The 143,539-nt window shown below is 32.4% G+C and overlaps 7 protein-coding genes across 26 annotated transcripts in view; 2 read left to right on the top strand and 5 right to left on the bottom strand.

The window, feature by feature from the left end:
• The window catches only part of LOC106784764 (neurobeachin), a 193,670-nt gene extending 152,802 nt beyond the window's left edge, over positions 1 to 40,868 (top strand). For 11 of the 17 annotated variants that reach the window (XM_014744632.1, XM_014744714.1, XM_014744705.1 and 8 more), the window contains 16 exons: positions 20,844 to 20,961; positions 23,204 to 23,306; positions 25,485 to 25,600; positions 29,340 to 29,452; positions 29,527 to 29,667; positions 30,800 to 30,919; positions 31,106 to 31,258; positions 31,332 to 31,404; positions 32,325 to 32,509; positions 32,688 to 32,919; positions 33,011 to 33,091; positions 33,165 to 33,332; positions 33,461 to 33,724; positions 33,851 to 34,047; positions 34,125 to 34,276; positions 34,406 to 40,868. In XM_014744632.1, the coding sequence (XP_014600118.1) occupies positions 20,844 to 20,961; positions 23,204 to 23,306; positions 25,485 to 25,600; positions 29,340 to 29,452; positions 29,527 to 29,667; positions 30,800 to 30,919; positions 31,106 to 31,258; positions 31,332 to 31,404; positions 32,325 to 32,509; positions 32,688 to 32,919; positions 33,011 to 33,091; positions 33,165 to 33,332; positions 33,461 to 33,724; positions 33,851 to 34,047; positions 34,125 to 34,276; positions 34,406 to 34,496 (2,307 nt within the window). In that variant the 3' untranslated portion in view covers positions 34,497 to 40,868. The remainder of the gene's footprint in view (positions 1 to 20,843; positions 20,962 to 23,203; positions 23,307 to 25,484; positions 25,601 to 29,339; positions 29,453 to 29,526; positions 29,668 to 30,799; positions 30,920 to 31,105; positions 31,259 to 31,331; positions 31,405 to 32,324; positions 32,510 to 32,687; positions 32,920 to 33,010; positions 33,092 to 33,164; positions 33,333 to 33,460; positions 33,725 to 33,850; positions 34,048 to 34,124; positions 34,277 to 34,405) is intronic. The other 6 variants (XM_014744676.1, XM_014744750.1, XM_014744763.1 and 3 more) reach the window with 1 other exon arrangement.
• On the bottom strand, positions 8,089 to 9,618 carry LOC106784834 (protein mab-21). The gene has a single exon (XM_014744774.1). It carries the CDS (start codon positions 9,198 to 9,200, stop codon positions 8,103 to 8,105), a length of 1,098 nt encoding a protein of 365 aa, XP_014600260.1. The 5' UTR covers positions 9,201 to 9,618; the 3' UTR covers positions 8,089 to 8,102.
• LOC106784838 (protein mab-21-like) lies at positions 10,979 to 13,238 on the bottom strand. The gene has a single exon (XM_014744787.1). The coding sequence runs from the start codon at positions 12,604 to 12,606 to the stop codon at positions 11,509 to 11,511; it is 1,098 nt and encodes a 365-aa protein (XP_014600273.1). The 5' UTR covers positions 12,607 to 13,238; the 3' UTR covers positions 10,979 to 11,508.
• A 5,360-nt stretch (positions 40,869 to 46,228) lies between the features above and the next one.
• On the bottom strand, positions 46,229 to 77,667 carry LOC106785270 (synaptotagmin-10-like). 2 transcript variants are annotated; one of them, XM_014745577.1, is made up of 10 exons: positions 77,357 to 77,665; positions 51,115 to 51,377; positions 50,784 to 50,930; positions 50,321 to 50,452; positions 48,371 to 48,525; positions 47,893 to 48,061; positions 47,691 to 47,811; positions 47,076 to 47,247; positions 46,751 to 46,951; positions 46,229 to 46,589 (listed from the first exon to the last, which is right to left on the bottom strand). In XM_014745577.1, the coding sequence occupies exons 1-10, from the start codon at positions 77,445 to 77,447 to the stop codon at positions 46,586 to 46,588; spliced, it is 1,455 nt and encodes a 484-aa protein (XP_014601063.1). In that variant the 5' UTR covers positions 77,448 to 77,665; the 3' UTR covers positions 46,229 to 46,585. The 2 variants fall into 2 exon arrangements, with proteins under 2 accessions (XP_014601063.1, XP_014601072.1); XM_014745586.1 differs by lacking the exon at positions 46,229 to 46,589 and having other exon boundaries at positions 46,747 to 46,951; positions 77,357 to 77,667.
• Positions 77,668 to 82,554: 4,887 nt separating this feature from the next.
• On the bottom strand, positions 82,555 to 110,062 carry LOC106785692 (glutaredoxin domain-containing cysteine-rich protein CG31559-like). The gene is made up of 5 exons (XM_014746353.1): positions 109,737 to 110,062; positions 106,999 to 108,711; positions 91,207 to 91,440; positions 85,471 to 85,536; positions 82,555 to 83,292 (listed from the first exon to the last, which is right to left on the bottom strand). Exons 1-5 carry the CDS (start codon positions 109,743 to 109,745, stop codon positions 83,119 to 83,121), a joined length of 2,196 nt encoding a protein of 731 aa, XP_014601839.1. The 5' UTR covers positions 109,746 to 110,062; the 3' UTR covers positions 82,555 to 83,118.
• A 2,442-nt stretch (positions 110,063 to 112,504) lies between these two features.
• Positions 112,505 to 128,068, bottom strand: LOC106785246 (guanylate cyclase soluble subunit beta-1). Of its 3 annotated transcripts, XM_014745533.1 has the most exons (15): positions 127,760 to 128,068; positions 127,332 to 127,623; positions 126,678 to 126,751; positions 123,122 to 123,222; positions 122,552 to 122,670; positions 121,538 to 121,693; positions 121,000 to 121,153; positions 120,514 to 120,668; positions 119,494 to 119,622; positions 119,048 to 119,130; positions 118,235 to 118,405; positions 117,603 to 117,840; positions 117,225 to 117,365; positions 116,862 to 117,019; positions 112,505 to 112,713 (listed from the first exon to the last, which is right to left on the bottom strand). In XM_014745533.1, the coding sequence occupies exons 2-15, from the start codon at positions 127,428 to 127,430 to the stop codon at positions 112,584 to 112,586; spliced, it is 1,908 nt and encodes a 635-aa protein (XP_014601019.1). In that variant the 5' UTR covers positions 127,431 to 127,623; positions 127,760 to 128,068; the 3' UTR covers positions 112,505 to 112,583. The 3 variants fall into 3 exon arrangements, with proteins under 3 accessions (XP_014601019.1, XP_014601038.1, XP_014601029.1); XM_014745552.1 differs by lacking the exon at positions 127,760 to 128,068 and having other exon boundaries at positions 127,227 to 127,416; XM_014745543.1 differs by lacking the exons at positions 127,332 to 127,623; positions 127,760 to 128,068 and adding an exon at positions 126,912 to 126,956.
• On the top strand, positions 112,780 to 116,852 carry LOC106785260. Its single transcript, XM_014745564.1, has 2 exons — positions 112,780 to 113,240; positions 114,035 to 116,852. Exons 1-2 carry the CDS (start codon positions 113,111 to 113,113, stop codon positions 114,937 to 114,939), a joined length of 1,035 nt encoding a protein of 344 aa, XP_014601050.1. The 5' UTR covers positions 112,780 to 113,110; the 3' UTR covers positions 114,940 to 116,852.
• Positions 128,069 to 143,539: the final 15,471 nt, after the last annotated feature.

The raw sequence follows: 143,539 nt of genomic DNA, 5'->3' as shown, positions 1-143,539 counted from the left end.
TATATATATTTTATAAAATACCTAGACAATATATTGATCATTTTTAAGTTTCTTTCTCAATTCATCTTAAAATGTTTTCCAGGTGAGATATCGAAGGCGTAACTTTCTTACGAACTCAGTTACCTACAAGAAAATATCATTTTTTTTCTCTACCCCACGATCGTTTATATCAATCGAGAGTTTTTCGGATATTACGATCATAAATTATATGAGCAGGGTAAAGTAATTACGTTCTCTTCTTAAAATTGCGATGCCACGTGCCTGAACAACTTACATATTTCTTAAATGTCACTCTATACTCTCTCTCATAAGTCGATTACTTTTTTATGTAAGCAAAGTATCATTGTCAAAGATTCATAGATCTCGTTCGCATAAGTTTCACAAATTGCAAAATAACGTTGGTGCTTCGAAAGAAAAATATCTTACAAATCTATTACGTTCTTAAGTCGTAACGTTTCTTATTCCTTCTCATTTCCGACAAGAAAAACGAGCGGTGAAAAATGGTGGACAGCACGTTCTACAGTATAGTCTTTGAGACGTTTCTATACTTTTATACTTGTATAGTCTTTGAGAACGTTTAGTAGCGCATTTAAAGTAAAGTACTCCCTCGGTCTGCTGCCACTTGATTTACCACGCCAGATTTCGACGCATTTGCCGTTATATATCTCTTTTTTTTTTTTTTCTTGAAGTGGCTACCGGGCCAAATCGAAAACAAGTCTCTCTCAAATTTCTATCTCTATCTATCTTTCTCTCTCTTCCACAAACGAGAAGAAGAAGAAGGATAGAAAGAACAAAGAGAGCCGCCGCCTTCCGTCTCCGTGTTAGAATAAGATGCATTTAGAGAGGCGACTCTTCTCTGAAGAAAGAAAGAAAGAAAGAAAGAAAGATATGAGAGTGGTCCATGGAAGACGTTAACCAGATCACCGGATGCCCATGACACTTTTCTCACCCACTCGAAGTCGTTATCCACGCCATTGGACAACACGCACGAGTCAGACCGTAAAAGATCCCGCCACAAGATCCGCCTTCGTATTTTGCTTCTCTTATCCAATAGTCCACATTAATTTCGCATTCTCCAAAAGTAGTAATAAGAGGAGCACCGGCTCTTCTCGGTTAAAGAAAAAGGTTTAAAAAAGAGAAAGAGAAAGGAGGCATTTTTGTTCTCCGTAAATACCACTTCGATCCTTTTTTATCGTGAAAGGAAATTGCGACGTAAAATAACCGAGACCACGAATACGGTGACACGAATATGAGATAAAAGTCTTTCAAAATGTAGATTACAATTTCGTGGAACATACCACGAACACGATCATTTTATTCCTAAATTTCATATACTTATTAATATTTTCAAACAAATTAAAAGTATACCTATATCAACAATTTTGTAGAAACATGGCAAAATAATATATGCTCGTGCAACAATAATTAAAACTCAATAATACATACCTACTCGTACAATTATTTGTATTTATTTGCAATTATATTGTGCGAATAAAATTAAAAGAATATAAGATATTTTTTTTCTTCGTCTTCTTTAACAGATTGTTCGAGGATCCTCGTATAGGTTCTCGAAACTACCCTCTTGATCGCGCTACGCAACACCCCTTATTCTCGTTCTCATCAATGTTTCATATCAACACGCAATGACCTAACACAGTCCCACGGCGGCGATACACTAAGTGGTTTTGCTCATAAAGCTGTAACGGCTTGTAGGATAATGCCGTCGGTAAGTGGAGTCTGAGACTTTAAGAAGGAGAGGGGTGGAGGGTAGGTTTAAACATCGTTGCAGACAACGAAAAGAGCACACATGTGACTCCGAAAAAGAGACGAGTCCTCGAAACATTTACCAACGATTTGTATCTACCGTTGTATTACTTATCGTCGAGCTTGTCTATTCATTTTTTCTTCTAAACTTTAAATAAAAAAGAAACATTAAATTACGACTGCTTTTTATTTCGAAATATAAGTCTGCTTATAATCTTATCAAAGTGATTTTCCATAGTTAACTATTACTGAGTTTAATTTCTTATAGTAAGTAAAAAATCTGATTTATAATATGGTTAATTATGTTAACGTAGGACACTTCATTAGAATGAATCTTTTCAAAGAACGATAAAAAGAGCGTCGCATACTTCAAAGAACTTCTTGATTAATAAAGAAATATCGATAGTTTTGATTGTATCAGTCACGTTAGGTACTTATCATCGTCTCATCGTCTTCCGCTTTGAAGTCGTCACACAACATATAAAATTTTATCCGATCGAAAGGACGACAATATAAATTCAATGATCGCCGGTAAAGCTTACGTTGTTAATTTTAAATTCATTCGCATTTGCTACTGACATTTTCTCGTTAATCACAAGCTAAGTCAAAGTAAGAATCTCGTGACTATATCTCGATGCGATATATAATACATTTCTTGTGTTGTGCAATTGTTTTGTTATGCGGGACGCGATAAAGGAAAGGCGCGTAATTTCTGGCGTATTCGTTCCTCGCGATAAGAATTTCAATCTCCTGCGAGGCAATCCTCTTCTTTCTTTTCTCACGTTTATATTTCTATGGGTTTCATTTAAGAAGATGAGTTATTCCTAGAAAAAGGGTTCTTTCTCGACAAAATATAAGATTTCCTACAGAAATAAGAGGATATACATAGTCCGGCCTGATAACGTGTACTGGATGATTTTTTTTTAATGAAAAATAAAATAAAATAAAATTTGTCCCATCCCAGGCCTTCATTTTCAAGAAAGTTAAATTTAAAAATCTGTTCGATTCAAATTTAATTTTTGGCTCTATACGATTAACTGTACGACGATATATTATGTGTACGTATCATATATTTGGTACATTTCAAACATAAGAAGAAAAAAAATGAAAGATGAACTATCGTGAAAATTTCGATAAGTGCACTAAGAACTTACAAGATAACAGTGTAACTTACGGACGTGATTTCGATAAAATTAATGTCGTGAATGTTGGTATCTTTTTGGTGAAAGACCAGTAGAGGCTATATTGCGAATTTTTACGAGAAGATAAAGAAACGCAAGGTGTAGGAGAAAACACGTTAAACATTTCTATTGATGTGTATTTTTTTTTTTTCTTTCCCCCTGACGCATCGCGGTCTTGATATTCAGAAGAAAAAATAATGATTTATAATAATGCAGGATAAAAAACGTATCGGCCATTTATAAAACACGAGGTATTTATATTAATGTCGCTAAAATTCACAAGACCTACGTAGTTCGGCAAAGTATTCGTGTTATTTTTACAAACCTCCCTTCCATGATATTCTACCACGTCGTACCAGTATGATTTTATCGTAGCTCGCGTGCAAAAAGAAATGAAAAAGTTTGTCTAAAGTATAGCTAGCATCGACGTGATTTAATTTGTTTAGTTATTTCTTTATGTTTTATTCGTTATTTTGTTTACTTCAGTTGTCTCTCTAAAGGAAAAAAAAAAGTATAGGCACGAGTTCTCCTAATAATAACTTATATAGATTTTGTTTATTTACACAACAAACAAAAATATTAATATCAGTTTGCTTAACGTTCAAATCAGTATAAAATATCACAGAGCATAGTACGAGAACGTCGATATATTATCGATTATAACGATCTTGTCGAGCGTCCTCGTGCTCGCACGTCGTCAACGCGCGAGTATACGTAAATCGCGCGTGCATATCGCAACTTTGCGTGTCTGAGCTCGTTAGAAGAAAAGAGAAAAAAAATGAGCTGAACAATAAGGGAAGAGTAAACAAAGATACACGGATAAGTAATATAAGTCTTCAGTTTTATTAAAAGAAAGAAAGAAAGAAAGAACGAGAACATTCCATTTAACAAGTATTTCAAAATATTATTCACAAATAATGTCGGACAAAATTATGGTATTACTATTATTTTGTTTTTCATATAAAAAGAAACATAAGTAAGGGGGTGGGGGCTGGGAGGTGGGTAGAACAAATGTATGGTCTAAAATCGTATTTGAGAACTTTGTTCATTAATGTTATGTATATATGCATACATTAGTTCGATCTTTATTAGAAAAAAGTAAAGAAAAACGTTAGGAAAGTGAAAGACTATTAAAATAAAATAACTATTAACGATCGTTTCGTTGAAGTAAGGAACTGAAAGTTAGCTTTGAGAACTCGCTCGAAGTAGGTACGGAAGATAAGGAAGATGGCTTTGGAAGAGAGGCTGCAAGAAGGCTGCAACGAGCCTTGAGTTCGCCCGTGCGTGCATTCCTGTCCGGTTTTTTCCCCCCCCCCCCCTCACTTTACTCACCTCTTTCTCTCTCTCTCTCTATCTCTATACTCTACCGTCGCCACCACCGTCATCCACCCCCTTCCCCCCACGCCTTTTGTCTTATTATTTTGTCGGCGCTCGGGCAACAGGTATATCTCTCTCTCCTTCCATACGGCACTCCTCTCGCTTGCTTGCGATCCCCGCATATAAACATCGCGGCTTTATCTGAACGTTTTATAGCGGAGGTCCTGGCAACCGACGAGGACCAACCAAGATCACCCTAAAGAAGGAACAAGAAAGAAGGAGATGGAATGAACCGACACGAACTCGTCTCTCTCTCTCTCTCTTTCTCTCTTTCTCTTTCTTACATTCTACACTCTTCTTCGTCTTCAATCTCTTCGTTTTCATCTTATTCTCTTTCCTCCAACTTCTTCGTCTATTCTGCCTCCCTTCTTCATCTACTTCCTGATCTTCTTCTTCTTCTTCTCTTTCTTTTTCTTCTTTTTCTTCTTCTCATTTCTCTCCTCCTTTTTCTTTATTTTTCTATTTTATTTTGTCGTTTCAAAGCGACACGATTCGAGTTTTAGGACCACTCGATGCGTCGATACGGAGGATCCTTGTTGCCGGTCATTCGGAGGATCGTCGTTGTCGTCGTCGTCGTCGTGGTAAAAAAAAAAAAAGAAAATGACTCTTCGTCGTTTGCATACTTCTCTTTCTCTTACATGTTTTCTCTTTCTCTCTCTCTCTCTTTCTGTTTCTTTCTTAAACCCTTTACCCTCGCTCACACCTACTCGTGATTCTCTGGAAATTCGGTTCTTCTTCGTTCGATGATCGGATTTCCTACCGCGAGATAGCGAACGAACATTTGCACCGGCGAAATTCGTATTTACTGAGATACGTTCACCTTCATTTCATAGCTGTTCGAAACATTTTAAGGAATCGTCTTATCTCTTTCACGATTAACCGATGATACCGAAGCAAAGAGGGTATTCCCCTTAATAGGTAATTTTCTTAGCTTCTTATTCGTAAAACATTCTATCGCAGCATGTCTCAATTCTGGCTTAAAATACTACCTTCAGATAATATTAGAAAATATAAATAAATAAAATGCACGAAAAGATCGAAAGTGTATTAAGATAAGACAAAAATTGATTGTTCTGAGAGATATATATTTTATCGATAGATCCTTAAATTCAAACTGAAATAATAATTTCATAAAATAGATTGGCTTGATCAAATATTTAAATAGTATTTACTTTTTAATTATATTATATGTTAAACGATATCAGATCGTTTAATCATTTAATGCGTATACATTTATAAATTGTGTTAACTATACAAGGTTATATAGTAATTTTTTTATTCTAATTAGATTTTTATGCGTATAATAAGTAATTTGGAAATTATTCTTTATAGCTTCCATTTTTCTATATTACTAAAAATATCGGCTGACAATTTTCGATACAAATTGCGTAATATCGATAACACGTGGACGCTTTCTCCAATGAGATAGCGTCGGTATTGTCATTTATTTTATTTAGATTTAATTTTTTACTAGGTCTCCTAGGTGGATTCTTTTGAGCCTTCTAGGGATATATTGGTTGTAGTTATCGTTGTGGCTAGCGGTTTTATGTCCGTATCAATTCTTCTTTTGTATTTGTAGGTTGTATGAGTGGTTTATAATCTACATGGTTTACCTTATCAGTGTTAATAGTGATTAACAGCTCGTATTTCTTTATGTCTTCATAACAAAGAATAGTTCGGTATCTCTTTATCTATATCCAAATTTCTATTTCGACTGATGTGTCAAATAACGTATCCATTATTTTCTTCTCTACCTTTTTAACGAGTTTATTCGGCCTTGGAACGAAATATATTTAGCAACAAAAACAAGCATTAAACCATTTCTAAGAACTGTTATCGTTCGCACACATATTTTATGATTAAAAAAGATATAAGCTTATTTTCTAAATAAAGGGTCTAGTCACGCTATTTGTTTTTCCTTTTTTTTAACGTTACGAACGTTACTTATCTACATTAACTTTTCTTAAATGAACTATTCTATAAATAGAAACATCGTTTATTTCTAAAGATAATTAGAAGGAAATATCACGATGGGTTACTCAGTTACAAGGTTACTCCGTAACCATGCGTTACTTTTCATACTTGATCGCAAGTAAAAGATTATTTGAAATTTCTGTGATGCACGAAGTTAAACAAGATTATCAGTAATATTACTTGAAACGCTGCCAGTTTCACGCTCGTTTCTGTCAGTCAAAACTGTACCATTACATTTGCTACGCGTTTTAGAATCGATCGTGTCGACAATACTTGCAAATATTTCATTGAAACTTGTTTCTAACTTTCATAATGTTATTTCTCATTAAGTGTTTTATTAACATATCGATTCGTATAAATTTTTTAACGATGGATTTATGGATTTGATCTCACTTAATTTAAAACTAATGGACAAAAATTGTAACGTAATACATTAAATTTATTTTGCAGACGTAAATTTATTATAACGTATGTTAATATAATCGTAATTTTTTTACAAGTAAAATTAAAATTCTAGGAAGAAGGGGAAAAAATAAATAATTATAATATGCTGCACAAGTATGTATTATAATGCACGATATAAGTCAAGTTCTATTGAAACTCGTAGACTGTATATATATTTATTTACATAAAATATCTTACAGTTTGGCTTACCTGTTCACGATAAATAACTTTACCGTCTTGACGTTGAACGATAATCAGGATGTTTATTAAAAACACGTTTTTTATGTAAACGTATGTTTCATGAACTAGGCGTAATTTTTTTTAACGTATGACGTGTTACGGTAAATTTCTAATCAACTTATCTGCAAGTAGGACAAACTAGTAGTTACACGCGTTTGCAATTTTAATCACAATGTAAAAAAATAGCCAAGTTATCGAACGAACAAAGAACAAAGGGAAAAAAAATTCCAAAATTTTGAAACAAAATTCTCTTTACTTATTCGAACACACGTAGACATTTAAAACAATTAAATAAAGGACAAAAAAGGGTGAGAGGATAAAATTTACTATACCTAACACTCGCACCCCACGGACCAGTTCGCTCATCGAACGAAATATTCAATCGAAAGATTTACGGACTTTGATTTTCGAAGAATGATCATTAGGATAAAAAGAAAGAAAGAAAACTGATTAAAATAATAAGGATGGTTTGGTGATGTTTGATCGAAGAAAACGCGTCAAAGATTTTCGTATAAATAGGTACTGTATTTTACATTTCGTTACACAGTTCAATAAATATCTTTCAAATATTATTTACATAACGGCGGGAAACAAAACAGTCGATAAGAAACGATTGACTCTTCGTCATGTAATATTTAGACAACATGAAAATTCGTACTTATTTTTGTTTCTTTTTTCAATAGTTACACATATTTTCACTATTTTATTGAATTCATTTTGAATTCATTTAATGAAGAAATCGCCATTCGACCAACGGTGAAGGATCAATCGGCGATTATTTTGAAAAAGAAAAACTAAAAACGCGATTCATCCGAGCGACGGCAGCTTCTCCACGCGAGTATAGACAATAAGAAATAATTACGTCGAAAGGAAATAAACGAATTAGTTTCCTGAAAAATAAAACGTCAACATAGATGTTAATTATGGCACTAACTCGTACGCGTGGCCGTTCATCGCACGATCACAAAAATCACTTATTATGTTTTTTATGCCGTTGATGTCTCCGAAAGGTGAACGCTTGCGAATGATAAACTAGGGTTCAATGTTGATTCTAGAAATCGATCAATCGTTCGAAACGTTTTAATATTTACGATAAAAATGTTTCTTCTTTTTTTTTGTTAACTAGAGTTTCTCCAAAGCCCGGCTATTCGTTAATAATTCTCTTGTAAGTCTCCAGACTTGTTTAGCTGCGTTCTCCAAGCCACTCGGTGATTTTCCTTTGAATAAATCGAGGTTAGGTAGGAAATAATGAGGACATCTTCGACATTGGAGACAAGAAATAAGTTGTAAGAAAATGCCATTGATTCGATCGCCTAGACAGGCCTCATCCCATTCTGCCTCATGAGGATGTTTTTCGCATTCGTAAAGTAACAAAGTTTTCATGTGATAACAGGTGACAGGATTTCCTGGTAAATCAAGGTGTCGATCCCTAAGCGTCTTGAGAATACTCAGACAACGTTTTCTACTAGCACCTTGGAGAAGTCGATTTTCGGCATCGATGAAGGACAACGCCCAAGCGTCGCCCTCCATGGCTGACTGTTTTCCCTGAAGTCCGATACATTCCTTCGAGAGCATATCAAAACCCTCTGCCTTTACTTCCGCAACAATATTCGGATGTGGCCAAGGTATATTGATGATTGGCCAATGTGAAGCCGATCTTGGCCATAATCCGGCGCACTTAAACGCAGGCGTAATTTGTACGATGTATCTCTCTCGTATCCGTAATTTCACTTCCGTCGTGTCTGCTATCATTTTGACCGAATCTCTATACGCGCACTTGTCGCATGCCTGGGCGACCAATGTTTGAAACCTCGATCGAATTTTTCTGGCAGACAGATATCCGCTCGCTGTTATAAATTCTACCCAAAGAGACATAGATCTTTTCCTACCGTCGCTAAGTTTCAATACAGCGCACCCAGGTAACGTGCCGTCATCGACGAAATTTAAAACACCCATTTGATTAAGATAAATAACGATCTCGAACTCTGTAGGTGAGATCACATCTAAACCATCGAATCGACCGTTGTAATCCGTCAAAGAAGAGATGAAACGAGGTTCTTGTACCTCGACTTCCTTCAATACATCTTGCACAACCCTGCAAACTTCTTGAATCGTTTTTGCCACTTGACTCTTTCTACCCATCACGCGTTCCCCGAAGTACTTGTTGATCTGGTACACCATTTTCGACTGAGCGGCCAGCATCTCAGCCGGCACCAACATTTTCGCACCGGGACCGGCCTGATTCGGCCCGGGCTTTGGGTCTTCAGAAATCCTTTAAGAAGCCCGGAGGGCTTCCCCGTTTTTTTCGACGATTTCGATCACCGCATTCTTAACCTTTATATATCGTCTCTTTTCTAATCTCGATTAATCTTCTATCAAAGATAATTCGATCGTAGGAAACACATGATCTCGTTCAATTTGTGTCTTGACAAAAAATGCTCCCCGTCTTTTACTTTTATTTTTGATCTCACCGAAAAATGTTTCTACGTACTTTTTAACGTTTCTCAAAATCTTTCTTATCGGAGACACGAACGATCCATGAAAAGGAGACGAACGAGCATCTCCGTTCAGGAGCAGATTGTCGACTGCGCTGCGTTACACCTTCGTAGATCCAATCGTCCTTCCTTGCTAGTCGGAGGCGTGTCAACTTTCTCGTTTGATCATGTTTCACAATTTGGTCACGCCCCCGGTTAGTGTTAACCCGACCAATCCTCGCTTAGCTCGACCATCATAGGGCGGAGAGTTCCGACGTCGACGCGAAACAATCGATCCGACTTTCCGACCACGCCACTCACCAACATTATCATACTCGCCTACCTCTAGTATATGCGTGTGTCCTTCGTACGTGTATGAATGGTTGTCGAGTTACCCTCTACTATCCAAAAACTCACCTTTCTTCCTTCGATTCTGATCCTTCTTATGGTTTTTCATCCCTAACTTAACCATAGAAATCGTAATTTCAATATCATCGCACTTATTTTCCCTCGATAATTAACTTCGATTTTTATTATTATTTTTTTTTTACCCTTTCTTTTTTTTATTCTTTTTTTGTTTTTTTTTTTTTGTAATTCTGCGAATGCTGAAATCATCGCGTAATGATTTCTGTCAAAAGTTTGATTCATTTAATCGTGAACAGGAAAGTTATTTTGTAATCTTGCCATGGGTGCGGCTTGACAAAAAGCGCTCTTCTAGATTGAAATTAACTGAAATATCTTTGATGGATAATTAAGAGGATTAATGATTCTCGTATTTTGTGGAATGAATCTCTCATTAAGTAATCTTTTTTCGGATTGATTTTTAATTCCTTGACTTAAAAGAAACTAATGCATTTATTTATAATTTAAAATGAGATAGGAATAATATTAATATCATATTGGTGATCGATTTTTTACAAAAGTTTTTAATTACCTTTTACAATATATTAAAGATAATAAAATAAATCTCAATTAAAAAATAATAAAGTCACGTGACACAGATAATTACAGTTAAATGTAAAAGTATTAACGAAATTCGAGATTTTCAAAAAAAGAAAAAGAAATAATACTAATTATTTAAGAAATTTAATTGAGACTTTCCCTTTTTGGAAGCAAATTCGGTAGATGCAACTACGGTAGCGATCGAGTTGCAGAATTCGATGAATTTGACACGCGCGACGAAGCACGAGAATTATCCGACGGGAGTTTAAACAGCGTCGTTCGAGCATCAATAATGGTAGGAAGAGAAATGTTAGGATAGAATTAAGATAGGAAGCCGACGTAATAAAATGCAGAAGGGTATAATAAAAATGATAATCGCTGCTATGTTGAACACCCAGTCGTTCTTTCGCAAGTACTTGATAACTATGTATTACGAAAACAATAATCATTACCCAGATTATGCTTGACCCTGATAAATAAAAATAAGTCGTTAATGTGTCACCGATTCTATCACAGTAGTATGTGAATGTTAAAAAAACGGGTACATTTTTTTTTTTATACATCGAGATAAATGCATTTATTATTTACATCGTTTTATAATTTTAATAGCGATTCGATTATGTAATAATAAATATAATTTAAATAATATCAAAAATTATTTACACGTAACAATGCTCAATGAAATCGCAGTTCTTTCTTTTGTCATATGCTCGATGATAAAAATGGTTTTATAAATGTTTTTTAATATTATTTATAAAATCTCTATAAAGAGACAGAATTACAGTACGCTTTGCATTGGTGTATAATAGACGTAGATAGGCAACGAGTTTAGTAAGAGAAAGTACAATTTCTGGCCTTAAAACCAAATATTTAGCGAAGTAAACGAAAAGCATTACGTTAAAACAAAAACTTTGACGTTTCGAGTCAAACATGTTTCCTACCTAAAGTAAGTAAAGATAATTACACTGAATGAATATAACGTTATTGCACGAAGTGATCTAGCGAACTAAAGTAAGGCTTTTATTTCAAGAATAGTTTATTTAGTGCATTTTCATCTTTCCTTTTTATCTTTGAAATATCGCGAAAGATATGTTGCATTTATGGAAGGATCGCTAAAGTTTCTCGAGAGCACGGCTGTTGGTCAACAATTCTCTGGTCAGTCTCCAAACTTGTTTGGCGGCGTTCTCCAAGCCACTGGGTGATTTTCCTTTGAACAAGTCAAGATTTGGTAAAAAATAATGTGGACATCTTCGACATTGAAGGCAGGAAATAAGTTGCAAGAAAATGCCGTTCATTCGATCTGCCAAACAAGCCTCGTCCCATTCTGCTTCAAGAGGATGTTTTTCGCACTCGTAAAGGAGCAAGGTCTTCATATGATAACTCGTAACGGGATTGCCAGGAAGATCAAGGTGTCGGTCTCTGAGAGTTTTTAAGATGCTCAAACATTTGCGTCGGCAACCACCCTGCAAGAGTCTAGTTTCGGCTTCGGTAAAACTCAAGACCCAGGCGTCTCCTTCCATTGCCGATTGTTTCCCTTGTAACGCAACGCTTTCCTTGGAAAGAAGATCGAAACCTTCAGTTTTGACTTCAGCGACGAGATTAGGATGAGGCCAGGGTATCTGTGGGATCGGCCAATGAGCTGCCGATCTCGGCCAAACGCCGGAACACTTGAATGCCGGGGTAATTTGAACAATATATCTCTCTCGAATACGCAGCTTCACCTCAGTCGTATCCGCTATCATCTTAACGGAGTCTCGATAAGTGCACTTGTCACATGCTTGGGCGACCAGGGTCTGAAATCTTGATCGAATCTTTCTCGCGGACAAGTAACCGCTCGCGGTGATGAATTCTACCCAAAGTGACATGGACCTCTTGCGGCCGTCGCTAAGTTTTAAAACGGCACAACCCGGCAGGGTGCCATCGTCGACAAAGTTGAAAACGCCCATTTGGTTAAGGTAAAGTACCACCTCGAATTCACCCGGCGAAATCACTTCTAAACCCTCGTAACGACCGTTGCACTCGGTCAATGAGGATATGAAGCGTGGTTCTTGGACCTCGACCTCTTTTAACACATCCTGCACTACCTTACAAACTTCTCTTATCGTTTTTTGTACCTGTCCCATACGTGCTTGGACGCGTTCCCCGTAATATTTGTTGATTTGATAAAGCATCTTCGATTGAGCCGCCATCATTTCTTGCGGCACCAACATCTTTTTTTTATCACTTACGAGAAAGTAAGAAAGAAGTAAAAATAACAATATAACAATAAAGATGAGTAAAAAGAATAAGAATAAGAATAAGAAGAAAAAGAATTCGATGATTGAAGAAATAAAAAAAAAGTATAAAAGACAGTAAGTATCTTCTCTCTTCAGCAGCTCACCAGCGAACAACAACAACAACAACAACAACAACCCTTCTTCTGTCTTCTCGTTCTGCTCATCCCGATGAAGATCGAGATTGTTCTCGTATTCATCCTATAATCGAAGACAATAGTCCTCCTTGTTGAATAAAAACACACAGCCCGATTAGATGGGTTTTCTCGATGGGAATCTTATAGAGCCTTTTGGTTGTTTAGTTAGGCTACGAGGGGTTAAGAGAAAAAGCAACGGCAGGTGCTCGTTCTCTTGTCCGCGCGTACGACGTTCCTCGACGTCGGCGACTCGAGTCGTGGGCCGCGCGCGCGATCGCGCCGAACACCGCACGTTCTCACTCGCTTCCTCGTTCGCGGATAAACAAGAGTGAGAGAGTGAGAGGGAAAGAGGAAAAGGGGTCCGTTTCCGACGCGCCACAGCACGCCGGCTTCGAACTCGATCCGCCTTTGTAACTTCGTTCAGTCCCGCCTTTCGAGTCGACGCACAACTCTCCGTGAGTTTTGAGCGTGCGCCTCTGTTCTCTCTCGCCACGCCTACCCTCCTCTCTCTATACCTCCTCTACACTTCCTCTACACCTCGTCTCTTCTCATGCCACCCCTTTACCGCACGTTCTCTCTCTCTTTCTCATTCTACTCACCCTCTTCCTCCTATTTCTTCACCGCCATGTCCACTCTAACGCCGCGTTCACCTCTTATTTATTTATTTAATTTATTTATTTAATTTATTTATTTATTCATTCATCGTGGTTGTCGTAGTTGACAGTAATAAATTCACTGCTTCATATCAACAATTAGGTTTTTTTTTACTAATTGATATTTCTAAGTCGGTGTCTACTATTTATACTATCTTTTGGATAACTACCATTGTTCTTTTTCTTTTTGAATTTTCTTACAGTATCTTTCTTTTTTTTTTTTCTATATTACCCTTTTTAATTCTCTTATCGATGCGACAATGTATCCATTTTTTTTTACTTATTCTTTTGTTGAATTCATTGAGTTTTGCAAATGAGTGTCTTAATTATCAAGAATATTTGAACATAATATTGCGCTGACGTGTTTTGCATTCGCCCGTTTATCTAATTAAATCAAACGGTTCGTCGCTCGTTCTTTACCTTACCAAATAAATTCGACCTCTTATTTTAGGTTCTTATCGTCATAGAGACTAACATAATAAAACAGTTGCCTACGCCTCCAAACGTTGATCGTGTATTCTAGGTATCTTTTCTTCATCGAAAACTTTCGTCGCTTCTCAAAATACCCATATTAGATTTTTCTTTCAGGTAAAAAGCAGATGCGCCCGTACGGAAAACAGCTTGCACGCGGAGATTGTTCCTTATAGATCACGTTCAAAGAAAGTATCTTTCCTGTCGGTACAACAAAGAATATTTAGATATTTGTTTGATAATATATCTCTTTTGTTAGTGCAGTTTTTATATATATATATAGGGGAGTATATTATACATTTTTTTTATAAATTCGATTGTTTCTTTTTCCAGTTAGAGTAGTCTTCTCTATAAAATTCTGTTCTGAGTTTGCAATGTTTTCTCTTTCTTTATCTATCTCTCTCTTTTACTTATAAGAGATTGCACTCGTTAGGTCGCGTTCGGACGGCGAGTAATCGAATAAAACTCGAAAATCCAATCTACTCGGAGTCAGAGTGGTAGATTGGTAACAGTCCCGGCAGTCCCTGCTTCGTTTTCTCTCACTAATGCGACTTGATTCATGAGCCATGCTACTACGTTCGTATTCCACATTTTCTCTTTCTCTCTGTTTCTCTCTCTCTCTTTCTCTCTCTCTTTTTCTATATGTCTCTCTTGTTGCTAGATAGTCGAGGGGTCAAACGCTCTGCTACATCAGCGCTCGCATTAAGGCAGGACCCGAGGGTTGCCTTGAGCACCCCTAAATGTGCCTTTCATCATCCCATTCTGACTTAATTCGTTTATCATCTGAATTATTTGTACACCCCCACGAGAGACGCTGTTCAATTTCTTAACCATAGATACCGTATGGCAAAACAATTCTTCACGTGTATTATACCATCCCATAATGTTTTTCAATTGCATATCGGAATAGAAATCGTAATTGGAAATTTCGATACATTACGTAGAATATTTTTATTCATATTTCAATGAGTATTTTTACTAGATTAATAATCGAATGAATGATTTGAAAGATTTCATCATTTCAGAAATTGTATACTCATCGACGGATCTTTCTTTTTTACTATTATATTATTTTCGGTATTATTGTACCAGAAATTTACCGATGATCTTGATCTTCATTATTGGAATGTTCTAAAGTAGATAGGTATAGTGAAAAAGAGCAGCCATGACGAAAGGTTATTTACTGAAAATGCTTCCTTTTTCCTGAAAAAGAATGCAGGTATATGTCGAACTTTTGGTTTCCAGTTACACCGGTGATCTCTATATTTCTTTTTCTTCTTTACGATTTCTTTTATAAAAGTTTCTATATAGGAAAGAAACAATATGGAACATTTTCGATAGAAAGAGGGAGAGAGGGAAAGGTACAGGGATGAAGATAAAAAGGCGGGAGGGTACCAGTTCGTCTTGTATATGAACTCAAACGAACGTACTCGCGTAATCCCAAATAATCCCCTACTCGTTGAGCTCTGTCAGCCGGCAAAGCCATTGGACGTTTCTGATTTGAAGTTCGGAGCACCTATTTCACGGTACGCCCGTTAAATGATACGAAAAAAGAAATCCTTACAAATTGCGATCTCTTGATCCATTTGAATTGCCCTTTTTATCGTGATTCTTATTTTTTTCTTTCTAAATTCTTCGATCGATTGTTGCACGTAAGAATTCAATTTATCTATCATTGTAAGAACCATTTGTTTATGACTGATTTATCGACAAAATTATTAGTACCGTATTTATTACCATATTCTATACATTTTTTTTTATACTTTCCAACTTCAATGATATCGTATATTAATTACTTTTTAATTACCAGAACAATATTTCCTATGTCGGATTAGAATTAACATAAGGTTTTCACGCATCTGTTGCCGGAAGTAGATCGTATTATTTACTATTTTACCTCGTTTATGCGATAATTTATTCGGTAAAGCTGGCACGAGTTTAACGAAACATAAAACATGATGTTTAGTTTTTGTATAATTTTAACGCGATTATAGTTACTTTGTTAAATTGAAAATTGTTTTGTCGATTTGTTTTTTTATCAATAAAATATTAACAAATGTATAATTATAATCGTGTTTGTATCCTAGATTTAGTAACGTGCGGTCCTTTTCATTTTCTAAATGGCGTAATGTGTTATGTCGAGTAAGATAGGAAAAGGTAGGTAATAAAGGTATGAGAATACGCACGTGGCACACATAACTCATTGTCGCTTGGGATCGACGCAATGGTTCCCGAATGTTTTGTGCATTAGTTGCCTCATATTTTCAAGGTAAACGAATGTGTACATTTTTTTTGACATGATGCGCTTATTACCTTCCACATTTTCAATTTCAACTTGATCTCCGAAAAATATCTTTGAATTTATTTATTTATTTGTAATGTAATTATTTAAAACAAATACAATATTAAACACTTTGGTAAATTAGAAATTCGTAAAAAAAATTTGTTTTTTTTAAAACAATAAAATTAAAAGATATTTACAATATAAAAAATTCAATAGACGACCAATGAATAAAGATCTATTTTTGCACTATAAACAACCTTAGAATCTTGCCATACATTGTTCCATTCAGGATTATCATCGGCCCAATATCCGACCACACCGAAGTATCGTGATTTGGAGTAGTTAGCACTCGAAGAAATCGAGAGGGTGCTTGAAAGATGAAAAGAGAGCAGTTCGAGTAGGGTGAGAGGGGGTGGGAATGGTCCCTCCAAAGGGATATGGTCCCTCCATTATTGTCCAGCACTTAATCTGTTTGTTGTACACACCGATGAAGGACTCCTAAGTGGTTCCCCATTCTATAGGGTGTTCTATGGTGGTGCATAGAGGCGAGAGCAAAACGAGACCTAAAAAGACAGAGAGCGTTAAGAGAGAGAAGCAGCGAGGGGCCAGGCCTCTTCTTGCGAACGTGACACATGTTGTTACATCACGTCACCCATTGTCATCGTGCGCGAGCACCGGCATACCGCTGAGCCAAGCATGGTTTCGTTCGATGATAGACGAGCTGTTGCATGGGGAGCACTAATCGTGTACCACTTGACACCTCTAAAGGACCTTCCTTTTTTTAAACGTTTTGAGCGCTATTTTGACGGTTATGTTTTTGGGTACGCAAACGATAGACACTTATTTATTTTCTTCATTTACAGTATATTTATATCTTTCTTTGTCATTTATACATAATCAGGTAGGGAATCAGTATATTATTCGTATTAGTCTATAATTATACACAGGATGAAAAGCTTTAGAATTTCTAATTGGAATTGCTTATTTTTGATTTTGTTCAGAATTTATTCATGTGTAATGTTTCTTTTCTCTCGAGGTTGCGAGACGTCAGTTTTGCCTTAATTCATCATGACGTATATTTTTACGCGAGTAAACTGTATTCATCATCGTCGTATAGCGATGTCACTCAGCTCTCCTTTCTCATGAACAAAGTTACAAAGATGAAAAAACATCTTCCTAATTGCGTTGACTTTTCTTCGCTCTCGTTGTAATAAGAAATGAGTGAGACTTTTTTTTTTAGAATTTTTACCAATGTTCAAAGAGATTTTTGACTTTTCATAATGTTTTACGCTTATGTATTATCATGCCATTGATTTTAATTAACTCGACGTGCTTGACATTCGCAACGAATATGAAAAAAATCTCTTTGTTTATGTAACTATATGGTTTTTTTTATTTATGTTTGTTCCTTTAATAACACTTACGTGATTTATCTATATATCCCACAGTTCAGGTATCTAAATAATACATGCCATGGCACGATTCGGTCCTTATCAATTTTTCCCAGTGTTTGCGATGAATTGCGTACGCGCACGCGCATCCTCAGGGGTTGGATTTGTACCTACCCTCACCCTCGATCACTCCCCTCTTCTCCCAATCCCAATCTTGCGCATTACGAATAGATACCGCTGAACTCCAATAGTCCTTTGTGTATATTACAAATCGAGGATCTATGAGTAAAGAACGGTGATTAAATATCATCGTTTAATTATTTGACAGATTCCGCGATGAATATTGAAACACCAGTGATTATAAAATCTGTTTTATTATTTAATTTTCTTTTTACATGTAAAATTTAATACAACACTAATCTTGATTTATATGGAAACCGCATAATTATTTATACTGCAATAAATACTCGCTTTTGCCATTCGAATTTTGAGTGGCGAGTATATTTACTCTTCTCACGTAGATGTAACGTTTATGGTCCCATGAGGGATTCGAAACGGCTTACATTCTCGTAATTGGGTTTTGACGTGCGTGTAGTACGCGTGGCACCCTAATGTCATCGCTAGTCTTTACGTTAGTATCCGACGGACTGAAGATCGCGCACGCACGTCAAGATGTCCTTTTTTTCTCGATGCGCTGATTCGTCTCGACGTCTATTACTTCATCCTGTGTTCGTGGCTTTCCACGGCTTTCTAAGCTCGTGAACGACGTAACTACATTTCGCGAAATTAAATTAATATTTAGAACAAATAATTTTATATTTTTTTTTACAATCCATTTATATATAGAATGATTGAAAATATCCTTAAAATTAGCGATGAGAAAAATTAATTATGAAGGAAATTTGTCGAAAATGTAAAATATTATTAACGTAAAATCTCTTCAAGGGTAAACGTATAATTAACACTTTATCACTTTAATGATGATCAGATATATTCCTCGCTCAAAATGAAGAAAATCTAGAATTAATAATTAGAAGTTTGATCAATGAATATGAGAAATAGTGGATGCCCGGTAAATATATCCAAGATCAAATATACATCTATCGGAAGAGAATATAGTGATCTGACATTGTACGATGCAAGAGTCATAAGCTCATGTAACAAATATATTTATCTAGGCACCTAAATTAATATCAGTGAAAGAACTGAAAAAAGAAAGCGAAGAACGAATTTTCAAAGGAAAAAAAATGATTGAAGCTCTCAATTCATTATTATGGTAAAAAAATATTTATTTTATAAAAAGATTTCTTCGATGTAATTTTTAAAAGTTTTGTCTTTTATGGCTGTGATACTTGGCAACTGAATCCAACATCTGAAAAATAAACTTCTTTTTATTTTATTTATTTAGAAACACATATTTACTTGATAATATATGCATAAGATATTTCATTTAAAAACGCGTCAGACCTTCATTAATTGTAAAAGAATACTATAAAATAAAAATATTTATAAACGTTGTTTCTATCATTCGGATTTTGAATTGTTACAAAACCAAGCGAGCGTTAATTTTTATCATATGCGATCTATAAAGTGTTAAACGTGAATATAAAAAAGTTAATATTAAGGTGGTAAGACAAGACATTTTATTTTACTGAATCAATGATAGGATATATCCTTAATTAGAAAATAACGAAGCGAGCTGATTATCTCGAATATAATTCGATTTGCGAGGCGCGAGGATATCTCGAGCATCTTCGATGCGTCCTCGTTAAAAGGGAAAAATGGAAGGAAGGGCCTGTTAGATTACGGAACGGTAAATTGGGGATCCTCGAGGACAGGCAGGCTCTCTCAGTCTTGCACGCGTATACACAGACCCTTCTTCTTCTTCTTTTTCTCCCTTCCTTTCTATCTTTCTCTCTCCTTTTTCTTTCACTTTCTTTTTCTCTCTTTCTTTCTTTCCCTTTTGCCAACGGGTTGTTGTTCGCGACTCGTTCGAAGAGCGCAAGTCCGCGAGGTCCTGGGATCGATTCCCGACTCAGCAGGAGGCTCCTCCTACCACGACGGCCATCTTGCGAACGGCACTGGTCTCATTATATCACATCACACTTCACTGCATCCAGGTTACATACTTATGCGGTCGCATATTCATTGGAATACCTTTTCTTCCAAGGTTTACCTTTTTAATCTTATTCCCTTATAATGTTATTCACGAAAATAGTTTGAACTTTGTAATCCTTTACCGAAAAATCCTTGAAGTAAACGAATTATTTTTTCTTGATAATTTGTCGTTAAAGTATTCATCATTTTCGAAAGTCCTCTTTTGGAGATCTATGTGTATACTATTTATTTAAAAATAATTTAATTTCTTTTTATATATATATAAGAACAGCTTAATTTTATATAGAATTTATCTGAAAAATAATGTAATTTCTTTGAATGTGTTATTCGAACCATAATTTGAATTTTATCATTTTATAATGAATGATTCTTAATATCGGAAATAAACTAACATTTATTTTCTATAAATTCTCTACTAATATTATAATTTAATCTTGGAGTACAAATTATAATTAGTTTTATAATTCCTGTTTCTTATTATTTATTTTATTGTACTCGTATATATAATATAACTAACTAGCTACTTGAGAAAAGTTTTATTTCCAATTAAAAATCCGACATACAGATACAGGATAATGGTTGATAAGACTTGATTTAAATTTTACGTAACATTAATGATATACTATCGTGGCACTTTAACTTATCATAATTAATAGAATTCGCATTAGATTAACGAACGATTTATTTCTCTCGCAATGTTTTTTTAATGTGTTCATAGTACACCTGCGTTGAAGCTAATTAACGAACGGCTTCCTGTTCGTTTGTATATACTTTCTGTGCTACTTGTTGCAATTATAAAAAATTTTCTCACTGAGATGACAACTGCTTTACGATCGAAGTTTTATCTTACCAAAGCGTTTGTATCAAGCTATGTATGAAGCGATAAACATAATTGATTATCCGCTGTATCTTTCGTATTATCGATAGACAACAGTAAATCTGAAAGGACAAAGTCGAAAAAAGCCACTATCATTTAAATCCATATTACACATTTAAAATGACGTCGAAGGAAATTGGATTTTATTTCTATCGGTTACATTATTCAAACGAGATAGTATCTCAACAAAATAAATATCTATTTCGTCCAATATACTTTATCTTTATTTTAATTATGTTTTAGGTATTGAAATACTGCGACCATCTACACGGAAAATGGTACTTCTCCGAGGTTCGAGCTATCTTCTCTCGTCGTTATCTTCTCCAGAACGTAGCGATCGAGATCTTCCTTGCGAGCAGAAGTAAGTATTCGAAAGAGAAACTAATTCTGTTTTTTTCTTCCTTCCTTTCCTCCCCGTTCCTCTTTTGTTATACTTTCAACGCTTATAGGATCCACAGAGATCTCCGAAATGGAATCGGGAGAGGCACACGCATTCCTTTTCTTGTTCTTACTGAATCCGTTCTACGTTATTTCACACGTGACGCGATCTAATCCCACGACGAGTGTCGTCGACGGAATTCTGGGCTCGCCGTTAGGTGTGCGACCCCTTCGCAGTTTTTACACAATAAATATCCTTACCGGCCTCGTGGTATGTCTTTTTCTAAGATCGATTTATTACAAGCCCGGAGATTTTTCAACGATTTAACGCAAGCACCTGCCTTTCGCTCCAAATGAAATGATCCTTTTCTTTTCTTTTCTATTCTTTTTTTTATTTTATTTTATTTTATTTTATTGTAAATACGTTCCTCAATCGATCGAACGAATCTATTTTATAATGAAAAACACTATAAAGATAGGACAGATTGATTTAGAAAGATTTTTTAAACGTAATCTCCAAGTATTATTATCATAGTAGGGTACTTTAATAACAATAAGAATAAGAGAAAGGAGACTGAGATGGACTTTTAATGTAGGTGAATCGTGTTGTACCTGCCGATCCTGCTGAGACTTCCCCGCTGATTATTTCTACGAAGCGTAGATAAATTCTCGAGCGTCGTCCGATTTTAATCTGATCTTAGGAGTTCCGATGCGTCGTGAAACTTTAAACGGTGGAATGTCATCCGTAGCGAGGTGGAAACCTCGGTGGTTCGTTAAAAAATCACTGGAAAGGCGCGTTCGTTAAGACAAGAAAAAGGGGAAGGGTAGGAGGGTGGGGAGGATGGAAGGTTGGAAAAAGAAGAGAGTAAGATGCTGGAAGCCACGGTTGGATCTCTCTTACGATAAATCGTCGAATAATAAAAAACATCGCCGGTGGTTAAGTTACTTTATACGTCGGGTATTACCCTTACGGTAAGGGCATGGATTTGAACGTTTAACGGCACGGCACGCTTGGTATCGCGTTTTCTAAAAAGAAAGAAATAAAATGTAATATTACGTACGATTACAGCTTTGCGACACGCCATCTCGTCGTGATCGTCTTCTCGAAGAGACCAACATCTCGTCGAATTTTTTGTTTCTTACTTTTTCTTCCCTTTTCGTTCTTAGATCGTTGTATACACGATCCTTACCAACGACGTTATTAATTAACACGCGAAAGAGACGAGGTAGGCTCGCATTTAACTAACGATTATTTGCGTATTCGTTTGGCCGATTAAGTTTCTCGGCGGAAGGTGCGTTGATCGGCTAAATATTGCGAGCTTTTAATACAATCACAATCGTACCGACAAAGCTAATGCGAAAGAATCCAGATCGTTATTAATTAATCGATTACCTTGGTTGTTAATTTTCATTTTTAATGGATAGATACTTGTACAAATAAAAACGATCATTGGAATTTCGTAATTTTATCATATCCGATTAAAATAAAATACAAAATTATAATTGATATTTTTATTCTTCTAAGTAGTTATATAATGAAGTTTAATGAAATAAGAATTGTTTCGCTTACGTCCGTTGCTTTTCGCGAACTTATTCCTTCCATCCTGAACTACTACTACTCTCTTAATTAAAGTCATCTTTTATCCCTTATTTTAGCACAACCACTGACTCATAAATTAGTAGTAGATATTTATGGCAACTGTCTAATAAAACGTTACCCTTTGAACTCTCGAGGGAGTTGGCCGGCATAAACGAAACGGTTCAAACGAAACCCTCTTCCACCCTCTTGCGTGCTCTTACGAACTAAAATGCTGTTCTATGTGATTAACATGTTTCTCGTACCATTAATATCTTTATCGTATTAAGAACAAGGATAGAAAGAGAAAGAGAGAGAGGAAGATTTGTTTTAAATCGTTATTTTACAAGAGCGAAATGTTTGGACTATTAAAGATGGATGGATATTATATTATCAAGAAATATTTCTATCCAAACTTCATCTTAGAAACAAAACAATCGATCTACAATATTAAATCTCGAATGAAAAGTCAATAAAAATGTATCGATTATTAAAGAAAAATGAAAAAAAATATAAGATATTTCCCCTTATCGATTCCTATTGCTTCGAAGAAATAATCAACGAGATCTCGTCCGCCCATCCATCCCATTCGCTTGTTGAAACTATGCCGCCGACTATAATCCTCGGTTTAACGCCTTTTTGTCAACAGCATCGATCCTGTTCGCGTTCCCGGATCAGACGACGGTGAAAAAGGTGATCAAGGCGCTACCGCGAGTCGGCGTTGGCATCAAATACGGGATTCCGCAGACTAGGTGAGTACCGAAAGCCACACGAACAAATAGACCGAGAGAGGAAGAGAAAGATCGTGCCTGTGTGTGTGTGTGTGTGTGTGTGTGTGTCTCGTTTCAGAAACGAAAAGACTCCTTTTGTAACTCAGTCTCCAAGTTTCTCCGCCGATCTCCAACCGATCTTTCGTTGGATATCGTCGGCCACGTAGTTCGTGTGGAATGAACACGCTCGATGCATTCCGTGTTTCCTTTGTCTCTCTTCTCTCCCTCTCTTTGTCTCTCTTTTTCTCAGACGGACACTCTAACTCAGGGACGGATTAAATCTTTGAACATATATCGTTCTTTCTCCGCCGACCGTGCTTCCTCGATTTATTTATTACATTATTCCCTGTTTCACATAAAAACTAACAAAAAAAAAAAAGAAAAAAAAAAGAATACAAGCGCGAGTAAATTGATTTCATATGATCGAGGTAGAGGACTTCAAAATCTATTCGTGTTTCGTAATAGATTTCGAAAATTTTATAGTTACTAATTCTCGTGTAAAGAATTTTTTATGGATCGCTACCGGTTATCTTTTCTCTCGTTGATTTTTATTATCGATTAAACATTACTTTAATGATATAAAAATGGATATTTTGATTTGCTTAAACATTTGACAATATTATTGTCATTTTTTTTCATGAAATTTTGTAAAATACGAAATATTAGAAAATCGATACATTCGATAAGCCGTCCCTGTAAAAAAGACCTACCAACAACCTCTTTCCCTTTCTCTCTCTCTCTCTCTCTCTCTCTCTCTCTCTCTGTGTAACCGTTGTCGCGAGTATTCCGAAGAGGACTCGAGAGCTACGATACGCCTATATTCCAACCCCTTCTCTTCTTTCGATCTCTCAAACAAGGAGGAAGAAATAAGGATAGAGAAAAAGAAAGATAGACAGAGAGAGTGAGAGAGAGAGTTAGAGGGTGGGGGAAGCAAATAGCGGCGAGAACAGAGGTTTCGCGTATCCGCGTTTCGGGCCATCCATTAAAGCCCTCTTACGTACGGGAGAAACGAAGTAGAAGAAGAAGAAGAAGAAGAAGAAGAAGAGGAGGAGGAGAAGAAGAAGAAAAAAGGCTTTGAATCGGCGAGAAGGATACGCCGAACCATAAATATACGGCAAAGTCCTTACATCCGACGTCTGATCCAAACTCTTTCTTTCTTTCTCTTTCTCTTTTCTTCTTAACTCTTCAGTCCTCATTGGAAAAGGAGAAACAATGGGAGGTGGTTTATAAAATCTATGATTCTCACTCGACTTGTATCTTATGTGCTGCTCCTTCTTTACACGAAACTGGATGAGAACGAGCGAAAGAAATCGAGAGAGAAAATAAATAAATAAATAAAACCAAAAAAATAAAAATGAAAATATAAAAAATAAAAAAAAAAGAAAACATTCGAAAAAAAGATAAGAGAAACCTCGAGGATCTTTTCTCCTTCCGTATCGCGAGAGTGGATCGTCGAAGGAATGCCGAACCCAGGCCGTATAATGAAAACGTTATATCGCGCATTCGCGAGGAGCTTTTTTGCGGCTTATCGATCGGATCTGGATCGTGCTTAGCATCGAACTACTTCGCGAAGAAAGATAGATATAGAAGGAATGAGAAGGAATTTTGTCCTTTCCCTCGTTCTTGAAGTAAATCCTATCCTTTTATGGGAATCTTAGCGAGAAAGGATGGTAAAAGTAAAAATAAATATAAATAAATAAACCACAATATAAAGCAACCAATGAAATAAGTTTTTTTAATGATTTGTTTTATATTTATTATATAAAACGACCAACCAATACGATTCCAATGAAATTTTAATAAGAATTCATGTATGATGCAAGGACGCACTGTATGCCACTTTTGTATTTATATTGAATTTATCGATTACGAGAACAGATTATTAATGAAAATCTTTATAAAAATAAGATAAATGGATCTTATTCTTGATGTATTATATCAACGTTACACGATAACTAATATCTTTCCTATAAACAATAATTACACTTCAAGTTTTTAGAAACAAGTTCGTGAGAAACAATTTCTACTTTTAAAATTCGTTTGCCGGGCATCGTAATACTTATTACAACACATTGCGTACAGCTTATTTATTCTACTTGCTACCAATTATATTTTACTTTTGAATAATCGTAAAATTTATTTTTATTTTGTTCTTTTTAGGAGAGCATCGATGATGTCGCCGAGACAGTTGATGAGAAGTTCTAACATGACACAGAAATGGCAGCGTCGGGAAATTTCCAACTTTGAATACTTGATGTTCCTAAATACGATTGCTGGTAAGTAACATCGATAACGATTAGAAAGTTAATTATAAAAATATTCTTTGAAGATAACAATAATTTTTGTTTTCTTACCAATCCTATACACGACAAAAGTAACTTGTTAAGTTATTGGCTTCTAAAATTTTTTATTAAATACATGCTTAAATACATTTTTTTATGTTTAATGACAATTAAATTATAAAAAAAAGATGCTGCATTAAAAACATAGAACATTATCGTCATACAATTAAATTGTCACGTATCAAGTTTTTGTATACATCCACAGATTTGTTATAGATCGTTTAAACGTGAATTGTCACGAATCGAATAACAAATATTGATGTTGATGTTTTATATAAAAAATGAGAAATAGAGAAAGAGAGAGAGGGAGATAGACATAAAAAAGCATAGAAAAGAGAATACAAAAAGAGAGGGAGAAGCAGAGTCGAGCTTTTTATGGCTGCGCACGGGCGGATGGAGTCTGTCGTGGCGCATTAGGGATGTTCTCAATCAGCCCTCTGTTCCTTTAGCTACCCCATGCGAGTAATCCCTATGTCGTGGGCCCTGGTAATCCTCTCCCTAGGGACTCACCGACTCTCTTCCTCAGTTTCGGCTTCTCCGCGGCGACCCTCCAAGCGAGTTCTCGAAGCTGCTTCTTTGTTTCTTTTTGGTTTTAATATCGGCTTCCCTCGATGCGGTAGTCGAAATCACGAAATTCGAGACGTTGCCCTGGAGGTGGTTTGACCTTCGATGCTACCCCTTTTCTCATGCCTTCCTTCATGATTTTCTAAGGAGGGATTAATATTTTTCAACGTTTGCGAGATCGAATTATAAATCATTAGTATCATTTCCTTGTCAGTTGATTTCATCAAATATTTTCAATTATTATTTCGTTTATTTTCATTCCAATGATATTTTTAATATAGCAATGTTCACGAAGCTATAAAATGATTTAAATATTAAACTCGATGGAACGGTTAACAAAAAAATGCATTTTCAAAAATAAAAAGATGTTACACGATCGAAAAGTATATCTATTTTCTTATCGATAATGAATTAATGAGGGAGCACGAAATAATAAGAATCATGGCATAAAGTTTCAGTTCGCCCACGCTGTACCACGCTTTCTTTAATGACGGCAATGATCACGGATGGGTAATTATTCGTATTTCGGCGTGCGAAAGCCGATGCCCAGAGGGTGGTCCCTTTCGCTATTTACGAGCATTATATATTAATTGCACGAATAAATAGCACACTTTACAAGATGGAATACGAAAAGGAAAATAAAGAGAAAGAGAAATGACGATAGTCTTTTAATAAAACCGCCATTCGCATCGTCGATTCTTTCATATCCTTATGAACGAGCACGGGGATCTCGTGTTATACGACTTTCTTCCTATCGGTTTGTTTGTTTCGAATTAATTAAGGTAGGATCAGACGTAAATTTGACGATGACGCGAACGTTCTTTCGGTGTGGCAATGAAAGTCGAGATGAGCCAGGCAGTTTGAGCTTGGAAACAAGGTGGCCCAGAGTTTTGATATGCAAGTAAGCGGGAATAGGTGCCACTTCCGACTGAACATTCATGCAATTTATTTTTCTAACTCCTTTTCAAAATTTTTTATTTATATTTTATACCCAATTTAGAAATTTTCATCTAACTTTAAAATATTACGGTTCGAGTACGCGCTTTAGATTAATTTTGATATTTAAAAATAGTTTATTTTTTAATATACAGAAAAATCAGATAAGTCTGTTCGTCGTAGATTTTTTTTTATCGTTGTTTTTTTTTCTTTTGACTTTTTATTTTCTTTCTTTTTTTGTTTGTTTGAAAAACGTATACACGTTTGCCTAAATCTTAACACCGGCTGGTTAAGAACGAGCTTGTCTCTTTCGTCGCGTATCGTACTTATTATAACGTCGCCTTCTCGCGCGTTGAAACACGAGGGAAAGATAAAGAGATAAAAAAAAAAAAAACAGAAAAAAAGAAACGGAATAAAAAGATGAAAGGTATTCATATATTATGCAGGGTGTTTCAAAAATATTTATTATAATTATTAAAACTTTTACTCTCTACAAAGTTCACGAAAACTCTAGAACCTTTTCAAAGATTACAAATTTATCTTTATCAACAATGAACATTTTTAATTGAGAAACACGACATGTTAAAAGCGTGAATACCTTATCGTCAATTACAACAAAACAAATGAAATGAAATGTATTGCATCGTATTGTTTATAATGTAACGAATATTACAAATATATTTGTTAATTGATCGAAATATTTATTACAACGAATGTTAATCTAATTGAAAAATGTTTCGCATTGTAGAAACTTTATCGTTACTAATTTAATGAAATAATTTTAAATGTGAAAACAGGGAGAAAGTTTACATTTAGAGAAAGAGAATAATAATAATAATAATAATAATAATAAGAAGAAGAAGAAGAAGAAGAAGAAGATACGTAAAAAGACAAAAGAAAGGTGGAAGGATTCGAGTGCGAATCCGAAGAAGGGAGGGAAAGCGTGAGGGCGGAGGGCAAAGAGACATTCCGGTTGTCGAGTGGAGTTCCGAGAGCACTCGCTCACGGCGACGCTACCATTAATAATGACTTTGATGCATAACGCGACCATGCTATTATTCAAGCCGCCGTCCGCGTCTCTTTCTCGGTCCGAGTTCTCTTCCTACGGACCTCCCTCCACACAACCCTCTTCTATTCCCTTTCTCTTACTCTTTTTCTCCCTCTTGGACTTGGTTCAGGATTTACGGCGCATTGTAGCGACGACGGGACGCGCCTGTCTTTCGCGGTTGGAGCTTCGACGCCGCGAAAAATTCCTTTTATTATCCTCTTTTTTTTTTCTTTTATTTCATCATTCAACGCTCTCCGGTAACTATTTAGCGAACTCCGTTTTCATTTGAATGCTTATGCATTGTACATAAGTACCTATTTATGTTAATATACAACTCATACAATTTGATTTATAATTTATCATAATAATTATTTGTTTAGAGTAAGAGATTATTTTCTTTTCTTAAAATAAAACAATTCACTTAAACAAGCAAAAAGATTCGCGTCCTGTTCGCGATGAAACGTTACGAGTCTGATGACGAACTTGCTGACGGGCTTTAATTAGCGACAAGGAAAGAGATTAGACGAACTGGTAGGAGTAACTAGCGCGGACTTTTGCCGTCACTAATGCATCTCGGAATGGGATTCCGTTGAGGGCTCTTCTTCGAGAAAGGAGGAGGGAGGGTGGGAGTTAGGGGGGTGCTTGCCGACAATTTCAGGAGCGATTAGCCGTCACGCTCTGAGTTATGCGTTTACTAAACGGAGCACCGTGGCCCATTGAGAGCAGAGACTCACTTTTCGTAAAAATAGAGCTTGCCTAGCTATCCTCGTTTATCACCCACGATACTCTCTCTTTCTTTCTTTCTCTTTCTATTGGTCGCACGCGTGCTAGTAGTAGATACGCGAGGGTGGCTCGCGCCTAAGGTCGAAGAAAAAACTGGCCCAGTTATCTTTCTTCTGGTTTAAAGCCTCCGACGTTCGTACTCCTTCTATTTTTGGGCCTCCTCGGAATGAGATTTAAAAATGAAATCGTCAGCGAGCTACCTACGTGGCGGCACTCTCTTTTTTTTCCTTTTCTTTCTTTTTTTTTTTGTCAAGTATAAAAGAAACATGTTTTTCCCGCATTAAATAAAGAAAAAAAATCTTTGTTCGTTCGTTCGAATTTAATTTAAGTTTCTCGTTTCAGGTCGAACTTACAACGATTTGAATCAGTACCCAGTTTTTCCTTGGGTTCTGACTAATTATGAAACTAAGGAACTCGATTTGAGCTTACCCAGTAATTATCGCGACCTGTCAAAGGTAAGAATCCTTTCCTAATCGTATTTCAAACATTTCATATTTAATATAATCTTGTAAAATTCTTTTTTTTTTAGCCAATCGGTGCTTTGAACCCAAGTAGGAGAGCTTATTTCGAAGAACGTTTCCAAAGTTGGGAACATGACAGCATACCACCATTCCATTATGGAACTCATTATTCCACCGCTGCATTTGTCTTGAATTGGATGATACGCGTGGTAAGTTATTATTACTTGTTTATTTTTTAGATCTTTATTTTGGTGTGTAATATTATATTGATGAATATATTCGAAAAATTTGGATCATTAAATTTAAAATTAGGGATTTTGAATATCAGCAAATATTTTTCCCTCGCTCTAACCGGAAAACATTTCACAGTTGGATTTTCAAAGAGATCCATAAATTCTTTGGATACGTCAAGAAAAATAATTCTAAACGTGTAGTACATCGCTCTGTCATGGCGTTTACGACTCCGCGATTCGATTTACCGATCCTAGTACTTTTGAATGCTGTCCAACGCCCTTTCGTTTAACTATCAGCGAAACGAGCATTTTGCAACGAGGATCTTGAGACGAGAGAAAGAGCTCGTTGATTTTCCTATTCCTCAAGCGTTTTATCGTTTAATCGACCATGTCGTAAAGAAATTATGACTTTATAGCTTGCTGTTCACAGTTATTCGAGACGTGTCCAAAGAATTCCACGACCGTTCGAAGATTCTCGAAGACATGAAATGTGATATTTATTTATAGTCTCTTTTATACATTTTCAAATATTTTATTACACCGTTCAATTAATTGTGTCGAAGTTTTATTCTTAAATAAATATCGTGAAATTTTTCGAATTATTATCTATCCTATAGATTGTGGACGGATTTTATTAAATTTAATAAAAATAAATGCAACGAGATATTGAATTTTGAGAAAGGGTAATTAATCCAGCGCAGGATTCGTTCCGCTATACATCAACGTAGGATGAAAACCGAATGGTAGATGCCAGAATAAAGTGGTCCTTATAAAGTGCCCTTAAGTGGCCGTTTAAAGTGGTGCCGCCTCTACCACGCCTCGTCACCCGCCCTTTTTTCATGCTTCCGGTCATCGAAACAGGATGAGATTTACGCACTGACATTAGTTAACTTTGCTCTTTCCTTTCATCGTATAAAACGTTGACGAAAATACGTTCTTTTTTAACGTCGTATTTAATACTTTAACTGTACTCCAATTTTATTTTAAAATGCATATATATATTTGCGATATGCGTGAAAAAATAATTAAATATAATCTATGGAAAATAACATTTGTTTAAAGTTAAGTATTACTTGAGTCATTTAAGATGTAATAAATTGATTTTTAGGAACCAATGACTACAATGTTTTTGGCACTCCAAGGTGGAAAGTTTGATCATCCGAATAGACTGTTCTCATCCATTGCCCTTTCCTGGAAGAACTGTCAGCGCGATACATCGGATGTCAAGGTTCGTTGCGTTGTAAATGTTGTATATGCCAGTGGTCAGCCCAGCTCGAAATCTATTTACATATCAGAGGCGTGTTTTTTTGCTTTGCCTTCTTCCTAAAGAAACATCCTATAGTTCTTCCTCGTCCTGTCTACCGTGTTGTTATCGCGACTGTTGTAATAATAAATTTGCCGTCCTCGTTTACAGGAACTTATCCCAGAATTCTTCTTCCTACCGGAAATGCTTGTCAACAGCAATCGTTATCGTCTCGGTAGACAGGAAGACGGTAGCTCAGTCGGTGACGTTGAATTACCTCCTTGGGCATCTTCACCTGAAGAATTTATAAGGATCAACCGAATGGTAAATCGTAGATTACTCTTAATCGATCAAACTCTTACGAATCTGTAACTTAATTATCTTATTATATTTTCAGGCACTCGAGTCCGAATTCGTATCTTGTCAATTACATCAATGGATCGATTTAATATTCGGTTACAAGCAGAAAGGTTAGTTATCGTTCATTAAAAATGGATATTTTAGAAAGAAAGTTTTTTTCTTTCGATCTACATTTCGAAATCATTTTTTAATCATATTTACTTATAATTTATACTGAAAAGAAAGTATTGTGCTTATTCGTCATTATTCGTATATACATGAGTATAGATTTGAAACATTGAATATTTTTTTACTAATTATGTAATACAATGAATTTCGATAGAAAATACTAAAATTAATTTTCTTGTGGGATGTGGTGTGTTTGGAAATTGAGATACTGTGGTTCGCACAATGTTACGAGTCGTGCGAGAATAAATCAGAAGCGAGTATTAGAACAAGGCTAGTCGAGTCAGATTGAATTTCGGAGGATGTTAATTACCGGTGGCGCCTCTATATCCGGCGCTTCTTCGAAGATGCTCCTTCTCTTTCGTGAGAAGACTAGGATAGTATATGTGTGAGAAAGAGAAGGGTGGCGAGCGTATGGAAGGAATTAGTCTTTAGTTAGCTTCCATCCTTACCACCACCGTGTCTTGAGCAATTAGGCACGTGTGCCGAGTGCGACAATGCGTCTCACTCGTAATATGCAACACGTTTTAAAGATTGCCAGCCAGCCAGCCAGCCAGCTGAAAGTAGCGCCAAACGGAAATACCGACTACGAATGATCTTGAAAATTGTCTTGACATATGAAGACTTGAAATATTTCAAAAAATTGTAATCATTTGAAACTAAGAAAAAAACTTTTTTGATAATTATAAGCTAAAAAGAATCGATAATAATTGATATTAAGGAATCAGAAAAATTTTTGTTTATTTTGGATGATTCCATTTAAATCAATGATTGGATTTATCAAGAAATTAACTTAAAAGTATAATATATCTATAAAAAGTCAAGAAAATATTTTCTCTAATAGAATTGCATTTAATTTGAATAGGTCCTGAGGCAGTACGAGCCACAAACGTATTCTATTATCTCACATATGAAGGTAGTGTGGATTTGGAAGCGATAACAGATCCGATGATGAAAGAAGCGATAGAAAATCAAATAAGAAACTTTGGACAGACTCCGTCGCAGCTTTTAATGGAGCCCCATCCACCCAGAAGTTCAGCTATGCATTTGGTGAGTTTTTCGAAAAACGCATTTTGATGTTTTTCATTATTTAAACATTTGTTGTCATGGTTCTTGGCGAATCCTTCGAACATACGTGGATTCGACGTAGAAACAAATATTCCGAGAAAAGGTTACAGAGCTATATTAGTTCATCGATAAGCTACGTACCCTTTTCTCTACGATTTAGGATACTTTATGGACCTCTTCGACGAAGCTGCATAAGACTCTTCCCATTTTGCAGTCACCGATGATGTTCTCCAGTATACCGGATGACGTTTGCATGACAATCAAGTTCCCATCAAACTCACCGATCTGTCATATATCAGCCAATACCTATCCACAATTACCATTACCATCGGTCGTTACTGTTACAACCGGACAACAATTCGCTGTTAATCGATGGAATACCAATTATGCTGGTAGAAATTGCGAATATTATAACACATTCTATTTTACATACAAGTAAGATCAGGAGAATAATGTATCTGATAATAATCTGTTTTTTTGTAGCATCGGTACAATCCCCAAGTTATGCCGATACACCTCAAGCTCAAGCAGCAAATCAACCTCTTTCTATGGATCCAGTTCTATGTGAGTTTTTGAAATCTTAAAAGAATAACTTTCTGTCTCTCTAACATAAACAATCATATAATTGTTTTTTTAGCTCAAACAGCAAATAGTTCGAATCCAGCGTTGCGTCGCCACTTAGGTGACAATTTCAGTCAGAAATTAAAAATTCGAAGCAATTGTTTCGTTACCACAGTGGATAGTCGATTTTTGGTAGCTTGTGGTTTTTGGGATAACAGTTTTCGTGTATTCTCAACTGAGACAGGTAACCAAATAAATAATGAATGATAATTGACTTGTTCAAGTATTTTAATATCAAATAATTTGTATTGAATATAACAGTAATTAATTATTTTAATATCAAATCTCTTTAAAATAAATGTATTATTCTAGCCAAAATCGTCCAGATTGTCTTCGGTCATTACGGCGTGGTAACATGTTTATCTCGTAGCGAATGCAACATCACTTCCGATTGTTATATTGCTTCCGGAAGTGCCGATTGTACGGTATTATTATGGCATTGGAATGCTAGAACGCAGACGATTGTTGGTGAAGGTGAAGCACCTGCTCCTCGTGCTACATTGACCGGTCATGAGCAACCGGTCACGGCTGTTGTCATTTCGGCCGAATTGGGCTTGGTCGTGTCCGGTTCATACTGTACGTGAATTTTCTTTGATTGCATATAATGTTCTTTTAATGATATTATTCATATAAGATTTATTTAAAATTGTAAGTAAAATCGGTAAATATTTAAATTCGTTATTTGATTTTCTTAAAATCCAGATGGACCTGTTTTGGTACACACGACGTTCGGTGATCTTCTAAGATCCCTCGAGGCACCAAATGGATTTTCATCTCCCGAGAATATTGCTATGTCGCGGGAAGGTGTAATCGTTGTAAATTATGAACGTGGACACGTCGCAGCTTTCACCATTAATGGAAAGCGTCTACGTCATGAATCGCACAACGATAATCTTCAGGTACAAATGACGTTAGAATCATCGTCGATTGGTCGATAAATTCATGGATTTAACGCCATATTTACATTTTCCTATAGTGCTTGCTGTTGAGCAGAGACGGCGAGTATCTGATGACCGGTGGTGACAAAGGGATCGTAGAAGTTTGGCGAACGTTTAATCTTGCTCTACTATACGCTTTTCCAGCTTGCGAGAGCAGCGTGCGTTCTCTGGCACTCTCTCACGATCAAAAGTAAGTATCGCAATTTAAATGATCGGTAAGTACGATCGATCAATTTCTTTCAATTTTTATTATTCCATTTTCTATGATAAATTTCATTTTTCCATTAAAATCATTTGACTGATATATATCTCGTTTTAGGTTTCTGCTAGCCGGTCTAGCTAATGGTTCGATCGTAATATTCCACATCGATTTCAACAGGTGGCATCATGAATTCCAGCAACGTTACTGAAACTGCTGCTTCTTCCTCCTCTAGCGAGCGAACGCTTTTTCGCGTTCTTTCGCGAAGATCGACTAAGCGAGTACGGATCTTTACAAAATCTGTGCCGGAAAACAACAACGACACGCTTATTCCAAATATCGACGAGTAAGGAACTATAAAAAACAAAGATGGTCAGTGTTTCTGTGCAAGGAAGAGTTTAAGAAAAAAAGCAAGCATAGGGAAGGACGAATCCGTATTAAATAATTCACAATTATTCCGCGTTCAGCAATAAGCTCGCTTTTTACAGATTGGATAAGAACAAAAGTAGTACTTTTTCAAACGTTTTATGAAGAGAAAATATTTGAACATTGCTGATAGTGAAAGAAAGAGAGAGAGAGAGAGTGAAAAATAGTGTGAGAGAGAGAAAAGTCGATAGTGAAGACAAATATTCGCTCGATTTTCGCACGTTCATTTTCCCCTTCTCTAATATTGAAATGGACTGTCGGAAAAACGAGAAAGAAATTCTTTTTCAATTTTCCAACAGTCCTGATCGATGAGAGTTAAGCTCGCTTTGAGCTTTATAATCGAGCGATTAACACGCTCAATGCTAGTCAATTAATCAAGACACGGAAGTAGCCAAGTTATTCTCACGTTTTCGATAAACAAAGCGGATCGGAATTGACAATGAAAAAATAAAGAAAATAATTAAAAATATTTAAAAAAAAAAGAAAAAAGAAAGAAAAAAGAAAAAAGATAAAAATATAAGAAAAGGATTTGCGAAGACGAGAGGAAAATCTAAAAAAAGAAGAAATAAAAAACAAACAAAGAAATAAGTAATGCTGACGTAACACGCACGGCAAATCGCGAGTCGTTTAAAAGTCGCGTTATTTGGTTTTTCTTCGGCTGTGTACAGGAAATCGGAGCGCGTAAAAATTTATTTTTACGCCTCTAATTGCGCGGGTTCATTCATAATTCTCGTACTCAAAGCCATTATAATTCCGTTTCTTTTATCCTTCATTAGTAACTCTTTTCTTGTAAATAATGAATCGCCGTTTTATGTAAACATTATATAAACATATAGATATATACAAACATACACACACAAACATATATGCATATATACATTAATAAAAGGCGTGCGGATACTTAAAAATAAGAGAATTACAAACAATACACAGACACATATGCTTTCGTTAGAGTTAGGATAAACGATTTGGATTAAATAAAAACAAATACAAAAAAAAAGAACAAAAATATGAAAAAAAGAAAAAGAGAAAAAATGCAGTAGAAAGGAAACTTCATTACATTACAAAAGAGTCTTTAAAAAATTAGAGAGAAAAAACGAGAAAAAGAATTACGTCACTCTCACGGTTTTTCAACCTATTTCGGTTAAGAGTATGCGAGCAGCATCTCCCTGAGTTTTGAGGCACGCGAAATGAAAATGGTAGAGATAAATGAATAAAAAAATAAAGAAAGAGAGAAAGAGAGAAAAAATAAGTTAATGCGAGACAAATGGAATTCTCTTCTTTATATACTCTGCCGTCCGCAAAGCTTTTATATAATCCATATAATCTATGCTAACAAACACTTTCCTGAATCACTCCTGCTATCTATTTAAGATCCCATTCCCCCATAATCCGACTTACTATATGCACTTAAGAAAGCCTTTCCCTGTTTACTACACACCTTTTATCCTTGACCTACCCTTATCCAACATTCGCGTCCTTCGAAAAAAGATCCTAATTTTATCAAAGCCGTCCAGCTTAACTTTTTGCGAGGATATTTCTTGGTATTTTCGCACACGAGATATATAATCAGCAGATCGATTACATTACATAGGCTAAAGAAATGTGTGGTTTTAAACATCTCGAATTCATTCTGACATTGGTTCTTTGTATCATCGAAGGATCTACATTTCTTCTTTTGCTAATGGGCGTCGCGCGCCCATCGTGAAAGTTGATATTGTGTGATAGATAGAATGAATGAGAGAAAAAAAAAGAGAGAGAAAGTATATTACGTGTGTAAGAGAAATAACGAGAGTTCGAATGATTTAAGATGACAGCGAAATATCTTGATTAGAAGAAAAGAAAAAAAAAAAAGATCGATATTAAATTACTCTGAAATTGATTTTTAATAGAATTTGTACGAAGTCGTTTTTACATGAGAAATAAATAAAACAGAGAATGATCACATTGGAAATGAGAATATGATCATTTTGCCGTATTACTTTTCTCAATAGATCAAGATTTTTCGTAACTCGAAAATAAAGAACTCTCGTGGTATGGATGCTATTGAAAAAGATAAATAAAAGCACGTATAACTTCTTCGAGTCGTTTGCACTTAGTCTTTGATGCACGCTTTCTTCGAGCGTACGACTCATCGTCCTCGCTTCGTTTCGCTTTGCACAACGACACAAAATTAATCGAGCTGTCTCGCTAGACAATCGTTTTTACCCGCGCGAGAGCACGCTAATTACCGCGATAGAAAAAGACAAGTGTTGATATCGGTTAAGTGTGTTATAGCATTTGCATTTTTTTCGAAGACTTCAGGGAAAGGTCTTTGTGTTGCGAGGTGGGACGAAGGAACGAAAATAGGTGTGAAACAAATTCTGTACGAATGAGAAAGAGAGAGTTTTCTTCAAAGAATATAACAAAAATCATATGCGGAATTCGTGTTTACGGACTCGCGGAGGCTATTTTTCGCGATTCCATTGAAGTACAATAGGATTCGTTATATTAAGAATAGTTGGACAAAAATGGATTTGAAAATCGATCTTCTCATTTTGACGATAAAATTAAATTAAGAATTTTAACATTAATCTTCATATCTTCGTAAAGTTTTATACTTTCGTTTGAAACTCCTTTTATGCATTTATCTCAATGATCTTAGATATTTTCTATTACAGATATATAATTATAATTATAACACATTTATTATATATTATAAATCGACCAAGTAATTCAATGTTACGCACGTCATGAATCTGCATAGATCGAAATCCATTTACCGCGTCGTCGACATTTATTTAAAAGGTTCGAATGATAAACAGCTCAGGATGCTAAGCTAGTCAGAGACGACTTCTCTTTTATAGAAGCAGAGGACAAAGATGAAAATAGTCGCGAACGAGGGTCTGCGTGGTCCGTATCGATCATAGATGTTGATATAATATTTAAAGGAATTCTTAACGCTGTTATTGTCTACGGCTTAAGTGTAAAAATTGTAGGATCGCATGGTGCCGTCGTTTGTACTGTTCGAATTTCACGCAATTCAACTGTCGAGAATTAAATATGAAAATCGATGCACGAAATTGCGTTGATGCTTGCATCCGACAATGGATCGATCGATCCTCTCGATCGCTTCTCGTACGTATGGTAATACATCATTATTGATGATGATGATGATGATGGTGATTATAATAATTATTTTTATTATGTTTATTATAACTATAATGGTTATGATTATATTACTTTTATTGATATAATTACTAGTATTAATATAGAAAGGTAAGGAAATCTTAACAAAAAATAATTAAAAATAAAAATAAAATAAAAGATAATGTTTCGTGTGCAACGTGTTAAATAATGGTAATATTCGCCAAATCGTTGTGAATGCATTCTTTTCTGATGATCGTAAAATGTTTCCTTCGCAGGAGAAACAAAAAATGGGATTTAATTATTATAGGCGCGATAGGGGAAACATGTGTACGTGTATGTGTGTGTGTGTGTTAGCGAATGAAAGGAAACGAATGAAAGATACGACGAAGGTCGAAGAAAGTGGTGGCAATAGGAAAGAAAGAGTCGTGCCTGATGCTTGTAAGCACAGTATGATTAGTTTTCTCGTAAACGTGTAAGAATGTATTTCTATCGCCCATGTAATCCTTTTACGTGTACTTAAATGTACAGGCGCATATTATCGACGTCTTATTTTCGCTACTAATGAGAGTGTGAGAGAGAGTATATGAGAGAAAAAAAGAGAGAGAGGAATGTATGAAGAAAAAGAATAACGTGGAAAGTCACACACGTAACAAACACATACATACACACACACATACACATACACATACATTCAGGCACACACACGTAACACACTACTACGTAAACGTTTATCAAGCGATTTCCTGCTTTCCCTCTCGACCTAATGTTTTTCCGCCGACGTTAGAAAGAATCCAATTGTTATTATTATCATCATTATAACAATCAGTACGATAACAAAGGAAATTATTCTACTAAGATTTTCTTTTTCTATCGAGCGACGTGGGAAAAACTTTCGTTCGAGAAAAGCAGTAATTTAAAAACATCGTCGATGAACGTGTCTCTAGTGGTGCGAACAAATTTCATGTAAAATGATAAAAAAAAGAAAAAAAGAAAATAAAAAAGAAAAAACAAAAGGAAAGCAACAAAAAAAAAAATAAACAAAAAGAGAAGAAAGCAAAATGTGACGTGAAAAGAAGAATTTTTATATTTGTTTATAGATGTGTGAGAATGCTGCACTTTTCGAGCATGTGTTAGTGAATTCCCTCCATATTGCTATATATAAATACATATAAAAGGAAGTTAAAAGAAGCAACAACAACAAAAAGAAAAAGAGAATAAAAAGTAAAAATGAAGAATGGTAAATAACAAGTCGATTTTCTGTCCGAACTTGTGTGTGACTTCAGTATATATAAATATATATATATATACATAAAATATATTGCTACTATTTTAAATAACGCTAAGTACAACGCTACGAGAGTTTGCCTATAATTATATTATTACGATTATTACATTCTATTGTCATTATTATATCGATTAGTATCCTTATTGGATTAATACGGATTATGAATTATATCGAATAAACGTACTTAACATTACGGATGAGCAAAGAAAGTGGAGGAAAAAAAAAAAAAAGAAAATAAGAAAAACACGATGAAAAACAAATAAAAAGAGAAAAGTAATAAAAGGAAGAAAAAGATAATAGCTTGGGGGAGGGGAAGTTAGGAGTATTACTATAAATTTGTATATGATACATATGTAACAAGAGAACAAAAAAAAAAAAAACAAAGTTAATGCCCAAATTAATTAATGTTCTTGCGTGTTGAGCAAACGATAACAGGGATATGTTTTACTTAATTTAGATAATCGGTCTTTAAACTATTAGGCCGATATTAAAAAAAAAAAAAAAAAAAAAAAAAAAAAAAAAAAGAAAAAAATAAAAAGAAAAAAGAGAGAGCTACGAAGAACATAAATCAGTAGAGATACTCTCGAGCTCGTAAAAAAAGGAACATTTTCTTAATCGATTCGTTCGTACCTACACGAAGGGCTGCCTGTAGTATTATTATAAAACTATGATAGAGATTAATCGACGTGTTCGTAACGATTCATCGCAAATTTCGAATAGGAAAAAATTGATGAAAGGAAAAGAATGAAGAGAAAGTAAAAAATAAAAAAAAAATAAGAAAATCGATTAGACATTTTCGTTTTGAATCGTTTCGAATACTCGCCTTCATCGATCCTTCGTTTCGTTATTCGCGGCGTTTAAGAGCGACGGGGAAAAACGAAAGACATTCCGAACAAAAAATATAACTGCAGGACATTACGAAGGAAAAGAACCGATTTTTAGTCCGATCGTTTTAGCGGATAGATTTGTAAGATCGGAAGAATAACAAACAAACCAAAAGAAAAAAACAAGAAAAGAGATAAAAAAAAAAAAAACGAATTAAACGATTCAATGAGTGCATAAACGTTACTGGAAAAAAATGCTTGCTTTACGATTTCGCATAATAGTGTTTTTAAATATTGCAGTGAGGAATATCTGAAAAAAATTGGAGCTTAGATGCTCCGACTTTACTTACCGTAAGATCGTTCTGCGGTATCCCTGGTGTGTTCCTCTTTAAAATCTAATGTTATGTAGATCGATTTTGTATAATTCTTACGAATTTAATAAAACTCAAAATCCCCCCCGCGTTTAAAAGATGATATAGATGAATGAATTGATAAAAGGAAAACAAAAGGAACCAAGAACGATCTTTGAAAGATCTTTGATTTTCCGACGAAGCCAAAATCGTAATTAAAAAATCGTTGATCGATAGGAATGAGTCGTGTGATTTTATCGAGTTATCGTTTTTTCGCGAACAAAAAGATAAAAAAAGAGAAAAATAAAAATAACATCCGAGAGGAGGAGAAATACGGTGTAGAAGTTTATTCCCGCCACTTTTAACGAGTACGTATTAGGTAGAAAGGTACTTAAGTCGTTGCTACCACATTACCAATATAAGCTCCATTGCTTATTTTATACTTAGAATTATCGTAACGTTTCGATTTAGAAGTAACATAATGGGAAAGTTGTATCTTTAGCTTAAGATTAGATTAAAATCTGTAAACATAAGTAGTCAAATAAATGAAAAATACATTTGATGTTGCAGACGATTTTTCTTATTTGCCAAAACGCTGAGAAATATTTTTTTTTTATAAATATTATATATAATATATTTGCATATATTATTTAAAAAGAGTTTTTTTAATATTTGTTGTATTTTCCACATAATACGTTTTTAAGGAAAATTAAGATCGATAAAATGTAATTATGGAGAGTAATAACAAATTTATGATTTATATGGATTTATTTGTTTTCTTCACAATCACAATACAGGACGTCGCACGCCCAAATATACAGTATAGATATGTAATCGTTAGAAAAGTATGCATATCATCGATCTAGAGTCATTTATTACATTCATTAATAGAAGTATATGCGTTTCACGATCACTTTCGTGTTGAAAAAGGGATTTTCATTATGAACGAGGCTACCATGCAATCAATTTATACGATTAACCTTTCGTTATTTCAATCAGGGATGGAAAACCTTCTTTTAAAGTATTGTACTTTTTTTATATACTTATTTATTTTTACTTATTTATACTTATAGATATAAAAAAAAGTATACGTAAATGTAAAAGTACAATAATTGTTAACTTTCGATATGCAATCGTGACAAATGTTTCTAATTAATAGTTGATCCTTTTATCTTTTCATTTATAATCGACATAATTTAACAAAAAAGACGGAATAATTTGCTTACTAAATAGTACGTATTTTTGTTTCTCTCAATATAAATAGTATTATTAAATAGTATTTCACCCACTTTCGGGATTCAGTCGTTTCCATCCCTGTTCTTTCTTAAAATGGTTCTTCAATACGTAGAGTCCTTACGTATTTATAATTTATAGGTGGAAGGTACGCGTATACTCAAATGCCATCTATCATTGACAGGCAGTGACAGATTCTCAGAAAAGTTTTCTTATTTTTCGTGTAGTTTACACGATGCTCATTAAAAGTAGATATTATTATGTTGATCTTCTTTCTAATATATCGATTATTTTGATATTTCATGTTTAAAAAGGAAAAAAAAGAAAGTACTTTTATGAAATTTTTCGCATAATTATAACTAATATTACTTTAAGATTTGAATTAAAGTTATCAACAAAATTAATTCATTATTCTTATTTCAAATATTAAATTTGATTTGATTAGTTTGTTCATGAACTTAGAAAATATTATTTAATTATAAATAACACTAATTGTGTGTATAATAAATTATTGGCAAAATAAAATAATCATCTAGATATTAATTTCTAATGGCTGTTTACATTTTTATAAGATCAAAAGTTTTAGATTAAAATTTTTATAAGATATGCTCATTGTCAGTCCGTGAGAATGAGTTTACTGATGTGAAAAAATATTCTCTTTTATTTTTTATTATAATCATATTTTTATATGGATTTTGTTAGCGAGCATCGCTGGAAGGAAGATAGATTCGAAAGAACAGAAGAAAAATCATGTAATTCAACGGCAGGCATCGTTCAAGTAAATTGACTTGAAAAAATTTCAGCGTAGAAACTATCATTTCAGGTATAACTACAAGCATCCGCGAGAGATATTGATATAGATATTATATATAAATTCTATGTTCTTTGTTATATATGTATATGTTTTATATAGATTCTATTATATACTACAATAATTATATATTTCACTTGACACAATTTGTTTTGACTTTTGTTCACATAATACGGTATTAGCGTTTTCGTTTATTTTTTTATTCTTTAAAAGAACAGTCTGCATGGATTACGTATATTTTGATCAATTAGTTTAAATTCATTCGTAAGATAGATTTCTTTTTGTAGATTTGATATTATTTGAAGCTTACAGTTCTTTGCTTTTACATTGTACATGAGTGATTAATTTTTTTTTTCTCGAATTTTTCGTCTTCCAGAATGCCCGACAAAAATCTCATGGTTTAAATATTTTATGCGGTAACGTAGACAAAAAAGATTAATGTATATCTTCGAAATAAAATAATTTTTACCCTTCATGAAAAACTTCGTGGACATTATTCGGTAGCAAAGTTACGGAGGTAAGAAATTACTTTCAATAATTTTCTAATGTTTTATAAGGGTAGTTCGATAAGTAAGGTAAATTTTCATGATTTGACGATATAATGAACTTTGTGGTACTTGATCAGAAAGAAAAATACTCTTCAGATTACATCATAACAAATTTCAGCTGGAAGAGAAGCTTTTTTACGTTTGCTAGGCGTTTCAATTAAGCTTCTCAGCAATTTTTACAATAGAGAGAAACGAATACCGTGCATACTAATTAACTCATTTGCATCATTGGCGTATATGGGAGCGCAATTTTTTTGTCACTATCACCATGAATGTGTAATTTTTTTACTGAAATATAATAAACCAAATGAATGATAACGGCATTATTTTCCATTTTTTCTTATGATGCAAATGAATTAAACACTTTTCTTTAACAATGTGAACGGCTGGGCAGATCAAAGTTGTTTGACGAAGTTCATTGAATGAAGTTCATTTGGATTCTGCATCAGCGTTGAAGACTGTTTAATTTAGAATAAATGAATTCGAACATGGCTGAATATCAACCAAAGATGAAACACGTCCAGGATGTCCAGTTAGTCACCACACCAGAAGTGATTGAAAAAATTTATCATACGGTCTTACGATGAATTTTTTCATTTACTTTGATATGGTGACCTATATCTATGATTATAATTCGCAAGAATATATCATTTTACTCCAACAATTTTCTTGTTAAATAATTCTATTTCATGAATCTCACTCTTGTATAGATATTTTTTCCTTTCTAATATCTAGACAAAATACGTTTACCTATAGATTTCATACGATACGTTATTTATAACATTGCTTATTTATATAATTTATCATATATGCGAAGGATAAGTTATGTCACAATTAAACATGCTATAATAATTTATGTTTTTCGGTCCAAAAAAAAATCAACATAATAATCAACACTTAAAAGTTAATTACTTTTTCAAGTTAATGTAAAAAATTCATATTTTTCTGTCGTACATTTTTTTTCTAATAATTATCTTTGAGAAAATAACTTAAATATAATTGAAAGTAGAATATGTTATCTTATATCGCTCATCCATACATATATTATATATGTCTATTATATATTTTATATTGTAGATATATCGAATCTTCATACTGCGAACATTTTCTCACGATCTACGATGTATCTTTTCTTATAGAATATACATTATTATCAATTTTTTTATGATAAAATTTATTTAGCCGTGCGAGAGTATACAAAGCAACAGCCACGAGTATATTTTCTTTCTCTCTCTCTCTTTCATACTTTGTCATACATATGTTTTCTTCATTGTTTCTTTCTCTCATTTTTGATCTCCCTTTTTCTCTCTTTCTCTCTTCTATTCTCTTGACCACAATACATACATCAATGTTTGTTAATTTGCGAAACTCACGATATGCTTTCGCATTTATTATTTATCACAATTAGCGCTCTTGTCTGGCGAGCTTCTTTTTTTTTTTATTTATTTTATATCATATATGCATATATAGGATGATACAGTTAAGATATTGTGAACAAATATTTCAAAAATAGTCGTCGATATTGAACTTTTATTAACAATACCTACTTATATAAAATATCAAACGTATCTTTTCAAAAAATAAAGAAACAAACAAAGAGAGAAAAAATATGCCCATCAATGTTTAAAATTATTTTTGAAATATTTGTTGTTAGATATTTATACGATTTATCCAGGCTATCATTATGTTTACGTTTTTGTAAATTTGTTCACGTATAATACCTAGACACGTAACCTGCTGAAAGAACATTATTACAGAGATCAGTGCAATTTGCGTGAAATAGTAAACTGTTTTAAACAGGAAAAATAGTAGTTTCTCATATTTTGATATCATGAAAATTTACACGTAAAGTTTGAAAGGAGAAAATAATAATAATTGATTGATTGAATCCTGTTACTTGCAAAATTCTGTTTTTTTTTTTTATTTCTTTTTTTCTCGTATATTTTTATTTCTGGTTCCTATCTAGTCGTTCATTTTATTGTCTCTCTCGCGCGTAAGAATCAAAGAATATTTTTCTTCTTCTTCTTTCTTTTGGAGTATCTGCTTTATGATCGTCTACTGATATACATATATATATTTGCACGGATATATAAATATATGTATAGGTATCATTAGACATAGCTCGTCTTGCAAGATTATTTACGTGTAGTGCAAGTATTATATCAGGCAGGTGTGAAACTTTTCGAGTTTTCGAAAATTCGAGAAGTATATGGAAAAGAAGCGTGTGCATAAATATCGTGTTGTATTTTTCTTTTATTTTTTTAAGGGGGGTGGGGGTTTCTTTTTATCATTTTTATATAAAGTCGTCACGTTTCAACTGGTTCATCTAATCGTACAAGATTTGTACGGAATATTTGTGGGAGAAATAATAGAAAAGAGAAGTTGGGACATGGATACTTTATCATTTGAGCCTTTTTTACAACTCTAGGTTACACTTTAAAATTTATTATTCGCGAAGCTTTATTCTAATTCCATTCTTATTAGTCTTTTTTCGCGTAACCAATTCCAACATTTTGAATTGCTTTTATTAAAGAGATATATTGTAAAAGATCTCTGAGGTGTGTTTCATAATGAAATTTTTTGTCCATATTCCAACACCTGCCTGTCAATATTTTCAATCATAACATGCATATGTGACTATGTATGTTTCTCTCTCTCTCTGTCTCCCTCTCTCTCCTCTTGAAATCTTTCTTTTCTTTAGTGTGTGCTTTCTTTATATAGATTCAACATACCAAATGTATTTGAAACCGGCTTTGTTCGTCTGTTTGTCTATTTGTTAAATAATCTGTCTCTTATACTACCATTTCGCTGTCTTTGTTCTTTCATCTAACCTGAGGATAAGGCCCTGTGTAAGTACTTAGTCATAATGCATAATGATGCAGCTAGCTTTCGCGAGAACGAAGAGGCGTTTTTTCGAATTTTTTTTGCATATCGAATATTACGTACACATATACATATGTAATTTATGCCCACGTTTATGCCTACGTATATATATATGTACACATATACGTCTCTTTTTCTCGGCTATCATTTGTTTTTTTCTTTTTATAAAAACTTACCTATCCGGTTAATTTTGCAAGTTTTATTTCTAACAATTTCGAACAAATATCATGACCGTCATGATGCGTTAAAATCAAGCTGTGCGTTTGATAAAATATCACAGGTCCAGCCCATGATTAGTTTTATTAGATATCGTAAGATTTTTAATTATCGTCAAAAACACATACACACATTCTTTCTTTCTTTCTTTCTTTCTTTCTTTTTTTCTCTCTCTCTCTCTTTCTTCCTCTGTTTCTTTCTTTGTTCTCTAATCTACGTACCTAGCTATTTATCTTCATTTTTCTATTGGTCATCTTTTTTATTATCGGTGACCTCAACTAATGTAAACCTGTGCAAATGGTCATAGATTCCCTCTTTCCTTCTTTCTTTTTTTTTTTTTTTGTTTCTTTTTTTTGTTTTCTACTTTTCTCCTAGGCTGTCATTAGCGAATACTCGTTTACTAGTCCACACAACAGTCGCAAGTAAAGATTTTCAAAGCACAGAGTTTTGACTTTCGAGTCCTTGTTTGAAATAGAGATTGTACTTAAGTCAGTCAAGCGATATGCATTAAATGACGACAGAAAGGGACGTTGTCCAAGTCGACGTCCAAGGAATTCTGCGAGCATCCGCAAGTTTGTCTTCCAATCTTTTGTCTTCATCTGACAATTCGATGAATAAAATTCAAATTCAAAGTACGCAACGAAATTGGAATAAAATAAAAAAAATCTAACGAAAAAATAATCTTTTTCTGTAATTATCTCGACTAATATATAAAATACATATATAGAAAAAAGTGTTTATTGTTATTTGATTTACTTACCTACTGTTTAAGCAGCTCAAACTTACTGGAAGTGGTTCGGAAGCAACCGAGGGAATATGACCTGCTACAGTTTCGAGAAGAGGATACCATTGAGCAACTGGTTTTCTTGGATTGTCTAACATTTCCAACCAATGATCTCGACCAATTCCGATAAAGCTCGAACCGATCGCCGTGCAGCCCATTAACTCGTTTGATCCGATCCTATATCAGATGAAATAAAATAAATAAATAATATTATTTGTTTTGTTACATTCTCTCTCTTTCTCTTTATCACTCTTTTTAAAAATATCTAAAACATTTAATAGCGCAAGAAGATAACGCATACCTATCGTAATCAATAACTTTCACTATAAGACTGACTTCTTCTATGTTGTCTGCCGGTACGTCGAAAACAAGTGCCTCGTTATACACAGGAAATAGCGTGTTTTTCTTCACGGTTGTTTTCTTTTTCTTTATTCGCTTACCACGGCAGAGAAGGTACACTTTTACATATGGATCTGATGGAAACACATAACGAAGATAGTTCAGATAGAAAATAAAGAGATCGCGATATAATGAATTGCATCTGTGTTTGTGAGTGCGAATCATTTCAAAAGTTCCTCCCATAAATCGAGAGATTTTTTCCGACCGATAAACATGATTAAATGCTAGCAAGTTTTTCTTTATCAGACTATATTCTAAGATATTTGAATCGTTAATTCATACCGCTTTAATTAACGCTTCAATGAAATTAATTGGTGGCTGCTTTTTTGCTATTTAATTTGATATTCAAGTACTACTTAAGAAGTCAACCAAGAGTAATTGCACTTCATTATCATTGGTACTTCTACAATTTTGTAACTTCGTTTCAAGAAAGTTTCAAACTTATATTTTTGATCAATGAATTTAAATTACTGTGAACTACTGCTTTTGTTGTTTTTATACATCTTTTTATTTTTACCGGATGCTCCCGTTATATCCATAGCTTTGAGGTTTCTAGCTTTGATCACTGTCAGTGTCAGCCGTCCAGCGGTTGGAAGGAAACAGAGGGACAACATTAATTCACCTAGATCCACTTTTTCCTAAAAACATCCCAATTTCATCAGTTTCCACGAGGAAGATCTTTTCTCCTTTTAACAAATAAAATAAACGATTTAAATTACCTGCGGTGCAGAAAGAATATCCATCGTGTACTCGATTTCTTGCTCAAGGTCGGTGCAATCTAACAATCCTTTAAGGACTACTTGGCCAATGAGGTCATGTCGAGAGAAACGGTCGAAGTCGTAGACGGAAAATTGTAAATAGCGTTCCTTCACTTCCTCGTAAGGAACACTAAAGAAATAAAATGACGTTAAATAAAAATAACTATTTTTATATCAAATTGTGTGAATATAACAATAAAAGATTGTATAAGAATAACAGTAAAGTACAATAATGAAATATTATCAACAAGAATATTAACTTTATCGATATATTAAATAAATGGCTAGATAAAATGATATAATATTGATATAATAAATAAAATGATATTTTTAAAATTTCCTGATATCTTTAGAATATCTTACATCAGTTTATCGAGACAACGAAGGTAAGCAATATAAAATTGATATCGATTAGAAAAAAAAGAACAGTTAAACTTACCTGAAAATAAATGTTTCGTTGAAGATCGGGTTTAAGTTTTTTCGATGAACCTTCGTTTGATATTTTTTCTTTCGATCGGGTAGGAGGTATACCTTTATATAAGGATCACTACTACCTGTTACATCTTTCACCGGTAATTCTCGAGCTTCTAAAACCTAATTTAAAAGTCAACTTAATAATTAATCCAAGTCCTTGTTAAGATAATAACATTAACATCCCAACTACTCGTCTGGGGAAAGGTGAATTTATTTTTCGTTTAGAGATACGAGGAAATGGACTAATCCGAGACTGATTGAGTTTCATACTTTTCTCGTTACATAAAAATTTTCTGTAATTTCCTTTTCATAGATGTATCTCATCGTTATTTCTCGTTTTAATGACTCTACCATTATATTCAAAATAAAAGACTTGTAAAATTTTTTTATTCGATTACTTCCAAAATACAGTTATTACTAATGTAAAGGATTTTTTTGGTTATTAACCACGTGAATTTTTTCTCTCTTCCTTTTATATTATACTTATTATATTTTACGAAAAAGTTATAATCAAAATTTCTAACAAATTATAATATCAGAAAAAAGAGCACACAGTAATAATTGTAACTTTAATATAAAAACTTATAATTAACTATATTCTTTCATAAGGAAGATGTTACGAGGTACTGTAGCGTGGGCCTTTCGTTTTTCTTACGAGTCTTTTTATGAATGAAGTTGAAGAAATATGTCAAAAGGTGTAGGTGATATAGCGTAATACATGCTTACGTTTCTCAATTGCAACATTTCGCGTACATCAACTATTTGTAAAAGATCGAATGTGACCGTAACGAGCGTGTACTTTTTTTAATCTTTTTCCCCTTCTGTTGTCTATTTATTTATATTTCTTTCTTAATGGCCAATAATTTCTAACGAACATTAGTATTACTCAATGTGTTTGATAATGAAGACGATTTTAAAAGGACACACGTGATTTAACGTAAATAAATCGCGTTTAGTTAGCTCATTAGCCTTACCAAGTTTACTCGTGTGTATCTAATGGTATTTAATGATTACCGTTAAATTAAATTTACATAGCCTAGTTAGTCGTTAATAGTAATAATCTTGTTGACGAAATTTTACCCCTCTATTTTTTTTAAATTCTTTTTCAAACTGATTTGTAATCAGACGTAAGTTCGAAGTCAATGTTAAAGTATTCGTATTTATGAAGATTGATTTGAGTAGTAAAGATCAAAATCTTTTAAATAAATTAGTCGACTCGAGATATCCAAAGGAAGATGTTAGATTGATTACAAACATTGTAGAAGAAACTAACTGAATTTTCTAATCAGTTTAAAAGACTTAATCTAATCAACGGAGACGAAAGATGATAGAAGAACACTATAACATTTTCAACCATTCGATTAAATTACTAGTGAACAAAGAACTCGATTCGAACAAAGTCGTGGGTTAGTTCTCGTGTTCTCCTTTCACGCATTGTCGCGTCCTTTAGAGGATTTTTTTTTCTCCTTTACTATCATACAACGTATCGAGTCACACGTAAAGCATTAACTCTCCTTAGAGGTTTGCGTGCGTGTTACATCGTGAATGAACACGTTGACACAATTTTTTAACTAGTTAAGAATGAAACCGAACGAATGAATGTCAGTCACCGCCTTCAAGCATGAATTTCATTTATTACTCATCATCTTTTTAAATGTTTAGAAATTCAAATGCGCCAACTATTTTATTACGAAACAACCGGGACGTTATTTATGATTCTTTTATAAGTATCGTCCTTGATTTATTTATTTCGTAATGAAATGAGAGGAACGTGTAAATGTTTTTTAATCTATAGGTTTTTTTTAGTCCGCATTTAATTTGGATATATTTTAACGCGACAATGAAATTCTTAGAAATCTTGCGAAGCTCCTATCATTAACGTCTTTAAAGTTAACCGTGAAATCGTAGAACTTACCTTAACGACGAGACCGTCGATTTCCTTATCGTAACGAAGAGCGAAATGTAGCTTTCCGGCGTATTCCATTTCTGTAGTACTAGAACTCTCCGTGCTTTCCTGCCTCACAAGATCCTTTTTGTAGAGTTCCGGCTATAACATTAATGGTAAGGTTATTTCAAACAAAACTTCAACGATGGTATTTTGTAAAACATTTCTATTTATACTAAATGAGAAATGAGAAAACATGCAAGAGTGAAGCTACATTTGTGATAGAAATTTTGTGCGTAATTAATGTCTACTACAACGATCGATTAATATGACTCATTTTTATCAGGTAAAATGATTATTAAAGAACATATGAATTCAGTATATACCCACTAATAATATGATATAGTCTTTGAACGTATTCGTATTATTTCATGTATATTCAAGATTCTCTTTGTATTTAATCATTTTCAAGTTGTCGGTAGCACAAACTTACCCTGATAAGACCGAGACTAGAATCACTACGATTTTCCAGACTGCAGATACTGAATTTGATACTGGGCAAGTCGAGACGATGAGACAATTGTCGTTGAAAACTTTGGTGGCGCATTGGAACAATTGGTAAAGTGGTTTGACGTAATACCTATACACAAGAAACATATTTTATTGTTAGCAACGAATATTACTATTCCTGTAGCGCTTTGATAGATATATTTAATAATTACAAGAAAAAAATATTTAAGTAACAGTTTAAAAAAAACATAACATGATCTAAAAATAATTATTATCTAATGGTTTATATTATACTCGTTAAAAATTGTCGATACCTTCTTACTGTCCTTTTGTTCTTGAACGTATTCATGAGTAATCGGCTCCGATTGTAAATCCGGCAAGGAGTGACTTATGCGAATAGCATTTTGCTGAGACAAGTCACCATTTGCATCTTCGTCGTTTTCATGACGAGCAACACCCAACAGCCATCTCCAAGTAGAAGAGCATTGAAAGCTAATTGCAGCTAAAAGTACTAGAGCCATCAAGGCAACTCCAGTTCCTACCAGCAGTTGATATGGAAAATTTTCACTCCACTCTTCTGTGAAAAAATGATATAATCTTCCAATTAACAAGTATGAACGATCGTACAATAATAAACGATATATATATAATTTTTTTTAAATAGAACATGTTAGCCAAAATTTATAAATACTCATAAATGCTTATAAATTTTTAATTTCAATAAATTTTTTTCTTTGGAAAGATCAGTTGATTCTATTTTATTAAATTCAATTATACGTTTTAATCGCTCATGTGGTTGCTTAAAATTAATCGATGTAATTACTTCGATTTAATGCAGTTATTAAATATACAATATATTAGGTGTAGAACTTTGTTTCCGCCGGTTTTTTTCCCTAAATTCGAAGCTTTATCGTAAATAATTAGTTATTAATTTATGATTCAAAGTATTGTCCATCGCTTAATTCCCGGCATTGTCCTCAATGCCTGGAATTGTCCCAATTGCCTGATTTTCCACTATTCCGGTAACATATATATAATAAATGGTTGGTCATTGTATTTATAATAGAAAATGTATAATATATAATACATAGTACATGTTTTACAATTCTAAAATATAATAATAAAATTTTTGAAAGATGTTTGCACTTTAGAGACAAACTTGAAACAAACAATTTTTGAGATTCATATTAGCTAGAAGAATGAATAAAGAACGAAGTAACGCAAAAGTTTATTTAACTTCATAGAAATATCGATGAGAAAGGACGAAAATGATCTAAAGTAATTTCTAAGTAAGTTATATATATATATACTAAAGAAGATATCTTGACGTGCGAAAATTGCAAGGTGGTGGGTCGATAGTTGGAAAACTTGTGGGTTTAAACTCCTACTTGGACTACCATCATAGTAATCCATAGGATAGAATGTTCGCTTACTTACGCAACCAGCTGCTCATGTAGTGGGTACGCATCGTATAGATACTTTCCATTATAGCATAGCTACAATACCACTCACTCTGTCTTAAGATGAGCATAACGTTACATAATATTTACCATCTAACTTAATTGTTCGAATAAATAATTATTAGAAATATTTTAACGTCAGAAAAAAACAATTGAATTGTTTTAAATTGAGAAATAATCATCAACATTTGAAAAAAAGAAAAAAAAAATGTAAAATATTATATCGTTATTGTACGAGAAAAAAATTACAGATCGTAAAATATTAATTTAAGATAAGTATTGTAAAATGGTAAATTCTTAACAAAATTCTTTTATCGAGGGTATTGAATAATAGTGAAAGGTATTTCGCATCTATTACACAGGCAGGCATCGTAATAATATAAGGAATAAATCGTTAAGTTGTGCCAATATTCAATGTTAAAAAATCTTGTCTCCAGTTCCCAGCTATTTCATATAACAGGATGAGGAGGAGAATGAGGAGGAGAATGAGGAGGAGTTGAAAGAAGGGGAGAAAAGAACGCAGAAAGTATGCAATGGGCATTATTGTGCTCGCTCGTCCTACGTGAAAGAGAAAGGGAGGATTATGTATCACATCCATGTCATGTGGTTACGAGCTTGTAAAGAAAAACCATGTCTTTTTTTCTTTTCTATTTCGTACAATTTATTTGCCTGTTTGAGTGTTAGCCCTTTTGTTAAAATTACGAAAGCTTTTTCTTGTTTATTAAAAACTTAACTCTAAACATTTTCCGCTTACTGTCGAAAACATTCGTTAATTTATAAATCAAAAATAATGATTACACGAGATAAAGCATAGTTTTTTTTGTGTTGTGTAAAAGATAGCTGAAAAGAAGGATATAAAGATACTTGCTAGAGGGAGATAAATGCTTTGGAGTGGCTATATAATGAAATGATGAATCTAATTACGAAACTTTAATAACCATTTTTATACCGCTAGAGATAAAATCGAGGTTTCATATTTTCTATGCTAAGATCTATGGATATAAGATATAAAAAAGTGAAGAATATGAAAGATCAATTATTATTTGTCTAATGTCAGACGAATCTTGGGATATCTAATTACGTATGCAATTACAACTCTAGAATAATCAATAACCATCGTATAATTATGTGTGTTTGTATATATCTTTATTAATTAATATCTAATTAAAATAACCCAATACGAAGATAGCAAAATTTATTAAAATATATATATATATATATACCATAAATATCATTAAAAAAGAAAAAAGGAAAAAGAAGATAATCACACTTTAATTGATTATTCGACTCATCGGCAGATACAAAAAGGTGATAGATTTTTGTTCTCTTTTGGTTTAGTAATTCCTACATAACCGAGTACTTCTATCATTATATCACCGGGTATCTCTTCTTTGATCATACCAATTGTTTCCGTTCGATAACTTTGACCAGCGGCAAGTGCAGCTTCCTCTGCCATTTCCGGTGGTGCTGCAGCAACAGCAGCTTTCGCGGCAGCCAATTTTTCAGCAAATTTTGCATACTCTTCGGCTTTAATCAAATGTTCCGCAGCTTCGATCAATTCATTGTTACCTGGAACGTTCAACTCTTCCACTATGTCGACCTTGCTCATGCTCGTGGTCAGAGTCCTTGCATACGAGTCTGATGGACGTTGAATACCTGGTGCATTGCTTCTGTATTTGTTTTCATATATTGATTTGTTTTTATTTTCATTCTAGTATCAATTTAATTATTATCGTTGATTTAAATTTTGAAAAAAATTTCATTATGGATTTATCGATTTATTTTTGTTTCTTACAAATGTTACTGAATAAAGAATTTTATATTCATAAATAATTTAAAATCCTTAAATGTTTAAGAATAAATAGGAATGATTGTTAACCTAATAAAAATAAAAATGGATCTTGAAATTGAGTTCAGGATTTAACATTTTTTTTTCAGTCGAAATCAATTGCCTACGTTACATTCATACTTAGATATAAATCTAAGTATATGTATCTACAATATTATTTAATTAATGGTTAATTACTTTCGCATCTCCAAGTGTTCCGTAATCAATCTGTCAAAATGTTGGAGTATTGATTCGTTGTTGATAGGTTTGTTAGTTTTAGGAGGGGTTAGACTATTTCTTTCTTGTGAACAATGAAAGTACGAAGTTGAAACATTGCGTGACATGATCGATCAATACTTGTATGGAAAACACGGAATTTTAACGACTTTTCTCGAGTTATAAAGTACCAAGATTAGGGAGACAGTGACACGTAATATTAATAGCTTAGCGTTTTTCTTTTTTTTCTCTTCAAAACTTTGTTTTTTTTTCTTTTTAATACATATTTTTAACAGAACAGAATGTTGAGGCAACATATTTTTAAAATATTGCTTGCGCAATATTTTACAAAAATATGCTAATATTAATTATATTTGCATTGTAATATCTAGACAAATTCGTTGATTTGTTTCCACGAATACAAAATGTTTTTAATAAAGAAACATTTATGAAGAATTATTCGGGAAAAAATGATTAAAGTTCTATTCGAGGTAAAAGTATATCCAACACCGTAAGCGAGTTGGCTTGCTAAATAATTTGGCGAAAAGCTTGACATATATTAACGTATGTACATAGACTATTCCATTTATGGCGAGCGTAATTTAATTCCATCCTTTCCTGCGCATTCAACGTTCTCGACGTAACATGAGTCCCACAAATTCGTATATAAACGAAGTTGAGGGAAGGTTTGAAAGGGTCGATTATTTGTGTTCACTAATTCGAAATAATGAGCATGAAAAAACATGTCAGGTAATTACATCGAAGTAGTTAAAGTAATGAAAGAAAGTAAAAATGAGAAAAGAAAAGTAAACTTTCGTAATACGTAAAATAAGAGTAGAGAAAACATTGTTTCATCTGCTTTAAAACGAAGCAACTATTGGTTCGGTTAATCTTTCAAATTAATCTTTAGCAACGTGTTATATATTCGATTCGATTATCAATATTCGTAAAAGAACTAGCCACTCTATTAGTTGCAACACAATAACATCTCTCTTAAATTGAATCTTCTTATCTTTTCTTGGTGTTAAAATTGTCAAACATTTAGAGTATAAACTAATCACTAATTTTCTCATCAATACTAATTACTTATTGATGATACAAGTAAGTATAGAAAACTGGAGGTTAATATAATATTGATTTTTTTTTTTTTTCTTATAAATAAGCGCTACAATATCTTTCTTAATTGACAATTTTCCTTTAATCAGGTCTAATGACTTTATCGTCAGGTAAGAAAACAAGGAATATAATGAAGAAATAAAGAAGAAAATAGTTAACGTTATCGATATAAAACAGAACGCATCAAATTCTCGTTATGAAAGATTACTTTGGTCGTAAATGCATTTTAAAGCCCCGTGCATATAGACAAGTAAGTATACATCTTTCGATAGATCTCATCGTCCTTCACTTTTACATCGCGTGTTCACCAAAAGTCGAGCACCAATAGTCGTAAGCCAAAATCGATTCCATGCGCGTATAACTATTGCGCTGGTGAAATAGATGCTGGTGACAGAGATAGAATGAGAATTACTGTTTGCGTCATACTACAAACTATACTAGCCGCGACCCTGACCCTCCGGTTTACTCAATTCTTCCTATATATTTTTTTTCTTTTTTTCATTCTCACTTATTTTATCTCTTTCCTTTTTTCTTTCTCTTGTAATGCCTGATTGATTATTTGCGGGTGAGAGAGAGATAAATTCTATCAGAGAAATCTATTTCTTAGTAATCATACACTGAATCGTTTACAGAGAAATACGATAGCTTTACGACTCATACAAAGGATCCCAGAATTTCAGAATTCTACGTATCTCATTCAATCGAAGTAATTTCACTTTCTATGCTCTTCATCTAGCTATCCCTATTCATCCCTTCCTTCTATGAAATTACGAGCTCTAAAATTTATGGTTTAATATTGCATGTAACAAGAACTATCAATTGTCTAGCTCTCCTATCACTTCTCTCGCGATTGACATCATGTAATAAATATCTACTGTATAAATGATCAACAATTTTGAAGGGTCTGCTTTATTGTTATTAATATTTTTAGTAAAAAATAAAGAGAGAGATATAAAGTAAGTTTTTACTTAATGCCAAGGCTTTCTATAATCGTGATAAATGATTTTTGCGTTGGGTTAGAAAACATCTTGATAATTTTCTAGACTATTTGTTACGAAGAAAGTAATTTGTGAAAGGGGCAAAAGAATGCTTGTGCAATCTTCCTGTAATTCCTGTACACAATTAATTGAAAGTTTTATTTTTGTGGAATATTTTAAGCGTTTAAAATACGAATTGATTTTTTTTATTTTTCTTTTATACCTGCCGATATTAAGATATATTATTTAGACATGAAGCTTTTTATTTACATTCAACACTTTCATTCAAATTGTGTTTTTGTTGACTATAAATATTACGTCATGGTAACACAATTCAAGCGTCGTACGTTTCGTTTTTATTTTTTTGTTTTTATTTGTGTAACTTGAATCAACTCCGAATTGAAGTCGTGCATCTGAAACGATTTAAATTACTTTTTTTCGCTTTATAGCGACGTGTGGTTAGGGAAATAAATAAAAAATGTCCTTTAAAGTAAATACAAATAATAAAGAAAAAAATATATTTTCAAATATATCAGACAATTCAGAAATAAAGATTGATACAATCAATGTCCAGGAGGATCAAGATTTTTTTCCTTGGAGAATATTTATTAATCATGTTGACAGCTATCATGGCAAGAAATTAGCCTTAGTAAGTATGATATTTTAATTAATCAAGAGAAATATCCTTATTATTTGAAACAGTATATAATAAAATGTAATAATAAATACAAGGATATAGTAAGTATCATGTTACGTTGCAAAAGTTAAATTAACTCCATGCTAGAAAGCATTGTATACTATTATATTATATCTACATACGAGTTTACGTTACATTTGGATATTACGTGATATCGCTTGCGGTGGCTTCAAGTTCAAAATTGAGTTTCTGATATTTTAACTATTAATAAGATAATGTAAAGTTTTTAAACTTAATATCACTTTCTGAATTAGTATTATATCAGCTATAGAACATCGCCTTTTTATCTAATAAAAAAAACTTCTCCTTCAAATATAATTGAAAAATAAAAATGTGATTTAATTTCATAACGAATAAATCAATTATTTTATTCACATTTTATCAAATTTTGTTCTTGGTTTTTCATATAATTATGTTTGAAAATATGTAAATATATAGTATAGATAAATTTGATAATTGTTTTGATGGAAAACTATTGTTTAAAAATCTACCTTTTCTTAATTACTTTTTACATAGTTTTAATTTTTCCTTATTTGTCTCCTCATAAAATCATTATTTTAAACACCGACTGGTCGAAGTTTCTTATTTTTTAATTTCTGTCGTTCCCCACAGTTGATGGCAGTTGTTCATGACATTTGACACTGACAAACGAGGCTAATTATTTTTCTTCTTACAAAGACCAGAGAAAAGCGCGAACGCAAAGTCGTAAGGTTCCATGGTTTATGAGAACACACACTTATACAGAAAGACTTTCCAACAGAAAAACTCATAAAAGCTGTATAATAGCTGTTTCATGATATATCATATCGTTTTCTCGCTTTGCATTCATATCATGGAAGATATCGCGTTGAGTCTTATGCAAAAATATCAAATTAAACTTCAAAGGTTTTTCAAGATTTGACAATTGTATTGTGTAAAAGAATATAAGTGAATCTTTCATCCCTTAAACATTTTAACTTTATCCTTAAACATTATACTTTTCCCTTTGATTTCTTCTCTTAACATACTTTTAATTATTCATATAATGAACAATGGATCGTTTTAACCATTTCTCTACTCGCTCCTTCCTTTTTTTTTTTATTATTTCAAAGAATTCATTTTATCATTTCCATTTATCCGAACGTATTATTAATAAAATTATTAATAAAACTAAAATTTTCTAATTTATTTTGTTATATACACACAATACTGATTTATAATTAATAATTTATTCTTTGCAAATCTTATGAATCAAAATTAAATCCTATCTTTCAAAATGTCGACTATCGTTTTTAAGAAATAACGAAAAACGTGTTTCTTCGTGAAATGTTTTTATTTTTAATATATATGAGTTTCAAAGGGAAAATTGAAGACAGTTAATAAATTTTGATGAACAAATTTATTTGATCTTGTTGAACGTTTCGTCCCTTACTGGGGACTTCCTCAGCAACTACAAAATTTTTTTTTTTTCTTTATATTATTTTATAATTATGACTTGTTTTTATTTTTATACAACTTTCTCAACCCTGAAAACATTTCAAATAGATTTTGGTATTAAGAATCACGCTCTTAAAGTGTAAAGTGTTATTTCTAGCGAAAGTGAATAAGACAGTGTAGGTTAAATTTTTAGGCATTGTCGAGGCTGACTTACATTAATCCAAAAATTGGTGGAGAAGCGGTAGACACCACGGAGGATGAACTAGAAGATGAGGTAAAAGTCGAGGAGGAGGAGGAGGAGGAGGAGGAAAACGAAATAAAAGAGGGTGAGGACATGGGCGAGGCGCACGTGAACGACGAGGAAAGAGAAAAAAGGGTCATGGAATTTGAACGAAGCAAGCAGAAACCTTTGCAAAAGTACGAAGTGATTGGTACGCTTCTGGAATATAAGGTACGAGAACCCTTCGATTTTCTTGTGGGTTAGTTTAATCAACGTCTCAACATCATCTGACAAGTTAAGCAATGTGAAAGAAAAAAAAAGAATTGAACAAATACCTATTAGATCGTACGATTTGCTTTAAGATTTATTAACATCGAATATAACATTTTTTCGCCAAATAAGTTTCGATGAAATTATTCGAAATTTATTTTCCCTTTATATCGTGCACATCTTTGTAAAAAGTTTTAATAACTAAGAAATTTTGAATATTATTGGCAAATTATAAAATTATATCTTTATTGTGAGTATCTTATAACCGAGATATTTTTATCCATCATCCTTATAACCTGTCTTACTTTGTTTTCATTTCACAGATATTAGAAGTTATTTTATCGTGAAATTTAGATCATTACTTTTAATCTTTTCGAGAAATTTTCTTTTTTATATATAAAATAAAATGATAAGATTCGTTAAATTTCATACAAATAGAAGAATCTTTTCATGGGAAAGGGAAAAAAAAGATATTACATCAAGCGATAAAATGTAACTTGCTAGATCGATAAAACTCAGAATGCAAATATTTTATTCTTCAAGTTTAGAATCAAGAGATGATTTAAATTGCTCGTCATTATTTTCATATTGTATTCGAGCTTTTGTTATAGTCGAATATTTTTGTCCCAGCTGAAATTCTATATTTGATATCTTTGTTTCCAGTATCCTTACCCCGAAGAAGTAACGAGAATTATTAAAGACACAGACAGTCGTGAGGTTCTATTGTGTGAATTGATGAAATGTGGAATTATTATTTACGATATTACACAAGATCGGAGTCAAATCGAAGAAGCTTCTTGGGTATTAGAAGGTTCGCACATTTATTATGTTCCCCTCGAATATATAAGAAATTTCTTGTTTCCGTCTTTTTAACAAGTAAAAGATTATAAAAATTTCTATAAAAAAAATTTACCTGCTTGACAAGACAGTGACAATTCTCTTACAGCGATAGAAAATTTTGATTAACTTTAGGAAAAATATATTTAGAGAAATATATTTTTAGAAATAAAATGAATTTAGATCTTGTACGATTTTAATACAAACATTGTAATTGTTTAAAGAATACTTTATATCTAAGTAATCTTCAAATTTTTTTAGATACTTTGATGATTAAAAAATATAACGCAGAATCATTTCTTTTAGTTTTCTTCGCAAATACGAATTAACTACCAATTCAATCTATTTATCTACTTCGATATAAGAAAGTATCTCTATCTATTAATCAGTTAGCATTGAATTTCCGCTCACGTACCTGAACTACGCTTCCTCTCAAAACTATCTTACGATATTCTTTCTTTCTTTCTGTCTTTTTTTCTTAATCTTCTTTTTTCGATCTATTTTTAAGCCATCCAGGAAATATTAGAAAGTTCTGATGGCGATATGGCCAAGAAAATTGGTAAAAAAGAGAATAAGAAAAGTAGAAAAAGTAAAAGAAAGGAAAAAACGAAGATACCTCGATATTTTATCCTGATTTCAACAATAATGACTTGGGCCTTTACAAAGCCATTGGATCCGGAAGATCCGGATTTGCCGTTCACCGAAGTGGATTACAGAAAGCGACGAGCACATCCAAATTTTAAGGAGCACTTAAAATTCGAGAGAGATGTTGTTATCGTTAAAAAACGTGTCGATTTGAAAGAAAAGTTAAAGACCATCGTGATTTGTTGTGGTATCACTTACGGCGAGGAACAGAACGGGCTTCATTATCTTTTTAAAATGGCATGGTTGAATGAACCTTTTCTGCCAATTATTGGCAATGGTAAAAATAGGATTCCTCTTCTTCACGTTCGCGACTTAATCTCGTGAGTATCGAGAATATCTTATTATTCTTATTAATTTCTTCTATTTTCAACTATACTTGCATATTTCAGGATAGTACGCGACGTTATAAAAAATTGGCCAACTTTAAGATACATCGTGGCTGTTGAGCAAGGAATTGCTTCTCAAAGCGAGATTGTCAAGGTAATTAATTACATTTTATTGATATGTTTGTTTTTGCTGAAAAAAAAGTTGTAAATATGAAGAGATAAAAGTCTCTCTCTTATTATATATTTGAAACAATATTGTTACACAGCATATCAGTAAAGAGTTAACAACTGGAAAAGTGAAACGCGTTGGTCTAGAAGAGTCCTTCCTATATCCGGAAATCACTCAACGAATTTATGATTTGATGACGCTTGATTTAAATATCGATCCTGTCTATGTCCTTGAGAGGATACGCTGGCATTTTGACACGCCATTCACAGACAATATCGAATCGATTGTAAAAGAATATAAAGCGTGGAGAGAACTACATCCGATGAGAATAATTGTCCTTGGGCCGCCAGCCTCCGGAAAAACTCGAGTGGCTAACTATCTTGTTGAGCATTATCGTTTGCATTATATCAACGTGAAAAACTTGATCAATGATAGCATTAAGAAATTGGTAGATATTTAATAATAATAATATTTTCACATTTTGTTATTAATTTTACATTTTTTTCTCTCTCTTGTCTTTCTTTTCTACGTTAAATCAAATAATGTTAATTGAAATTTATCTAACGTATCGTGAAAATAATTTCAACATTTACGAGTCCGCAGAAATAGAAGAGAAAACAGCTTTAATAGAAAACAAGGATCGAAGCGGAGAAAAGGGAGAACAAACAGAGGAGGAGAATGATATTGAGGAAGAATCTGTCCCGTTGGAAGATTTGCAACGACAGCTCGACGAAATACGAAACAATTTAGCCCAAAATGATGGACGTCTCGATGATATTACATTGAACAAGTTAGCTATCATTTATTTTTCATTTATTATTCGCTTTATTTCCGATAAATGTTGCTTACTTATATTACTATAAAATTATTAAAAAATTTGAAAAAAATGTATCTGGAAAGAAAAATAGAGATAAAATCTATCTTTACGACAAGATATAGAGGTCTTTTTCAGCTCTCTCTCTCTCTCTTTCTTTCTTTTTTTCGAATTTTTAAAAAAGTTTTAAAAAAGATTAACTAAAACGGAATCAAAGATTGTTTCTGAAGAGACTTTGGTCGAAGGATTGTTTGAATCAAGGATACGTTATCGATGGATATCCAAAAACATACGAGCAAGCTAAAATACTCTTTGAATATTCAGAAGAAATTGAAGAGGAAGAGGAAGAAGAGAATGAAGAAGAAGAAGAAGAAGAAGAAGATGAAGATGGAGAAGAGGATAAGGAAATTCTCGAGGAAATGAATGTAAAAGCTTCGATCATACCGAGACTTGTTGTCGTTTTGGATGCGAGCGATGATTTTTTAAAGGAACGAGTTATCAATTTATCCGAGAGAGAAATCCAAGGCACCCATTACACGGAAAAGGATATGATACGACGTTTGAAAGAATATAGGTAAGATCGATGATTCGAGAGCATCTTACCCTCTTGAGAAAAAAATAAAATTAAACCAGCACCCTTTTTGAAATGATAAATTGTAAGTTCTTTTCCGAAATAAGATATCTCATTTGTCTTTTCGTTAACTCGTAAATTGATATGATCACATTTTGATTTCACGTATCACCCTAACCTTTCTATTCTTGTAATATACAGGGTGGGGTGTGTCATTTATAGTGACCAGGTCAATATTTTCCTAAACAAAGGGAGTATAGTTACCGTTAGAACAGTGTCGTTATCTCAAAGAACATTTCTATTAACTTCTTGTCGTATCATCCGCTTTAATAACGATTAAAGTATCTAACCAAGATATATATCATTTAATCGCCTTTCAACACTATCGTTTCGTATTTCATTGTACATTCGAAACATTTATCATCAATTTTTTGTAGTTTATATATTTTATAATCGATACCAATAATAATATCGTATTGGTATCGAATACCAATAAAATTCTTACCAATAATAATAATAATAATAATAAAATTTCAGAGAAAGAAATACTGACGATAATACGCCTCTTCAATTCTTCGATGAAATAGAAGTCCATCCGTTGATTATTTCGATCGAAAATGATATTTGTCCTGATATGTTCCCTACAATTTATCAGTGTCTAAAAAAGCTCGGGGCACCGAAAAACTACGGTGAGAAAAAAGGGGAAAGATAAAGAGAAAATATTTTTTTATTAGATGTTATGTGTGTTTTTTCTATCTTTAATTCTGCCGCTCCGCCTCACCCATTTTTCTTCCTTTACTATTTTTTTTTCTATTACTCCAGTCCACTGGGGCTTTCCATTTTCAATCATTGTACGCGTTACTTAATAGAGATGATAACTTATAAAGATCAACAAAACGTCATATACACTGTTCAGATGATCGTGACATGAGATTGTTTGTACCACCCACTGTGATTTTGATATTTCGTTGCACATTTTATGCAAAAATTTGTTACATCTTTTGTCCACGTTTTCGTATTATCGTGATAAAAAGTTTATTTATTTGTATTATTCATGCACTCTAATATATGCTATAATATAAAAATAATTGATCCGTAATGAAAAAAAAAGGAAAAATAATTTGTATCTTGATTTTTTTATAATTATAGTAATTTGTTTTTCGCAGGTTTAACACCAGAGGAAGCAGAAGAAGCTCAGAGGGATGCGGACGCTAAAAAGAAAGCTGAGGAAACGGCTTTCAAAATACGAGAGAAACGAGAAATAGAAGAACGTAAGAGAGAACGTGAAAGAAAAATGATGGAGTGGGTTAGTATGTATTATTGTCGTCAAACTTTTGTAAGATAAGTTGTTTACTCCTACACAAACAAAAAGAAATTACTTGATAACAAGATGGATCGATGAAAAAAATTCTATTAACACCTTGATGCTCTTCAAGGAGGGAAAAAAATATAATAACTTTTTAAATAAACGACGCGTGAATTTTTTGCTATTAATTATCTTTTTTTTTTTTTTATTTGTTACATTCTGTTTAAATTTTTAAACAAAGATCGATTACCGAAATAAAACTGATACGATCAGAATTAAAAATAATCTCAATATTTTTACGTATATGTAAAATAATGACACGTGGATAGTAGTCGAATCCAAATCGCAATTCATGTGATTTTTAATATAAGGATATCTGTATCTTTCTATTCCAAGTGTCCACGTTTATTTGATATGCGTGTAAATCTGTTGTGTAATCAAACGTGAGTCAATGGCTTAGCCACGTTGGATTACTAATTCCCGACCGATCACTAAATTCAAGCAACGTGGGCACGATTAGTGAAATAGATGGGTGACCCGTCCGTAGAAAACAACAGACAAAACTCGTTTGCTGTTGATTTCAGAGAAGCAATAAAAAAACGCTACATCTTTGGTAATATTGAATAAATGTGAATATTTGTTCGTAGAAAAGTGAATCGAATCTAAAAAAAAAGAAGATTAAAAAAGACAAGAATAATCAAACATGAAGTGTGTTGTGTTTCATATCTTGGTAATTGCGAGAAACAAAGCACATTTTCATATACTTCCACATTTATGTAGCAACTTTTGTAATTCACGACTACGTTTATTATTCGCGTATTTAAATATCCTACACGTGTAAGTATGGACTAGATCCATGAACATGGATCTTTAATTCATACACGGTTTCACGTGCCATGTTTACACGTGTATTAAGAACACGGATCCTTAATTCCTTATTAATACACGTTTTACATGGCACGTGTACACGTGTATTTTATGACACGTCTAAAACCGCAATCTCTAAATTTTTAAAATATGTAGATTAGACTTGATCATAATTCAGTCGAATTTCGCTACTTATTTAATTCCATATAAATTAAAGATCGTGCAATATTGATATCACCTTCAACCGATAGCTACTTTACGGTCATACTTACGTGAAATATAGTTTAATCGAAATTTTATGTGATACAGAATTCTGGAATAAAAAAATATTTTGTTACTTAAATAAAATAATGTAATAAAAATCAGTGATATGAGCAATAGTATTCATTCTTCTTTATGATTGAAAGGAGTTAATCAAATCTTGCAAACATCATTTATTCATTTACGGTAATCGATTAGATCGATTTTATAATCGTACTATTATGCATATATAATACTAAAATATTATTAAATTCATTAGTACTACTAATCCTTTCGAATTACAGGACGAGCGATTTAACATTAATGATAGAAAAGCTAAACGATTTCAAATAGACTTTAAACGTAGGGATGATAAAATTCATTAGAAAATGTAACTGTAGGTTCATCGTGTTATTATCAATGAGGTTTAATATCCTGTCATATTTATAAGGATATTTTTACCAAAGATTAATACTAATCGATAGAGTTCAAAATCGCTATATTTCAAAATGTAGTTGACATAAATTTCATGGATTATATCGTTTGTTCTCGCGACGAGAAGTTTTTAAATTATGAAAATTACTGTTAGGGGACTGATGGGCGATTAAATCTGTGTAAAAAAATAAATAAATTTTGGAAGTCGAAGTTAGAAGAAAGTTGTATTTGAAGATTTCGGTCTTTGCGATTTTAATCTACTTCTCAGAAGTTCTTTTTTTTTTTACTATCTAAAAGACTCCCTTGTTGGTTTATCCCTCAAAACCCGAAGGATTTTCTTATGAGAAAAATGTTCGTGAACTTTGTAGCTCGCTTGCATTGATCGTTGACACTAGCCAATGTAAATTTCTTTGTTCCTCTTACCCTTGCTATCTATCCTTCGCGACTTTGAAACTAAGAAGTTTACTAGCATAAAATGGTAGAGCATCTGCGACGATAACTTTTGAGGGTTCGAATTAATCTTCACTATCTCACTTTCGTCTTAGATAAAATTCATCATTGTTATTTGAAAAAAAAGAACAAACTTTTCACTGGCTTGGACATTTATTATTAATAATAATTTCAATCCCTTTCAGACGGATTTGTTAGAAAAATTGCAAGAAGAGGAGGAAGAAAAGCTTAGTGTTATGGGTCAACCACTTAGACATTATCTAGTTCGATACGTGTTTCCGACTTTGACAAAGGGTCTTATACAAGTCGCTAAATTACGACCGGACGATCCAATAGATTTTTTAGTAAGTATTGCTAATTAAACAAATATTCTCTTATAATTTTGAGTCCTCCTGTTTCCTGATTTATCTTCCACATAATTAAGTATGTTTTAATAACAATTCTTTATCGCATATGTATATTACATGTGCATGATTCATCTATTTAAAAAGAAAAAAGTACACTTCCAAGAAATTGTCTAAAAAAGCTTCTCTATTTTCGACTTTGTTCTCACGTGTTGGCGAAGTAGGTAAATTTAAAGAGATAATATCACGTTTATCAACTATTATAGTTTATTAAGAGCACTTAATCATACTACATAGTTAATTGCTTACGCCTTGCGAATCGATGAATCATGTAAATGTCCTCGACTCGCCTAGATTATGTTCCTAATCACGAATAATATCCAGAGTTTCCATCGTTAAGAGCACGCAGATTAGTATCATACATTTTTCATCGCGACATGTCTTTTACATAGCTGTTGCGCCATTTTCTTTTTTTCTATTTTTAGTCCCGTGTTACAATTGCATTTGACTCTTTTGTCTTATGGTAATGTTAGCATGGATGTCTATTATTTCAAATCATGTCTACTGTCAACCTGACACACTCGATGCTTTTCTCATTTCTTTAGAGAAAGGTGATGTTAATATCTGGGCTGGATATCTTTTGTTTTACTGATATTTTTTATAATATGTTTAACAAATATATATAGACAAGCATTTAATAAAAAATGAAATAGAAATCTATCATTTTTCAATGTTATTTCTAAAATGATCAATCAAAATAAAAGTATTACGGTAATTAAAGAATAAAACACGGTTGTACACGTTAGGTAAATCGATAAATGATCAATAAGTGAAGATGCTTTCTTTTTACGGACAGCTGAATCATTAATTTTTTAACTCGCGTGTCGCTTTTGTTTCATTTGAAGCTAACAATAGAAGTTTTAATAATAGAACATAAGTCGTCAGGAGAATTTTTTTGTCATCTACTAAATTAATTTCTTTGTCAATGGAGATTGACAATCAGTTACTTTGCTTTTTTATTCTTATATTCTTTTTTCTGATTGGTCATACTTTCATAGTCTCGCATGATAACGAATAGTATGGAAACAATATTAATCTTGTAATGTTTAATATACGCAGATGTAAGAAAGAAAAAATTAATGAAAATAAAATATTTCAACGATATTAATCGTTAGTGACAGGGAAGAATAATCTAATATACTGTTATCAATATGTAAATGAGAATAATAAAAAAGTAAAAGTTGTATTTGTTTAAAGTGACACGAACGTTGCCAATGATAACGCAGTCATAAATTTTTGCGAACGTACAGTGAATCAGTACATTATGATAGTCATGAATGTGTAAGTGCATTGTAAAATTCAACGATACTCCATTTTCAATATTTACTCACTACAGTAAATAGGATACAAGAAAAATTTCATACAATAGCCAAACATTCAAAACTGCACATATTTAAACGAGAATGCAATAGAAAAATCTGAAGTATTGTAATATTATGTATTGAACAAAGCATGTTATTTACAACCATTCTATCACGTACTACCTACGTAGCCAAATGTCATTATTCATATTTTAAGTATACATGTACGTATGAGAAAATATTCAGCTCGCATAGTGAGGTATACAAATAACTGGTGAGATGTTTACAATATGCATGTATAGGTAGGGTTGAATTCTTGGTTTCAGTTGCAACACGCTGTCCATTCATTAAAAATAAAAATTTTTTAACGTAAACATGTTATTTCTTATTTAACGAACAATTTATTTTTCCATTTTTATACTGAACTATTTGACCAGTTACTAAATCAAACTAGTAAAGTAACCAGTATTTAAAAAATTCAAATTTGTGTGTATCCGAATGATATAAAATTCTTGGTTTTCTATATAACATAGATGTAACTATAGGAATGGTAATGCTACACGTCCCATTCATAAGCGAAATATTACGTGTAGTCGTTTGTAACAGACGGACTTCCATTACAAGCATAATTTCTTAACTCTGTATATAGCTCTACTTACAGATTTTATATAGGATGTACGAATAATGTATAATAGGTTTGATCAAGTCGGTAAGAAATCCATACTATAATATCCTATCATGAATTAACAGAATTCGTATTTGATTTGCAATATAATATGTAGACGTTCAATTTTCCCTAAATCATCAAATTCTGTTCATATTTGAAAATCTATGTGTATTTATATCCACATGTAATTTATTTTGAAATTTTATTAACATCGTTTTAAAAAAACAACTTCTTTGTATTGATAAAAAGATTAACAAGTTAATACTTAGAATAAAATAACTTGGAGAAATAAAGACTTATTTTTAAATTTGTGCTGTAATCATGTTTTTGTAAGTTTGATAAATGCGATAAACAAAATAAAACCTTTGTGAAAAATAAAAATCATTGATATATTGTTATGGGGAAAAATATGAAAATGGAAAACGAGCACACCGACCGTAGAAGAGATTAAAATATAGATAGGATGTTGCATCTTGTTGATCAATAACGCTTATTTTTCACTGCGACGGTGAAGATGGATTAATCCAAAGCCGCGTGCTACGGCTGATCATAATGAATTCGTTCTACTAACGCTGTAGTGTATAGAGCACGTACATTCTCCTTTTTTCTTGGATTTTGTCTCTTCCACACATTTTGCGTTCGAAATATAAAACTCGAGTCTTTAAGTATTCGATGGGATAGCTCAAACAAATAAATTTTAAAGTTTATATCTTCGTAAAAAGTTTCATTTGATTAATCATTTTCCATTTGTTCTCTAAATATCCTTTTTTTTTTTGGACCACAGTCAGCAGATATTATTTTATCATCGGAAAAAATGTCGTTAGTAGGAAACGTTTCAGAGTAAGAGATGGAAATATATTTTGATAGAAAAAGCGAGTACCATATTGGTAGAAAGGAAATGACACTAAAAAATCGTTTGGTTCCATTCGTTTCTTTTACCAAACCGGGAGTGCAGTACTCTTTTATGAAAACAATGTAGAAATGTAAACACGTGATGCTTGCAATATGTCTGGTAAAGCAAAAATTCGGACAAACTTGGTCTCCACGAAAAAAATTCTATAATACTCGAATAATATTTTTTTCTTCAACAATGCCCTCGTGAATTCGCGGATCGACAATTCGTTCTGCATATTCCGTTATTTAAAATACGATAATACGGTATGAAAAAAGTCAAAGCTATAAATGGGTTTTGTCATTTCGAAGTACACATTCGAATTACAAAAGCACTCAAATCAATCTAATCGATTTTGCGAATCGTAGAACTCGGAAACAATAAAGCTATAATAGCGGAATTATAAGAAATTAGATATATAGATTAAAATTGAAAAATCATTTAAATGTCATGCAAAATTTTTCTTGAGTATTCGATGTAATTCGCAATTTTATTTATAAACGAGATATACCTCGTTTTAGTTTTGTTTCAATTAACGATGTTACATAAAATACAATTACCGTACATGCTGCTCAAAAGTCTAGTAAACATCCTTATCCATACTTATAATGTAATAAAGAAGTACACAAACGTAGTCTTCTTTACTTTAATGATTTTAATTAGTCTTTATCATGTGGTACTGTTTAATGTAACGAGTATCAGAGTAATGTTTCGCGATGATATGGAAAAACAAAACGCTTTATATCTGAGCGAATTCTTTTTCCAACATTTATTATTTCAACGAAGGAAAATTGAAAAGAATATGAACTATATTATTTCACAGATTTATTGCTACGAGCAATTTTTGAATTTTCCAGAAGGGAGAAAAAGATGAAGAAAAAAAACCAGGAGAGAGAGAGAGAGAGAGAAACAGGTGGCCAGAGTTTTTCGATCTACTCTTTTCTTATCGAGTTTTTTGTTTTTTATCTCCCTTTTTTTTGAGTTACATACTCACCTTGAACTTTCTACAATAAGTTTAAAATTCTGCAATGTGGAAAATTGACGATCGAAGATAAAATCCCGTTTTCTTTCCTCTTTTTATCTCGAGTTCTTTTAGGGTGGTTTTTAAATATTCCAGAAAGTAGATGGTAATTTGAAAAAACAGCGTTTCGCTGGAAAGAATCTTAGAATGCTACTTATGTGAAGCACTACTTTGTGCATTTTTTTTTTTTTTGAAATTCCAATGTTTTGTGAACTTATTTCATTAACGTACGAAGAGCATATATACGTTTCGTCGGTGGAAAGTAAAAAAAGAACCTTACTTAACCTTTTTTCTTCTTACAATCGATAAGTATAAAGAGTAGAATTTTTAGAAAATTATAATCAATGCGTATAGTGAGTAGAATCTTTTATCGAATTATCGATCCAAATTTTAGGACAATACTTCGTTGTTAATTTTTATTCGTTTTTTCATCAATTTTTTCTTTTTGTTTTTTTTTTCTTTTCTTTTATAAATATCGTATCGTGTCCTAAATTTTTTGGTTTCCATCGTTACAACAATTTAAACGATACGAGGTGTTAAAGTGCAAACATGGATGGACTTTCGTTAATGTATTTTTTCATGTATACAATGTGGCTTAACCGATCAAATATTAAAGCGAATATCAGGTAATTACGATTTTTGTCGTATGCTTGAGAAAAAAGTTATTGTTAAAAAATTCATCTTTCGATGCTAGAATAAAAGGAGAGAGAAGTAGTCAAGCATGGATATATTGCATGACGATCAAAGAAAATTTCTCGTTAGAACGTGTACGACAATCTAATGATAATATTATCCGTAGGTGTTGATAGAATAACATTACAAGAAATAAGTATTTTAATTAACGTCATTAAAAAATAAATAATTAATGGATGGAGAATATTATTTTGATCTATTTCCGCCCTGATCTGTCCGGAAATGATTTTAGTTTATGATGATCGGCTTTTCTGATATAGATTTAAAACTGTGTCACTGTTCACGTTATAAAATAATAATAAAAAATATATCGCCAAAAAATTTCGGTTCTCTCAGTCAAGTGTTATGTAGTATAAAACAGTACTCATGTTCGTATGAAACGACAAACAACAATATAGAAGATCCATTAAGGTAAAAACAAATAAATAGATTGTAACTATTACCGAGAATGTATTATCATTCGTTTCTCTTCCCCTTCTCTTCTACTGTGTTCCACTTATACTCACTCTCGACACGATTTTTTAATTGAAAAAAAGTAACGTAACAACATATCTGAACAAATAAAAATATCGATTTATTATAGAGACAATAATGCGTTACTTTCATAACCTGATATACTAAGATATAAAATTCATATATTAAATCAAATATCGGTTAGGCAAATATTATCGTCAAAGTAGATTTCCCCGAGCAGAAGTGATTTATGTATATATTTGCATGGGGCTTTCAACGATAATATGGACTTCATTAGATATTCGTAGGTTAAGTTACTCAACGGAGGTAATAATATTCGTTTATGTTAATGTCAATATTTATTAGGTACTGATATTAGTTCATGTGACTTATTCTGTACACGTAACAAATTCGTCAAATTAAACATGTATTTATTTCTGATTTATTAATGTTAATTTATCAGTAATTTTACATTATTATTAACAACGTATTTATATTACGTTGTTTTACTAATAATATAAATAATATTATTTTTAAATTTCAAGAATTTAATTGGTAAACTATGAACGTATTTTATATTCACAAACACGTTCACTCAAACATGTTTCGACAAAAGAATATATTTGTATATATGTACTCACTTTCACTATCGTCAACGTGAAAAGTTTTTGCGACAAACGTGTCATTTATTTCGTAATGTTACATAACACCACTTCATATTTCTCTTACATTCGGAAACGAGTTTCCCTATTCCGGAACATTCGATCGAGTGACTGGATAAGATATTTTACTTTCAAAGTATGAGTGTGTAATGCTAAACGATGCAACAACTTTCAATCCATCAATCGCTCTATTAAAGATAAAGTATCACCAATAAAAAAAACCACACACACACACACACACCACATGGATACATTCCCTTCAATCAGTACACGCGACTGAATGTTGTGTGTATAATTTCATTAAAGTCTATTGATCGAAAACATAGAGAAATTATACCGCCTCTTTAATTTTGCTTTTTTTAAAAATGTTTTTTATTAGACACTTAAACGTACTCTACAAAATTCTAATTTTCGTTCGTTCAACGCCTGAAAAACATTCCAATATTCTACGAATTGTTTATCCCTTTATCTTATATATTTCAATTTGTCGTTTTATTTCATATTTAAATTCGTTACTCGAAATTGAAAAAACTCTTTAACATCAAAGACAATACTATTTCGAATTTAATAAAGATTACAATTTAAAACTGTTTTCTGTGAAAACATTACAGATTGCACGTATTTGGATTAGAACGGATCGATATAACGTATCATGTATACAGGGTGTTCTCTTTGGATCGTAATTGGCTGTTTTCACTTGGTAAATAATATTTTGTAATATGAATTAATTTATACAAGTACTAATAACTAAAGTATTTCGAAGATGCCAAAGCAATTAAATATTATGCAAAAATATCTGAATGTTACAATTACATTATACAATTACAATTTACCACCTATTTACATTTACCATTACCATACAAACTCGAGTAATTCCATACTAATAGTTTGATACGTAAACAAAAAATTGATCACCTTAGATAACTTCTTCAAGCGTTTAATCGAAATACGAGGGTAAAATATTTTGGATATAGTAGAATATCGGCCAAATGGAGAAAGATTTCTTCTTTTTATTTCTTTTTCTTAAACAAAGAGAAAAGAATAGAAGAGAATATACATTTAAATAAATCGATAGGAAGAATAAAGAGAAAAAGAAAAAAATGAGAATAAATAAAGGGGTAAGGGAAATAGGTCAGCTCGTGTCGAAGAAGGCTGCGAAGGGCCGACCTATTTTATAAATGGACTACGCGGTCATTCTCGACGGCATTGCGTTGTTGCCTTGACGGCGTTTCAATCGTGATTTACTTTTCAAAGCGAAGATACTCGAGTATTTTTTTTTTTCTTCTATCGGTTCATCGTACCATTGTGTGTGGACGACTATTCCACGGGATTATTTCCTGCTATTTGTTTCGTTTCTCTATTATTTCTTCTTTTCCCTTAGCTTTCTTTCCTTTATTCTTTCTCTCTCTGGCTATCTCTTTTTTTTTCTTCCTTTCGATGAAAGGTATCGTTATTAAAGCGTCATTATACCAATAGCTTACGTATTTTTAAATTATTCATTGTCTTTTCTCCAAAACGGCACACACGAACAATCACAAACACCTATTTACTTTATTTTTCATTTTTTTTATTTATCGATCTCCCTATATCTTTCTTTTAATTCTTATGTAGACATTTTATAGGATATGTATCCTTATTATCATCCCTTTCAATAATATTAGAAGTATCTAAAGGTTCTTCGGATAAAAAAATACGCATATGTTCCTGAGTTTTTCATTCCGTTTATCGAGAGCACACAGGGTTTACATTTTGCTCTTGTCGCAAACATATCATTATTCTGGTTATTCAAGGTAGCGAAGAAAAGCATACTTTATGTGATTGTAATGTGTAGAAAGATTTTTGAAAAAAAAGCATTAAAAATATTGAAGTATACATTGTTATTAAATTCGTGAAATTTTTTTTCTTGTGCTTTTTAATTTTGTCGTAACCTAAACTTACTTCGTTTCCTTTTGTTTTTTCTTTCAACCCGAATAGAAAGAAGTAAAAGTACTAAAAGGTACCATAATACCCTTTATTATTTTTATATAATCTTTTCTTCCATTCTCTAACATTTTTTCTCTCTTTTTCTGTTTTTTTTTTTTTTTCCGATAATCACTTATCTTTTTGTAGGACCTCAGTAAATTGTTCCCTCGGAAATTTTTTATAGTCTTCTCTACTTACATAATACATTTATGGTAAAGATTATTTTTGTATTATGTCTACACTTCTAAAATAATTTCTTTTTATTATTCAAGTCTGACCGTACTTTGACTGTAACTACTTAAACATCGTTTTCTCTCCTAACAGGCCGAGTATTTGTTCAAAGAAAATCCTGAAGGAAAAATGTTTCAACCTGATTACACCGAAACGATGAGCTTGATCTTAGATGCTATAAATCAATTAGCAGATGATATATTTCCAAAAGAAAAGGAACTTCATGATGTTACTACAAGAATTCTGAAGGCTGCGTCCGATGCAAGTGTTTTACCAACATCGTCCTTGGCCGGAAAAAGGTACGACTCCCACAACATATGCGCAATCGTGACACCCAAGAGTAGCAAGGAGTCTTCCTCTATTTACGAAAGTGAATCCGGGAAAGAAGAAGACTTTGAATTTTATACAGACAGCCAAGATGGTGAAACTGACTTGCAGTATTTCAAATAAATGCGACAAATGATATTTTTTCTTTTATCAATGTTAACGCATCATCTTTCTCGTCCATATTGTCGATCGAATTTAACTGAATAATGAACGATTCCCTGTACCACATCCGCTCGATCAACGTTCCCCAAAATTCCTGAATAATTCATTATAAATGTAAGAATGTTAAGCTGTAGGAGATATGCATTCTGTTGGTATACATTCCATGGTATTCCATTTCACAACTTTTTTTATTCTATTTCTTTATATCTATATCGTGTATCAATAGATAATTTTTCTTTATATTTTTGAATAAAGTGTTTCATAAAACAAAAAATATATAATCCAAATTTAACCAACACATTGCATTAATCGATTCAACGCAAGAACGTGATCCATTCTCTGTTAATAGATTATTGAAACTTTGATAAATACAACCTATTTGTTGAATGGTCTAATTCCTTCTGTATCCTCAAATCATCATCGCTTAACGCTATCGAATATCTGAACAGTTTACATGTGTATCGATTGCTCACTGATTATAGAATTCCTCTAATCTTTTATTAGACAACATAATACTGTATTGCTTTAGTATAATTTATATGTATAGTTGTCTAGTCTGATATTTCATTATATTTCTCAGTGATTATGTCAAATCATACGGAATTTCAATTCAAATGAAATTTCACTACTTCCAACAGACCAATATTCACGGTAATATGAATTTCTATTATAAAGCAAGTCAAAAATCATCATAATCGGAATCAATAAATAGGAGTAAGTGATTTATATAGAAATTGGATATCTATGAAAATGATAAATAGTCGTTACAAAAGAACTTTGTCATTTTTTGTTTATCGTCATTACTTTTACAGAAAAATTTGTTCTACTATTCTTTCAAGAGCTGAGGATTGTTTATCAGCATTTTTTATGCGACCAAAATTTATCATCCAGGAAAATGTATTACTAGCTTCGCGATGTCCTTCCGAAGTTTTCTTATACTAAAGATATATAACAGCAAGTTCAATGCTACGTTGAGTTTATTCTTCGAGATATAACTTTTCTATAATAAATTTAAAAGGTATATAGAGATCCGGGATCTTATAAAATGACTTTTCTCTTTCAAACTATTCACTCTTGAGACTTAAAGTGGAATTATTTATTCCGATAACACGATGATCATCGATTATAGTTTATGGTAATAATTAAAGAAATATCCTGTCAACGCGATTATAATAAATAATTCTGTTCACTTTTAATTTAATTACATGATCAATTGACGTCATTGCAATATCGTTTCTCACGATAAAATTTTACAGTATATAATATCTTACAAAATTTCAAACTGTTAAATAAATAACGAATCTAATTATATTCGAAGAAAGATCTAGATCGTTTATTTATAACGATTTTATTAATAAGTAGTGCACAAAGAGCATATGCTTCAAATTTGTCGTCCCGAGCGTAGCATAAGTTCTGCTGTCGAACTTCCGATACTCGAGGCCAAGGACGAGGATTCCACATTGTTCTGCGTCTTTAATATGAAGTTAGCGTGCACTATTTTCCGTAAAGTCTTATAAATTCTCCTTCGCTTTTAATATCCTCGACCTTCTAGTTTTTTTTTCCCCGTCATTCATCATTTTATAAAATTAATCAGAAAGGAGTATCTTAATTACGCAACATGTAGTTCGAAAAATATTATACTAATAAAATTTCATAAACAATATTTCGAAACGTACAGAATAAGTTATTATTCTAACAATTAACATCCGTTCGTGTTACTTATTATGCAAGTAAATTTGAATAAAAAACTTCCCATTAAGAAATAATGAAAAATCTTATATTTTATTACTATTAAAAGTTCGCTCAAAGATAATCACCCATCGCTTTAATTTTTCTAATTAAACACTTCTAACTGGGACGTCAAAACGAATCGTTCTTTCAAGGGCGTAATCAATAAATACCCACGTACCGCCACCCCATGGCTCGTAACCGCAAGCGTATTCGACGTACCAACTAAAACGATCATTTCGATTTAAGTACTCTTGACCCTGAAAATAAAGCTTGTCTGTAATCTTCTAATTGCTTACGCTCGAGCTCTTAGTATAATCCTTTCGGAAGGACTTCGACGTTCGTTTATCGATTTTCTGATGCTCTGATCGAAACGGTTTTAAAGCTATGAATAATAAAATGAAATCTTAGAAGATTTTGAAACATCTTATCCTCCAATAGATAATAATATAATTATCATAGGTATTGAGTCCTTGAAATTAAATAATTAATGATGTTTCAATATAATAGGACCTTCTCATCCATGGTTTTTGTTAGATTTCGTGTTACGGTAATTCGATTAATTTCGAATAAGATGTATATGTACTTTGTGTGCATGATAGTCGTCGAAATGAAAACAATCTTGACACATTAGTTCCCCCATTATGATAAACGAGCGTGTTAACGAGCAATGAAAATCGTTTAACGTTTGTTCTTATCGTGTTAAACAAAGAGAAGTGTTTGTTAAGCGATCTTAATCATATTTCTATGAATTTATATAATATACGTGACGAAAATAAATTATTTGACAAGTATTAAAAAAAAAAAAAAAAAAAAAAAAAANAGCGATCTTAATCATATTTCTATGAATTTATATAATATACGTGACGAAAATAAATTATTTGACAAGTATTAAAAAAAAAAAAAAAAAAAGAAAGAAAAGAAAAAACAAGACAATAATCACGTGCATGAAAGTAAAGTAAGACTCGGGTGATCGTCTTTCGCGCACCACTGCTATATCTGTATCTCCAAACACCTGTTAGCTGATCAGGAATTCGCGCGCCGAATAGAATCGTGGTTAAAGCACAGCTATTAAAAGATAATTATCATCGTTGTTGCCAATTCAAAAATAAGGTAGTCGTTCATTGAAATATTTCAAACTGTATCTATAGATATTAAGAAAGGATATATAAAAAAAAAAAATAATAACTCACCGGGATGTCCTTGCAAAGAATAATTGGCTTCTTCACTAGGTACGACTGTCTCTTCTAGTATACTCTCCGATGCCGTTTTGATGATTCCCATTTCTCACCAGAAAAATAGGAAAAATTCTAACGACGTGAGATACTTTAATGAATAATACTCGAAGGTAAATGAACAAAAAAATAACTTATTATTATTATTATTATTAACAATATTAATCTCTTTGAGAAAGATAGATCGAAATTTAGTTTTCCACTTTCTCGGGCTCGCTTTCTTTCGATCGTGCCGCACTGTCTGGCTTTGACGGAATGCTCGGCGCCGTTTTGCCCATCTATATTCTGTCTGCGTTTGCGCCTGCGTCTACATCCTCAAACTCCGACATAGTCGTAACAGCACGAGGAGAGCAAGGCAAACCCCTAGGCCAGGGTGAACAGGCTAGTATGTAGACTAACGACGATACTGGTACTGGTACTGGTGATGGTGCTGTTGCTGCTGGTGCTGTTGCTGCCGCTGCTTTAGCCACTAATACTTTTAGTAGTCGCAAGTAGTAGTAGTAGTAGTAGTAGTAGTAGTGATGCTAGTGGAGAATATTTGTGTCTGTGGACTGGCTTTACCCTCTCCTTTTTCTCTCCCACTTATTCTCTCCTTGCTCACCAGACATACCTACTGTATACCTCTTCCATCCTTCTCTTCCTAAAGTGCTGTCTATATGCGTGTCTAGCTTGCGTTTCTGTGTGAGTACGCTGCTATCGTCGTCGCTGCTGATGCTGCCGCTGTAGCTGCTTGGGCGGGGTAGGATAAGTATAGCAAGGGGCAATGTCGACCAACCGGGTCTCGGTGAAGGTCTCAGCTGCTTACTAGTGCCTGATAATAATATTACACTCTCTTCTCTCTCTTTCTCTCTTTCTCTCTCTCTCTCTCTATATATATATATATTTATTTATCCGTTTTTTTGTTCTACTTCCTAACTTTTAATATAAAAAACTGCACATTGATAAATTTATTCCGATTACTCTATATTAATTAACATATAATACAAAATTATAATCTCATTTTTACTAAAGTATGTCCTATATGTATATTGAAAAATCTATTATAAATTTTAATTTTTTTTTCCAATTTAATTTTAATTTATTTCAGTGGTAAATAATATATATATATTAGAAAATTTAAGAAAATTACAAAAAGCAGAATATATTTTCTATAATTAGCTCTCTGATCTTATTTTCTTGTTTTTATCAACGAGCTTCCTGCTACATTGTAGATATTCGTGTGGAAAACTGATTAGACTGAAATAGTTTTAAGGAACCAGAACGTATTTACTTCTAATTTATAATATAATTGTACTTTAGTTTTGTTGTTGTTATATATTCACGTAACCCTAATGCCATTTTTTTGGCTTCTTATTAGGATCGAAATAAGATGTAATAAAAATATAAGGATATTTTTCATCTGTTTTGAACGTTCTTATCAATTAAAATATCGTTCTCGTTTTTACGAAATCAAACTAACACAAAAAGAAAATATTTACTTAACCATTAAAGAGAAAACCTGCATTTCAAGTAAAAATGTTTGCAATAGCATGGAGAAAGAAGATAAGGAAATTTGCTTGCTCTAAGTTTCTTTATCGTTGCTTAGTACTTATGCATTTAAGGGTCAAGGCATATCGTTTAAGGTTACTCTATTTTTGTCTTAAATAATTATTAAACACCTGTGAAAATATGCTTTAAAAATGTACTTTTTTTTACTAAAGAATAAAGGATCAGATATAAAATTATAAAGAAAATCTGTCGGTCTGATCAATTCGCTGCATAACTATCTAAGGTAAAAATCTTTTCGTAAAAAATTTCTATTTAATCTGTCGTCTTTTAGAGAATCGGTTTTTCCTTCATAATACTTTCAAAAACAACTGTTTTAAATTAATTGCGTTGCCCTCGGATATCTATTACCTTATATTATTATAATTGGCATGCGTGAACTCTGTATGAAATAATTCTATAAAAAAATTTAACGATATCGATGAAAATCAGTCAATGTAACTATGGATACGGACTAAATATGGCATGAAGAAGGGAGAAATAATCATAAAAAAAAAAAAAGGAATGGATTCGAACGCGTTAAAGTTTCGACGATTTTCACTTCCGGTCAATATCGATTCGTTGCTGGAGTAAAAGTCACGTGGCATCCTCCGTCAGAGCCGGCGCGATACTTGTTGCACGCGACATTCTCACACGAAGCTGAGAGTTCTGCTATTTTAGTGTAACGATCCCTATCGTGCCTTGTACTAAACGACTTTATTTCGTATACAATGCAGGATCTTATCATTGTATTTTTTCTCTCTCTCTCTCTCTCTCTCTCTTTCTCTCTCTCTCTCTCTCTCTCTTTCTTTTTCTCTTACGTTTTACTCACTTTTTCACTCATTTTCTCCTTTTTTTCTTTTTTTGTAGAAGATCTTCGTCGATAATAAAACGATAAACACACTCCCAGGCTACAAGACGAGGGTGCAAAATTCAAGGACTCCATCGACCCGAGGTTCACTCAAGGTCGATGCTTCTCCTTCGACCTATAGATTAGCCACGCTCTACCCACGTCTTTCCGAGAAAAGAAAATTCTTTCTTTACTACTCTTTCTCTTTTGCAATTTCTATTTTCGGTCTTGTTATTCAAATATATATATTTAGCGAAATATTTAACTTAAATAGAGATGACGTTTATCAGATATTATAATTCGTCTATTTTGTCGATAAGTAAATATATACATGTCATGTGTATACGCATTGATAGATTTGATTTAATAACAACCATAAATCGGAAGTTTCAAACTTCAAATTTAAACAGTCATCCTGTCGCACAAATACGCATCTTGACAACGCATGCACCTGGATATCCGAGTTTTCTAGCTGCTCTACCACTTTCATGGTCTGCACAGTGGCCGTGCGCATTGCCGATCGATCCAAGTTCATAATATGTAAATACGGGGCTCCCTTGGGAACTTTTTTCCGCCTTGGAATATCGGTAACATAACCTGGAATAGAGTTCCGGGGACACAGCGCGTATCTCGACACATGCGCGATTGTAACTGATACCTGCTTAAAACCATTGTAATTACAAAAATAAATTTATTAAATTTGTGTTACAATTTTTTTTTATTGTATTTATATTGAATAAATCTGATTATCGTTAATGCCGATTGTTGTAACATTAATTTAAGAGAAGAAAAAACGTCAAAGTTTTTTTTTAGAATCATCTTTTTCGATCTTCAATAAAATGATTATGAGAAACGGATCGAATAAATATGATCGATGCAAATTGCAAAGGAGAGCGAGAATAAATTAATCAGTAATCAGGTATCGAGTTAATGAATTCAGATAACTGCCTTATATCGATTTTCAAACTTTAGTTCGACAAAGAGTAAACATAGAATTGATGTCTACGTCAAATAAGGTGAAATGTTTTAAAATGCTTAACAAGAAATTCTACTTTAGATCGATTAAGGTGATAACAATGAAAGTTAAATTTCGAGACGGTTCATGTGTGAACATCAAATATCAATCAATATTTGCTCTGTACTCTCAAAATGTTATTCGTTTTTTTTAGATTATGTCTTACACTTTCAGAAGAAAAGCTTTATAAGAAAAGACAACTTCCCCGAAGATGAGATTGTTGGGAACGAGCCGTTGTTGAAATTTGTATCAAATAATAAACTCGATAAAAAATAAGAAAAACTTTAACGAAATTTTATTTTTATTTAAATTAACATTAATGCATGCGAAAAATTATGTTCAATATTTATCTACAATTTAATTTATCTATATTCTTGAATAATTTCATCTTCCGTGTTTCTAAATGTATGATTAATGGGAAGAAAGGATGGCTAGAAAAAGTGACTACTTCAAAGAAGGCCGCTGTAATGAATAAAAAAAGATTTGCATGTGCGTGGAATACCGGCTGGTTCGATATAATTGAGATAGCCAGGTCGCAGACTGTCAAGGTTACAGGAGCTGAGGCTTCTGACGGCATAGGAGCAGCACGTTATCGATTTAACTTGTTGCATACGTAAACAAAGCTTTCTTCATCAATGCGTCGCATGACCACGTATCTATGGCATAAATACACCAAGAAAGAGAGAGAGAGAGAGAGAGAGAGAGAAGGATGAGGACGAGACAGAAGACTGACAGGTGGTGGATGTTATTATCATAATTAAAATCTCACGTAGGATCGATTACCCTCGAGATTCGAAGTGACGTGTACACATCATGCTCAAATGAACGATTATTTGTGAAAACAATTTTCCTAATTACGATAGCTAGCACGATCTATTGATCGATCTTTAATGATCGTTAAACGATTATCGATAGTTCCCTTTAAAAGAACTTCTTTATAATCTTTGACCTATTTAATTTAATCATTTAAACTACAAAGAAACAAGAATACTTTCGTTATAGTTCTACTCGAGTGAAGATAGTATTAAAAGCGGTGAGACGTGAAAATTTTGTTCCGAATGATCGAGATAAGCAATGGAACGCAGACATTTTTTTCCAATGGGAGCATGAGAAAGAAATTTTGTGATTGAATAAAGGTTACGTTTGTACCATTAAGAATATTGGAAATTGAAATGTGATAAAAGTTATTATGTAATGTCAAAAAGAGGAAAATGTAATTAAGTAAATGAATAAAATTTCATAACTCTTCATGAATTTGTAATTAATAATAAACTATTTCTTAAAACCCGTGCTTAATCCTAATTCTTATAGTTATCTATTCGTTAAAAAGTATAACAATGATAATAATCGTAATCGTTTGGTTTCATACTTACGATCGAAATCGCCCATGAGAGACAAAACGTATGGCTACGAATATTCCACTCGACACTTAAGTTATGCTCTACTTACCTTTACACCCTTGAGGATTCGTTAGAGAAGAACTAATTCAAATTAATTTCACTGAATAGCAGACTCCGCGTGATTCTCTCTTATGGATAATTCACATCGTGTATGCCATTGATTTTGTCATCTCTTCGTAAATTGAAGATAACGAGAATTAACTTGCAATCATTTAGCGTAGATTAATACATTAATTAAATTAGGGTTTAAAGGTATCGATGAGAATCTATAATATGTTCGAAAAAGAATTCTTTCTGTGACAATAGGCTTAGAAATATTATTTTGATATTAGAATAAAAGTAATGACTTTTTATTTATTCGAAAATATAAATAAAATATCTATAATCGGCGATGCCATGTTGATACATACCCCCTTTCACGTGACATTCAAAATTCCAGCAAGTCTCTATTTATACGATCAAGTAGAAAGGATCGATATCGGGTGTGTGTTTTTGTGTATGTATGTGTGTGGCAAATTACAAAAATTTAGATAATATTTGTTGACCGATATGTTACAAATCGCGAGTGTTGCACGAAAGACTGTTAATCGGCGTAATATATATATCTCTCTCTCTCTTTCTCTTTTACTCATTTTTTAATTTTGTTTTCTCTCAGCTCAATACCTTTAACTCTAAATCTACCGAAATTTTATCATTCGTTGAAATTTTCTATATAAACTATATAAATTGGTCATTTTGACCGGTTATGGTAGATTTAGTGTCAAATTAATCATCGAAATATATATTTTTTTCTTAGCACCACGAGATAAGAGAAAGGAAAGATAGTCGGAGAGTTGATTGTTAATATGTTGCTTGATAAAGCGTCGAACGTTGACGATGTGCCAAAAGGGATAAATCCCTTTTACTTCTTCCTCTTTCTTCTCCTTTTCTCTCAACAATGTTGGCAGGGAACCAGACCGGTCTCGTCACAGTTCATACACTTCAAGGCAACGAATTCAACGGTGAAGTCGTTGCGCAGAACGGATCTCTTGCTGCCGTTGCAAACGGGACAGACCAGCAGTCGATAATTTCCGCAAAACAGGCACGAAGGACACGCGCCGTCGCTCTGTAACGCAAGAAAATTGGTTTGGAGATGATTATTGCTTTACACAAAAATAAAACAAAGAAAAAAAGCGAAGCTCTCGATGCGTGACCCCGTACACGTGAAATTCAAGCTGGTTTGGCGATCGAGGAGGTTGCAAAAAGGATTTTTTTCTTTAAATCGTACGAGTGGACGGTATCAAGGACGAAAAGTAATCGTTTGATTAATAAACCAAAAGGAAAAAGAAGTATTGCGATAAAGTGAGTATGGATGAAATTACAAATGAAAATAAACGAAAAAGATCAACCTTTTTACACGTACACTTGGTATGTACATTCTTTTGGTATTTATGATGTTCTACTTTTTAAGTTAATTAAATTCAAAAAGAAAATTAATAAAAACAAATACGAGATTTTTAAAAAATCTAAAAAATATACACAAAAGTTATAGAGTTACAATGAATATTTTATATCTTACAATTAGTATATTCGCAAATTTAAGTTTTTGTTTGTCATATCAATATCATTTCATACATAATGAGAATATTTGTGATCTAATAATTTTAAGCTTTTAATATTAAAAAAAAAAATAAAATTAGAAGTTGGAAAAAAATTTGCATTGAAACTGTTATACATAGATGTGAATAACCTTTGCGTGCTACAAAGTGAATTTTCTTTGTGTACGATACCAAAATCTACGAATGCAAGTCTATAAAATGAAAGAAGTGTAGAGGGGAAGAAAAGTAGATGGTAGGGTGGAGGATGGGGATAGATAGCCGACGGATAAAAGTGAAAGGACCGGTACAACCTTGCGTTCGTTGGAATGGCTACGTTCTCTGTCTTTATTTCTTCTCTATATGATTGTGTTTGTATACGTGAATATGTGGGTGTAGCTGGACATGTTTTGCTGCACAGGTTTCTTTACGATCCAGTTATACCTGCTTCGAATAGTTCCTTCATATAAGAAGGTTTATAAACATCCTAAGCGAATTAACATTATTCCACGTAGCTTGAATAGTTTCGTTCAATCGTGATAAGAAATGTTACAAAACGTTCTTATACATTTTGTTAATATTAAATATGAATATTTATAAAAAAAAACTAATATATTAAATTTTATCTTAGTATCTTTGGATGAATTATTTTTATCTTTCCTATGAAAATCGATAACGATTGAAAGCAAATGGAATAGCAGGGGTATAATAGATCTAATAATACTCTTATATTATCACCATCTTTTGCAAGAGATGTTTGACCAACACATGTTTGCGGTCAAAGATTGCGCGATTGGTAGATGCCGGTGGTCGTTCGATTCTTTAGAAAGTATTTGTTCGACACTTTCACTGTCGTCGTAAAAGAGAAATGACTCGACGATTCTCTTCTCTTTTTTCTTTCGCTACAACGACGATCACGATTTGTTAAATTAAGCGTTGTATTACGTCGCTTTTTTGCAATTAAAGATGATATTAAAAGAAGATCATCGGAAACAAAAAATCGATATTTTGATATTATGTATGAAAATAAACAAGAATGTATTTCATGAAGAAAAGTGTCCTTCGCATTAATTAAAACGGTTGTAGTGGGTTCTTGTTACGATAATTATTTCCTTTTTATGTAAAATATCCTTTCAATTGTAAATGAATCGTCTGATTATTCTGCTTTTGCAATGTAATAACGTTAGGATGTCACGTTCCGAAAAGTATTTCCATTGATACGAATATGCAACTTTCTCGAAGAACTGTTGTTGAGTAAGAAAACGCCTAAAACTTTCACCAAATTCACCGATGTTAACTTCTTCCTTTTTTCTCTTTTTTTTTTTTTTTCTTCATTTTTATTCGCGAATTTCAATCTCATTTTTCTCTTGTATGTCATTCCGATGGAATAACTTAATACTTCTTTAATTTTTTTCAATATCATATCACCAAGTATTTTCTATTAAAAGTTATAAAATTTTATTGATTATATACGTATATATTTACAGATCTCACAAATCGAAAAAGAATTGAAGAAAGTAATAAAGCTTCATTATTTTATTTCGTTACGAGACAGTAAAAAAAAATAAAAATAAAAACAATGAGATCTCCAATGCTTGTAAGTAAGAATAAGTCAGGAAACAGATAATTAGTATGTTAGACAAGATGAATTAGATAGTTATTCATCCAGTTTCTCCGTTTGTTTCGAACAATTTCTTATCTTAAATTACCTGATAAGGTTTAAGCATTCGACGTAATTCTCCGGATTCGTTGAGCCGTTCAACGGTGTCAGCATCCTGAAAAGAATAAAAAGAAAACAAATATGAGGAAGAAAATAAAAAATGCTGAGATTAGATTAAATGACAGTAAAAGTGTTGAATAATCCGTAAAATAAAAGTAAATATCAGAAAGTTAGGTACATGCAACAGCAATTAATTTGCCATCCCATCGAAATTGTAGTTTTATCAAAGAAAAAAAATATTTCTGCGAAAATGTAATAATCGACGAAGAAGATAATCATTTATTAAGTTGTTTTCGCGAAAGCTATAAGCTTACATTTAATTATCTCAAGCTTGTTTCATCAGTAACAGCAGAGTATTATTTCAAGAAAATCAAATCGCATAGAGGAACACTGGAATGTAAGAACGGAAGAATTTCTCCTTGATAAAACGTCATTACAAAGAGAACGATTTTAATGCGAATCGTGAATGAAAGAAACATTTTGTTTACCGTACCATACGAAAGTCTCGCTTAATTCTTTTCGATTCGTTCAACTCAATCTGGTTGTTCGTACCACTGATTCTATACAAATGATTTATTTTTGATTGTTCAAAGAAGTGTCTTAAAGGACGAAAACTATCATCTACGTTTCTCCGTCGTAATGTAAATAATTGTGTGACGTTGTAAGATAGGAATGTTGGCCGGATTTAATACATACATATTTATGCATGTATATGTGTGTATAAACAACGTTTACACCGGGACAACAGATCGAGTCAATACAGGCGCAAACGAATAAACCCTCTCCCCCCCTCTCTCTATCTCTCTCTCTCTCTATCACTCTTTCTATTTAACTATCTTTCTCTTCCTCTCTTCTTCTCCTTTCCGCAATGGCCTTGGATCGAATAGCTTGTGACATTTCACTTACTCGTATATCTACTCTCCCGACAACTCTCGCGATTGGCCGCATCGAGAGTACCGATACACGAATGAACGTCCAAGAGAGACAAAACTAGTTCTCCTTCTCTTTCTATTTCTCTCTGTTACTCTTTGTCTTATTCTTGTCTACGAAGAGGAGATCGAACCTTACTATTACCGTTTCTAGTTTTGTTTTGCTTATTCCTTCGAATCCAATCCGAGTCGTATCTGGACCGAAGCAGACATTGAGACTGTCTATGAATACTTTACGAAGACCAAGTAAACTGGCTGACTGATGACTGGTTTATCTTCTTATGTACACACATAGTAAACGTGATCCTATTTAAACTCTTTGACTAATAATTGTGAATCTCTTTTTTAGAATTGAATACTTGGAGAAAACTTGCTACTATAAGGTAAAGGGTTAAAAGTTAATATTAGACTAGTACTACTTTTAATTTTTTTATTTATATTGTTTTATTTTATGACACTATTAAGATATATCTTTTTTCGTTTTTTAACATGCATACATATTTAATTTTTTTTTTTGCGTGTTTTACATGTTGCATGCTTCGAATTATAATTATTGATTTATGATGTAAATAAATTCCAATAGGACAAGATCACGTATAACTTGTAATACTATACTTTTAACTTTTGATATGAATTATATGGCAAACTACATCGTGTACGTATGTGTGAGTAAAATATACTCTCCGAAAAATTTTAACGTCCCTTATATTGAACATACCCTTCCTAATCTTCTTGTTGTCACCTCGACATCCTAAATTTTTCAAACCTTATTTATCTATTCCTTTCCCCTTGTGCTTTAATCTTGCTCTCCCTTGTATCTACTGTTAGAGGAATTTTGCGAGATCATTGACACCAAACAGTAGACTCGCCATTTATTAAATATTCCCTGTTTTCCTTTTTAATCTTACTTTTTCTATACTTTTTTCCATTTTAGATTATCCTTCGTTTTACCTCCGACATTTCGAATAAAAGTTCTGAAAGCCTTTAAAGTAAATTCCGTAAAAAAACAGAATAGTTGAATTACAACTTCTTTTACGACTCGAAATACGAATTCTTAATTGTTTTTTTACGTTTATCTCTTACAGGTATGCGAATCATTTTAATTTTATGAGTTACCTGAGTCTAACTACATTAACACGATTTAACTATTTTCGTTGTTATATTAACGCAGTCAATTATGAAGATCTTGATTAAAATGTTTCAGCTAATAGAATGAAATGACAGTAACAATCTGTGGTGTTATACCATAATTTATTACCACCAAATTATAATTGAATCAATAACGTCGACAAGTTAAGCAAATCTTCACTTTGTTACATGAATAACTCGTATATATCTATACGAATGAATTAATGCTGAAACATAGCCCGCATGATCATGCTTGAACAATTGTTAGAACTCTTCATTCGTCTCAAATAAAAATCTACAATAGAGATTTTTGTTTTTTCGATGGAGTGAATAGTTTTATAATTTAATTATGAATGGCGACGAATAAATGAAAAAGAGAAGATAATTTTAATATTTAAATACGATTTCTATGATATTTGTATCTTTTACATCAGATTATTTTAATCAGATTAATTCAGTTAGTAATTTCCTAGAGTAAATGTAAGAATCTTTTTATCTAATTTTGGTAAATAATTTTTATACCAGTCAAATTATCGCTAAAATCGAACAAAGTTTTTCTTCAGCTTTCACACTTGAACAATTTTAGAAATGGTATTCTAGCTTTAGCGAGAATGGATTACAATTAGCTTTAAGTGCACAGAACGTTCTGCTTTTCGAAGAACACAGAAAAGCTTAGAAAAGTTAGATATTAAACCTCGAGTGTGTTAAGGGAGACATGTTCCCGGCTCCCGTTGGAAGAACCTACCTGCGAATTCTTATACATTCGTTTAGCGTGACGCTGCTTTCTAAAAAATTAACGTGGAGAAAATATTGGCCGTCGGGATTTAATCAAAATTTATGCCACGATTTCCGCCGGATTATAAATGATTTGTTAATAGTAAAGAATCGTGTAATAGGATCTTTTCAGCAGTGTTTTCTTTAATAAATTACAATTTCTTTACCCTGATAATGATAATTCAACGAATTAAATCATGAAATATTGTTGTCAAAATATTATCACTTACTCTTTTTCTCTATTACTTTATAGGAATATAAGATTATCGAGACATTATATAAAATTAAAATTAATTATTAGCATTTACACATTAATATTTAAAATCTTTAAAAAAGATATCAATAACAGCGCATTCGTTTTTCGTTTACTATTTTCTTCAGCAATACAAGGATAACAAATGAAAGAGTTGACGATAAATTACTTCAAACGAATATGACACCAAGATCGGGTATTCTTTAATCTTTTTAAAACAGCTGGAGATTAGGTTGCAAAAGCGACGACGAGTTGTACGCGGCCAATATGGTACGTTCAAAACCACCCAACAAACTATAAAACTTTCATCGTGCAGAGATGCACATTTTAAGTTGAAAGTGTTAGCGATGTTTCCTAAACATTTGTCATGCTACTTTAAGACTCTGTTTACTTTTACTTCTGAATGATCACCGCAAAAAATTATTGACTGAACGGTAAAAAAAGATTGATGGAAAATTCTACGAAAGTTCGTCGAAGGAAAGTTGATCTCGAACCGGTTTTTCGTTAAAAACGATTTAATCCGCAGTTTCGATCAATAATTCAGGCAAAATTAAAATTCAATTTGCGTAGAGTTTTAAAACTGTATTTCCAAACGAGTTTCAATTATTTTCAACATATTCCATGCGGTTAATTACTTAACAACGTGTATCTCATGTTTTTACTGCTTCGATAACATTGAAGTTTGAAAAAGATTAAAGTTGGAAAAAGATTGAAGTAGCCAATACTGTTCTCTTGTATTAGATTTCGTCCTCGATCTCACTTTAAACTGGCATCGATCACGATGGTGAGTATAGTATGGCACAGTGTACGAGTAGTCGCTTATCTTTGACATTTCACGTTGGTCTTTTTTTCTCTTTCTTTCTTTTTCGACTTTCACGACGACGAATATTCACGATTGCTTAACACAGGATTGGCCTTGCCTTTTGCGCGAGTCTTCAGCTCGCTCATTGAAAATTTATTTGAAACTGGGGACATTGTGTAAGGATTATCAAAAGTATTTCACGAATAGAAAATACAAATATTAATTAAGAGAACTGACTGAATCTTGAATTTCAATATTACGTCTCTCTTGTCAAAGAAGAAAATAATGAGATTTGTTTTTCTCTTAGTCATTGTTTTTCGACTTAAAAAAATAGAATCTTACGTAATTCTTTCGATAGTTAGCAAACGTATAAAGGGCTTATTTATCGCATTTATGAATATATTGAAAGTTGACGTTATTGAAAATATCGTTTTGTTAGTCGTGAAAATTGTCAATATTTGATGATAAAAGAGAAAAGAAAAAGTATTTTCTTTTTCTAAGAAATTTAATAGCCCATAGTCATCACTTTCCTTCAACAAAATGTGTTTTAGTTGTCTTTAAGTTATTCGATTTCTCGAAATAATCAGATCCGTTAATAATATACGAGATCTTGAAAGGTAAGAAGCGACATGAAAACCGTAAAGAATGTCGAATGCAGATCCGACAAACGATCACTGACACACACTCGATTCACGTCATTATCCAGAAGTACTTATATTGAATGCGGAGAACACATAATCAATCGAAACCAATCGGATTTCTTATCATTTTATATTGAAATTACGATCACGTTGAATGTTTAAGCTTGATTCAACTAAATCAATCGATTCTTTTTCTCGTTCGACTTGTTTCGGTAGAATTAAATTGTAAATGTTGATTAATCTGTAATGAAACATTCCTTATTGTCTTATATACATATTATCAAAAGATTGTAACAATTTTATTCGATTTTTATTAAGTAGTTCGAAGTTGGTTAAACGATAAGTTTTATTGGTAAAATGATACGCATTAAAATAATGAGCGTTACGATCAAAATAGTCGATGACCGAGGAAAAAATCTTAAGATGAGATTAGAATACGATATGTGTAATGTGTTGATGTCATAACAAACTCGTAAAGATCTGACGTACGACGACAGTCATTTATACTGAACAAAATAAAATGCGTTAAAAAAAAAAATCGCAAATAGGAGATAAGAAAACCTACACGAACGAAATTAAAAAATTATTGGTAATATGTAATATTTGCTTAAATTAAATTTGTTAATATTATTCATCTAATTATAAGTTACATTCTACGTAATAACACATAAAATGCGAAAAAAAATGGATAATTTTATCAGGATTTGATTCTACTTCTCATTGCATTTGTCATTCGAGACTTCTCACGAGATAAAAAAATACTTTTATTCGCATGACCTTCGCATTCTTTTTTATCCGCTGTTTTAAATTTCATATCTGTTCTTCCTCTCGAAACGAAGGTTATCGAAAAAGTAATGAAACGTAAAGTGAATTAATTAAGCTTGAAAGATATCATCGAAGGAATCGCTGATAGTGAAGGCTAATATTGAAATATGTCTAATATATAAGTGTAGTAAGTAAACTTATCAGATTACATCTTCTTTATCGATCTTTGAATTCTATTTAATAAAATACGTTTGAAGAAACTTCCGTAGGTTTTAATCTAATAATAAGATAAATAAAACTGAGGCAGAATCAATTTTTCGTTGTTTTTTTTTTTATCTATTTTATTATCATTGTGATAATAATACGATTGGATAAACTCATGTGAATAATTTAAAATTCTTTAAGTATATATTATAATTTAAAAAAAACTTACTCCAATGTACTGTCCACCGACGAAAAGCTGTGGCACTTGAATCGCCGTGCAACCTATTCTATCTCTCAACTCTGTTTGCAGTTCAGCACTGCGAAAGAGATCTTTCTCCTCATATTTCACCATGTGCGTGTTCAGAATCTGCTTTACCTTCATGCAATTGTAGAACGTTAGTCTGACGATGCCGGATGAAGTGGTGTAAACCACAACTTTACCCTCTTCCTTTGCCTTGTAAGCCTGAAAATGAAAACAAATGGATGTAATAAACGATCGAGAAAAAAAGAGAAGAAAAACAGAACAAGTCTGAAAATAAATTCAAACACAAATATCGTGAAGTTGGATTACATCCTTGACATGTTTTATCATTTAATTAATAGCATCTCATAACAAATCCATTGGGGACAATAAATTCCATTGACTTAAACATTCCATGTCGTTTAAAATCCAAATTCCACTTGTCATTTTAAGGATTAACATCTGCGATAATTTGATGATCTAGAAAGAGTTCTTTTCATTTTAATTTCAATTTTAATGAACGTAGGAAAAATATGGGAATAAATTAATGAAAGAATGAGGAAAAATAACTGAAATGATTTAAAAATAAAAACTTGTTACTTGAAAAATATAACCTTGTAGATAATCTTATTGTTAAATAATATTCTTTTAAGCATATGTAATAATTCAAATATTTTTTAATTAATCGAATATTTAACTATAATTTAATCAAAATAATTACAATGTCAAATAAAACAGCGAAAATTTCCTATTATATACGTATATCTAAATCACATTTCATTATATGTATAATCCAGGATGTTAATAAATCTCAAATGTATTGTTAAAGGATTGATTATTATGAAATATCGGAAATTGAATGTATTTCGGGTGCAATATTAAAAATGAAAATGTTCGAACAATATTGTTCAATCCATTGCTAAGAATTGTGCGTTTAGGTAAAAAAATAATTAAAAGAGTCATTGCAATGATAATTCTTTGTAAGCTTAGCAAAAGAAAGGAATAAAGTAAAACAGCAAAAAAAATTAATATTTTTTGTTAAAGTAAAAAGTGTTCCTCCTTGTGTATACATAAATTCATAATTGGCTAGAAAAAGGAAAGAAAAAAAGAGATTCATCAAACTTATCTAGTCTATCAATCAACGAGACAATATTCCTGTTACTCTTTTTGTTCGTCTCCAATTTATCATAGCCGTCAAGACAATATTCAATTCAGTGTCAATGTACGAAATTTAATCAACACTCGATTGATCGTAAAACAGATAGGTCTTTATTCTTATTTATTCATCCATCGCATGAACGATATCTTTAAAAAACGTTTTACCTTTTTTCACTTGTTAGTAAGAAACAATTATAAAAAAGTATCTCTCGAGAAATTAGTTATGAAGTATTTAAATAACTTTTTTAAAGCAATTATATCCTACTATTACTTTCAATCGCATTGATTTCGCTGCATAGCATATTGTCTTTACTTTCGAAAATAATGATTTCGTCTAACTACTAACAAGTATAGGCATTATATTTTACGACAATGAATTTTCGTTTCTATTTCTCTCTGCTCTGAATAATCGTAAGAATATCGCGTAATACGAGTCGCTTCGTTAATTTTCGCAATTCTCTTTGCGTCTTCATGACTCCGTGAAACACGAGGAAGGTTTCGTGAATATTCGCTCTTCGAGCTATGCATTTTTTATGTTATAACTATCATAAGCGGACGACTAACGGTTGTCGCGATAAAATCATAAAACGAGCTAAGTAAGTCTTTTAAAGTGTTCTGACCAAGATCATTAGATTACAGTTATACTATAATGCAATTTTTCTCTACAAAGTTTTGTTTGCGTGCTATAATTTTCATGATCACTTAAATGCGATACAAGAGATGAGTAAATAAATAAAAACGTGTAAGAGAAGCACTCTTTAAAACCTTCGATCTTGTCAAGAATATTAAAGAGATCGTTTGCTCTCTCTCTTCTTAGAATACGATCAATCATAGTTTCCTTTTCTCCTTTAAAATATGATCTTCTCGATAAGGATAAAGTTTACAATAAATGAATAATCAGATTTTTTTTTTTTCAATCAAAATTACGTAAGGGAGTTTGAAAAATTTAAAGTAAATAAAAGTTAGTATCGTCTATTGTCTTCTCCAAAAAGTGATTCAATCTTTTTGTATTCATCGTTAATCGAAGCTTCGTTAAACTCATACTACCATTTTTTTCAGTAATCATAAACGCTCGAATACCTTTTTACAGTTCGTCGATTCTATCGAACTTGCTTACACATTTCTAGTCGTGCTCAACATTGCATTGGCTTGACCTTTGCTTTGTTTTAAATCATACATATATTTAAAATAGCGCATTTATTTTCTACATATGACAAAACTTAATTACTTTTTTTTTTAATATTTGACAAAAAATTAACATCTTGTCGCACGATATGCAACAAGAAATATGATTTAAGCATCAAAAAATTATAATCATTTTTTATTCGTTATATACAAATTATTGATGTAGAAAAAACATTTACATATGTATATATAATAATTTAAATAAAATAATAATGAATATTTGTTATCGTTGTTAATTGTTTAGATGATACAACTATATACATGCAAATTTAAATCGTTATAACAAAAAAATGATTAATTGTAGTAGCATTAAATGTAAATAAAGAGGTCGACATAATGAAAAATGTATTTTTTTCTTACGTTTAATTCTTTGCTATGAGCTAACAACCAGGTTATTCATTTTCTACATAAATACTTTCTATTTCGTTCGTAACGTTATCCACGAGAGAGAAATAATAAAAGATATATTAAAAAGGATGCGAAGAGAATATGATTTTATTTAAAATTACTTTCACTGCATAAAAGGATGTAATAAGTGGCAATACATAACAGGTGCTATGATCGTTTATACAGATTATAATTTGCATAGCTATGTGCCCTGTTTCTAAGCTGTCCCATATTGTAATTTATAAATATGCATCTTAGTTTATTTGCATTTCAAGTTTAATGTAGGGAAGAATATTGAATAATCAAATAAATAGAGTCATCGGAAGATTTCAAGCGAAAGATAGATGTTTGAATCTAAAAAGGATGAAAAAAATTCTAAAATAGGGTTTGGAATTTTCTTCTGCATTGGGTTTATCGTATTCGAACAGATCGAAAAGCAAATGCACGTTATCCGATAAAAAATCTCATTTCTGCAGAACGTAGCGGGACTTCCAATTTGTAGTTACGTGCACCAGCTGGTTACAGAGCAAGAATACTGCTTAGAAATCGTTTGATACTCAGTCATCATGGATTCCTAGTTTCGTCGAGAAACGTATAATGAGTTTATAAATACAGATGTCTATCTCTATCCAGATCACTTCTTATATATATATTATGTCAAATATTCGTAATCGTTGTGATGATCCAACAATCTTAAAATAAATTCAAATAATAAACGTTACATCGTTACATAAATGAACAAATTCTGAAATGAAGAATTTCAATCAACAAAGTTTCCGATGAAGTATCAATTTCTGATTTTCTTTTTATAAATTGTCATATGACCGGTCGAGTTTTTATAAATATGCTATTTCATAAATAGAAACGTATAGAAATCGTTGGCTAGAAACGTGTATATACTGTCTCGGATTAAATCTATGGATTAAAAAAATTCAGAAAATTATAGAAATGAAATTATTAAACATTTTTCGCATGTAATTCGGCCTTTGCTACCCAATCACACATTTCACTGTATACCCTTTTCGTTTTAATAAAATGACACTTAAAGCTGTGATAAAAATAAAAAAGTATAATTTTCTCGAGTTATTAAGTTTGTCACAATTGAAATTAATTTCCCAACGATAGAGCAAATGTTTTCAATTAATTGAGATAGCTTTCAATGTTGTTCCATATTTTGCATCATTAATTTTAAATGTATACACGCTGATCGATTTTAGATTTCTCCAAGTTTACGCTCCGTAACATGAATTACGACACTTTTAAACAAGAAGAATTTACAATGTTCTACTCGTGCTTATCTCAAATATTAAATTATAGATAATGTTTTATATATATAAAATGAAAGGAGTGAAATGACCAATGATCTTTTCGAGATAATCGCATACGATTTCCTAGCTCATCCGAATCGTGATTCGCGACGATTAATTACACGAGAGTGACTCCAGCTGTGTAACATAAACAAATGGTGGAAAGGGTGGGAGGGGGCGGGAGGGAGTAGAACGATTTCTCCGTAACTGGGATAATGTTACAGGAGATCGGGTCGCCCACTGACCGGATTTTATTGTTACCTTGGAGCACGTGCTCCTAGAAAAAAGAACAAGATATAATGTATAAAAAGAATAAAATGAAATGTCAGGTATGCCAACTAACGAACAGAGAATCAAGAGAGATCTCCCACGGTCATACGCGGTCTCTTTTGTGATTAGTCTTCAAATATCTTTTCTAATTAGTTTTCCACATCACAGTTTTCTTTCTATGAACTTCTTTAACGACATTAAACACTTTGATATAGTCTGTGTTTTTAACTTGCGATGTTACCATTTATTAATTATACAAGATGTTTTTAAAGTGTAGATATATAGACGAAAATACGTATTTTCAAGAAATTCTCTCTTCTTTCAATAAAGTCATATTTAATTTGTGGTAGAAAAAAAAGCACAGTTAATGAGATTTCGTATGTTTTTAGGCATTAATGACACCGTGTATTATAGATTCGTCCAATGAAGATGTTTCCTAAAAGAATTTCGTTTAAAAGATGATTGACTAATATTTAAAAATAATTTCAAATGGCCAATGTTTCTGATTCAAATACATCGGACGTAATTTTACGACCAAGTTGAAAACTATTGCGATAAGATACGCACGAGCGAGTTCTTTACCGAGAAACCTGAAATCAATACGTTCTAAACAAAAAGAAAAATAAAAAGAAAGAGAATAGAAAGAGTCTCAACAGCACTAGATGATTAGCAGGAGAGCGTAGATACGGTAGCTGTTAGTACATTTCGTTTAACGAGAAAGAGAAAGGAAGAGAGGAAGATAGAAAGAAAGACAAAAAAAAAAGAGGACGATGAGAAGGAAAGAGGGAAAGAGAAGAGGAAGCGAGGGAGTTCTAGTTGTAATAGGACTTTGCGGGACGCTCTGTCATTTGCGTAATAACACGGCTTCAAGTACGTATATACGTACGTATGTATATGTCTGTATATGTGTATTAGTGTCTCTCTTTCTCTATCTTTAGCTCTTTGTGTTTGTGCACGCGTGCGCGCGTGTCTTGTCGATAAGAGAACCTTCGTGACAGGGTTATGTGAAAACGTACGAGATTTTCTTTCGAGAAAGGAAATCTACAAAAATAAAAAAAAAATCTATTCTATTTGAATCGTTCAAATATCTCGAAATAATCGACGTTAAAAATGATCCTTTCTATTGACTCGAGAAAAAATCGAATAAGTCGAAAGGAAAGAGAACGGAAGAAGGGAAAAGATGGAAGGAAGGAAAGAAAAGTAAGTAATCTCACGATCTTGCAACGAGGTCAAAAGTCTCCCTGGAGGTTCGACCGGTATATCGATGGAACGTGCGAGATCTTTCATTCGAAACGAATATTACAGAATGGTGAAAGCTCAAAAGAAATTTCTTCTTGAGTTTGACATCATCAAGATTTGAAGAATTAAATTAACATAAAGCAACTTGATGTAGGCAACGCAGTCATATCAAGACATAGAGCTTTGCCTTTTCTCTTATACTAAGTAAAATCTCTTATTTAAATTCTCGGTTCAAAGTTTATCAAAAAATATTTACGGAGAAAGTTCGGTGACACATTTCGATTATATTTCATCGCTAATCTTGCAGGTTTTCTGAAGTATTTTTGAGTTATGTTAAAGTATTGAAAATATTTATTGTAATATCGGCTGTATAATTAAATTACCGTTAGAACTATGAAAACTATATCCCTTGCAATACTTTCAGAATGAAATTAATAAAGACCTTGTATACCGATATACTATCATATTGAATAAATTTTCGATATGGGGGAGATACCAGCAATTCCGAAAATCAGATTTATTGAAACTTCATTTTCTTAAACATTTTATGACTTCAAAGGGAAACTTTGTAGGTTCAAGAAACATGCTTTTACTATGTCCCCTATGCCTGAACCAATTAATATCATGAGTTTTCTATAAAATGAAATGGAAATAATGATTTCCTGTACAAACTGGAATGTACGCTTCAATTAAAGAATGTAAAATATATAAATTTATATCACTTTCTAGTATTTTTATTTTTTTTAATTTAAATTTCTTATATATATTAAATTAATTTTATTAAATTATATATTATTTATTTTATATCAATTTTTTTTTATTTATAAGTTAAGTTTAATAATAGATTTCATTATGATTGTAATAAAATTATTCATTAATAATTAGTAGTAAAACAAAGTATTATAAATAATACATTATTAGTGAATGCAACACATTCGAGAAATAAATAAAATTTAAATAAGGCAAAGAAGAGCATGTAAAAAATAATTACTTTTTATATTAATTCGTCAGATATATTTGTATGTACATTTACTTTGGCACAACAGGTTGCTTCTAGAAGCAAAGTATCGATTTCTTTTTCTCTCCCTTTTTTGTTCTTTATTAGGGGAATCAAGTCTCACAATCAGTCGCACTATTTGTTAAATCCTTTTTACCATTTTTCTCTGTTTCTTTTATTTTGTTTACTCTGCACTTAAGATAATTAATAGTTCATTATTTTACTTATTTATATATATTTTCTTATTAAATGACAAATAATGTTAACATTACTTTTTGTAATCTTTTAGTTCGGTTTACTTTTATAACAATTTTTTAATTATTTATTTAAACAAGTTTTATAATAACAATAATTAGAAATTTGTATTTTAAGGAATGTAAATTAAACGCTCATGATAACCAGTAGATAAGAATTGTAGATGTTCCACAAACAAATATGCTTTATTATCTCGAAACGTTGAGGACAAATGTAGACTTGTCGTTGTTCGACCATCGAAGCTTTATTAAATTATTATTAAATAAAAATATCTCAAAATATGCTTACCTTCTTCAATTGACTCTCCAACTTAAACAGACTGTTAAATATAGCAGAGAGTATGTTTATCACAAATAATCGTATTGTTTCCATTTATTGTACCGATCTGATCATTTACTCTAAATTTATTTTCACGATTTTTCTAAAAATGTAAACACACAGCTAAATTAAGGTTAAATTACATCGAGTGAAACTGTCTTTTCATTGCTGTTCATTTGATTCTTCCTTTATTTTTTAATGATTATTCTGACATTAGAGAGTGTATCCTACTTTTGCTATAAATAAATTTACGTGCATAAGTAACACAAAAGAATAAATCGATTTAATCGACAACCGATATTTTACTAAATTATGTCACAGTTATACAATTTCCTTTCTAAAATTTTACAGACACACGTGCCACAAATATTATTTAGATTTGAATAAATGTTCAAAGTATATATGAAAATCTTCGTAACTTCATTTACAATATTAATAATGCATACTATGTATAATTTCATGAGTATTTATACATTAGAAACTATGGAAACTATTATTATCTTACCCTTCTTTCAAGTCCTTTCTTTGTTTCATTACTTCCTCGGCAACATATTATGCAATGGAATAATAACATAAATGCATTGTTTTGCTATTTACACGATTCTAATTAATTCTTAATAAATTGTTAAAATATACCATATAATCGAATAATTGAAAATATGTAATCGTTTTTCCCACGATGTATAACTCATATTTCATATTTCTCTCTTTAAGATAATATTTAAGGATTCAAAAAAAAAAAAAGAATACACTTTCTGTACAATATCAATAGGGACTTGGTGATAAAAAAAGAAGACACGAAAAAAATTTTTTGACTCGCAGCGACCTTTCACTTTTTCTTCGTCTAGACTATCTCTTACTAAATAGAATTTTATTTACCGTACTATGTGTGTCGAGGTACCTCATACAACTAAACGTAAAGTCATGCACTGCCAACGCGTAAGAATCTTTACCAATTATTTATATACTGTATTCGCTCGAAAGTCAGATTACAAGGAAGTAAATGTGAAGCGTGTTGCTGTTAACGTATAAGGACGATTAAACGTACGAACGATGCGTGAAGCATTTAATACATCGCGATTAGATGATCCTTTCATCAGTCTTCTCCTTCGTTCGCTTCATGACGTCTAAATAATGATCACATTTAATCTTGCTGGTTTATCATCATTTCAAACAAATAAAAACTATTATAACTTTAGAAAAATATAAAAATTACAGTGATTTAAATTCTGTGATTTTTGCTTTTTCCTCCTGTTCAGGCTATTTAGTCTGGGTGTAAGGATACGAGTGTTTTCTTACTTCCTCGTATGACCAGGCCACGTGTCGCTTTGGCCACGTTTATCTGGAGTTAATTGACAAAGGTAAGAGAACTCTCAAGCGTGCGTATTTGCGTTTATCCTTCTCTATTTATTCTATCTTAGAGTCACCATATAATCATGTAATTTCCTTCTGAAATAAAGTATTCGCTTGCCCAGCTTTTTTCTTAATTCCGTAAGAATTTTTATGCCGAGGAAAATTGTATTGTTACCGCCTAAACTTGTATACATTGATTTACTTATCCATTCCTATCTCACTCGTTCCTACGATAAAATTATTGCATATTCTGCTTATTCACGGCTTTAATAATTTAATAATTTCTTTCCTACTATTTTTCCTAAACACCTCCTATTTGGCATTGGCATTGACATTGAAAAATATTAATTCAGATAATTTCTTTTAACCATAAAAATAATCTTAAAAAATATTTACAACAATATTTAACACGTTTTATAAGTAAAACGAAAGATTTTGAAAAAATTAATTAATCGACACAAGGAAAAAGCGTAAACTACATTAACGTTATTAAGTGAAACTACTTTTACACGTGGGTGAAAACGAATACTACTCTACCAATCGATTCTTTCTTTAAAGCTTAGCTTTCACGATAACTCGCGAATCTAGAAAATGACTTTAGCGTAGTCGATAAATTAACATCCATAAGAAAGCTGCGAGAGAGCTTATAAACTTTACCTACATTTTAAGCAAGACCGCTTGGAACCACGACTCATCGCAAGTATGTACTACCTTTGATTCCCGTTATGACTTTTAGAATATTACGGTTTCCGTTATAGGTAAGAAGATGGACCGGTTTAAACCGGTCCCTGATTCTCCAAATTTGTAGGGCAGTTTCGCGAACGATGTTACATATTTTTTCATGTTATAATATATTTGTCAAAATATCAATATACGATAGATCGATAAATAATTCGTATCGCGATAGATAATGTCGATAGATTTATGATCGATCGAATACGTTTATACGATTCTATCACAATAAATTACATATTTCTTTACGATCATTTGTAATTGTTTCAAAACTGAACAAATAAGAAAATTTCCCAAAAGCCATATAAACTTGATAAAAGATTATTTGGGTCACGATTACGCTTCTATATTCTTATATTTAAATCAAAAATTATTATCACGATCAGGGATTCCAAAACGACTTGAATGGTCGTTTTTGTCGGTTATGGTTATGGATTACGGTTATGGTTACGATTCAATGCTCGGATTAATATTTTTTTCACTGCACCAGCTTCTGAGTAGAATGAAAGCTGCACAGGCCGATGCAATGCCGTTGGTCTTACTCTCTACTTTTCTCTCTTTTCCTGTTCAACAGGTTAAAGACGCTTTTCTTATATTTACAGAGACGTATACATCTCCTTCCCATTACTAATCGCTTAAACTTTCGAATATAATGAATAATTAGTTAGCAAATGAAGTTTCATAAGAAATACAGACTCCTATTTAATTCGTGTAAACAACATAAAAGGAATCGTTATAACCATATAATTTATTATATTCTATATATAATCCTCTTACGATGCATTCAATAATGATTACATTATAACGAAAACAGTTATCCAAGAAATTCTATGTATATATTTATATATATTTCTCTCTAATAAAATTATATAATTTTAACGAACGATTAAACAGTTCGATAAACTTCTCGATTACGAAGCTAAAAGATAAAGATGATAATAGACACTATAAACAAAAAAGTTTCCCCATAACGTTTAAGCTATTAATAATAAATGAAAATATGAATTAGAAGAAATGGTCGAATTAGCGATTTTAATTAAAGAGAAGAAAGAAATGTTAAAGTTCGAAAAGATATGCAAGAAAAATGAAACAATGATAATTCTTGTTGAATAATGAAAGATAGAGTGTAGCGAAATAAAGGGAAGAATTTTTGGATGAAAGCAGAATAAAAGAGGGAGAAGATGCACCAAACGTATCGAAGATGAGGAGGACAAAGTTGGCCGTTTGCCACCACCATCGTTCGTTATCGTAGCCGCGGTAACAGCGGCGGCCTCTTTGACCCGCTTTCTCTTTTCCCACCCGATTTGTCTCGTGAACATGCCTACCGCGTTTTCTTCAACCGGGAAACTCACAATACCAAGTATTACCACCTGCTGTAGCGACTCGCCACCGCGACGAGTCCGATTTCTTTTTGTCGCCTTCTATTCCAAGAATTTCTGGAAATGGTGAAAATAAAGAGAGCTGATAAAACAAAAAAAAAATAGAGGAAAAGAGAGAAAGAAGTGGATCTGATCGCATTTCTTTTTTAAAAAGGAGAGATTGTACATTACCACACAAAGAATTTATCGAAGCTCCATTTAATGATTTCTATTCTTCTAACAAAATTCATATTAATATTTACATACAATTTTTACTGTTTATAATTTTAATTGATTTACAATACGATTTAAATGATAAATAAACAAACAAATGAAAATATAATATTATATGTAGTTTTCCACGATTTATACACAGACATTAAATATAATATTTTCAAGATCATACATACAATTCATGCATAAATTTGCACTCGATGTGTATTCATGAATGAGAAATCATTATTTAATTACGTATAAGACATTTAAAATCTACTTTTTTTTTCCTTACATAGTTATCTCATATTTTCTATCGAAAGTAATAAAATATATACGCTCGAGTAGTCATTGTTATTAAAGTTTTCACGTTTTCAACATAAACTCGGGTATACAACGATAAAGAAAGCGTTTGAACATACGATTTACTTCCATCGAAATTGATACCGATGGTAATCTTTAAGAGTTGCAATGATCACACACATACACAATGAAAGTCTATAATAAAGTTATTGACAAATTAAATAGAGCAAATTCGATGTTGAGAAATAAAAGGTAGAAAGTTCCTTTTGATAAAATTCAGAGAAATCAAAGTATTTATTTTAATATATCAGACAAATACGAGTTTCTACGTAAGCGGACATTCACCCTTTCAGAAATGTTAACATACTTCATAGATCTAAAAATTCACGCTAATGAGAGAGGGAGAATACGTAGCTGCCAATACTTTCGTCATTGTATTCCGCGATCGTAAAGTCTAGTAATTTCTCTATAATTGTCAATAAAAAACACGATAGCAGATGTGTCCGTAGTATATATTTAAACATAAATATAAGATTAGGGTCGATCTAGAAAGAATGAAAAGGTGCCTTTACGGATTCAGTTTTAGATCACAGTTTCTATTTCGCGTTTACTGTCGTTAACTGCAATGTTTGCCGTATATAGGTAGGTAGAAATTGTTGCAAGGTAACTGCACAAGCTATAGGTATTTATATCAGTGATTAAACTTCTTTTACGTGTGCGTATGATGGTGTAAGTAAAGGTGTTAGTACACTATACAGTCATTTATGACTCCGCATTTAATCTCGATTCTGAAATGTAATATCCGTTCTTACTCCTTCTTTGCTTACAATTAGTTTGAAACAGTTTATTCGAAAATTGACTTCAACTTTGTTAGACAGTAAAAAGGGAACTCAAAAAGTGATCTTTCTAAAGCGTTGTTCTATTTGGAAAAGCAACACTCACTAATTATATATATATTTATATAACATATTGTAACGTATAGTATATAGAATAACTTGTCGCTTGAAATATATGTTTAGTTATTATATTATATATATATAGATAATGATTACCAAATAAATTTTCAGGACAAGACTCTCAATAAATCGGAACTCGATGAAAGTTCTTTTTTTGTATTAAAAAATCTCAGAAGATTCGATAATATCGGGTCGCTATTAATTGTCGCCATTTATACGAGTGTTCATTATCCATCGTGAAAATATTTATTTTCAGCCGAGAATTGAAATTATCGACTTAATAGCTTTTGCCACAAGGGCTGTGTTCTAATTAATTCACATAGTCGTCGAGACATTTATTAAACGGAAGAAAAACATTTCAAGAGGATCGTGATGTCGTCAAAAACGACAAAAGTTCTTTAATTAAATTCTCGTGTAATAAAATGGGTCGACTGAATTCTTGTGGTTTACCAATCCTACGTTCCAGAATGAAAGATGTATATAAATACTTATTTACATACCTAGCTTCCGAATAGAAACTGAAGGTAACTGTAGACGTATTAAACCTGCATAGATATATAGACTACTATGTAATCAGAATATCATAGTAGCCTATCAATAAAAGTGTAACGTTTTAATTGTTGTCGTTGTGTAACCGTATATAATATCATTCGGTGAAACCTCGTGCGAGAATGTGCAAGGAGTGTAGCGATGCTTAATAACTTGGTATCCAATGACTGGAAGGGGAAGTTTATTAACCGGAGACACGTGTTCTCTCTTCGATCCTTAAACGTCTAACATAATTTACTATCACCCTGCGATAGTACCAAATCGGTAAAACGAATGCTTTTTACGGCTATTATGTTTCTTCGTTCGAAGAATAAATCACTTTACCTCGATAACTATCTAGCACAGTAACCACTGTTGAAAACGAGTTCGTTCATGGAAAAGCAAGGAAAGATTCGATATTTATCGAAGTGACTTTCGAATTTTTCAAACATTATCGATATTATTATAGTTGGTGTGAACCGTTCTAACGATTTTCTACAATTTTTCACGGTGAGTCTTATGCATCGGAGATTGCATAATCCGTTCTGGACAGCTGCACGGAAGTTAAAGAAACTAAAACGCGAGGAAGACGCGTAACAGATGTGAGAAGAATAATATAACTATTTATAATGGTAGTACATACGTGTATTAGTTATTAGAGCAAAATCAAGTGTTGCATTAACAAAGGGCACGTCGTCTTTTATTTTATCCTATGTTAAGACGAATTGATTTGTCGTATGTAAGTAACAAAATCTAATTTTTCATAATATTTCTAAAGAATCTTTGTTTCTTTCTTTTTTTCTCTCTCTCTCTCTTTCTATCTTGACTTCTTACATGTCGCTTACTATACCTCCAATACATTTATTTGATTTTATATTATGATTAATAGTATTCCATGCCAATTCATTGTACACGTTGTAACGTTAAAGAGAATTTTCTACGTCATTTTTAACCGAACGTTGCAAACTAATTTTCTATCTGCCTAGCTAGCTAGTGAGCGAACGAACGAACCAACAATCCACGCTCTGTAATTTCATGATGCGGGCCGCGAGAACGTTCGTACCTATATAATCTTCAGTACAATCGCGATAAAAAATTTGTGAAAGGACGAAAGGCAATGAGTGAACGAAGCTTCCGAAACACTATTAGAAATAAAAATAGCTAATTAATTCATAAAGGTATTTATTTTTAAATCAAATTTAAACAATAATAAGATGAAAAATGTGAAATATAAAATATATTCCATTATCTTTATAGAGCTGTTCATTGAAAAGTGATCAAACATAATCGAGAACGATTATCGAGATATAAAATTATGTAATTATCATATCTATGATCATGCGAATTTCTAATATTAAAATAAGCAAATTATTATCGCCTCGTACGATGTTCTCAACATTCGAATCGTTCTATTTAATCATCCTAATTAAAAATTTCGATCTCTAACGCATAAGAAAATTTCTTACCGATAATTTCTGTTTCTTTTCGATCATATAAAAAGAAAGTTAGAAAAAGAAGATACAAAAATAATGTCAAGAAAAGAAGAAGAAAGAAATACGAAACTCGAAGTCAGAACAAGCAATGTGTTTCTTCCTCGTGCCTTTGCCATAATATCGCTTTATCGGATCTACCGTTATGTCGATCCGTTCCGCATCGACAGTACGTACGATCGTCGTTTACGCACGTCGTATAGCAACGTTCGCATAGCAACACACCGGAAACCTTTTGCTGTTGAAATCTTACTGAACAGCAAAAAAATGAAAGAGTTAAGCAAATGGTCCACCAAAAATTTCATCCTTACAATTAGATCGATAATCGATGAACGTATGAATATCAACCTCCAAAAGCTAATTCTACGGTTTACGTTTGATATGGTTTCTTATCAAATTTTAAAATTAAATCTTCTTCTTTATTTTAAATTTAAAATCAATTGATCTTTAGAATAATGTCTTTAGATTGATTAGAAAAGTTTAATGTTTATTTTTTACTAGATTTAATTTAATGAAATATAGTATAATTCGCGATGAAAAATTGCGACGTTTTCTCTTTCAACGTAACGACTAATTTTGTTTCATCATTTAGTCGATCGTACGAATTAGATAAATGTAATATCTCTTGAATGTCATCATTGAAATGCCAATAAGTAATCGTATCGAATTCATGTAAAGGCAGTATGAGTTATCTCAATGATATCACGTTGCTTGCTCACTTTAGCAAGCCAGTGGTTTGTCTGGTGAAACTGATTCGATCGTACGGTATCATCGGACGTTCATTGTATTTGTAATTTTTATACGTAAATGATCTGATTTCCATGAAAACAATTAATTAATCTACGGAAAAATATGTATAATAAAATTTATGGTCAAATCTTGAGTCTTACATATAATTACGATTTTATTTTTTTTTTTAGGACTGACTTTTACTATTCTCACGTTCAACGGTCGTGATTAAAAGCGGTTAGAAAATACAATTTATTACATCGGAAATCCTGTGGCACGACCTTATCTCTTAAATCAGTGCATGGAGCAAAATAATTATGTAATTAGGCGCATGTTTATTTTTCGAGTTAATGAGAGAATTGTCAAGAGTCGCGAGCATAAAAAAATGTATTAAATAAAGTATTTTAGGGTTTTCAAAAATTGTATATTTGAGAGAAAAGAAAGGAAAAAATATTTCTCCAATTTTCTATATCTTAATTTGTTACACCTCAAAATAGAACATCGAATTCCATGAATAATAACTAACTCCATGTTTGGTTCTCTAGGTCAACACACCGCATTTCACGCCCATTCAACATTCCATTTGTACAAAAGACCTTCGTGAATTCTACGCGTGTATTTATGTCTTCTTAAAACGAAATAACATTGGTTCAAAGTACACCGTAAAACGATCGAAACATTCTATCCGAAGCCAAAGTTAAGCTCAAAAGTATGGTATGAATTTAATTTCCAATTTGTAGTTACTCGGATCATATATCCAATTTTGTGGCCAAGTTCCAATTAAGTAATTTCTCAACGAATTAATTGGACTAATACAACTCGGTTATTACACGGTAGAACGTATGATGGACTTTATTAAATCGTACTTCGCAATTTCTAATGAAATTAATTTGCTAAATTAAAAGCGAATTTTTCTGAAAATGAAATTATATCAGAAGAAAAAAAAGAACTAAATAAATGTTACGATAAAATTTCGATTAACAAAATTGATTAAATACTAACCTTGGAAGATGGTTTTTGTAGAAAGGTTGCTATTCCAGCGCGAACTCTGTTTTTAACACCACGCACGGTTCCCTTGGCACTACGTATGGCTTCCCTTTCGAGAATCTTGTAACCAGCAAAGCACTCATCCGTTTCTTTTTCCCCGAGAGCTCCAGGTTCCTTAGATTCTTTATTTGTATCGTCATTGTTATCGTTTCTTAACTCGTTCAAGTGGAACTTGTAGAATCTGTCGTCATCGTAAACATACTTGTTGCCGCTCGATCGATTATAGTTCGCGTAGAACTCTACAGCAGCATTCTCTTGTTCTATTCTTTCCTGTTCTTGTTTTCTCTCTTCGTAGGTGCATTCTCGAACTACCGGAGAGGTAGTGCCACTACCGTTTTGATCAACGAAAAGCTCTGGACTCCTAATTCTTGGTGTTGAAGAAGCTTTTGACAAAGAGGAAGTTCTAGAAGGGGATGGAGAAACGCTAGGTGATGCTGATTCTTCTCTGAATAGATCGTCAGAGTTAGCCCGATGAACATCATTGAGTTCCTCGATCTCTTCCACTCGTTCTTCGGTATCCTTGACTACTCTTCCAAGATCATTACTTCTTGGACGTATACGTTCTTGATACTCCACGCTCTCTTGATCATTTTCGTTTGAAGATTTGGTCCCATTGACATTTCGTGAAACTATACTACCGTTAAGCTCGCCACCGTTTAAAGAATCGCAGCTGATGTTACTCTCATTATCGTCGCTATCTAATTCAGCGCCGCTACTAGTAAGTAAACTACCGGTAAGATCGTGTTTTCCTACAGATAGTATAACCCTGGTACCACCTCCGATATCCTTGTTTATATTTTTCTTCTTGGGTAAAGGAGGAGGTGTACCATCCAAGTCGCTGCAAGTTCCACTATCCAAGGTATCGCTAGGTGAACACTGTCCACTGGACATCACCATGGTGTTAAGTGGATTTTGAAAAGAATTGTAATAAATGCAGCTGCTAGATCGATTGGTCAAGGGAGAAGAATTCGGTGTCTCCGATGTCGCGCGTTGCACCATAACTTCGTTATTCTTCTTACGATTATTGTTGTTGTTGTTGTTGTTGTTGTTACTGTTATTTTTATTCTTGTCGGTTTGATCGTTATTGTTCGCGGTGTCCTGCTCGTACGAGCAAATTTTCTTATCTCTTGAGGTGTCACCTCCTACACTAATTCTCACACAACCTTCACCAACAACACCACTCTCGCGAAGGTTCTCGTTCACAAGATTTGTCGCACTCACCAACACAGCACCGTCGCGCTCCGCTACGGGCGAACGTTCGCACGTTACTCCGTTATTCTTCTCGTTTCCGTCCAAGGTCAATCTTACCGCTGATATCACCTTCCCGTTTTTATCCCCATCCGGATTAATCTTGATCTTGACTATATGTGACGCTTGCTGTAGTTGATGTTGATGTTGTTGCTCTTGATGCTGGACGATGGTCTGCCTACCGTAGCCGTTGGAGGTTTGTATTTCCGGGACTCGTCTCTTGATACTTGCCGTAGGATCCACGGCCCGAGAACCAACGAATACCGTTGCTCCAGCACCTGTACTCAAAGCTGGAGAAGATGGAGGGGAAGCTGTCCGGATTGACACAGTCTGCCGAGCGACTTGGTTACCATCTCGACTCTGAGTCTTCGCCGGTAGTGGTGGTAGAACGGTCATCGTGCTAACCTCGTCCATACGTACCTACATTCGAAAGCACTTTGCTCTTGTAGATCGATATTTATATTTACCTTTTCCTTACTACTACCTTTGTTTACTCTTATTCTTCTTCTTATCTTTTCCTTTCTCTTTCTTTTTCTCACTCCCTCTCTTTTTTTTCTCTTTCTGTTTCTATATCAAAGTTAAAAATGAAACAATGGAATTCAAACATAAAAATTAACTATTTATAATCGTTATTTAATATTTTTAAATATTGATTATAATATTAGAAATGTGTTTATAAAATCTATATAATCGATTTAAGTTTAACACTGCTATAATATATATCATGTTAATTCTTCTATCTATTAGCACACGACTCCAGTTCCCTTTCTCCTTCGGTTCTACCATTCTGTCGAGAAGGAACACTAACCAAATCGGCCTTCTCTCATTGACCTTTCCTTTCTCCGTGAATCACTTACCTGCTAGCAATGTCCAAAACACATATTTCAATGATGACGCGTAAACACGTCGAACTTTCAACAATGTCAATTACATGTTATCCATGTGAAAATAATTAACGCGGAATTTGAAAGTTAAGGAACTTAACTAGGCAAACTATGAAACAATTATAACTTTGTTAATGTAACGTAATAATGTCACAGAACACATGACAATGCTTTGACGAACATACTATACTGCATAAAACGGATTATGAAGTAAATAAATCCAATGCAAGTCATAGAATCATATCTTTTTTTATAAAAAGCTATCAATCAAAAACATATCTAACTATTAAATATATTGAAAAAAATCCATCCTTTTAAATAAAGAAACAAAACTTTAATCGATTTTGAAATAGTTTAAACTCATTGTCAGTAAACATCTTCATTGAAATATCATAAAAAAAAGAGTTCCATGTTCTGGAGAAAAACGGAAATGTTTCAATTACTTTGATAGTAAAACAGCTGCTTGTACCTGCAGCGGAGAGGAGGAGAGAGTGAGAAAAAGAAAGAAAAAAATCAAGATAGATAGAGGGAGAAAGAGAGATTAGCGAGCACTCCACTTACGGACTGCATATGTGTATCAAGAGTTACGCATAGTAAAGCCAGTTGACTCGAGTCCGACGAGTAGTAGACGATGAGGAACGCGACGGAGAAGAGAATGAAGACAACGAAGACGACAGTGAGGACGAAGAAGACGAAGAACGAAAACGACGACGACGACGACGACGATGAAAACGACGACGACGACGATGACGATGACGGCCAACAGCAACGGTTCACAGCGCGGGGCCGTCAGTAACTGTACTGAATGCTGCTGACACTCACTCATGCAGTCGCCCGTCTTGGGTGGGGACCGAGACTACTCTCGGGGCCCGTGCGACTTGAGAAAGGTGCTGCTGCTGTTTCTCCTGGCGTTCCTAAGACTCCTCGGAGTGGGGAGAGGAGGGGACCGATGGAACGTCGGAGTAGTTTTTCGGAGTGGGGCAAGAAGAGAGAAGAATAACGGCTGAGGTGCTCGTCGAGTCGTGTTGAGAACGGCTCTTAGAAACGTTCGTAGCAGGTACATAGCCGGAACGAGAAAGACGTGGCGTCCTCTATCGAACCACCTCGGATCCGACCATCCGGTTTCTCATTTAAATATCTGCTGCTTACCGTTCACCGTACGAGAATTCCTCCTACCTCTCCTGTCTGTTTGCCTACCTATCTATATACCTGCCTTCTACCTACCTACCTACCTACCTACCTACCTACCTACCTACCTATCTACCTGCCTGCCTGCTTGCTTGCTTACTTGCTTACACGAAGAACCTTGGCTCTTTATAGGCGCGTCCGTAAACACAGACACTCCATGGAATCTTGTACACCTGCCGAAATTTCACCAAGATTGCTGGAATGTCCGTCCTCCCGGCTATAATGGATCGAACTTCGTATCAGTTGAAAAATGCGTAAAAATTACTTACTCGTTTTTTCATGAACTTTGCACAAAGAAATATACATATTCACTCGGTAATCGTTGAATGCATTTATTCATTATCATTTAGTTTTTATTTTTTAACCATTTAACGACTTACTTAACGATTTACAACAGTCTGCAGTAATAATATAAATTTATTTATTGTTTATGGATTTTATTTGATTTATTTTGCTGGAAATTATTTAATATAGTAAATTACATTGATCTAACTTCGATCATTTAATTTTGTTTTTTTATCTTTTCTCGATTTAAATTATATATATAGAATTATTTATTTTAATATTAAAATATATACATTGCACGGAAAGATTTAAAATATTTGCTTATAAAATCTCAATCGATAAGTAATTACTATTAGAATAAAAGAGACTTATTCCACTTGATGGTAAATATTTGCATGGATAATTGATAAAAATGATCAACAACTTAGAAAACGAGTTGTATCGAACGGATCGTAAAAACTATTGATGTCATTTGAAAATAAAAAAGATATGTATTGCGTAAGGAATAACTAGAATGATTAACTTCAAATGTCGTATTCTTTTGCATCGTTGCATATATAAACGATACATTCCTTCAGGCCAAAGTTTCGCTTTAGTGTCATGTTAAAACATTACTCGTAAGCTTGGTTTAAAAAACACGAATTTATAATACATTATTCGTTTATTTTCTCAGAAAACTTATAATCTTCGTTTGAAGAAAAAAATATTAGTCAAGTATTATTCATTGAAGTATTGAGAGATACAATAACAAATACTTATCCATACGTCCATCTGTTCCATCTAATCCATCTAGCACGAACCATTCATTTGTCCATAATAATTGCGTTCGGTGCAGGTTGCTCGTATACATAAACCACCTAATCCAGAGGTCGGCTTTGTACACGCTTTATTATCTGGCCTTATTTTCTGCGTGCCTCACCCGGTAAACCGGTCGAGAGTAGTGTGTTCACTTTTTCTTCGACAACGTGAAACTTGTAGCCTGCATACCACTTTGCTATAGTACAGTACGATTATACGAATCACTTTAACGAACATGACGAATATTGGCAATAAAGCCTGACTCGTAGAAACGCGTTATTATCTAAGATATAACATCCTAGTGTCGTTTTTTTTTAGACTTTTACGATCGCACAGTACGTTTGGACTATTTTCTAACGCAAAATGAAGAACATACGTCGAACTAATAAAGGAAGAGTTACGATAGACGAATAATTAACGCTTTTACGGTACTCATTCGATTGACCTTGTAACGTGCATAGGTCATGTAAAAGATCGGAAAAGATTCCGTTACATCTTAAAACCGTGTACATTCTTGCGGTTGTTTCTCGTGATACCTGTTTATTTTTTATTTTATGTCTATTTCGATTCTATCCGATTCAATAGGATTAAACATTCTGGCTGGTTTAAATTTGAAAAAATGAATAAAATTTAAAGAAAATTCTACGACTTTTTCTTATAAGAAATCTTCTTTAATTGATTTTCATTAATAATTATCGAATTATTCGTATGTCGAATATCAACATCAATGAGCATTTAAATCTCAGACGATTATATTTCTTATCACTCAAGATACATACATGTATGTATACATATATATATATATATATATATATAGAATATAGAATATATAGTTAACAAACAAAGAAAATGTTTAAAACATTTGACGTCAGGATATTTAAACGTCGAGGAACTGTAAATCTTTTCTACGAGCAAATATACGACAAATACATATACATATTATTATTATGAAAAAGAGCGACGAGATTAATCAATTCTTAAACGTATGGATCACACAGAGCTCTTCCACCGACTTGCAACTTATAATTTCACGTTAAAGTATATTATGTAGAAGTTAATATTCTATAGGGATCTCCCATTTTATTGCTGTAACGATAGTTTCAAGGATAGTTGGAATTATTCTACTCGCTGATCAAATTATGCATTTAGTTCCACTTCTCTAGACAAGAACCATACGTTCATTGGTTCGGATTTTCCTTTCATAGTGACTGGACCTCTGTATTCCAATAGAAATTGAGGATCTTGATTCTCTGGCATGCACAAATACCTAAAATAACAAAAAATTTATATTAGTAAACAATATCAAATGAATTCTTCGAATTTTATTTCGTTTCTAATCAAAGATTTAAGTTTTCTCTATAAAATTAATCAGTTTTCATGATACGCAATTGAAAACGTAAAAATTGTTAGCAAATATAGCATAGGAGAGAATTTAACAGTGAAGCCCTTAAAATACTTTACGTAAGGCTTAAATGAATTAGCTCCCTTCTCGTACTTTCGTTCAGTTAACATGTAGTCGATTATTCAGAGGTCGACAATCATGAGAATGTTTCGTTACTTATACTATCAGACGTTTTAAATTTTTGTTGAAATCTTTCTTCTTCTTTTTTTTTTTTAACTATCGTGATAACGTTTATCGAGAAAATTGTTATCATCCTGGGAAGATGGAAGTGCTTATTGACTGTTACTTCGACAGATTGTTTGCCGAGTTGGAACGCAGTTGTCTCGCTTCGCGATACAAACGACGAGAACTCGTCGGATATTTTTCAGATGTCATAAACAGTTGTGCGGAAGGTAATATAACCTCTATAATATATTTCTAACTTCTTTAAAGTGAGTACGCTTGAAAAGCAATTGAGAGAATTGGAAACGACGACGGAGAAACTGGTGGTTTATTGGAGAGACATTTGTTACCTTCGCTTTTACCGATTGACCAAGTCAAGGAGTAATAGAGCGAAAAGTTAAGAACTATCAGGAAAAATAGTTCAATAATCGATAAGAGACAAGCTTAAATTTAATATTCCAAATAAATTTAATCCAAACGTGTTTATATAATCAAATTTCTTATCCGTACGAAAGTTATTCAAACGCAATAATCGATAATCTGCATTTTTTCAAACTTGTTTTGTTCATATTTTCGGCATGATTCTAGACGTAAAAAGATTACAAAATAACGATACCAAACGATAATAATATTTTAACATATTGTTTGAACTTTTGTTAACTCATCAATCACCTATTGCCTTCAGATATTAAATAAAAGTTTTATTTTTCGCACGAAACGATAGAGAGAGAGAAAAATGCTTATTTAATAAGTTTAATAATTACTTGTGTTTTTTACATTTTATTTATATGCGATTTTACATCACATCAAAGAACGATAAAAGAATCGAATAGAATAAACAATAATCATTTTCAATTATCGTAAATTTGAAGTCGTTCACATCCGATCTTATGAACGTCTATAATTTTTTCTCTTTTCGAATTGTAGAGAAATTGCTTTTAGGGATTTTATAAATATATAATATTAATGATTATTATGTCATTATTATAGTAATTCATATAGATTCTTCTGTTTGTATATTCAGCGGAGAAACTGGACAAGCAAGACGTCTGCGAGAGAATAGTAGAGTCTGCTCTACGTTATCACAACATTACCATGATGGAAAATGGTCAAGTTTGTTTATTAGGAAAATTTCATAATGTTCTTTATGTAGCAGCTAAACTTTGTTTCGATTGGAAGCTACGCAATAACGATATAGTTACTCGTTTGTTAAACGACATATTCTATTGCGAGAAGACATTTGAAAGAATTTTTGTTGGTGCTATATTTGGTATTAGAGTGACGCATTTTTTATCCGGTTGGAAAAGCGACTTTGAAGATCGGGAGGAAAATATCAATGCGTTGATATACTTTATGGATCATGCAGTTAAAGGCAAATTGGAATATCGTTGCGCGTCATCAACTATAAAGTCTCGTTTCATTGACGTTCCAATGGAATCTTATGGTCAAGTTGTTCCGCTCAGAGTTGCGATTCAACATGGTGCACCTGATATACTTATGATAATGTTGCGATATGGAGCTTCGATAGAATCGGACAAGCTGGCACCTTCACCGATAGAAATTCTCCTTGCTAAATTGAACGAATACGATGTTCCATCAGCTAAAGAAAAAAGGAACTTTCCGAAAGATTTAATAATATGTTTGAAATTACTTCTAAGAACTATACCTATGGCAAATGTAAAAACACCAACTCATATAGCTGCTCAGAGCGGAGTCTTTAGCGTTGCTATGTACGAACATTACCCTAATCTTGTGGAACAAAATCTTGTGCCACCGGAAAGAAGCGGATTATGTCCACCTGAATTAATGCATCTTTGTCGTTGTAGTATAAGAGAAATATTGTTTCGAAATTGGGCTCTTCCACACGGCATTCAAAAACTTCAAATACCCCAGACTTTGAGAAATTATTTGGATATAATGTGCGATTGATCGAAATTCATTTCATATTTCTTTCGTATAAATAAGGAAAAGGAAAAGAATCTATGGAAGTCGTTGATTACGGCGATGGCTCATTCGGAACGAGAAAAGAGATAGATAAATGTTTCCAGAGGTAGAAAGATTCTCCTTATCTGTTGATTGGTATTCATTAGGACCGATAAAGACAAGTTCTTTGTGAAAAGTATGGACGATCATGCGGCTCTATAGCCATTACGGTAAAACTGTACGATGAACTAAAGCTTTCTAATCTGCTGATCTCCCTAATACTTCGGGCTATTTTCTGGATTAAAGCGTCGTAATTAATTTAATACTGAGAGTCTTATTCGAATTACGGAATTGTGTTTATCTAACTTTGAACGAATTTAAAGCGCGTGTATCAGATTTAGAAAATTTGAGAAAAATCTTGTACATAATATACTCCTGAACGAAAATTATATGAAAAAGTTTGACTTAAAACGAATTAAAAGTAAAAAAAAAGATATTTATTATTGCAACACATAGGTATCTATAACTTTGAATAAAACAATTAACTCGAACTTGCTGGTAAATATTTTTCAACGCGCCATTAAGGTAATTCGGCACTTTTCGTAATTAGTTGTCCGTTATATATCGAAGAAAAACTTTCAAGTTTATTAGTCATTGATCGATGATAAAAGGAAACAGATGTAAGTTAAAGTAACTTGCGTCAAGCACACGGATAACGTGTAAATTACGAGAAAACTATCCGTAATATCGGCATAACCGACGATCTCGTAAATCATAGAGAATTTTCAACGCGACTAAACGCGAAGGGAAACGGCTTTCCCGTCAATAGTACGAGCTGATCGATAATTGCGCGTAATATTCCGACCTTACGACACGCGTGCACTCCTTCCTTTGGAAAATTCATACCTAAATATACGTAAATACCTATGTACGTATTAACGCAACTCAAAGCTGAGAACATTACGGAGAACGGTATGGCGAGTGTCGATGAAAGAGAGTTGAAAGAAAAAAAGAAAGCGGACGAATGAAGAAAAAAAAAAAAAAAAAAAAAACAGAAAAAATAATTGCCTCTTACCTCGGTGCGAACCGCCCAACACGATTTAATCGCTCGTTTCGTTCTCCCGCGTTTGCCTTCGAGTTCGCTATAGTCGCATATATCGTTTATGTGTGCACGTGTGTATGTATATATCTATCTACGACCATTTTAAAAGTCGATCGTATAACTTTCGATGGAAGTCGATGCCTTTTACTTTGCTTCTACGTATAATGCTGATAAAATCCGTTAGCTCGAACGAAGTTGAATTTCGAATGAAATTCCAAATTTTAAATCGTATTTCTTAAAATTCCAAATTTTCACCTACAATGCAACTACTTCTCGAGGAGAAAAGATCTACGGGATTAAACAAATGGAAAAATATATTTTGAAAGAGAAAATCTTTCGAGAAAATATTTTTATCTTCGTCGAACGAGATAATATTCGCAGATGATGGTCAATGACTCGGTGCAAGAAATTTTTATAATCTTTTTTAAAATGGCTCTCAACGAATTTTCAGAAGATTTTGCTGAAGCGCAACGTATTATTCAAACAATGAATTTCTAATCGTTTAGCCTACGACGATAGATCCTCTATTCTATTATTGTTCTTCCCACTAACATAATGCAAAACTTTCGAAATGTGTGGTCATGATTGTAGTGTGAAGTGTTCTTCGATTAATAATCTTTTAACAATGTTACCGATTATTGTATAGTACTAATACTTGTAACAGATTTCTATGAAATCAAAGAACAATACATCTAATTCTTTTATACCACGAATAACGGACTTTTTCATGATTGAATGACCATGTGAAAATAAGAAATAAGATACCACGTTAATAAACAATAAAAATTCTATGAATTGTATTTATAAAAAGTAATAATACTTTTACCTGTAAGCATTCTCCGAAACGTTTATTTTACCAGGTTCTCCGGTAGTTTCCGTCCGACTTGTAAGATTGACAGTATTTCCGAACAAACAATATCGTGGCATACGATGTCCAATAACACCAGTTACAACTTCGCCGCTGTGTATACCGATGGTGATTTTCTACGAACAATTTCATTACAAACAATACGCTATCATTTTTCGATATAACGATCAAATCCATTCACATTTTCAATAAGTTTTTCGAACATTGAGATATTGTATTATATTACGTATGTCCAAAAAATTAGAAATATACATTTTATTGCTTATTTGTGCTATTATTATTTTCTTGTATAAAAGAGTAAAAAGAAAAAGAAATACCAACCACAGGTTCTCCATCGATTTGTACCTCATCTGCGGCAAGATCCATCATATCGAGTGCAAGTCGTGCTATACATCGTGCATGACAACGACACGGTTCCGGTAATCCGCTCACAGCCATATATTTGTCGCCCACTGTTTCAACCTGAATTATAGATTTTATTTCGAATAAATTAACGTTGTTGTTAATTTGTTTATTACATCTACAATTTCTTTGATTTTCATGAAGCAATTCTGCAAATAATCATGAAATAAAGTTTCTTCCAACGTTATTCGAAAATTTCGATTACAAATTGAAAACTTGTAATTGCTCACAGAGAAAAAAATCAAATACTATTACTACAAGTTTATAACTCGTAGCTGATTAAAGAAATTATTGAACCTTGTAAACGTTGGGATTTTTCTTGGGATCCGTAAGGACGTCGAAAGCAGTATACAGTTGATTGAGCATGTTAACAATCTTCATAGCACCACTAGAATCAGTATGAGCCGCACAATAAGCTCCAAAACCAACGATTCCCGAGAAGAGAAGTGTTACGCAATCATATTTTTTTGCAGGTACTGGCCTCGAATGTCGAAGTTCATTCGCCACGGAAATCGGTAATACAGAATATAATAACCTATAAATTATAAGAGATTTTTTGTATATTTTACCGACAAAAGTTTCAATGAGTATAATAAAAATAATAATTTTTTAATAATAAAAAGTAAAAAACTACTTATTCTATCAATTATAATTGGTCTGTTATTAATGTAATTTTCATTTTTATAGATACGACTTATTCCAAAACGTGATATTGCAATGTAATCAAAATGAACGATATTTCCGTCAAAATAAGGAAAGAGATAGAAAACAAATAGAAATAGAGAAAAAGAAAAGTAATTTTCCGAGGAAGAACATTTTATAACACGATAAGAGTTGATTATAGGTGATTTTCATTCAAGGTAAATAGATGAACGAGGCCGATAGGGATCCCTTTATCAGGAAGTTCCGGCCCAAACAGAAATCCTTACCTGTCGGTTTTCTGCTTCTCACCGTCGAGTTCGCGATACGTCTGCTGCAGCTTATCGGTGAGTAATTCCAAGTTTCTTGTCAACTTATAATCCGCTTCGAATTGTTCCGACATCAAGACGAGGTCCCTCGTTGCATCGTGTAATGGTACATCGCTTAGGTACAGACCACGTCTACATGACATCAATCAAAAATAAATATATTTATCTAATCTTTTTCAAATTTTTTTCTTGATAATTTTCTTTTATCTCGTATTTTACTATAGATATATTTTTTTTATTTACAAATAAATATTTTTACGAATGTATAATAAAAAATACGATTGACGATGGTCACTTGATATTTTTCCATATAAGAAATTCATTAAATACAGAAATATATGACTTTAAATTTGTTATTTTTTCCTCTTTCCATCTTATTCTTTCCTACTTTAAATGACATAGAAAAGAAGTCCTCTAAAAAGTACAAAAGTTACATATGTTGTATGTATATGTAGATACGTATGCGTAACCAGTTGCGATTCGAAGAGAAAGAAGAATGAGCACAGGTATAATGTCCTTAGGAAAGTAGAAAGTTTTTACTTCTTGAGTAGGATAAAAGTTAAATTCGACTTGGGAGGGGGCAAAACTACTTGCTAAATCATGCTTCTTCCTTCATAGAAATAGACTGTATTAAGTTTGAAAAGAACTTAAATAGGTAATAAGCTGACAAACAAGTCGAAGAGTATCATGCAATTGTGATATTCTGATGTAATCGGCAAAGATTTACAATCTAGCTATATATCCATTATTTGTATATTCTTTATAATCTATTACCTCGTAAGGTCGTCAAGATTCATGACACTTGGATAAGAGAGGAAAATCGTCAGATCGCTCTCAGGTATGTACAACATTTGACCCTTTAACAAAAAAGGAGAATATTTCGTCACGAAATAAAGCGAGAAATGTAAATTTCTCGAGTGGCTAGTAATTCATTCAACGATCAAGCTTCTTTGCGCGAATGCAAATGTAATTTGTGTTTTAAATGACTATTATCTTTTTAGGGGAAAAAACAAAAGAAAGAAAATCCAATCACTTGGTGTAATGGATACCGAGAAAATGACTTCATAAAAAAAAGACAAGTCAAGTCGAGTCGAATTTATACTCAACTCGTTAAGTGATCTTAAGCCATACAAATTTCACTTACTTTTTCTACTATCAAAATTAACCATATTCTGAAGTGATATTGATTTTTATAAATTAGTTGTAATCGTTTTACTAACCTTAAGACGTAGATACGCGTACTCTTCCGAGGATGCAACTCGCATCATTCCCTTTTTAGTCCTCAACACGTAGACAGTGTTTATGTGTGACAGTATGTTTTCAAATGTTAATTCCAAATGCGGCCTGACCTAGGAAGTCGACGACATTATGCAGCCTTGTTTTGCGAGAATTTATTTATCGGGTGCGGAAGTAATGTGCCAGAATTCATAATGCAGTTCGCTGGAATATAATTGACCATCAAAACTCTTTTCGCATGGAGTAGAAATGTCCTGTATAGACTAATTGTGAATATAAAATTGGATAGATATTTATGTGTATCTATATCTATAGAAAATTTTTATAACTTAAACATTTTCTGACATCTCTACTTGAATCTTAAAGTATATATTTGTTTATAGAACGCATCTTATTTCGGTAAAAAAATTATTATAGAATATAGACGAGTAAATATAAGAGAGAACATATGACAAATATTTGATTTTCTCCGTTCCAAGTAATGTATTGAAATAAGATGAAAATAAAATTTAAAATATCGAGTATTTATATCGTATTTATGTCTATAGGCAATATATAGTAACGAACTGATCCTAATACGTAAACGTAATAACGTAACCAGACTGGACACAATGTTCGTGTCACATCTCTAACTGAATTCGAAAGATGTATGATAGTGTGAGCATGAATATGGATGAATTATAGGAGCGAGAGGTTTGGCAACGAGGAATACACGACGCAATTATGTTAGCTCGTTACTTGGTAACAATTAAGATCGAGTTTCGAAAATTAGCCAAGGAAATTAAGCGAGTAAAAGCAAATTAATTATAAATTAATATCATAAGGTAATATTTCAAATAAACCGTCTACGGACGCGATACAATCTCAATTTTGAAATATGATTTTCATACCAATGTTTTAATTCAATATTTAATGACGAGCAAAATTATGTGAATAAAAAATCGTTTAACAAAAATCGAAATTGCAAATCTTTTATTCGATGCAAATATGAATTTTTTACTTACGGCAAAGAGTATGTCGGTTAATTTGCAATTACCACTGCAAACCTGTGGTAAAATACGAGTGATGGTGTAGCCTGTTTGCACTATCGTGAGATCCCGGTCGAACATGATATGGAAAGGAAACACTCTGCAAAACGTAGTGGGGCTCACCTTTGGTTCTATGACAACCAATCAAAAATTTGTATATATCCTGCATTTAAAATATTTAAAATGTGTGGGCAAAAATATATCTGCATATGCATATTCAAGTAAAATTTAATAAGCTCTTTGATGTTTTATTTAGCGTGGAAAAAATAAAAATTCAGTCTGAAGAATCGATTTAATAAAAGCGAGCTGATGATTTGAACGAATTTCATAACGTCACGTTTTATATAGTCGCGAGCCAGAGAGTCCCATTAATTCTAACGATAAATCGATTTTCTAATTTAATAGGAATTTTGCATTCCGCATATAGGAAATATATGTTCGAAAGAAATTTATCTTACTCACCAGCAGACAACATTTCATGTTCAACGATCATAGAATTGGAAACGACACCAGGTCCCGATGTATTGGTTATCAAGAATTGCACGTGATCACATTCATTTTTCGTCTTTAGGATCTTCATATCCACATCTGTCCCGTGAAGCTTTTTCGCCACGGTCTGCGGAATAGAAAATTCTATATTTATGTTCTTTTTCCATCGCAAAACATGTTATATTACATACATATATTTTCTGTAATATTTTTAACGATGGTTTTGGCGAGTGTTCAAATCTTCAACGTCTATAAAATACCTACATTCCCTCGATTAAAAAAAAAAGAACAAGCAGAGTTATTCTACATTTCTATATGAAATTGAGAATATTTGATTAGATATTTTCAGGAAACATGACATAACATTATGCATCAATATAATACTCTATAGGCGGATGGAAAGACGTATTACGTAACAAAAAAATTGTCTCGTCTAACATAATATGAAATTCTATAATATTTCGTATAAAAAATGAGTAGATATAATATAATAGTAGATATATGAATATACCTTAACAATTCCAATAACAATGTGTTCCAAACCCGGTCGATCCGAGTAATAGTGCAATACCAAAGCACCATCTTCTGGTCTTTCTGTACATCGAAAAGATGGTGCCCTCATTCCAGGATACAAAGTACCCAAATGATCGTGAAGAGCATCTAGATTCTAAAATAACAAAAACGCTTATCTTCGAAATACGTGTTCTCGTATTTATAATAACTCATTTAAACTAATTCAATATTTGATATATTTTATATAATAGACATTATTCACAATTTGAAATAATAATTAACAAGGATATTTAATCCTATTGGTTATAGTAATATAAAGAAAGAAAAGATTCAAAGAAATGATTCTATGACATACTATTAGCAAGGTAGAAAAATGTCTAAAGTCGTTTTTCTGAAAAGAACGGATCATGGAAATGATTGAGCACGACATTTTTGAAACAGTATAAAAGATGAGAGGAAAATAAGATTTTTCAAACATTATGACAAGAACGTAGAGTACTAAAACGTGAAACCGCGTGTGATAACAGCTGGAAATAAAAAATCCGAGCGAGCAGAAGCTTCTTAATGGGTTTCACCTGTTTTCTTATCTTATATTATCTCTTTTTCTTCCTTTTTCTCTCCCTTTTTTTTACTCTAAAACGTTTGTTTAGTCTAAAAAAATTGCTTGCCTGACTCGACTCGTTTATCCAAATAGAATCTTTTTTCTAAATCTTCCCCCTTGACCGATGTGTCTCTAATACTTGCAAGAACAATGGATGACTTGTCCTAACGAAGAACCGGTTAGACGAGAAGTATCAAGACGAATTATGACATATCATCGTTATCACGAATACATCAAAAATATGAGAATCATGTCAATGGAATTAATTTTTAAAAATACATACACTTTGAAAAGAAACAAAATTTATGATCTCTCAAAACCAACTCTATCTCTCTCTCTCTCTCTCTCTCTAAATTTTATTATAATTTATTATTAATTTAGAAAATCGTCAATTTTTGAGAATTAATTTACCTGCAAGAAGTCTCTGGGTGTTGCCCCTAGAACTTGAAGGATTTTGTCATATCCAGAATCCTGACAGAAGTCGAAGAACATTCGACCGAAAAGTTCCAATATATCATTTGCAGGAATGTCTGAGAAATGAAATAAACTTAGTGACTATAGAACTTGTTTACAGCTGCAACAGATTATTACAGTTAAACTCCCATACACATTTCTGTTTCATGAATTGGTTCATTATTATATAAGGCATGTATTTGGTTTAATTATTTATACGGTGACATCATTATTATTAATATAGTTAATTATTACATATTTGCATGACTAATTATGGGATGGTAATATACCATACTACATCAAACATTACGTATATTATTGTGTATAAATAATATATAATTCTGTTTGTTCCCATTCTCCGCAATTTTTTGATTTGAATAATAAATTTGAATAATTGAACAATATCAAATAGATATCTGTATATAAAATACTTTAATTAAAATAGAATCACAGGTGATTGAAAAATATTGATATATCTGTTAAACACGATTATAAATATTGATCATGTTAAAAAAATAATATACATACTCAATCGATTGACAGCCGCTCCTATAAGATTATAAGTAATTTCATCGTCATAAATTTGTCGTACTAGAAATTGTCCATCCATATTAATGGCAGCATCTTTCCTGGAGCAATAAAAATGTGGGAATTTAATTTGCTCATATAAGCATACCTATGAGAGCAATTAAACGTAGAGGAAGATTAACAATGACATATATAAGCAATAAAATATAAGAGATAGGTTGTAAAACGTGCAAACAAGATAGTATTTAGCAATTATATTCACGTTTAAATAAACTATGAAAAGTAAACGAATTACAAGAGGCAATAACAACTATTCATGAGCCCTCTAGTAAATAATAAAGAAAGCATGATGTAGAGCGCTAGGAATATTAAGTTCGTTTAAAATAAAATTTTATTCCTTTTGCATCGATAAATATGTACCAACATTTATGTATGTTTCATTTTATTTTAACTGTTTATTGTACATTTTCTAGCAAAGCCAAATATTTTAATAATCTAAACCCTCTTATTTAAATACATATTTTTTCTATTTATTTGTTTAATATAATTCTATTTCTTTGATGTAATTTAATTTTAAATATTATTTTCAAAAGCTTTACATAATTTTATAAAATCTATATAATTAATTGAATTCTTTACTTGGATACCAATTAAAACAAGTAAAAACTTTATAAGAAAATATGAACTTTGATATTTAATCGTAAATTCGATAAAAACAATGTTTAAATGAAATATAATCAAATTATAATATTCGAAGTAAAGAAGAAGTTCGAAATAAAGACGTGCAATTTACAAACACGATGCCATTGCCGAGAGAGCAACCGTGAAACCTCATTTAGGCTGAGTAAAGTGACCCTCTTATATGAGCCTCTAAGTGCCTTCGTAGCATTTCAGTTTCAGGGTAACTTCTATTTTCAGTACAATGGCGAAACACAGGGTACGTGAAAATTGTTGTCGCCCTACGTAACAATTCCTTCCAATTAAAACTAAATCAAGTCTTATTAAGATTTCTTCAAAACTAGAACACTTCTTGAAAATATCAATCGATATAATGATAATAACTATATTTATGTCAACCTTCATTATAATAAAATTACTAATTAGATATTATTATTTAATCTTCCAGTTGTCTAGTCCCAATTAAATCATTAATTAATTCTTAACATAGAAAATATACAAGAGATAAATTTGCTCGTTTATTATTATTATAGCAAACTATTCCAACACGTCCTAAAGCTATCGAAACATATACATGCTAATTTGATTCTATAATAATGTTATGAATTAATATTATTTCTATTACTAAGAAAATATAATACATGTTTTCATTGTTTTTTCATAAGATTGTTTTATTATGAGATTCATCGTAGATATTATTGTAATTATGGAAATAGAATTAATAGTTATTTAATAAAGATAGGAAAACAATATTTTACTTGAAGCTATCTTAAAATGATATTCCACTTTCGGTAAATATAAAAAAACTTCATTGACATTTTAACTTTCTCGAAGATATTTTGATATTTTGAAGTAGTCTATAATTACAAGAGTATACAGCAAGTCTGATTAAAGATTCTCTCAATGGAATAATTTCATTAAAATAATTAAAAGCGCTTCAAATAATCATAGTAAATAAAATTAGAAAGTGATCTATAATAAAAGGATATTTTCTCGTAAAATTTACAATTACCTTTACTCGTTAAATTTCTTTTTCTTTATTTTACTGTTTTTAATCAACCCTTTGTAGAAATTGAATAGTTCAGCTAAAGCGTTTAAAATAAAATACCCCGTAATCCCTCGTACAGACTCGACAGTCGTAGGTGGATAACCAGATGGAGTAAACGATGGGATTTTCTGTTGAGACGTATAAAAAAGTAAAAGTATCGACGAGAGATTTCGAGAATAATGGCATCGTCTTTCGTTTGAAGAAAAACGAGACAAACGAACGAGCTTTTAGGCAATGTGCTAAGAGTTGAAAGGTTTCGTGTAATGCAATCTTTCGTTCATTTGGTTGTAATTCGAACTTTAACGACTGCATTTGCTCTTTCTTAAGAACGCTTTATGCTCAGAAAAATAAATTGCATTTTATACGTATTAACTTAAAAGGTAATATCACAAACAATCTCTATACTCCTTTATTAAACTTTATAAAAGATAAAAAACAAACTTTATTAAATGATGTTTTACCTTTTGCAAACAAAATTTCGAATTTTAATGAATTTAACGGAAATTTAACGGTTTTAGTAGCAAAACAAACATACTTTAAGAAAATTATATTACAGTTAAGAAAAGTAATGGATATGATTGTAAAAAAAAGACACAAGTGTTATTTACATTCAAGGATTGAAGCTCATCAAATACAAAGAATCATAATATTGGATACAATAAGTACTCGAAACAATAAAGACTACCGTGAAAAAGCTTAAGTTATTCTTTTCAAGTTGATATCATTGTGTTTAAAAAGATATTATATAAAATTAATATTGTTTATTCATTTTATTACGATATTTGAAACTTCAACAATTAAATGTAATAAACAACCTAGCCAGTTTCTTTATATGCAATGACCTAATATTGTATATTGATAAAAACTTTAATTCATAATTTTGGTATTAAATAGACTAGAGAAACAACAATTTACTGCGCAAGCATGAAGAGTGTTGAGTGTGTGCAAGTGATAAGAATATTAATACGATACAAAAGAGCTAATTTACAGTGTCATTTACTTACCTGTATAACCTACGTCTTCCTTTTCTTTTTCTTCGAAAAAATTTAAAAAAAACTTCCATAATTTTATTTGCATTTATATGAATATTCCGACGATATTGTATAACATTAAAATTTTACACACGTCAATATTTTTTTCGTTTTATATTAATATTCCGACTATGTTATATAACGTTCTCATTTTATAAACATTAAATGAATCGAATATTTTGTTGAAACTATTTCAATATAAAAAGAAGTATATTATAATACATAATTACAATTAGAATATAGAAATTTCATTTATAAGGTGATTTCTTCTTAAAGTTTCCTTTATTTTACTTTAAATCTAAATAGCTCCTAGATAATCAATTTAAGCACTGAGTTCGCTTAACCAGTAATGATTTCTACAAGTTCTATATACATTGTTCATTAAGTGAAAGTGGTAGAAAAAAAAGATCAACAGATCCGTTCGAGCGAAGCTAGAAAAGGCAAATTGAAAGAAAAATCGTCTTCGTGGCTTTTATGAAATTACGAAAGAAAACGAGGTGCATCGATCTTACCGATAAACGACATTGATAGTTGAAAAGCACGTGGTCGGAACAAGAAGGAATACATTCGATCTATCCAGGACGTGCTGTGAAAACGAAGAAAAACGAGAATCGAACGAGCTTGCTACGTGTCTAAAAAGGTGAAGAGAGGATAAACGTGATACATGTAAACAAGCGATAAAGGTAAATACTAAAATCATCTCATGCAGAATAAATTTCCATTTGATGCCGAAAACAACGATATCTCAATTAGCTCTTCTGGATATTTTCTTTTTTGTATTTTGTTACATTTTACCTACTTTATTTCATCCCACGTCTCGCTGCCAAAGTTCTTCACAACGAGGAGCTCGAGAGCGTAATTCACGAAACCGTACTGCACATATAAAAAAAAAGCATAAAAGAGATAAGAAAAAAAAAGAAAAAAGAAAAAAGAGAATTCGATTAAAAACGGAGGGAAAAATATGAAAATCACTGAGGGATGATCGTTTGAAACGCTCTACTCGAGGGATGTAATTAAATGAACAAAGCTAAACCTGAGTTGTCACATGCGACACAGTTTTCATGAGTGATTCGAGTCAACGTTAAAGTCGTCCTAAGCTATATCCTCTTTTTATTTCTTTCTTTTTCTTTCATTTAAAGTTCGTTAAAAATAATTTTCCTTCTCCGTGTCTCCCTCTCCCTTTTCCCTCTCCATCTTTCTCACCGCTCGACCTCTCGCCCCTTTCCCGCCCCCTCTTCCCTCCCACCACCTATTCACGACGCGTTAAACGAGTGTTCGAGATATCGAAAGAAGATCGGAACGGTGATCGGGAAGAGTTGACAAATCGATCTTTGTTCCGAGAACGTACCATGTCTTCGGTTGACTCTGCGATCTAGCTGACTGGAAGCGACGAAATAATCTCTCACTCTTTACGTATCATTCCATTCTAATTGGCATAGGGTGCCGTGTTTACCTCGTGCACACGAGTCGCGTACTGGAAGACGCACGACTGTACTCCCCGAGACGATAAGTATCGATTTTCTTGCTGGTACGTGCGCCACCTGGTGTTCATGCCTCTGTAACATTGCTCCCTCTTCTTTCCTTCTCACCACCCACCTCTCTTTCTCTCTTCGTTTCTCTCTTTCACCCTCCTACCACATATTCTATCCAACACACCCTCAAAACCACCAACGGCCGGTATTCTTCTTCGATTCGTAGACCAATGCTACCACTGACAAAGACGATGAGAAAGACGATGACATGACCTGGAATCAACAAGACTCGATATATCCTCTTTTACTCTTTCCTATTTATTTATTTCTTTCCTTTTTCCCTTTTATTCTCATTCTTTTTACCATTTTATTCCTTTTCTCTTACGTACGTACTACTTCGATTACTTACCTCTAATACCACTTCTAATCACCTTTCTCTCGTTTTATCCTTCTTCATTCCTTCCTTTTTTCCTATCTCATTTTAGACAATTGAATTCTTTCTTACTTGGTACCAGTGAATTCCGTTTGAATCACTCTGAAAAGATGTCACGAGTTTGACGTGATTCCGTTGAAACGTTGCCTCCCTTGCGTTCTAGCTTGGTTGGATTTACTTTGAACTCTACCAAATCTTGAGGTCCGGTGATTTAATGAATTAAAAGAGGAGAGAATATTTCCTTCTTGGTTTATTCGAACGAAAACGCAATTCAGTTTTAACTTTTATTAACATTGCTGAAAGTTGAAAGTTTACTTTGCCTCAGGAAAGGATAAATAAATAAATAAAAGTAATAGAGAAGAAAAAGACGGAAGAAAATAAAAGCATTTGGAAATTCTTCGACCGAGATAATACCAGGTTCTAACTTTTTATATTCCTTAATCTTTATGATAAACTCAAACAATCGTTTATCTTTGAAGAGAATTGTTGACTGCACCTTTCCAAAGTTTAATTATCCTATAACATTATTTAAAGGATATCGATGATGCACGTTTAGTCGACACACTAGTTATTATAGATTCAAAGCAGCTTTACAATTTGACGTATCTTCGATATACGAGAAACAACTGAGGACGCCCTTCACGTTTTCTCTATGGTAGACCTAACGTACTCATTTTATCCAAATTTTGAATTATTTACCAACCCTATCAGATATTCGAAGTAAGTCCAAAGGGAAATGATATACCGCAATCTAAAAATAAAAAATGTATTTTCTCGGAATTATGATTTTTCTAATTTAATATTGATAACTGTCGAGTTTGTCGCGTGAATGAAAATATCAATTTTTAATTTCAAGATTATAAATATTGCATAGGCAATTATATACATCTATTTGATCTTCGTTAACGATGTCACATTACAAAATTCAACAAAAGTTTAATGTTATTTTGAAAAAAAAAAATATGTTCAAATATTTTATTTAATTTTAAAGAATATTCAAATTTTGATCTCTTACTATAACCGCGTACATTTATTTTCTTAGGTAAAACAACAAAGCAAAGTAACTAAATAAAAATAATACAAGAAAATAATCTTATTCAATATTAAAAGCTCTTGCCCGCGCTTTTATATCACATTACTCGTAGTCTCGACTCCTACTACTTCGTTTATTCTTTCACTTTTGCTAAAGCATTCTTTTGCGTTCTTTTAACAGAAAAACAATTACACTGATGCATACCGAGTAATACAGTAAATGAGAGGAATGTGATGATAAGTTAAAAAGAATTTCATTTGCTTTTGAAGAGTGTTATATAATTGCTATTTTCGATATGGTTACTTATTTTCTTTCTTGAAAAATAATTTCAAAATTTTTTTCCCAACAATCTGAATTGTTCAGAGATAAAAATCTTAATCGTTTCGAATTTCATTTTCAAAATAATTTAGGAAAAATTTAACTTACTCTCGGAATCGGTATTGTATAGGTATATAAATATAAATGACAACCTTGTTGTATCTGAATAACTCTTTTAGCAGCTCTCTTAGGAAATCTTCGTTGATAATTTACGAAATAAATAAATTCCAATGAAGACGTTGTTGAGGTGCCGGTGCCTTGCTCGGTACTATATTATTTATTTATCGTAAATAATGCCGTTGTTGCGTATCCTACGAAACGTGTTGCTTTGTCGTTCGTTGTTGAGTCGTGATGTGTTGAACGATGCTTCAGCGATGCTCTGCTTGATGATTTCGTTGCTTGTAGATTCGAAAATTTCGCGATCAAACATAATATCGAAAACCTATGCCATACGATTCATTACTACAGTTACGTCATATCACAACTAACGTTAAGCTAGATTGAAATTTTTCTATGAGTTATGGAAACATGATAATATTATTCATAGTAAATGTACCGTCGAAACCGAGAAAAATAAAATCGTCAATAACTGGAGGAACATTTTCCTTTTCCCTAAAAGTTTCGGTACGGTCGCGAAACATTTTCTGCCACTTAGGAAGAAAGTGCACTCAGTAGATGTAGGTATGTAATATAGCTACCTATATAACCGAACCTCGTGATTCAGTGAAATCGTATCCTTTTCTGAAAACGACGAGACTTGAGTATTTTCTTTCGCTTGGAGTAAAATAGCACGTGGAAGGAAGCATTCTAAGAAATGAAAGTTTAATACGCGCTTGAATTTGAACGTCGGATCGGTCTCCCCATCTTCGAGTTCCAGAACATGGAGATAAGTCTATATGGAGGTAAGAAGAAGAAAACTTCGACGGGAAGACCTTCGAGGCGTGTAAATATTTAGAGTTTAACAGGTACTTTCGAAAGTACGCAACGCTGACATCTCAAGAGTGAAGTACTATTTAAAAGATGACCCGGCTTTTCTGGACCAACTTCGGTCGAGTACAATAACCGAAAAAAAAAGAATGATAGTCTATTAAGATTATACAAAAAAAGAAAGAAATTGGAAATGTCAAACTTGAAGAAGTAAGCGAACGAAAGATTGACATTTTTAATTAATTCGCGGGAAGGCAAGATGTGGACATTGACTTTCATTTATTTTATTTTCAATTTCAATTTTAAACGTAAATATCTGTAGATAATATCAACTATCAAAGTGAATTTACAACAAAGTATTTTTTATAGAATTCTTATTAGTGAGGAGTATGTAATAGTATATTATTTAGATCTATACGATAGTCTCACGTATCACTTGTGATTCGCAATATCATAATCGTTATGAACAATATACTCATATAAGTAGATATTCCTAACGTGTAATTCAAAGAAGAAGCAACTAGCAACTTGGTATCCCATTTTCATAATAATCGATAGAAATCTATGTTGGACCATATGGCCAAGTCTCTTTCTCAAACGGATCCCTAACATTGAATCTCTGGCATTTGAATTTTACAAAGAACTTTTTTCTCCAACAAAAAGAAATGGATATGAGAATCGTTCGATTTGAAATCCGTATTTTTTTTTTCTCTCTCTCTCTCTCTCTTTTTTTCTCAGAATTATTATCGATACTGGATAAAGATACGTATACGTTAGTATCGTTGAACAGCTGGAACAAATTGATAATTAGGGAGAATAAATGGGAAACAGAGAGTGTAGTACAAATAAGAGATGAAATTAATAATGTATTATTATATAGTTATGCGATGATCAAATGAATTATTGTATTACATAGATATATGTATATAGTAAATAGGTTTCGTGACAAATAATACTGTTTGCTATCGCATACCATAACAAAGTAGTTATAATTTGATAATGAAAGCCATTAATTTTCATCCCCCAAATTCGATTTATATACAACATAACAAAACTATTCAAACGATCATTATTACCAGTTTATATGAGATAGAACTAGAAACTTTTACAGAGGAGATAAAAGCAGTCGAATATCAATGATAAATTTCTTCTTGCAATAATATATCTACGTTAACTTCCGTCATGAGGAATGATCAATTCTCTACTACGAAAGAGAAAGAAATAAAGTTGTATAAGTACGTCAATACTAAAGAACGAACACTTGAAGTTTAACGAGAATGCTCATTCTCTTCTAATAGCCACTACCACTACTATCACTACATCACTCTTTCGTTCTAAGTTACGAAGTACGGACGAGAGATTTTACTGTCCCTAGAACAAAACGATATCGGCAGCCATCGATCGACGGAATTAAATGGTTCTATGTGATTTAAGGTATCTCGTACGTTTTCCAGAAAATGATTAATAATCATTGTTACTGACGACGAAAATTCTCTCGCCTTAGTTTGAAAAGGCAAACATTTCAAAATATAACGAAGGGACGGATAAAGCAAACAATATTACATTATTGCTAATCGAAGAAAACTCAAGAGCAAATAAATTTTAATAACTGGTATTCGAAGGGATCCAAAAGAGAAAATAAGAGTCCTTGAAGAATGTCAAAGAAAGAAGTAAAGTAAAGTAAAGTTTTAGCCTTTAAAATTAATGGTCTTAATTATGAAAAGAATTTAGAAATTCTTCTTCAAGTTTGATAGTACTATCGGAAATTTATATTGGATTTCAATTGAGTAAACTTTTTTTAAATGCCTAACTAAATGGCTATTTATTTATATAGTATAATGTGGAAAGAAAAAATTATTGGATAAGTGGAAAGATTGCGCAATTTGTTCAAATAGAATATTTCCATAAGAAGGGGCCAAGCAATCCTCTTGATTTTTTTATTAAAACGACGATTATATATTTCCATTGGCCTTCTAAAAGTATTAAAAAAGCAATTAAGTGCTACTACATTGCAACTTAAATTGCCATTTTAAATGAATCAAATTAATAACTCAATATTGCTTGGAATATTTGAATTTAAATCAGGTTTTAATTACGCGCTCTTAAACTCCTAGTCAATTTCATAGGGGAGCTGAAGTTCTTGCATAACGGTATATATATTTATAGAAATATTTACATCCAATATTAACACAAAAGATGTTTGTATTACAAATGCTTACTACTTTGTTGACCTCTCATTGAAAATAATTAGAAGTATCATTAAAAATCGTATCATTAATAAATTGCAAGCAAAATCAAGTAAGGAATATTAAAAAATTGTTATATTCATATTCCGACCAACTATACCATGCCAATTTTTGAATTTCGCGATATACTTTCTATGTAACTATGATTATATTTCGAAACTTTATTCTAAGAAAAAAGCAAAAATAAAGGAAGGAGCTTACAAGGGTGAGGATGAACTCAGTTCTCGCGTAATCGGACGTGGGAAAATAACCGAACTGAGATTAACCCACTTTTGATTCCCAGACTATTTTGGATGGACGGAACGGAACAGTTATACGCGCGCGCAGCTCAACGACGTTTCGCTCGATTATACCGGCTGAGTAATAGAAAGAGAAAGATGGAAATAGATTGAAAGAAAGAGAGAGAGAAAGAGAGAGAAAGAGAGAAAAAGAGTGATAGCGTAAGATAAAAATTCTAGGAAATATAGCTGAGAATAAAAAGCATTCTCCTGGAAAAATAGATAATTTCTTCGTATAAAAAGCGAGAAAGAGATCGACGAATATTCGTTATCCTCGAGGAAGAAGGTCGTTCAAACGGATGCGTTTTCCGAGGCGTAACGAAAAGGACGGAAGCTCGAAGACGATTTTAGAACGTTTCCATGTCGACTAGTTGCGTGAATTATACGACTAAAGATCTAGCCTAATGGATTTAAGCAAGGGCGCCACGGAAATATAATATAGCAACTAAGATGTTCGTATTTTTTGTGAAAAAGAAAAAAAAGGTATAATGCGTGGATAAGGAACGGGTACACTTGTTCTTTTATACATATTCTTCGTACGCAAGACGAAAGAGGATAATGGTGCTTTCGTCTCGTGGTACTTACACGGTCTAGCGAAAATAGCCCCCCACCCCCCTACACTTTCGACTTGACTTTGCACTTTCGTGGATGAAGCATACAGTTTCGCAAGGAAAATTTCCTTCGCGTTAGCGTTATTCTAAAATAATGTGTCGGAAACTAAATCATTGTTTTAATAAATCATACATATACATATTATAAAATAAATAATACACATTCTTATATATCAAATTAATCGTACATAACAATATCGATATGGGTAATATTTATTTCGTCTGGACAAGTCACTGAAGTAATAATATCGAAATAAAAGAAATCACATCGTCGATAAAGTAAATCGACCTTTTTAGAGATAAGTAATCTCTCGAATGTGTATGTGAAAACAAACAAACAAACATATCACATAAAGATTCTAAATATAACACTATATAAATTCAACGTTCTATGAATGAGTCAATAGTCAATGAAAAATATTTCTTAATGGACGTGACTCGTGAGATAGGTAGATAAATTTATAGACGCGGAAATGGCGAGACGTCTTTTGGATGACGATTAAAAGATGTAATATGTCCAATATCCACGTTCGATCCACTCTTGTGACAAAGCAAGAAAATCCATCCTCTCTCTTTCTCACTATCTTTACATCTCTATCCTCGTCTTTCTTTCTATCTCTATCTAGTTCGAATAAGAAGCCGGAGGTGCGACAATAGTGGTGACCCTAACGCAGAAATGATTGACGTCATTGGATGCCTCGCGAGATGGCTCGTATTATTGATTTTATATCGCGTTTAGAAAGGCTGCTTCGAACTACGTAGCATCCCAAGAATTCCATTCCTGCACCCTTCTCGATTTTTCTAATGAAACGCGATAGGAGCTTCTACCTTCTCTACTAGGAACGACCATCAATTATCAGCGTGATCTTAACATCCGGCCACGATCGAAGTCGGCTTTTTAAAGTTTTTCTCTAATCGAGATATACGTACGCCTATACGTATATCTAAGCAAACACCCTGCTAAGATGGATCCCATTCTTAACGATTATTGAACGTTCCCATTAAGGATATATCGGTCAGGTTCAAAAAAAAAGGGGGACATTCTTAATGCTCGGGAAATTGAAGTTTGATGTAAGTGGAATCGATCGAGCTCCAACTTGAAATTTTTATCTCAGGTGGTAGAGCTCGATGATTGTGTCTCGAGAGTATCCTCCTATGATCTACATGTATACGTTTATTACATATCTATAGCTAAGTATGTCGCTTCATAAACTCTCAAATAACCTTACACTGTCATATGCTTGCCTTAAGGCTTTACCACTGTTACTTCTTTCTTCTTCCTCATCTTCTTTTTTTCTTCTTTCCCCTTTTCTTTTCTTTTTTCTTCTTTCCCCTTTTCTTTTCTTTTTTCTTCTATATCAGGTGGTAAAAGGTAGTAGGATCGATGGAACCTTTTATCTTTTTGCCTCGTAACCGAGATTTTCCAACGGATTACGGTCGGATCGAATTTCTCTGTGTAAAGTAGCGTTGCTCGAGAATGTTAGCAAGATACTTCAGCCGGATTTCAATCCTTTGAGAGCCCGATTCGAATCGACTCGATTGAGATACGAGGCGATTAAGAACGATCTACTCGTACCGTGTTTGTCTCCTCAAACGCGTCGAGAAAGCCTTTTGCTCTTACCTTTTCGAAGAAAAGAATTATTCGATTGTTTGCCGCCACACACATAGATCTATTATTTTCTTCTTCTCAAACAAAAATCTTTTCAAGTTCGTCATATTTGAAACTTTACCTCAGAAAAACAAAAAAGTTCGGATTTGAAATAATCTTAAATTATATAGAAGAAATGTTTGTCTAATTATGAACTGATAAGATCGATAATTTAATCATTACTTTAAATGAACCCTATTTTAAAATCAAATTCTGTGAATGAATCTAGGTCAAACATACTTTTACATGATAAATATTAGTGTCCTTTATTTATCAAGCCAAGTTCTAAGAATCTATATTCTTTGGGCACGATTTACTTAACAGGTGGGTACGAAAACATACCTGTTTATCACTGAATCCAGGACACGAGTTCTGGGAATGTATATAGGTCAACAACGTTCTCGTATATCACCTGTTAAAAGTATAGATTATACTTTTCTTTTCTTTCTCATTAAACTTTTTCTCCAAATTCTTGATATTCTTTTAATTCCTTTATTTATGTGTTTATCTATCTAACTTGAAATAATGTCGATGATAATAGCCTTTTTTTCTCAAATGTAAAATACGAAAGATAATTTATCGATAAAATCAGCAGCAATAGCTTCGTATCGGGACATATCTTTATAAAACGTACAAAAAAGGAAGAAAATTTCGATTGAAAATAACCAGTCGAACTACGATCCATGTCCGAATTCACGCCGAATACCTGTCGATACGAGATGTTGCCAGAAAACGAACGCATATCAACACTTACCCGGAGCAAATATCCGGGACATCTCGCGGATCGAATCAACTCTTCCCCTTTACCGCCCTACAGCTCGTACAACGAAACGGCCGGGTAAATTGCATTTTTATGGAACCTTGCCATCGGTTACGCGTATCGCACCGATTCTTATTGATATTCGTTGGTCACGAAGAAACGATGTTGTACGACTTCAAAAGCGACCTATTCACGACGCAATTTTATCCGAGAGAAAAAAAAAGAAGAAGACAAAAAAAGAAAGATGGTACGCTGGTGACCGCAACAGTAAATTGTTCCTGCATGGATAATGGGGTTACTAAAATTTTGAAATCTCCCAATGCTACTTCTTCGCGTTACAATTTGCTTTTTATTTTTTTTATCGTTTTAAACTTTAAATCGTTTTATTAGTAAACATTGAAAAACAAGTTTAAAATATTGCTATGACGATTTTACATATTTAATAATATCTTATTTTCTTCTGATATATATATATGTCCTACTTTCATTGCAACCATTCCATTATGTGTACACTTCCTTTAACTCATACAAGGTAATTTGGAAAGACGATGCGATCGTCCTAAATTTATTATCAACATTTAAATCGGAAATACCATTTACACGACGAAGAAGACGGACAGCAATTTCTTGCTCGATTAGCCAGCTCCAATAACGCTCTAGATGTCTAACGTAATGATTCAAGGTTAAACATCAAAGTTTCCATTCGGTCAAATTACCTTGGCCTGAACGATTGATCGTTACTCCACACATGAAATATTTAATACTTCTCAATTAACTTAATAATTCAATTTATTGAACTACGTGCTAATTGTTTAAATCGATTGGTTGTTAAAAATAAATAGCGTTTCAAGATAATCGTGTATATAACTCGATATTAATATTAATTCTTGGGAATAAAAAGAAAAATAATTCTAGAACATTCTTTAGTACGTTTATAAGCGATATAACGTGGTAATAATTTTCAAAAGAAATCGTCTCGCAAAGGAAACGAGCAAAATAAGAGTTTCGTTTCAAGCGGATCACGTATAAGCCACAATTTGCGTATCATACATACATACCTTTGAAATTTAAAACCTGAGATATTCCAAATATATCATATAAAGCATGATTGATCTGAAAACGTTTCTCAATACATTTGAATACTAAATTTATAGATATCTATACCCAAATATTAGATGAATAGATGTTGAAAATTTTAAATTGATACCTTAACATATGATTTCTTTATATTAATAGATTATAATTCGAATTAAAATTGTGAATTAAATATTGGCGAGATATAATTTATTATGTGTGATATAATAATTAATTACTATTAATAGATAAGAATATTAATTATAATATAAAAGAAGTCAACGTATTTAATGTTAAGTAGACACCTTCGAACAAACTGTCTACTGTTCCAAGATGCTCAAACTTCTACGTGCGTTGTTATTTAAATCCCTTTCTATTCCGCTTTCTTCTCTCTTCTTATGAATAAACATAGGCTGCCTTTTTTATGAATAAACATTGAAACTTCTCCGAGTCGATACTCGCCAAGTAGTGTAGGTAGGTACACCCGTCAACGTATAAAACTTTAAATGTCTATGCTGAAATTTGAAGAAAAAAATCTGGCACAATTTTTTCCCCAAATTCTGAAATAACTCTCTAATGAAATAGAATATACAAAATTTTGCCAGAAATACCTTGGTAAGAAATTTGTTAACACGATAACATACTCGATCTTAAACTTTAATGAAAAACAATAAAATCGAACGATAAACCAACAATTTTCATCAGTCTATTAGCCAACAGAAGTGTTTCTTAAACAAATTTAATTTTCTCAAATAATCAAACGGTATCGCATCAATTTATTACACGTTTACTTAAGAAAAACACAGTAAAGAAGTTTTTCTGCTGAAAAATAAAAATTCGTTATAAATATCGAGATTAAAAAGAACTTTATGATTAACGTGTTGACTGCGTTTAACAAATATAGTCGTCGCAAAGAGTTGGAAATTTTTTGCGTTATTACTGATCATACAAAAAGAGATTTTACTTGTTGCTGTTTTAATTAACATTTCAGTTAAAACAAAAAACTATTCGTACATTTAAGAAACCTTAGAATAATAGTAGAGAACGAATAAATAAAATAGAAAAGAAACAAATGAAAAATTTCACTGAAAAGATATTTCACACAATCTGATCAATAAAATATTTAAGTGACACGAAAGAACGGAAGAGGAACGGAAATTGATGTCCTGTTTTATTTAATTTTTATCCATTTAATCTTTTCTTCACAACATAGATACACATTTTAAAAATAAAAAGCTGCACAGTAAAGAGTTTAAATAAAGCCTGTCGTTATGAATTGTTATCGGAACGATTAAACTTGAAAAGCTTCATTAATGTGATAAGTAGATAAATAATACAGTAAGATAAGAGAATTAAAATATGATAAAGCTATTTCGATGTATCGCGAAGGACGTAAATTAAACGACTTCTCGTATCGCGTTTTTATAACTAACCATTCGGCTGATACCGAAGGCAAATTTCCGATCTCGAAGAATCGATATATGTTACTTTTACCATTCTGTTATTTTCTCTGAGCATCGCGACGAACATTTTCTAACTCTTTTGAATGCTACACGTCGGAAAACGAGGACAGAATGGCAATTAAACGATCGCAACGATCGAACGGTATCTCGATCGTTTGGCAAGTCTCCAATGATCAAGCAATTATTTAAACATCGCCAGGGACTCTACGATATAATCCATTGTCTCTGTTAAACGTGTACTCGCTATGGTCTCTATCGATTGTTTGTGTGTGAACGATCGAGGAGAGAACAGCCAAAATAGATTTCATCAAACAATAGCGTCTATATATTTACATGATAGACAATATTACGAAACACCACAAAGTGTATCTCAGCTTTATGAGCTGAGAAATTATATAGAAATTTTATAACAAACTAAATATTATACTATTTACGGTAAAACTCCAATCCATTTGTATTAGAAACACAATTAAATATACAAACATACAGTCATATAAAGGATTGAAAATACTTTTGCATGTTAAATCTAGACTTCACAGAATTTGTTGTACCAAAAAAGAGCACTAAAGATCAAAATGTGCCCATCCCCTTATTGAAATATTTATTCAGAATGGCGGAAACAGCATATTTAAAGATCAGTCATATCTGTAGGAAAATATTTTCTCATAACCATATGAAATGGTTTTAATAAATGATCCTTTCTTTTGACTGTTTAACAGCAACGTGTAAACAAAAACAGCTATATCTCCGAAAATAATTTGAATTTTGAAAAATCCTCTTAAAGACATATTCTTAAAGCTTTGAAAATATGAAAAAAAAAAACATTTTTTCACGTTTCTAGACCAGAAAACCCCCTTAATTTAAATCAGCGCAGTTCAGTGGAGAAAAGTACAAGTAATAGAGCCGCCCAAAGGTGAGCCCATCATAAACGTGTTACAATTCTGTTAACATTTACTTTTTTGTTTTTAACGACAAGCAACAAGATAATATTTTTTTCAAATTACGCTTGTAACGATAATCATAAATTATTGGCTAAAGATTAAAGGAAAAACACCTAAAATACAGTAACGAAAAAATAATATAACTTTTAATTGGAATAGTAACCGATACACACACAATCAGAAAATGTTTATAACATAGAAATATAATAGAAGCACAAAGTTGTTTCTGAAAAGATAGCAATATAGTAGGAGTTTTAGTACCGAAATTCGAAATTATCCAACCATTCGTATGAAACCAAAAGTACTTCTCTTACCCTTTAGCTTTACTAAGTTTTGGCTCTACGTTTACGAAGTTTTGAAGTTAATCTTGTTTACGGTTTAGAGAAAACAATCGCCTTTGTGTTAATTTCATACAAAGAGTTGCGAATATTGTTCTTTCAAAAGGTAAAGAGAAAGTATTTCGATAGATCATAGACAATTAATAAAACTGTGTTAGCAAGGAAAGAACTATAAATTTTTGAAATGACTTACACGCATTTTCATATTGAAATTTTGCAAAGTATACAAATCCTGAGCAATAACCGACTAAGCTATCGTAGGTTCAAACGTCAAAATGAAATTTCCTACACAGCCGATAAAATTAATCGAGCAAATGGAAGGTACCACTTTGCAAATCGGTGCTCTAGTGCTTCCAATTAAAATGGACGACAAGTCTGCCATCGCGCGACTCGAATTTACGAGCGTATTCGTTCTGTCCACTCGAGTGTCTTTGCCTCGAAAATCGTTTTATTCCATTTATTCTTTTTTTTTTTTTTCATTCTTTTATTCCCACGAACGTTTTCGGGCAATTAAAACTGCCAATTTAAATCGAGACACATGATGTTACATCGCATCAAATGCCATTTATACGAATGTTTAGGCTATTGCATTACATAATATATTATATATAATATATAAATGTACGTATATGTATGCTTAAGAGAAAAATAAATATGAAAAGAAACGAAATACGCGACCGATTATCCACATAATCCAATTCGTGATATCGTTTAATTTTATATCAAACAATTCCGTTGAGAATTCGAATAGAATGTCAATTAATCATGAAGCAAACATATACACATTGAATACACGCGTGATTTGACTTGAAAAATGTAATTTTGCGTGTCTCCATCGCACCTCTGTGTTAATTCATTTCTTTGTTTTTCCCGTTAGTTGTTTTCACCGATAAAAATTAAGAGATCAGTAAAGTGAAAGCGCGACGACCCTGGCATTGCATCGTGCATTTAAAAATCTCCTGTGAAAACTCCGGGAGTCGTTGAAAGTTTTTAAATTCTACCGAGACAATTTTAAAGTCAATAAATTCTCGATAACTATAAATCTCACGAGTACGATGTTACAGGTCTGAGATAGAAAAATAAGTAATGAAACAGAAGGTAGATTTATATTTTGATGTTATACCCTTTCAGGTAAGTTTTTTCAAAAGAATTGTTATTTAGTGTTAGATCGAGAGCTTAGAATGAATGTGATACTTTCTATGCATTGGAAATTGTAGTACGTATATACAGCTGCTGAATATTAAAGTACCAGCCATGTGTCGAACGTTTCAAAACATCGTCTTTAAGCTATAAAAAAAAGATAAAGCTGTATTCAATTCTCGAAGTAACTTATTTTATTTATTTTTATTCAATACATCACGAATAAGACAGTTCTCTCTTTGTAATACTTTATAATCTTACCGCTTCGTCAGAATCATTATTTTCACTGTAAGGAAAATGTCAATATTTTAGCAACAGAAATAAGAATCTTTATTTCTATTCATTGGTTTTTCTTTAAGCATTATTGCCAGAAGTTTCTTAATTCCTATTTTTCGATTCGTTATTACATAATTGAACGCGATATTGAACGCTCAATTTAACCTAACAAGATTCGCCAATGATTCTAACAAAATCTTCGACGTTGCTGGAATGTGTAGCTAGAAAATAAAACTTGAATGAAGCGGTAGGAAAAGAAACGAAAAAATACCGCTATACAAAGGCTATCGAATTGCACTCACCTCAGTTCTATTCTTTTGACCATCTTGCAAGCAACAAAAGAACAAAGACAAAAATTGATAAAACTTTAATAATGAAAAGAAACATGAAAAATAGCAATGTCGAGGAAAATAAATGAAATGAAACATTATTACTTAATTATTTCGTATTACGCTCATTTCGCTCGTTCTATGTATATAGACGTAGTATATATACGTAGGTATAATACATACGTCAATACTCTGCTGATGACTGACGTTTAATTTTTAAGATATTTTTTTTTGTATTTGCGATGAAGAGGACAGCTTTTCACGAGCAACGTTTCGTACTATGGTACAAGTCCACCATAATTTTGGAAAAACACATCCACAAATCCAATTATGGATGATTTACAATATGAATCATATAATATCAACAATAATAATATATATATTACTTTTTTCTCGATATGAATTAAATAAAACTTATACTAATACGGCTTCTTCTAATGCTGGTTTTCCATATTTACGAGACAAGAACGTGACATGAGTCGAAAGCAAAAGATAGGCTTTAACTTTCAAGCTTCACACACTTTCCATTGTGTCGAGACGGAAAATGCAATCTTTTTAATACGCACCCAAACGTGAAGATTACTGCCAGTGAATACAACGAAATATTCTTTCATGCAACTCACGTAACCGAAATAGTCTAAAATTTTTTTTCTTGATTTTTGTAAAAACGAAAAGAAAAAAGAAGAATACTAAAACGCAATAGCATGCATATGAATATTCCTACGATATTATTCTCAGATACTTCAATGTGCAAACATGAAAGAGCCGATGAACTGAAAACCCAATATCCCATTTATCGATTACTCAAAATATCGCTATACCAAACGGAAATGATTAGAACATTGATAGCGTTGTGGGAGACGTTCCTATAAACATGTGAAAGGAAAACATTCAAATATTAACGAATAATAATTACGATTTATATAGTAATACACATTTGATATTATATTGAATGAAAAATTCCCTAACCAATATAAGCTTGATGAATAAGTATATTATTGCAAATCATATAGTACTGAGAGAATATGTGTTATTAATATATAGCTCGTTTAACGATATGCAAATGATTGGCTAATACAATTCGTAAATTGTCTAAAAGTCTATACAAGCAATCCTCCGTAATTTATAATCCATATATGTATATATTATGTTTACCATATACCTATAGTCTAAATATCAAACCACGTTTTCAACATACATATTTTACACATCTTTTACATTTTTACATTTTTTAATATTTTATAATTACTCCTGTTATATAACTCTCTGTTCAATAGTTACTAAAATTTTCCCGCTCGCTTCTTTTAATTATACCGAAATCAACAGATTCATATTCTTCATTGAACTTTTTGATAAAACTTGTACGTAATTATTACTCGAAAGATTTCTCAACGCTGATATTATTTGCTTGATTATTTTTTTAATAATTAGAACGATGCTTCAATAATAAAAAGTTGAGAAAAATTATGAATGAAAGATGCTCGTTATTTATTCATTTGTTGTATACGATGCCATAACATAATTCTGTGCTCTTTGTTCTTTATTCATTAATACATATGGCAAAACTCTCTACATAACTCTTTTGCAGTAAAGTATATATAATACATACATTTATTCTGTTAGGTTATTCAAAAGGAAAAATATATAAAATATATATGTGCACGTACGTAAGCATTTTTATTTTCGTTTATGTTAGACCCTTACACGAAATCCCATCACTTATCGGGTGATTCCATCGAAAAGATATCTTTGCTCCTCAGAATTACAAGATACCAATATTACCCCCCTGACTCAGGAAAAATTAATGTTTATTTATTCAAACACATATAACGATCCTTTAAAATAACTCTAATAATTTTCAATTTAACTTATGCAACAAAAAGAAATAAAAATAACGTCTAATTATCTTTGTTATTGTTCACAGTGGAAGAATTTACTACGATCTTTTCAGAATTTTCCCAAAGGTTCTAATTACGAGCCTAGCTGAATTTCCCAAGAAAAATGTATAGAGAGAGAAAATACGAGCTACTAATTAACATCGATCGAGTCCTTGTTAAAATTATGGTCCTCACAAAAGACCTACTATTTAACGTATGATCGTAAAATAGAACAGGAATCAACCAATCTCGACCGATTGAAAATTTATACTAAACGATAATCGTAGATTAAGGAAAATCAGTTTTAATATTCTGACGTATAAAAGTGGAAAGAAAAACATTTTTTTTTCAGTAATTATTATAACGATCGCAAGCGTAAAGAAAGAAAAATCTTATATTTTAAAAAACTCACAATTAGCTGCGTTTGTCACGGTTCAAAACAATTCTGCGTTCCCTCGATCGATCTTTCTTTCAATCGGCAACTTTAAGATACGTCT

Source organism: Polistes canadensis, unplaced genomic scaffold, assembly GCF_001313835.1.
Source record: "Polistes canadensis isolate GaletaPanama2010 unplaced genomic scaffold, ASM131383v1 scaffold_2, whole genome shotgun sequence".
Lineage (NCBI taxonomy): Eukaryota > Metazoa > Arthropoda > Insecta > Hymenoptera > Vespidae > Polistes > Polistes canadensis.
Note: the sequence above shows the minus strand (reverse complement) of the source record. Positions and strands in the feature narration are given on the sequence as shown.

What these genes read in the sequence shown, in the direction of transcription:
- LOC106785270 (XM_014745586.1), bottom strand. Translation starts at nt 77,447, where the DNA reads ATGGGAATCATCAAAACGGCATCGGAGAGTATACTAGAAGAGACAGTC. An exon ending in TCGACGGTCTCGTCGTTAAG is followed by an intron (nt 48,526 to 50,320) that starts GTAAGTTCTACG and finishes CTTTTAAATTAG; the next exon opens with GTTTTAGAAGCTCGAGAATT. An exon ending in AACGAAACATTTATTTTCAG is followed by an intron (nt 48,062 to 48,370) that starts GTAAGTTTAACT and finishes TTATTTCTTTAG; the next exon opens with TGTTCCTTACGAGGAAGTGA.
- LOC106784834 (XM_014744774.1), bottom strand. Translation starts at nt 9,200, where the DNA reads ATGTTGGTGCCGGCTGAGATGCTGGCCGCTCAGTCGAAAATGGTGTAC.
- LOC106785692 (XM_014746353.1), bottom strand. An exon ending in TACAAAAACCATCTTCCAAG is followed by an intron (nt 91,441 to 106,998) that starts GTTAGTATTTAA and finishes TTTCATTTTCAG; the next exon opens with GCTTACAAGGCAAAGGAAGA. An exon ending in GAATGCTTAAACCTTATCAG is followed by an intron (nt 83,293 to 85,470) that starts GTAATTTAAGAT and finishes CTTGCGTTACAG; the next exon opens with AGCGACGGCGCGTGTCCTTC.
- LOC106784838 (XM_014744787.1), bottom strand. Translation starts at nt 12,606, where the DNA reads ATGTTGGTGCCGCAAGAAATGATGGCGGCTCAATCGAAGATGCTTTAT.
- LOC106785246 (XM_014745533.1), bottom strand. Translation starts at nt 127,430, where the DNA reads ATGAACACCAGGTGGCGCACGTACCAGCAAGAAAATCGATACTTATCG. An exon ending in ACGCGACTCGTGTGCACGAG is followed by an intron (nt 126,752 to 127,331) that starts GTAAACACGGCA and finishes TTATATGTGCAG; the next exon opens with TACGGTTTCGTGAATTACGC. An exon ending in ACATGAAATGTTGTCTGCTG is followed by an intron (nt 120,669 to 120,999) that starts GTGAGTAAGATA and finishes TGGTTGTCATAG; the next exon opens with AACCAAAGGTGAGCCCCACT.
- LOC106785260 (XM_014745564.1), top strand. Translation starts at nt 113,111, where the DNA reads ATGGAAGTGCTTATTGACTGTTACTTCGACAGATTGTTTGCCGAGTTG. An exon ending in CATAAACAGTTGTGCGGAAG is followed by an intron (nt 113,241 to 114,034) that starts GTAATATAACCT and finishes TTGTATATTCAG; the next exon opens with CGGAGAAACTGGACAAGCAA.